Source organism: Haliotis asinina, chromosome 15 (assembly GCF_037392515.1).
Source record: "Haliotis asinina isolate JCU_RB_2024 chromosome 15, JCU_Hal_asi_v2, whole genome shotgun sequence".
Taxonomy (NCBI): domain Eukaryota; kingdom Metazoa; phylum Mollusca; class Gastropoda; order Lepetellida; family Haliotidae; genus Haliotis; species Haliotis asinina.
In genome coordinates, this window is record NC_090294.1 from 7,614,240 (window position 1) to 7,758,418 (window position 144,179).

Sequence of the window (144,179 nt, forward strand, 5' to 3'; positions counted from 1 at the left end):
TACGTACCTTCTCTTTAACATCACTGACTACGAACAAAACTCATGTAGTCCCACTGCAGAAGAGAAAGTTGTAAAAATGTAAGTTCTGTCCACTGGGAAATTAACCAATCTCTTAAGCTGTAGAGTCACCTTTACAGGATTGTAATTAGGCAATTGCAAGTCTCTGCACACGCTGTGTTCACTGTCGGACTATGCTAGTGAATGGAAGGACTTTAATAAGATCCCTTGAAAATCCACAGTGGTAGAGGTGTCTAGAAACAAGTGGAGCGAGACGATCATTGTGGATGCAGTTTGTAAATTGAAGCGACGAAAGCATTTTAGCATTACTGAGGCGGATTGCCTTGTACCAGTGCTCAGAAGAAAGAACGTATGCAGCCTTTCTGACCGAAATTTAATAGCAAAGAAAAACAAGTAGAAATGAACATCTGTTTAATTTCAACAGTGTAAAATTCTACACTGAAAGACACGTGGTTTCATCGTGTGGACGTGAACCAAAACGTGCTCTCGTCAGTGAACATCACGCGTCACCACTCACACATCTGCCAACGTCGAACTGCCATATGTCCATCGACGATGCCGTTTTCTGAAGCGTCGGATGCACTCCGTGGTAGTGTCTAAATGCTCGAACACCATCTTCCATTACTTGCCGAAACATTGAATGTCGGCTAACACGGTGTCCCAGCGCCGTTGCTGCCACGTTCGCAGATGTTGTAAACATTCTCGGGTGTTGTAAGCAGGTGGTCGACAAGCCCATGCCTATCTCCCTAGTCCTTGCACCAGTCTGATGACAGTTGCCCAAGTGCAGCCGAACGTTCTGGTATTGACGGTGCGGTTAGCTCCATGTTAGGCCATTCCGACAGCTCTCTTTCTCGCTTCCGATTTGAATTGAATTTATACCGTCATTATGCACGTGCATTTGAGCTGCATCCAAAAAATTCGTTATAGGTTTTTGGGATTCGTCGTTTCGCCGTTGGCTCCGGGAGTAATGGGTCTGCACATGTGTGACATGGCCCTGTATAGGACTATCCCTTCAGTTTTGTGTTTTTCTTGTGAATTTTAATGTCATATCTTGCGGAGTATAGTTTCTTTTGAACAATAACTTAAATCACCATTACACGTTTATGAATCATCATAGAAAATATGGTCATGAAAAAATGGTCCGCGACAACAGGCTTTATCGCATGACTGCCAAACAACCGTGACAACCTGTATCACAACAAACATCACTGGGGCATCTCCATGCCATGAAAGCCCGGGGCGGTGGAGGCAGTCTCGACACTTACACACTCACTCTCTCTACACGATAACCTGAATCACAACCAAGTTCAACACCCACGCTATCATCATCACTACGACAGCCTCAGTAATGTTTAGCATCAGTATCACCAGTCATTTCAGTCCCACAAAGTACAATCTATCGTGATGATGCTGGGTAGTTCCCAACACGGCATTCATAACGCGATGATCCTTTGTCTATGTATGCATAACCCTAACTGTGTTTTAGCTTTATACTGAGCCGCTTGACTTGGTATGGTTTTTGTTCTATTTTCCTGAGTCGATTTGTTTTTAACGAAATGAACATACAACTTATTTACTTGCTCCAATGATTTCCCACCTGCAATAAAAATCCATCTAGATGTATAATTTATTTGCTGTCTGCCTTTCGCGTGCTGAGTTATTCAGCACTGTTCGTTTCCAAAAATGCATTAACACGACGGGTTCATAAAACGGTGGAAAGTAACCTTGACACATATTTTCAGCTGTCTCTCAGCTTTAGATGTACACATGATCATTGATCACGTGCCACTCGAATCAACGGGAATCACTGCTAATATACACATGCCATCCTACCATAGGATACAGGAGTGCACACGTACATTCTTCACACAATATCTCAAAAGTCAAGGGTCACATGTTCATGTGCTGCAAAGGTCCAAACACACAGCAGTAATAATGACCTGATTGCTTAACATGCACTGTATGGATGCACATTACAGTGCCTGACAATCACCACGTCTAAAGAAACGCCGCTAACCACAGCGAGATCCTGATTCTTGTCACCTTCTGTCAAGCATGGCATTTTCTCAACGTGATTCACTTTAACAATTCCCTGTGCTTTTATAGGACCTGTGTAATGCGCGTGCACAACGTTTTACATGAATGTAATTGTGTTTACGAGAAATGTCAAAGGTTCAGTTTGAAGCATCGACGTTTATAATAGAGGAAGTCTGAGGGACTCGAACTGGGCAAGAATATCAGCCTTTTATCCCTACATCCTCTGTACCGCAGGTTAACAATCTTCAGTAGAAGTTTTGTAAGTTCTAGAACAACAAAGACCAACTGCGTTTTCAAAGACTTTCAGCATCTTACATAACGTTTAATGGATATCAGTTCCACGGTCTCGCCCATTTAGCGAAAACATACCTTGGGCAACTGACGCATGTTGATATTGATGTATTGATGATATGGATTGAAGTGATGTGATGTATCTGTTTGACGTCGCACCCAGCAATATTAAAACTGCTTGGGTGCAGCATGGAAACAATGATGTTATTGATAGAACTTGCCACCATCCATGGCCTCTTCTACGATGACATGGCAGCCGAACAGGGTGGGACTAAACGAATGTAAGCCAAAAGCAGCTTTCACTAGGACGGAAAACCTTTATTGTACATGTACATGCTCCAGACTGCGATTTTAGTGAGTGTCGTTCTTCCTCACAGACAGACACAGCCAGGAATATCTGACTTGTTGCCCGTCGTAGCGTACGGTTCGTTGATCTGATGAAACATAAATCATTTAGTTTCAGTGCAGACAGTAACAGTTGTGAACTCAATGGCCTTGGGACATTACACAAGTTCAAGGTGACGCATCAGTGTTGTTTTTTGCATCCGTCCGTTGCAAATTCCCGTCTGCCCGACGGTCCGGGACTGTCAGTTTTGAAAAGCTGCACGCCCGATGCTCCTGCACGAAACTGACTTTGAGTAGAGGGATTAAAGCCTTGATTTAACCATTTTCTCTCCTCTTATTTACCGTAATATTATTTTTCTTAATCCAGTAAATTCTGGACTGGCAATATTCCATCTCCAAAGTTACAAGACCAGTTGTCTGATTGAAATTTTGGGGAGTTTACAACACTGCATCTGGTCAAAACGGACTCAACGTCACCACCACCAATGTCTGCAGTGGGCCAAACACCACTTTCTCAGAGATTTTACTAGTTGGGTTGAGTACCATACGGGATTCAAACCCACAGATCTAAAGCTAAACTCGACTAAACCAGGTCAAATTGTGAAAGGTTACCCAACGAAGCTTTTTTCAGTACTGGTTAATGCCACATGTGGAAGGGGCGGCTGGGTAACCGATTGGTTAAAGCATTCGCTCGTTACTCCAAACACCCTGGTTCGATTCCTCACCTGGGTATTAGGTGTGAAGTTCATTCCTGGTGTCTCGGGCCGCGATATTGCTGGAATATTGCTAAAAGCGGTATAGAACTGTACTCACTCACTCACATCTAGGAGTAATGCGAGATATAGAAATCAGTGTGGGCTTCCTGGGATAGTCCCGATTATACACTTGCGTGACACGATACTTCAGCAGTAACGTATGGGTCTATTCTGATCTCAGTAGTTCAATATTCAATCTAAATTGTGACATAAAACCAATGGTATTGTCTCCAAAGTGCAGAATATAATTTTCATAAAGTATCAGCCTTTCCGATCAATACTCCACCCAGGTGATTGACAAAATCGGTTTTATAATTATTGCAAATATCCGTAGTACATTTTTAATTGTTCTTCAATTTGCCACACGCAGTCTCGCTGGAACAAACCATAAAGGAAATTGTGTTAGAAAATGGTGAGAATCAATGTTGTCAATTTATGGAGTATGCCAGAAACAGATATGAAATGTCAGTACACAAATCCTGCTTTCGGGGTATCGTATGTGGAATAAAATAATTGATTGAAACCCTTGTAAAGCAGATCAAGCTTTAAATGTCAGGTAAATGAAGCTGAGCACTCAGGCCTCTCCTCCAACATTAACCAGAGTTACCTGACATTTACTAATCCTTTTTGGCATATGAATCCTAATGTCACATGTAACCAGGGGAGGGAACTCGCATTAAAAATTACTGCCTAGAGTAAATGGCCAGAAGTGATTGTTGTGTCATATGTTGGATTGAATTCCGGAAAGCGATAATCTGAAACTGAAAACGTCATCACAGGCATAGCTGGAATAATATTCAAACCCGCTGTAAACCTAACTGACCCACACATTCAGTCAAATTGCTTTTGTTGCGGAGTATTGGAGCAAGGTCTGTGTTTTATTGTTTCTCGCAACGAACTGTAAATAATTCAGTCTGAACTTGGGACACAATCATCAGGTTGGAAAATTGAGATGATCTTATCCTGGGAACCTATCATGCCCTTCTACACACCCGAGCGAGACTAATGCCCTTGGGAAATTGTAATTACCATTCAGAGACGTCGCACATCATGAGATGATTAATGGGATCCGATAGGGGGATTGATGATCAGGTTCATGTACCACACAAACTGAGCATTGCACCGCATCTGTTTTTCCATGCACACGGTAATTATGTGTCCCAGAATGATATTACCCTCTGACTAGTTCAAGGTTTCACAGTCAAATGCTGAGTTTCATTTCTGAATCTGTTCCGGCCCAGTGTTGTTTCACGATCGTCATTGTTTCAGATCTGCGTGTAGTTGCAGATCTACCATTAATTCATGGCGGCCCGGTACATCAAGTAACTTTTACAAATTTTACTTGTTCTCCGTGGTGGACAACAGACATAAAAGCGACAGATTATCTTCTGAAGATTACTTTCTGATACAATTAATTGTATTGCACACGTATACATACACGGTGCTGAATCAGTGATGTATGTGGGGTGATATAGTACTCTATGTTGTCTCAAGACAATTAATATGCCAAACTAATTTTGTATAAAATAGGATATAAATCAGTTCCGTTGATACTTGATGTTCTCAAGAATTTTAGTAAAAATCTAACGAAACTACGCGTTTTTATCAATCGAAAAGCAAGACTCGAAAAGCATCGAAAGCAAACTTTTGACCATCATTTTGTTCCGAATTTTGATTGAAGATCATCTTCTGCAAGAAGCAGTTTCCATTAGGAATGGAATAAATAAGGAATACCTGTAGTGTTCCCCTACATTTTCATCGGATTCCTCTTAGTGTCAACTGTGATCGCATATCTGACAATACACCGCCCCGGTTCTGGCAACCTGCTGTAGTGCCAGGAGTGTGAACATATTGCCTGGCGCGTTAAGAACTCCAAAATACCTCCGATCCACGAACGAGGTTTAAAACAAGGTGACTGAAACAAAACGTGTAAAAACAATACAACAACACGTAACAAATAACATTGTATTGAAGCATGGCGTACATGCATGTATATTGAGAGAGAAGGAGGTAATGATCTTATAGGTCAGAAATATTCCAGTTCAGTTCAACACCGTTGTCCCACAGCTGAAAGAAACCTAAACTTCCAGATATATCTCGCGATATCCAAAGTTAGATATAACCGCAGAAATAATATAAGTAATCGATGTAGCGTCTACAAGAATTCAATTCAGAACGAGGCTCCGACATACCATAACAGAGTGAATTCCTTATTTGTCCACTCATAAAGAGCTTCGACAAACAGAGACCAACTCAACGATCCCCACGGAGAAGCACCTGATATCTAGATGATGTTATCCTTTTCTGACGAGTATGTTAAAACATGGGTTTCATTGCTCGGTGGCATAAAAGGCAGGTAAGACAGGAAATGTAGCTTGTTGTACAGACTTGGTATACAATTCCAACTATATGCAACCGACGAGGGAACCTTATTGGAGACGGTTTCTTCTTCCCGAGGGCTGGAATCTGGACCCGACCGCCATTTTGCAATTCCTCTGTCCTCAAGAGAACCTGGAAAAATTGTAATTTTATCCAGTGAATAACTACGATGTGTACATGTAGATCCAACATAATATTTATATTTGGTAACAGAGAGGGAATTCCGGTTCAATACAGACTGACAGGCAGAGCACCGAACTGACTTGGTAAGACTCTGATATATGCAGGTTGCTGTGCCATATTTATCATGGTGCATTCCGGGACGTAAGAAAACATTTGGTAAAAATGGAAAGAATAAGATGAAAATCATCATCTGCATGAGTTCGTTTATTGCCTACCTTTCACAGTATTGTCAAGAATCACTGCGATCATACCGCCTAGAAACATTGGGGTGCCAAAGATGACTTTTAAAATGGCGTTCCCTTCGGTGTTTCCTGCACATAAAAACACCATGTAGTACAATATAATTTTCATTTATTAATGTCTGCCATTCAGAGACATGAGCACACAACAGGTTGCCAGTTAAAGATACGGGTTTTCTGCTGAAATTTGAAATAAGAAAGACGTGTTGGACTGTTTGACAAAGAGATACGAGATTTTTCTTTTCAAACATCCCCACCCCACTCCACCCCATCAATGCCACCGTTTACTGAGAATGACTTGTATAATATGTGTCATACATTTTACCTGTGTTGATAATGTCAGGATGCAAATTAATCCACTCAGGAAGGAATATGCCAACAAACATCGCCGTTCCCAGAATTGTGAGGTTTCTGGAGGAAGTCAAGTTGACATAACGGAGAGTAGACAGCCCTAAGGAGACCAGCATCCCCAACGTGGGGATAAGGACACCCCCTAAAGCAGGGTTGGGTATGGAAGCCAACCCAGCCCCAAATTTGCCAAGGAATGCAAAGATAAGCAGCAATATTCCTGCGCAGACCATCACGTGCCTGCTGCCTGTCTGAAACAACAAACTAGTTTCTTTAGCAATCACTCAGGTTTCACGTCAGAAAACTGACACAGAAAACTAATTCGGACTTAGTCGTTTTGGTAATTGGGCAAGCAGATGATAGACTTTGATGTAAATATAATCTCTAAGAGCTAAATCGCATATGAGTTTGAAACCAACAGTTTACCAATTTGCTGAAAGACTAAAGTTAGCGTTGTGCTGTACGCGTTTTTTTAGGTGAACAGGCAAATACTTTTGTATTTAGTTGAAAGATGTAAACACCCGAGTTTAAAATACAAAATCACGTAACGGTTTAAAATGACATCGATGTGTTGCAAAGTTTATAATGAGAACATGATGTGTGTCCAGGACGTGGGATCGTGTCAACAGTATCTGCACCCTGGAGAGGCAGTATTTTGTCGTCTTCCAGCATTTCAAGATTTACATAGGTTTCAACATCAAGTAGGTCAATCAGAGACAAGTGATGGGGTGTGCATCATAATGAAGCAAGCGATTCGTTCCCTTCTTCACTTAAACTTAATTGTTGTTGGAGACATTTTGTATGGGACGCAGCTTCCAAAAATGTAATGTTTTGAATTTTTAAATATTGTTTTTCAGAAATCACGTCAACCCAACCCGAACACACATAGTTATACACAATCAAGATCCTAGTGAGGAAAAGTCTGTGTAGCAGCGTGTCGTTGGATATCTGTGACCTGTCTGATATTACCTTGGACACAGAAATGGCAGCAATGTTGCCGCTAAAGGACGTCGTGGCATGGCCGACACCCGTAGCACCAGAGAGAAGGCCACCTAGCCCTTCCATCAAGATCCCTCTGTTTACCGCGTGATTTGGCGGTGTATCCACTTCACATGCCTTCGACGCAGCAAAATAGTCCCCTACAGACTCTACCAACGATGCAAGGAAGGATGCACAAAACCCGATAAACACTGCAACGCTAAACCCCGGCATCCCGAACTGACCTAAAAGAAAATCGAAAATTCCCATTTCATATCTAAATAATCTGAATACTGGTGAGTGAAGCACCCTAGATGAACCAATTTTGAACACAAATGTTCTTCAACATTTTCGTAAGAAATCGGTTAAAAGCAAAGATAATAATACAGCTCTGGTAATATCATGAGTACATGCTTGTTTGACGTCTCATTCAACAGTATTACATTTGTACGACGCAGTCTCCAAACAATCGATCCTGGACCAGACAATACAGTGATTGGCAGAATGATACATGATGACAGAGCACGGCATAGCACATGTAAATGTCACATGTGTACATCAAATGACATATATCTGCACTATTATACCCATAGTTCGCTATTTACCGCAGATGCTATTAATAGGAAGAAAGTGAAATTACTATCTAGTGTATCGAAACATGTATCTTACAGATTTTATCGATGTTAAAAAATTGAATAGTTTCGTGTTCTTAAACCCTCATATCTTTGGAAATGAGTTTCCGTAGAGATTTTATTAACGCATCTTCTGCTTGAAAAATTATTACTTGTTATAAATAACAAGTTTCACAAGTTAGCGTTTTGTATAGAAACAACATAATCAGTCACCCATGTATTTTTGAAAAGAATGGTATCCGTCTGATCCGTTTGATCCTTGACTTATAAAAACGACCAAATGAATGGAATCCATGTTGATTTTTTAAAAATTGCTCATTTTGAAAGACACACACACGCACACGCACACGCGCACGCGCACACACACACACACACACAAAAGGGAAAAACTGTGCTCCACCACTTGGTGCCCGTATGACATGTACATGCAGATATTATTATGCTCAAAGGATAGAGGCCAAGGCTTGAAGGAGGCTCAGCAAAAACAGTTGGATCCAAGAGAGCATACTGAACATTTCAAGGTTACCATGCGATCACGAATTGTAGGGCAGCTAAAACGTCAGAGGAAATTCAGATTTGGCGTACGATCGTGTCCAAATTGCGCAGAGCGATACTCGTGATGTTCATGTAAAAATTTGTGAAAGCTGAAACAATCATGCTCGGAAAAAACAGTAGTCAGTGCCTTGTCCTTTAGACGTTACACAGGCCGTTACCAGAAGTGTCTCTTGCTACACTTTTAATACGGTAACACGTCTTTACGATATCCGAGTGTCTTGTGTAGGAAACGCATACATCTCCCAGGGATATAATCAGTTTCCTCAATATATGTATGTGGCAACATACCTGGGTATGGGAAAATAAACCAGGGAGTTAGATGTATCAGCGACGATTTAGCGTCCGTCCTCGCCATATAGCGAACACTGCCTGGGTCATCGGGAAAGACGTTGGTGACAGTCAAAACAGCGCAAATTATCCACGTCAGTAGGATGCTCAGCAGGATCTGAAGAAAGTCCACAAATATTGGATTCATGGAGACGTGTTTCGTCACATTCAGACATTTTGTGTATTGTCTGCTTCCCTAAGGTAATTACTATTTTGTTTGGCATGCACGGACTTTTTTAAACCTTCACTAACAATGTAAAAAGACTGTTATCCTTTGAATTAAAGATTATAAAAATACTGTCCAACAGCAACCACATTATGTCAAATTTGCAACTCGAAATCGAGAGTATCTGTCATCAGATTTGTCAAATTGACGAGACAGTATCATCGACAATAGATATAGGTGGGTACATTTTAGACATACCGGAAGTAATCCGAAAAGACGAAAACCGCGCTTCTTCCCTTCCTTCGGTGTTTTCCTTTGACAGGAGGGGAGTGGTATTTCCACGTTGTTGAGGAAGAGGGTAAACACGAGTACCATGACAGCAGCTCTGAGAGATAGTGACATAATAACATAGCTGGAAAACACCACAGTTACAAACTCAGAACTGGCTCCTGAAAATTATATAGGAATAACATGAAACTACATATATAGTAAAATGTTCGAAGTAGCATTTGTTGTTATAAGGGTAAGGCCATTTTTCAGGGCATTATCATTTGCAGGGGCACTCGGTCTTTTCAACTGCAGTTAATGAAAGACCTCGGGCTTCTGCAAATGATACTGCCCTGAAAAATAGCGTTACCCTTAAAGTACTCTACGCTGAGAAATATTCCAGAAACTTCATTCTTTAAAGTCAGCATCTAATGATATGGCTATCACTAACATTTTCCAAATTGGAAACATCAGTAATCCAAATGATGTTTGAATCACTTCTCTATTTTGAATCCTAAAGTAATTGTGTTTCTTTTTTTCATGTAAACATATATTTGCTTTTTGCATTTGTGACAGATGCGTTTCTCATAAATTATATGGATTTGTGCTGTTTGTGCCATGGTATGATAAATGAGTGAGTGAGTTTAGTTTTACGCCGCACACAGCAATATTCCATCTATATGGCGGCGGTCTGTAAATAATCGAGTCTGGACCAGACTCCAGTGATCAACAGCATGAGCATCGATCTGCGCACTTGACAACCGATGACATGTGCCTACGATCCCGTTAGTCGCCTCTTCTGACAAGCGTAGTCGCCTTTTATGGCACGTATGGGTTGATGAAGGACTATTCTATCCCGGACCTTCACGGGTCTATGATAAATTTGACAGTTGATGTTATAGATGATGATGTCATAGTGACATTATCCTTTGTTGGGGTATCAGTACTGCTATGCTCCAAATGCTTCATACACAACTAATCGCAATAAGCAGCCGTCTAACAGCAGGTTCTAAACAAAGACAACAGATGTAAAAGAAATGTTTACTGAAAGGCGTATTTTATGGTGGAAATATATTAACTTAAAGATACTTACGAGATTGCAATTTCCCAAGATGGTCTTGAGTATATTATTGGAATTTTATATAAGGAAAGTCCTATCAGTGATATTGTAGGAGCCACGGTCATCGGTCCAATATAACGAAGCATAGCACCGACAAGTCCCGTTGAACCAATCAGTATCTCAACAAGAGAAGCTGCCATTAAACTCCCAGACAACTGCAACCAAGATGAGATTTAGGGAGAACTAGTAAACAAGGGTATCTGGAGCTTCTATTCGTTGATATGTCAAAAGATATCAGGCAAGATCTACATTCAAGTAAATGTTGTCTATCGCTGCAGTGTCCGAGATATGTCTGACATTCTGAAATGACTGGCATTCACATTTTCCTATTTTAGCCATATTATAACCATAAGAGTGAGTGTCATGTTATTCAAGATATAATTCGGTCACGATCAAAGGAATCAAAGGAGATGTTCACAGACATTTGCACTGAACAACACTAATTGATCTCTGTGCCCTGTTCCAAACCCCAATTGTGACAAGATCGGTATTGCTGATTGTGTTAGAAATTACTCCTTTTGTGCTTAAAATGCATAAACTCGTGTTTAAAATAACAGTCAGTGAATTTAGTTTTAGTCCGCTTTTAGCAATATTCCAGCAATAGCACGTGGGGAATCGAACCCGGGTCTTCAGCGTGACGAGCGAACGCCTTAACCACAGAGCTGCCCCACCGCCTAGCATATTAGTTTTCATGAATGTAATATGTTTTATGAAAAATTGACATATACAGTTACCTGATCTCTTTCTTCTTGGGTAGTAAAATCAATGTGACTTCATATTCATGTGCATACTAGAATAAATATAAACGCGAGTTAAATGCTTCTACACAATATATATCAGCGTACAGAATCAATAAAGAAGTTCTTACCATCTGCAACTTCTCCGTTTCAGAGAACACGTGTATTGAGGACGCTTCAGTCATGTTAAAATGTGATATTGTCACATTGTTTTCATTGTAGGTATTGGACACTGAAAGGCAAACAAAATATCACAGACAACGCTTTGTAAAAGATTATATAACCCGATACAAAGAAAGGACTAGCAATAGTATTCCTTATAAATGTAAATATATAACTTATGGGGTCCCCTTAGAGTCCACCTGGTTATTAAAGTAATGTATTTAGACCATTAATTATAAACATGAAATTGCAATAAAACATGACCGGTTAAATGGAAGAAAGATGTCGACTACTATTGCTACAAGGAGAAGAATTCACAGTTTGTGTGCAGTATTCCTTCATATGAGCTTCCTCTAATCAGCGTACATACAAACCTCCCTTAGTCACATGATCACATGACCATTCGACATTGTTCTGCATGGCAAGCAGTGCTGATAGAAACGATGAAGAAGGTCCTTGATAAACCGGAAGTCTGTCCATGAAAGGTAAAATGATTTTTGTTGTTGTGATTATTGTGATTATTATTAGGAAAGTTAACGCGTTGACATTAAATCCGCCAATATTGCATCACTTGCTAAACACACCTGAAACGACTTCATCTTTTAAATTACCATATGGACTTATGCCGCAAATTAATAATAAATACTAATAGTATGCAAATATATAAATGCAACATTTTACAAATGGGAATTAAATATTTCAAATATAAATGTAACAAATCACTAACGATGCTTGCAGATAAGAGACTTACATGATATTTGGTGTTCATATTCGCGTTTCGCGTTTTCGGTTTTGTTTCTTTGACAGAGAATCTGTATATCACTATAGAAGGTAGATTATATCTAACATATTTTGATGTTTTACTTTCAACAAAGACATCCTTTGAGGAAAGAATAAAACCTGTTTCGCTGTTTTGCTTTAGAAACATATCGGTTAACACACAATAAATGCTGTTTTTGTCTGATCAAAGGTAATGGTATTTTACATGAATATTCCACAAACAGAACGTGCAACAATACACATGATGTCTCATGATACCCCATACACTCCCTGTTTCGTGCTAAAAAGGCGAGTCTAACATTAAATGCTACGTTGTTTTGGGCTTTTTGTTTGTTTGTTGTTGTTGTTTTTGAGTGTTTGTTGTTTTTGGGTTTTTTTGTTTTTACTTTCGTACGCAAACATCTCACCTTACTCCCAAAAGCGTCTGTAGGATTGTGCAGATTCCACACATGAACAACGTTGAAGAGAACAGCCTCGTTCTTAAAGGACTATCAGCAGCTGCACACAACACGTCTGCGACGATGAAGCTGGTTGCCAAACACGATGTCAGACTCAACAACACATGCTGGAGACAATATGTAAACACAACTGTTACATATATAGTGCGTAACGAACTTGAGAAGATGAGAACAGTAGGTTAATGAGTCTTGTTAACCGTCGCTGAGAACACTATATCACCGCTTGTCAGCTTGATGCAAGAGGGACTTAATGTGATGCTTGTGTGCTGAGCTAAATTGCTTACTGTAGTGTGACTCTATCCTAGGAAACAAAACATTTGTGAATGACTTAGAACTGACGCTTTTTGTTGTTGAACGCCATACTCAGCAGTCCCAACGTTATGGGGTCTAAATAATCGAGTCCGGACCAGACGATACAGTGATTACTGGAGGAATATCGTATAAGCATCAGTTTACCCCCAGCCTAACCACTCCCTTCACGATATAATAAAGTTCCTGAGGATAAAATCATTTCCCTTGATAGGATACAAAACATATATTTAAAAAAGCTAATGTAAGAAAACTGGAGGTCAAATTCCAGCTGTGTGCGTGGTTACACCATGGTCAGATTTAAACGGACTACTTTTCTGAATGTGATAGTCGAATGCAGATCTGTTACTCAAATATCAATTATCCTTACATCTTATTGTCCGATTGTATAGTATGTTAATATTTATGCAATAAAACAAATCTAGAATAGATAGCATGTATTTAATCTCTTTTTCCTAATCCCATTTAGCATTTAGTACAACTGCACAATAATGGACACAGAATGCTATCTCCATTGCGGCCCCTTTTTAACATACAAAAAGTCCAACATTGGTTTATCATCTTGAGAGATGTGACAGTGTTCTTGTGTCGTGCTGCAAACGTTCCAGACAGGTAACGTCAGTGTGTGTCCACGGTGAGATCGATCAGCCTAGATACTTGTTTGGTGAGCTGAAGAAGAATAGCTCACCCCCAACCTTGGGAGTAACTATGTGATCATTGTTATCAACAAATTCGTTCATAGCTACCAAAATGCTCAACATGAAACGATTCCAGGAGTTCATGAATGCATATGTCATGAACACATTTCAGTTACATGAACTAGCAGTTAATAATCATGTACATTATAGGCATGTTGTCTGGCAGACATCTTAACATCAAGCACAACCATTATCGCTGAACATTATATCGCTGAAGGTAAACGCTGTCATGAATTAAACGAAACGTATGGAAGAGGTTAAGGCGCTATTTCACTCCACACTTCTCCTGTAAAACAATAATTCATTTCTCTCAATAACGCTTACTAGTAGGCCTCAGGGAAGCTACCATATATTTTATTCAAAGAAACATTACGTATTAAGATTGCAATATTGAATTAAAACGTTCGAATGAAAAAGTGCAACGTGCCCTCTATCGGCCGAAAATATTTCAAGCGAATCTCATAGAGTTATGTCCCTTGGAAGGCTCACGACGAATATCGTACCCACAACTTGTGATTGAAACCAACGCAGCAACAAACGACAACACCGCGTATGAGAGTTTGTGTCAATTGTTTACATCCCACAGATGGCAAGTGGTCCCAGTTTGGAGACTGTTCGCCTCGGAGTTTTAGTTATCGATTTCAGGCAAGTCGAAAGGGAGAGTAAGTCTCTTTTATGCATCAATAGTAAGCTAACGTGAGTGCTTATGCCCCAATACCTATACTACCCATCAAAGGTTTAGCTTCACGTAAACCATTCAATATATGTAACGTAAATATATGTGTGTTCACATCGAAGATGAATTACTCCACGAACTGGGGAAAACAACTGCAAACCCTTTGCAGATGGAACCAGAGACCAGGCCCCCCTAAGTAATTGAAGGAATTACAGCAAATTTGAAGGAATTGCATCTCAAATGTAAACAAACGCAGCCCACTCGCGAAACAATTGCAGCGATATCGGTAATTTAGCGGTAATAACAGAAACACATCGGCCCTATCGGAAGCAATGTCGGTAATACTGGAAACACGATCGGCCATCTTCGGAGATTTTTCGGTCGCGAGCGGAAACTCACGCAGCAAAACATGGCGTCGTTGGAAGAAGCACCCGTCTCGGTGAGATTTGTTTTTAGTTCCTACTATTACATTTTCATACTTATCCATCTTTGACCACCCGTGTTGAATGCGTTTAGGTATGAGGTGTTGTCGGGACAATAGCTTATGTTTTTAGGAAAAGATTGTCACTGCAGAAGAGTGTCACAAGTCATACCCCTGGAGATTGTTTACATCTGAACATCGAAGTCGTGCCGATGATTACGAACATCGTGAACGTGCGCCATGAAGAAGTTTAAGAGCCATAATTTTTCTTGCTACGAAGTGCAATTGACAAATTTAAACACATTTTACGAAAAAAATGATGTTATATCTGGCGCACGTTCGTAATCATCGGCACGACTTCGATGTTCAGACGTAAACAAACTACAGGGTCATGACTTGTGACGCTCTCCTAGAGTGACTATCTTTTCCTAAAAACATAAGCTATTGCCCCGACAACACCTCATACCTAAACGCATTCAACACGGGTGGTCAAAGATGGATAAGTATAAAAATGTAATAGTAGAAACTAAAAACAAATCTCACCGAGACGGGTGCTTCTTCCAACGACGCCATGTTTTGCTGCGTGAGTTTCCGCTCGCGACCGAAAAATCTCCGAAGATGGCCGATCGTGTTTCCAGTATTACCGACATTGCTTCCGATAGGGCCGATGTATTTCTGTTATTACCGCTAAATTACCGATATCGCTGCAATTGTTTCGCGAGTGGGCTGCGTTTGTTTACATTTGAGATGCAATTCCTTCAAATTTGCTGTAATTCCTTCAATTACTTAGTGGGGCCTGGAGACTATATAATAGATTAGGATGATGCATGTGAACAGCTGCGTTTTGGTGTAAAGTTTTGTTAAAAATTCGCAAATTTTCATCACTTACTGAACTCAGGACAATAATCTTTTCAACGTTAACAATTAGTTTTACAATACGTTACTTCACATGTAAACAGTATCTTTCAACAGTATTTTGCAAAATCTAGTTTACAGTTGACTCAAAAAGTGGCCACATTTTCACTAGTCTACACACCTAATGGGTAATAAGCTCTCTAAAATTCTGAAGCTACTCATCTAGGGATCCGTAGTCTAAAAACTAGTCATATTGCATCCTCGCAACATCGAAACATCAGTAAAATCGTCAGTGGCAGTATCGAACTCCAGGAAAACAAGCCGGGAAGAGTGGTCTCCCCTTGATAATATAGGCCTCCTCATTTTGAAATGCCTCTTTTTAACATAAATATCTTATCGATATTCGTGCAGTAATCCTCGTGAAGTTCTTTTCAAATCTGCATACAACTTGTACCTAATTAAATTAAGTGCATCTTTTATATACAGGTTACAATGTTGCCGACGACACTATAATTTCGGACTGATTTGAGCACACGTAGTATATATAGTTCATTGCTCTTTTCATCTTGTTAAGTTATTTTTATAGCGACAATCTAGCGGAATAATATCGTTTATACATCGTCTTTTCATTTTTTGTGTTATTTTTCCTTTAGCAAAGGTTTGTATTTACAAATGCAAATTTAGAAATCCCGAACTTACTTTTAGTAGATTTGTAAAGGAAATAAACATTAGGAACAAAATACACAAATGTCAGAGTTCTAAAAGGCTTGGATTTTGAATCATGTACTTTTTGCATCGTCGGAGTAGCAATAAGAAAGACCATAGAATACATGGACTGGATCGGCTAGATATGTGGACTGGTGACGTATATAAATACCGGAAAGAAATCACAAATGAAAATAAGTACAAATACGGCAGAAATAGATGCCAATTAAATATGAATTTCTTTTCGGCCACATGTGTTTCAGATGTGATGAAGGTGAATCTGGATTTTTATCTTACAATGCTCTCTTTGGGATAAAGCCAGCAGATATTTTACGGCAGCCGTTGAGGTCACTTACGAATATTAATGCTAATCAGAAAGGTCAGAGAGGTCATTTTAGGGATACATTCACAATATATAAACACATATGGCGTCACTTCCATCCATCGACGCACGTGTCAGAATTAACGGCCGTGAGTACGGTACTGTCAGTGCTTTGATCCAAGAACATTCATGTGTGGTAATGATTTCGAAGAAAAAACAGGCTTACAAAGATACCAAGAACATTTGCCCGACAGCACAGGGATCCAGGTGCAGAATGTCACGAGAACACTAAAAGGGTATGGCTGTTTTCAGGGCATTATCATATGAAAAAGCCAGAGGTCTTTCATATATTGCCCGACGAGGGGGGGGGAGGCAATTGAAAAGGCCGAGGTTTCTGAAAGTTTCACACGAGATTGGTTTGTTTTTTTCAAACCTAAGCTAAGATATGTTGACAACAATACATGCTTTAACATAAATACCTACATGGAACTAGATCACCCAAGGAAGTCATTTGAGTGATAAGTAGACAATTGTGTCAGTGAGTTTGTAATATGATGTATTACTACACAGATATTTGTGACGTCATAGATATCTGTGCACATTCCTCGATGTTTAGTTACATAACTTGGGGCATCGCATTATTTTAAGATAAGAATGGCATTTTTAATGTTTTATGTATCGATATTACTTAAAATCAATTCCATTTACATATATTATTGATGTTATACATGTTATGGCCAGTTGTCATGAAGTGCTAATTTCCAACGGGTGGAGGTAAAGTCATACCTTATGTTAGTGTTAATCTTCATAACACTGAAAGTCTAGATTTGAAAGATATATCTTTCATAGACTATCCAATAGAGTTTTCAAAACTTCACACATAAATGTAGTGTTTCAACTGTATGCATGCAATGTATAGGTTTCGATAAGTACTAGTAAGTAATTTCGTTAATGATAGTGGCACGCTGCATATCGCAGATTAAGTGTGCGAAAAGAATAGGGACATCCCAGGGAGTGTTAACATTTTGCATAGGGTGTGTTAACGTTATGAGTCTGATCCTGGGATAAATTCACGCATAAAACCCAGCTTTAACTAACGGGCAGTTATGGCTGAGACAAACCTAGAAAATAATCTGGACGAACTTGAAATCTCATCATCTACTTTGCCATTCCGAGCCCCAAGACGAATGTACTACTTCCGAATGAACATATATACAGTTTAGTTGAGGTAAAATACTTGCCTGAAGAGCTGCACTGATGATTAGCGGAACTGGAGGTATTTGTATCAAATTGTATTGAAGTTTCTCGACTTCAGTCCCAGATCGATCGCTTTCCCCATCCTCATTTAATGCTTTGTCTTCGTCGGAGATACCGTCGTTTGAAAACCGGGTAGGATATTCTTCCTGTGTCTCGCGATCTTCAAGAGGTCCCATTCTTACAGCTTACCTTCCTCGGGGGCTAAGAGTGCAGGTTAGTCCTCGTGGTAAGTTTTATCAGTGTTTTGCAGACGTCTCCAGTCTTATCACTACCAGCGTAAGTCAAATATTCGTGTATAAACCACCCGTCGGGCTGTCTGGCACTCTCCGTTATGTATGTCAAATAAACACTATCAAGTCACTATCATATTACCCCAACATGCGTAACAATTAACCACAGTAACAGGAGTCACACAGCCACCTGCCTATGGCCTCCCGTGTCTCACACTGAATGTTGTTACATTCCCATAACCCTCTTAGTGAGTGAGTGGGTTTAGTTTTTCGCCGCACTCAGCAGAATTCAGTCATGTCCGTCTGTGATACAAATATCTATATAGTGAGATTGTTAATGCTCTCCGTTTAACCACATGTCTGTAATATTTGATGGGTTTTCTCACACCATAATCAACAGACTTCGGCAATATTTGTCATTGGTCTTGTTGGAACAAAACGCTGGAGCAGATTATTATTGATTTAGGCGTTAATCATTAAGATCAGTTGTTTCCCAAGCGTATTTTCTGTAATTTGTATTATTATTGATTAACTTATAGTTATTACTGGGTCACAATGTTTAGAATTTTGAGTGATAGTTATTGTGGATCACATTTCGTGTCATCAGTAATAGTGTTTTAGCGGCACGCCTTTAAGGTTGCGCTTTAGAGTTACCTATCCTTTGACTTGCCGATCACGAAGGTTCCATACTTCGCTGGAATGCATAAGAATCAGTGACAATACACAAACGGACTTATACAGGAGTTGTGTCATTATTCGGCCTTTCCAACTTTCAACCTACATTCAGCACCGCTTGCTGCGTAACATTTAGTATACTGTAAACCAGGAAATTATTGCAAGCGATAAATTAATGCGAAAAATGCGATGGTTTTTTTGTGTCGCATTAATAAATCGTCGCATTTATTCAAAGCTGCTTTCTCATGACTGTACATGAAACAGTAACTGTTTCACTGAAAACCAAGACTTTGGTGAATTGATATTATATCTTTGACCCAACACTTTAGATCTGACTCATTTGAATTGTACCGGAAACCTCAGTTCTGAATCGTTGTATCTTGCTCGTTGGTCAATACATTGTATTGAATACTTTAGACTTATCTATGTTATAGTATGCTGGTTCTGAGAGGATTTCCTATACCTTTTGTCACGGCAGGGTATTAACCGTCACAAAATATATTAGTATTGTTTTGATTCGTTAATGATCAAGATCATTTCATCATTTATTTGGTAGTTAATGATCAAGAACAATATATTAGCACTGATTTGGTCGTTAATGATCAAGGTCAATATGTTAGCTTTGTTTGGTCGTTCATGATCGAGATCGATATACTACCGTTCATTTAGTCTTTAATGATCAAGACAGATTTGTTAGCATTGTTGGTCAAGGTCAATATATTAGTATTCATTTGGTCATTAATGATCAAGATCAATATGCCATGCGGCAGTGTTATTTATGTTTCAAGTGTAACAAAATGTTTAGGCAGTGATTGTTATGTATATTTAGAATTGGGGTATATTTTGTCCGAGTTTTGGAGGCTTCCACACTGTTTTAACCCACAGACTATTACTGCATGAATCACTTTGATATACTACCTTTGAATTCTTTCTGCCACCCGATCTTACAGTACCATGGGTCGGTGGTGTAGCCCAGTGGTTAAAGCGTTCGCTCGTCACGCCGAAGACCCGGGTTCCATTCGCGACATGGGTAAAATGTGTGAAGCCCATTCCTGGTGTCCCCGCCGTGATATTGTTGGAATATTGCTTTCAGCGGCGTAAAACCCAACTAACTCACTCACTCACTCACTCACTCACTCTTACACTACCAATGAGATACCGTTGCAGTAGTTAAATGTAGAATACGAATCTTAAACACATCATATTGCAATGCTGTTTGCTGCATCCATACCTGGTTCCTCAGGGATAACTCTTGTTTCCTTATGGGAAGCCACAATTCCTACCTGGAACTTCAAGGATAACTCTTCTTGCCTCATGGGAAGCCACATGTCACAATTCATACCTGACTCTTCACGGATACCTCTTGCTTCCTTACAGGAAGCCACATGTCACAATTCATACCTGGTTCTTCACGGATACCTCTTGCTTCCTTATGGGAAGCCACATGTCACAATTCATACCTGGTTCTTCACGGATACCTCTTCTTGCCTCATGGGAAGCCACATGTCACAATTCATACCTGGTTCCTCACGGATACCTCTTGCTTCCTTATGGGAATCCACATGTCACAATTCATACCTGGTTCTTCACGGATACCTCTTCTTGCGTTATGGGAAGCCACATGTCACAATTCATACCTGGTTCTTCACGGATACCTCTTCTTGCCTCATGGGAAGCCACATGTCACAATTCATACCTGGTTCTCCACGGATACCTCTTGCTTCCTTACAGGAAGCCACATGTCACAATTCATACCTGGTTCTTCACGGATACCTCTCCTTGCGTTATGGGAAGCCACATGTCACAATTCATACCTGGTTCTTCACGGATACCTCTTGCTTCCTTACAGGAAGCCACATTTCACAATTCATACCTGGTTCTTCACGGATACCTCTTGCCTCCTTATGGGAAGCCACATGTCACAATTCATACCTGGTTCTTCACGGATACCTCTTGCTTCCTTACAGGAAGCCACATGTCACAATTCATACCTGGTTCTTCACGGATACCTCTTGCTTCCTTACAGGAAGCCACATTTCACAATTCATACCTGGTTCTTCACGGATACCTCTTGCTTCCTTATGGGAAGCCACATTTCACAATTCATACCTGGTTCTTCACGGATACCTCTTGCCTCCTTATGGGAAGCCACATGTCACAATTCATACAATTTTCACAGCAATGTTACTTTTTCCACTAAAACTGAAGTAGTCTGGATTGGATAATCTTTTTCACTGACGTGTTAAATTTGGAATGCCTAAAAATCGACTTTGCCAACTAATGTAATTCGACAATATTTCCAGTGATCCAGTTAAGCCATTATATTTGTAATTATATTTATTTGCTGCGTTTCGTTATCGGCGGAAGACATCCAGTCAGATGTTAAATTATCTGAAATTCACTATGTCACTTAAAATGAACTAACCTTTAAAATCACAAACAGGTGTCAGATAAGACCATTCGGTGTCATGTCCAGTACAATGAATAAATGTGCAAGTTTGGTTTCCAGTTAGCCTCGGAGTGAGTTAAATATAGGCGTAAAACGATTACCATGAAGGTGAAACCCCCGACAGCGGATACAATGCCAACCCAGAACATAATCGTATCGAATTTAGACTTCGCTATACATATGCTTCCCTGACTATAGCTAGTGGATGTGGTGACCTTGGTCTAACCAGTCTCCCCTGCAAGGGCAGGCGGTTGGGTATAGGTGGGAGTGGGGTGGATGGGTTAGTCCCACCTGTCCGGCTTGCTTGATATGACAACAGATAATCCCTTACGGGGGATTACCGTCTTGTCTTTTATGTACCGACTATAGTATGTATTGGAAAGTCGAATACTGGACAAGGGGAGCAATATAAATTTATATCCTTTTAAGGGTTAAAAGGTTAAGAAGGTAAATTTAACAACATTTGAATACTGCATTTAATTAACAATGCCACATAACTTGACATTCTGACATTCATAACAAAAGTATTTGGACTTTATCTGCGTCATGGTGGACGCGTTCTTACATATTGTTCCATTGTTACATTATTGTGTAACTTCCAATCATATTGTGGCACGTTCAAGTGGATGTGGTTTTGTAAATATGTAAACTAGCGCAAACCTTTCGCCCGTACATTTCGAGTTTCGTTTGTACTTTGAACACAATATGCAATGAATTACATACATCCACGCAGTTTTAATGTATTTACTGTTTTGCAAGAGAGATAAGAGGGTGAGTAAACCCTAGCCTTTACCCAACGTCACGTCCTATGTAAAACTGTAAGCCCTAGAAAGAGATGCATGACAACGTGTCTATCTCATCTGCACGTGGATGTTGAATGTATCCCCAGGTTAACCTGTGTAAATTATCCGATCTGCTGACATTGATTAATTGACATGTGTTGGGCATGGGATCCCAAGAGTGGCATATATTCATGAGTCTGAGAAGTCCTGTTTCGTGACCATACATGAAATGCCTCACCTATTGCAAAATAAGTTAACATATGCACAGAGACGATGTTAGTGTGGCTTTGAGGTGTGACGGCATACGCACCGGAATTCCTGTTTGTAAAGGGTCAACAATTATGATATATTAGGACGTCATTTTACATATAATATTAGAGGACAGTCATTTTGTAAATACGCAAAATGGCTCCGATTCCTCAAATGATAACAATGGGTAAAGATATTTCCGGTTCTGTCGCCCTGTTATTGCTGGACAATTACTAAGGTGGAGTAAACCACCAATCATTCACTAAAATACACACTTAGAATACAATGTGAACGTGGTTTGTCCTTGAATGTCAGCGAATCCACAGGTAAAGATAGACATCAACACGTGCAAGATATACAAAGTATAAAGAAATCCACTTTGTAAGTAGTCATTTACATATGTCATCTTGTGATGACTCTTGTTTTTAAAACAATTCAGATTGCTAATTGACAAAAGTTGAAAAAGGTCACATTATAAAGATCCTTTTTAGTATATCTTTTATAGTTTCCCCTTGCCGGATACTGATAAGTGATGATTACACCTAAAATCTAATTGTAGTGTGTAAAGCACCTTTTACTGTAGTTTACAAGTATGTTTTTTCAGTTTGACTGTAACCTTCCTAAATCTTAGTTTACATCCCTAGGCCTCAGTACAATCAATTATTACTTTTACTTTTCGTAATAGCGTAACGTGTGTTAGGACAGAACAACAGCTATTCTAAATATAGGCAAATTAAATTACATGGTAAACGAGTATTTCAGTTATACGTGTTTGGCTATTTTCTCCATATTTCCTTGATAAATCGAATTGTAAACCAACACATGTTCTTGTACACCTGCAGATCGGTTTCCATTTAAATGACGCGACATTCGTATATTGACCTGTAAGCAAGCATTTTTTAATCACAGGATTTATATAATTTGAGATCAGGGAGATGTCGGTTTAGACCGTTTAGGACATTCAACTGTTGAACGCATGGCTGTTAACTCAACACATCTGAACTGGTATTTATACTGGTATACTGGTATTTATAACACTCATGGATAAAAAGAATAATAATAACTGTCAAGTTCACTCTGTCACAGTCTATCTTCGGTGCATGCAGTAGATTTTATATGTATCTCCTTGACGTAAGATTTCTGTACTTCCCACGGACCTCTTGTTTATCACTTTTTGTCAAACGCTTTACGGTAGTTACCAGTGGTCTTACTAGCATGTTAGATACAACGTTTATAATTGAAGCTCGTTGTTATACATAGTTGATGGCATGGCTTGCAGTCGTAGGTTTAATAATACATTCGCCACATACTTGCTATGTTTTAAAGTGCAAGATTCTACACTTCACACTGTGGCATCTACGGACGGAAAGGGTTGACGTTCGCGTAGCACTGCCAGGTCAGCACGGTATGTGGACTATCAATAGTGCTAAAGAATATAAAGACATATACCACAAGAAAAAACTATCACAAGAAAAAATTTCCAAATGGATATAATTATATCAACTGGCAGTTTTCATTTACTGAACTTCTGAAATCTATCTATTTATGAGCATGTGTTGCCGACTCAGCAACGGCAACTTGGAAGTCGTCGCTTAACGCCAACAAGACGCGGTGACTGAGAGGGTTATACGGCTGGTGATTAGAGGCTGGACTCTGAGGATTGGACTCAACCCAACAAAAGTATTAGAATCCGTACTTAAAGAATTATGATCCCAAATATAGATATGTTACATTTGACCAACTTATAATTAGCATCCTGTAATCATGACTCTCATGTAGATTAACACTACTTAAAGCTTATCATTTCACAGTTGTTGAGAATATTACAACGGCAGTCTACTAGAGGACACCCATGAAGATCATTGTCACAACTGGTCACATGCATGTTGTTCATACGCCGTAGCTAACTGTATGTCATATTCCTGCTTGCTGAACGTCATATGTAGTCTGGGTTGTTGAATGTCACCGTCTATGTTCAAGTGTTGAATGTCATAGTCCGGTTTGTTTAATGTCATAGACCGTCTTGTTGAATGTCATTACCCGACTTGTTTAATGTCATAGACCGTCTTGTTGAATGTCATTGCCCGACTTGTTTAATGTCATAGACCGTCTTGTTGAATGTCATTGCCCGATTTGTTTAATGTCATAGTCCGACTTGAGAATGCCTCTCAAACAGTTCATATTCCGGCTTCCTGACATGATTAGTTCAAGCGAATCAACAAGCCTGGGTCGATGCCTAGTATGTCAGTTACCCCGTAATGACTATATTATCCAGACTCGATTATCTAGAAACATCCTTTATTGTGACGTTAAACAATATACATACAAACAAATTCTGAGCTAATTCACATATGAAATACATGTATGGCATCTTCCGGCCAGACCCCGTCATGCCAGACCATAAAGAGTTAAATTTCTCCCCTACAGAAACCGAAATACAAGCATCCAACAAGATAGCGCTGGGTGTCATCAGCTTACCTAGGCTTTGACCACTTGACCAACTCACTAACGTCACCACCTCCATAAATATTACCGTATATACATTCAACGAAGAGGTCAAGGGCCACCTCAATATTCAATATTTAAGTTGTACATGGATCATAATATTTGTCCATTTCTTTCATTGTATTGTAACAGTAACTTTGGCCATCGTTGTCATATATGTCCAGTACCGAAGAGTATATGATTTAACTGCGCCCATTCTAACTCCTTCCTTCCATGTACAGCAAAGTTGATTTGTCCTCAAGTATGTATTTGTTCTCGACGGCCGTAACCCTGCCATAGGCCTGCCATAACATTTGTTTCCAGTGTCCATTGCGATTATTGTACAATGAGTTTAAGAAACTTCTTGTCCATTGAAGTCTTGGTAGACAAACATGTAGAGATCGAACGAACGAACGACGAACGAACGAACGAACGAACGAACTCATCGATAGTAACAGCTAACTTCGTCTTTTGAGGTTTGAGGTATCAGTGCCTTTATTTAAACCAGGCATACGAGAGATGGTTAACATGTTAACAATATAACCACGTATTGTATCGATGGAGTTGGTTACTGATTTGTCCCTCCGGAGGTAAACACAATTCTGCTCATAGCTCTACACAATAATAAAATACAATGCAGTAGATATTTCATCTTTTCACACAATTCTGCCCAGTTGTTCTTCAGCTACCCATGGCTGTCGTAAGATGAGACGTATGAGTAGAGTTGCTCTATGTTCACCGATAATCCAATGATTAAATGAAGCTTACCTGTACGATGAAGTTTGACAAGGACTCAGTCAATCACACGGAAACATGGATTCAATGAGACTGCAGTAGTCAGTTTTTGTAATTGTTCATAAGTGAAAGACAAAGTATAGGGAGGGACTTAAGTGTTGAGGGACTGATGAGTAGGTAGCTTTGTTAAACCTTTAGATTCACTCCGTCAATGACGCCTGTCTGAATTCATGAACGAAAAAGAAAATTGTGTCAAGAAACTGTTTAACATAGAAACAAATGAATCAAGCCTCACTTATGAAAAGGTACAGCAAAGACGTTAAACTTTTCAATTTTATTGTGATAGGACTTTGCAAATGTCCTATAAGCTGAAATCTGCTCTAAAGAATATGATCCCTGGACACAGCACTCATCCTTGCTACAGAAGTTGCAGCTGCACTTCTGCTGTGTGGCTAAAACTTTGTAACGTCTACTCCTGGCTAGCTATTTTCGAAACGTTCGTAGCCCAACGAACTTCTTAAGCCCATTTTTAACACATTGGCTACGATCAAAGGTAAGAATTCCTAGAGCTGTGAACGTTTTCGGAATAAGGGAAAGGACCTAGAAGCACCACTTCGAATCCTCCCTGAGATGGCGTCTCGTGAACATCTTTTATGTGGTTCAGTGTAAGTCACAACAGGTCTGACTCCTTCCCTCGGAGTGATGACGTCCTGGTAAGATATGCACGAAAAAGAGTCATAACAGAGATCCTATTGTCTGGAGGGTATGTCTATATCTGTATCACTGCACATGCCTGTCTTAGACCGCTGAACATGTTCATTTAATAGAAGTGTGGCTGAAGCACCTGTTTTACCTTATATCATTGGACCTGTCTCAAAGAGGTGCAAGGTTTGTCAACTCTTGAGCTGTCACAAGAGAAAACAGTAAAGTTAACTATCTGGTGATACCTGTCCAAGCAACACCAATCCTGCAGAATATTCCATACTTCTGTATATACTGGAACAGATGGCCCGGATTCAAACATACATTTCAGGAATCTACACATTAATGGATGGGTCCCTGCCTTGACCCCATCAACCAAAACGCAACATGATAAGGCACAATTTGTTGTGTGTACTGCACTGAAAGCTAATTTCTGGTAAAAAACACAAAAGAAAATTAAGTAAGTGTCCAGTAGTTGGATGACGGTGATTCAATCTTCCTTTGACCACAGAGCATGATCCACCCGTTGATATACGATGAGTACTGTGGTCTCATACCCTGTCGCCAAGAGGCCAAGACCACTCTGTCAAGGCCTGGAGAAATTCCCGTCTCTCGGAGAGATCTTCATACAACAGGAAGGCTGTCAGCTTCAGCTGGCTCCTTAGTGGGTGTGGTTCCCCTGTCCCGGTTGATTGGGGGGAGGCAAGCGTACTGGGCCTAGATTTTCGAAGCTCTCTTAGCGCTAATATAGTCGTAAGCTAATGTTAACGTATGGCACTTACGACTATCTTAGCGCTAAGAGAGCTTCGAAAATCTAAGGCCTGGTCTGAAGCAACACAATTACAACAGGTCTTTAAACCATATTGACCAGTGTATTCCTTGACCACACCTTTAACTTTATCACGCTCAGTTTTATTCAGACACTTTACCAAGAGGCATATAAATGGGGAAAATTACAATATTTCTCTACTTCAGGAACATGAAAAGGCATCTACTATTTCTGCTCCTGGATCTGCTTGCCAGGATGCAAAGTGTGACAGCATATTCTTAAGCCTTGATTCAAGCATATCATTTGTTGGCCCTATAGTAAAAATGTTGATAATCAAATTGAACATTCCTCTGCATAACGTTCATTCAGTAATATTTGAAAATACTCTTAAAGCTTTGTCAGCCAAAATGTTATTTTTCCAACAATGTGAAACACTGACAACCAGATGCGGCTGGTTTCACACCAGTTCCAGACTTTATGTTTAAAGCATTACACGAGTCAGATCTTGTCACACTCAACTCTTACATGCTTTCCCCTAAGGGGAGTAGCCATATGAAGTCCCTTTAGAGAGAAAAGGAAAGCTTTAAAACATTTATGTGATCTAATTGCTCTGGCTGGGTCTATCGGCCATCAAACGTTTTCACTGAATAGCAGGATCCTCAGTCTTTTATAATTGCATCAGTTTACATGTAAAGTTCGCGAACTGGTCTGTCAATCACTTTCTGAAAGTGTTTTCACCCACCATGAGTTCACTCTTAGCCTCCTTGTTTGACTTAACAGAGCTTTCAAAATCGCAAATACTATTTTAGAGCCTTGTCTTTTATATTCCCAAAAAGCTTATAATGTAACTGGGCATATGTCATCTCTGCACCCATGTGACCAATGAGTTTGGCAACTAATCCGAGAGACTGAAGATCAAGCTGTCTTGCTTGCGTTTGGTAACTCTACAGTCATTGTTCTAGAGTTTATGGAGAAACCGAGGAACAGTGTTTCTTGAGCAGATACTAATTGACTTTTTTAAATGTGATACTGAAACCCACATTTTCAAAAAATCTTGTAACTCGCACATTTTCACTTGTCTCTGATTGTGAAAGAGTGTGTCACCAATCCAACCATGACAGAATATTCCATCTTCTCTCAAGTGAGACAGCACTGGTTTAAAACTTTTTTGTAAGAATGAGTGAGGCACATGATAAACCATTTGGCAGGCAGGTAAACTGGTACATTACTCCTCGCCAAATAAATCTCAAGCATTTGAAATGTTCAGGTCGTACCTTAACTGGGTAGTAGGCATCGTTAAGATCTATTGACACCATATGGGAGTTTGGCTGAACAGAATCAAGTACTGATCTCAAACTTTCCGGTTTAAAATGTTTATCCTCGACAAATTGATTCAAATTCTTGAAGCTCATAGTAAATCTGCTGTTACCATTCTTTTTCTGCCAAAAAAAACGATAAAACGCTCATTGATTAATTACTTTTATGCGGATTTAAATGGGGATTTGTCAAAAGGTAGTGTTTATGTGTGTACATTTACTAATCTATACTGAATACACTCTGTCGTGTCTGTGTCTATGTAAAAACTACACCCTTCTTTCAAAGGATTAACCGCCAATGCATTGATTGATTGCTCATTATTGGCTAACAAAATAACTTCTTACAAAGAATGACGCACATTATGCAATTAGTTAGGGTGTTAAAAGAAATTACTTGGGACATCTGCAGATGAATTATATATCACTCGTTTTTGTGGATATTGATGGACACATTCCTCGAACAAGGTAATAGCCTGATATTGCTCCTAAAACTTTAATTTGTTTTAATTTTAATATTTGCATTTTGTTTTTATTAAGTTGTCGTAGCTTTCAACAGAATCATTGTTTTCGTCGTGAAGTGTAATGATACAGACGACTATCATATAGGCAAACTATAAAATGTCTAGATATTACATTCCTGTTATACATTCGCAGATCGCAGATCTTTTTAATAAGTTTCAAAATGCATGCAACTATGATTATATAGTAATTAGGATTATGAGACCAAATATAAAGACGTATATTGACATAGTGGTGAGTGAACGTTTACAAATCAAGTAAATTTAGCAAGTGAAGAAATTTATCGTGCAGTATTTTCACTTCGACCCCGACCTCGCTTATGTTATGCTACAGGTTGTGTCATGCAACCTCCTTTTGGTAATGATTCAAATACATATTTAAGTACTAGTAGAAAGTACTTTTGATGTTCTAACTTGAGGAAAACAAACCATAATCTCATTAATTCAAATGGAATTTAGTTCGTGAATTCACGAATTTAAAAAAATGGCAGCGCCCTGTCTGAGGATGAATGCTATTTAAGTTTGTTTTCACCGACTTACAAAGTCCAAATTACTTTCTACTGGTAGTAAAATATGCATTTTATTGATGGACAATATGATTTTGCATGATATTGCTTATTACAATTTCATTCTTGGAAGCAAGGCGCGGGTCGTTATAACATTACTTACGATAACATTGTCACTTCAACCACAACCTCGGTTCCGAGGAAGAAAGCGTTATATTCATGCAAAATCCTTTTGGTCAGCAATGTATAGTAAGCAGTCTTGCTTTTATAAACTCGATGAAACTCGAACTCCATTTTCTATGCTGGAAGCTTTGTAGGAGGCGAACCATCCGATGTACACCACAGGCTTCCACAACGCTCGCTTCGTACACACAAACAACCAATTTCAGCACAAACTACGGGATCCGGTGGAAATCTGTGCACAGTGACACCATCATCCCCAAGGAGCAACTGACGGCAAAACAACAATTCGGCATGTCTTTGGTGACGAGATCCCAACACATTTTCTATACAACTAACTGGAAATTGTTCCTTCTATGACGTCACTGCAGGGCTCTGGCGACAGAGTTACGTAACCTGTCTGTGGTTTCGTTTGCGGGCGAGAGAGAAGCAGACGGCCTTTTAGCATCTTTCAAACGCTTGGTATTAATCAACCACAAGCTTGTTTTTGTTTTGTTTTGTTTTTTTTTTAAAAAAAAAGGTGTTCCGTTTATGACTAACCAGAAGTCTTTCACATGCAGTAGTAAAAAGAGTACCAAAAAATTGAGTTTATTCGTTAGTTAATGTTTGACTTAAGTTTACTCAAGGCAAACGTGACCATAATCGCCAACTTAATCACCAGTTACGTGATTGATTGATAGAATTTAGTACACAATTCGGACGGGTTAGAATATTCTTCAACTACACATGCTTGTCGTAAGAGGCGACTAATGGCTTGCTGATCATATCAACCTATCCCTGTTGAGTTGATTGATGCTCATGCTGCTGATCACTGAATTATCTAGTAAGAGACAGTCACTTGGCAGGAATATAGTTGAGTGCGACGTTAAACAACAAACTAAACAAACACTGAAGCTGTACTAACGCACTGACTTACAAGGATGTATCATAACGGGGCGGATCCCTTCTATGTCATCTGAAAAATGTTTCGACAATTGGAGTCCAAATCTGTGATCCCAGCGAATAGTTAGCAGCTGGTATCTAGATTATGTTCTCTTTTTCTGACGAGTATTTCAAATTATGGTTTTGATTGTTCGGGGGCATAAAAGGCAGGTAAGAGAGGAAATGCAGCTTGTTGAAGAGACTTGGTATGCAATTCCAACCATATGCCACAGACGAGGGAAGCTTATTGGAGACGCCTTCCCCTTCCTGACGGCTCGAATCTGGATCCAATCGCCAATTGATAATTCCTCTGTCTTCAAGCGAACCTGGAATAATCGTAATTTTATTCTTTGAATAATGAGAAGAAAGAGAAGAATTCCAGTTCATTACAGACGATTGGCTGCCGACTTGGACTCTGATATGTACAAGTTGCTCTGACGTGCTTATCATTGTTCTGGACGGGACGTAGAACAAGATTTTGTAAAAATGGAAACTTTGAGTTTGTGCTAAACCCCTGTCGTATACTAGCTGTGAGATAGTGACCTTTCCAAAGTCAATTTAGAGAATGTTCACCAACGATCAGCACCGATACGACACAGACAATGTGATTGAGATTGTAGTCATTCATACGGGTTGCACTTCAGCCTATTTACTTTGAAGACATTGTGTTTTAACAAGTACAATATTCTTCTTGCATGCCTACCTTTCACAGTGTTATCAAGAATCACAGCAATCATACCACCCAGGAACATTGGGGTGCCAAGGATGACTTTCAAAATGGCGTCCCCTTCGGTGTTTCCTGCAAATAGAAATGCTTGCCTTGACAAGACAGAAAGACTCAACAGTTACTGCCAAAGACACATGTGTCGTTTAGACTTAGGGCCATATGTTTTATTTTTCTACAGTCTTTGGGATTTTTTCTTGTTCATCAATCCCTCCCTCTCCTTGGCATCCCAAACATTAATTATCAGACCCCTCGATAACAACTCAATCTATTACTTATATCTGTTAAAACCAGTGCATGTTATATACCTGTGTTGATGAAGTCTGGATGCAAATTAATCCACTCGGGAAGAAATGTACCAACAAACACTGCCGTCCCCAAAATTGTAAGGTTTCTGGAGGAAGTCAAGTTGACATAACGGAGAGTAGACAACCCAAGGGCTACCAGCATCCCCAACGTGGGGATGAGGACACCCCCTAAAGCAGGGTTGGGTATGGAAGCCAATCCAGCTCCAAACTTTCCAAGGAAGGCAAAGATAAGCATCAGTATTCCTGCACAGACCATCACATGCCTGCTCCCTGTCTGCAACAATAAAAACAGGTATCCAATCACTAGTGCATATCTTCATATACTTTGATACACACAGATCTAAACATAGAATAATGATAGTAATAAGATTTGTAATTCCATGCACTTAGTGTCTGCTCATAGTGAAACACAAAATGAAAATACACAGCAGTAGAGATGGTATATTTTCACTGATAATTTGAAGTCTGTAGAACCTTTGGAAGAGATGTGACTTTAGGCAACTTTAAAAGATTTCAGGATTCTGATTTATTTCTGTTCAAGGAAATATCGTTCCACTGATTTGGGACCGTGTAAAGAAATGGTCTCTACCGATATTTTTTGAAGCAGGTCTTACGATCATCGAGTCTTAGGGTCCGAGAGGGTTCATATTTCTCAATCAATTCTGTCCAATAAGCAGGAGCAGATTGACTGACACTCTTGACATGTCAAAACTAAGAATATTGTATTGGACGCGATTTGGACTGGAAGCTAGCGGTGGCAGGTTAGCACGGGTACTGTATGGGCAAATGTCTTTGTTTGGGTCACTATCCATGCTGCAGTGTTGTGGACATGTTGGAGTTTGGCAGCATGTATTGGGTTACATTTCCCAACAAACCTTTCGAATGGTAAAGTCTTGCCAATACAAGGGATCTTGCTAGTATCTGCATCACATCAGGAGAGAAAAGATCTCTTATGGAACCAATATTCTTGAGATGAAACTAGCCAGTGTAACAGAGTTCAGATAGGCATCCATTGACAGACTGTTGTCAAAAACAACACATGTTGACACATTATGAAAATACAATCGCACAGTCTCCTACACCAGAGTTCGTACGCGCCCCCTGTTTCGCTGTTGTTTAGGCTCGGATTGTACCGAGCGCTTCCAGGAATTGATGCTACCAATGCACACTTCTAGTTCAATCATGGATATTGGGGGTAGAAACCATCGAGAACTTGAAAGATATTTGTCCAGATTATAGTGTGAGTAGGGTAGCCCTCACCACAGATCCCAAAGGAACACCATATTGTCAGTTTCAGGATTTGAGTCACCGACACAAACTGGATGGATTCATCAAGAATGGTATCATATAAACCGCATCATCACAGTTCCTGCGGTACCCGTTACCAACAAACCCACCATCCACAGAAATGGATGTATAATTTACGAGAATAAACTTCTGTTCTCTTCTCTTCTCTTCTCTTCTCTTCTTCTACTGCTTCCCTTTCTTCACAACTACAGGAGAGTGTTGAAGGGATCACAAAGGGGTCCATTATGCACGGATGAGTAAAATCCTATAAACCATTCGGAAGGGGTGGACAAGTGAAGTGTTGATCAAGTCTTCTCTAAATAGTTCTGAATCAATTTCTCATATGACCACCGATCGGACAAATATCATCTCATCATGCATAATTGCCGCCCACTGGCACTGGGACCCAGGTTGTCCGCGATCAAGTGTAGTGCGATTAGTGAAGCGCATGAGAGACTACGGGAGATGGCGAGTGCAGCTAGCGTGGAATCATTATCATGTATTGCACCTGCACAAGTCTTCAGCTGCTCTCCTTTCAGAAACCAAATGGTTTTGCTCATTGCTCATGCAGCGTCTACTTCTCGTAAACACGCTCTCTGCGCCTGTCCAACTTATCCCTGTTTGCCAGTATTGTTTCAGTGACAACATCACAAAGACTTCTTAACGCTACCCATTCACATGTTGAACTAGATCATTGCTAGCAAGCACTTAGAGATATCCGTTCACTTCAGACTAACCTGACTTATCCACAATTCTCTATAGATGAGTTTCTTATGTCATTGTCTTAAAATAGCATGGCCATGGCCTTATTGTGACGCTAAAATCACAATCTCCATGAGCCTCATAGCAGATGAGCTTGAAACCTGCAAGCAATAACAATCCCTACCTATTGCAAGTACATTTGCCATTGTGTCATTCACGTTATTTCTGTTGACAGACAAACAGTTGAAGTTGAAGGATCGTGTGTAAAATATCCGAGTTATCGACACAGCCGAAAAAGGGGAAACTAACTAAAGGAGGCATACGAAGTGATCAAGTTTTTGCTTTTAGATATCAGTAAGTTTGAGTCACCAAAGATGGTGTGTTAGTGTATACCATAATAAATCAAGTGATATATTCGCTTCTATAACTTTGTATAAGCCGCATATTTATAACATCCAATTATTTTCAATCAGTAGACGGATGTTAAAACTGGAACATGTTAGTACCTGTAAAGCCCGGTACAAGATATCAAGCCATCAAACTTATGATTATATATAGTATTCCCAGAAAGTTGTTTCGGCAAATATCTGATATATTTATATAAAATGTAGAAGTTTTAACTGAATGAATATTTACTGAGATATGATTTTCAGTTTTCAGTATCTTCTCAGTAATTTGTGAGACTTCCTGCAGTACACGAAGCTGAATGCTCCTACCGATCAAAGTTATTAGGAAATCGTGTGACAGCATATACAGCTAATATTCGAGCACTTGTCTCTTCATATCATCAATATTTCTCAGTCTGTAGCTGGGTCAGACTAAAACCTGAACATATTTGTCCAAAAACACTGTTTTGTGTAGCCCCAAGTGTGTTTTGGGCCGTTATGCAAAATCCAGTTATCTTCACAGTGCTTGGAAGGAGAAGATGTCAACATATTGTTCCTTCGTCAACTTTCCAGTGACAATACACAATGACGTTACTTTATGTATTGATATCTTAACCATCTGCCAAATTTCGGGCTGTTTTAGGCGTTGCTAGATCGTTTTTACGATATCTTCCAAATTTTCACACAGTTCGGAAAAGGGCAGACAGAAGTTCCATTCAAATACATTATTCCAATCGCAAACTTTACATAGTTCATTATCTTTCACCAATGACGAGGGAATTTCGCGCTTTTTCACCCACTTCAGTCTTTGCAATTCTTATCTAAGAGTTCCATCACATACAGGACTTCTCTACAAATCATCTCATTTCCGATATTCTCAGTGCCTTTCAGTTCTCCTCTACTTACAATCTGACAAAATTGCCGGCGATTCGCAGTACTGTACGTCCCTAGACTCCCTGCCCCTGCCTTGTGATCAGTCCTACCTCCTGACTCAGTATTCTTCAATGTTCTGTATACTGTAGACAGAGGAATGTCATGTTCACTAGCTAACTCTTTTGCGCCAGTCACGCACCCTTCAAAATAATCTTGAACCAACTTTCTTTTCTCTTCTCCTGTCAAATCTGCGATATCGACAAAGAAGCCACCTGCTTCACCGGGGAAGAGAACTCCTGATGTCCTAAGCTTCATTCTTAAGCCTAAACGAGTTGTCTCCCATGTTGAGTACATCACTGCGTAATGTAGAATCTATTTCAAAATTCCATAATCAGTATTAGCCAAAACAGGATTTTCTCAAGAGTTTCTGGCAAGGGTGTATATGGTGGTTCTTAATGATCGAAGTCTTAGGGAAACAGCGTCTTTGTGAAGCAACGTTAGACATCTAGGACCAGTCTAATCTTACCTTCGACACAGAAATGGCAGCAATGTTGCTGCTATAGGACGTCGTAGCATGGCCGACCCCCGTGGCTCCAGAGAGTAGGCCACCTAGTCCTTCCATCAAGATTCCTCTGTTTACTGCGTGATTTGGCGGTGTATCCACTTCACATGCCTTTGACGCAGCGAAATAGTCCCCTACAGACTCTACCAACGATGCAAGGAAGGATGCACAAAACCCAATAAAAACAGCGACGTGAAAACCTGGCATTCCGAACTGCCCTGCAATAAAATTGAAACCCATTTCATTTTTTATTAATCTGATTTGAGAAGTTGGGAAGTATCATATACTTGATCCATAACGTTTGTCTGTGTATAATCTGAAATTTCCCTGTCATATGGTATTGGAAAAGGAAATACCCCAAATGATCCAGATTTATTTATTCCAGGAAATATATGTTTGCCAGTCCTCCTGCATATCAGGTCAAATTACTATCTAGTGCTGTTCTATGGAATACTATGTGTATAAATCTTATCGGTGACAAAATGACAGAACGTTAAACAGTTTCGTGTTTTTAAACTTTTATGTCTTTCACACTGAAGGATGGCTTATATTTACGTATCTATTGCTTTCACAATGCGATTCCCGACTTCATGTGTAATATATTGTATAGTGTGTGAGGCCGATTGGGTGAAAGTACGGCTGGTAGCTTCACACTTACACATGTTGATCAAACAAAAATGTTGTTATCATATACAGAATATCTGAGTGGCATATGGAATTGGCCATGTCACACATATGGAAACCGTGGTGGTTCAGCTTTGTGTGCTGGCGACTAGGTGCTGCCTGACTCTGGAGTTTGAGTTCGAATCGCGGATGGGATGCAGCCAAACAAGCGTACTAAAATCTGCACTGAAATCCCAAATATAACATATGTTGTATCTATGAAAACAAAAACACTGAACCATTGTCACAATATGAATTTATCATACCATTTGTTAAAGGAGAACTACACGGTGCTATTTGGCGCACGTTGGAATCGAAAGTGTACACATTATTATGTTCAGCTGGTACATATATACTACCTACAAAAAATAAGGGAACTGATGAAATGGCAGTGAATGTGAAATTGCTCTGTATGTACACTAAATCAAATTTGGGCGTGGAGTTCAACGTTTGGTGTGTCTACCATGCTGCGAAAACATTCACGACACCTTGATTTATTTCCGGATGGTTGCACGTAGTATTGCCCGCCATTCCTACTGAAGAGCTGCACCAAGCTAGGCCAGGTTGACGGGTGCGGGGTCCCTGGCCTACACCCTTCGACGAAAGCGTCCCATAGATGTTCAGTTGGGGAAAGGTTTTGGGACTTAAAGGGCCGGTCCAATGCTTGTATGCCCTCTCGTCGAAGATAAGCTCTTACAATTTGGGCCCGATGTGGTCTGGCATTTTCATCTTGGAATTCAAAATCACGGATCACAGTCACGGATCCATAAACGATGACCAGGTCAGATCGCCTTTCATGTGTAACCCTACCCCACATCATGACACTACCACCCCCATATCGACCATGGTCAATAAATGGTTTCTGCCATCTGTGAATCTGAGGTAAACCTTGACTCATCTGTGAACATGGTGTAACGCCAATGGCGCAAAGTCCGTCCCTGATGCTGCCTAGTCTAGCCCAATGTTTGGCGCCTATGGTGAGCGCTGTAAGGGTAACACACTTGAAAGGCCACCTTGCTTTCAAACAGACTTGACACAGACGATCTTTTACGGTTGAATGTGAAATACCTGGTCCAGTGAGTGTACAGAACTCCCCATTGATGGCAGATGCTGATCTGAACCTATTGCGCAGGGCCATTAATGTATTGATACGATCCTGTCGTGGTGTCGTTGATGTTAGTCTGCCACGCCCATGTCTCATTGGAACCCCACCTGTTTGACGGTACTTGCCCCACAGGCGTGAAATTACACTTTTTGATTTACTCAACGTTCGGGCGACTTGAAACAACGATGGCAACATACCTGGGTATGGGAAAATAAACCAGGGAGTTAGATGTATCAGCGACGATTTAGCGTCCGTCCTCGCCATATAGCGAATACTGCCTGGGTCATCGGGAAAGACATTGGTGACAGTCAAAACAGCGCATATTATCCACGTCAACGCGGTACTTAGTAGGATCTGAAAAAAATCCTCAAAAATCGAATATCTGAGTGTGTCTTTCTTCATAATCCGGCACTTCACGGAATGTTTGGTTCGTTAAGGTTGTTGGACAATCAGAGGTATTTTTTTCCTTCACTGTTAATGTGAAGAATATATCCTTTGAAATAAAATGATATACAGTTACAGCCGAACACCAACAACATTATATAAAATGTGCCACTAGAAAATGATATTAACGATCAAAAGAATCATCAAAGAGGGTCGGCATCATTTGCGACATTAGGGACACGTTGGAGCAATTATTGACATACCGGAAGTAATCCGAAAAGACGAACACCGCGCTTCTTCCCTTGCTTCGGTGTTTTCCTTTGACAGGAGGGGAGTGGTATTTCCACGTTGTTGAGGAACAGAGTAAACACGAGCACCATGATAGCAGCTCTGAGATAAACACGAAGGGTAGCGACATAATATCAAAGCTGGAATACATTTTGTTCCCATATATTACTGACACTCTTCACGAGACATTGTGACGAGAGTGTGTTGATTTCAGATGTCCCGAATCAACTTTCCTGTCATGTCGGGAAATATTCCAGAAACTTCACCCTTTGAAATCAACATCATATTATGTGACTCTAGCTAAACTCTTTAAAATTGGATGCATCCGTAACACACCCCAGGTATGAAACACTTCTTTCTTTTGAATCGTACACTAAGTATGTTTCCCTTTATTTCAGGTGAACAACATAAACTAGTGCTCAAAAAAAAACCGTCCCACCTAAAAATATTACATGAAAATTCAAAAAAGTAAAAATTAAGTCATAAAACCATATTGATCCATCCCACACATGGATAAGCGAATACTTTTTAAACAAAATGTGAAATAAGGGGGCGAACCGCACAAACGCCGCGAGAAGTGAAAAAACGCAATTTCTGATGTGGCACGAAATGCACGTGCATGATGACGGCATAAAACAGTGTGCGGGACACGTTAGCAACGCAGTCGACAGAAAAACAGAAGAACTATGCCACGTTTGAGCCAGATAGAAAGAGAGAGAGCTGTGGGAATGGCGCAAGAGGGAGCCAACAACGTCGTCATTGCAAGAACCTTCGGCTGTTCCCGAAAAACTGTGACGAGACTTATGCAGCGTTTGAGGCAGACAGGCAGTACATCAGACAGGCCTAGGACTGGTCGACCACGTGTCACAACGCCAGCTGAGGAACGCCACATCAGGACAATTCATCTGAGGAATCGTTTTGTGACGGCGACGTCATCGGCAACGACGGCACTAGGACACCGCATCAGTCGACACACAGTGTACCGACGACTAAGGGAACGTGGTATTCGAGCACGTCGCCCCTACCGTGGTGTGCACCGCACTCTTCAACACCGACGTCGTCGACTGAGATGGGCTAGGCGAGTTTTACGATGGCAGATGCGTGTTTGGCAGCGTGTGATGTTCACGGACGAGAGTAGGTTTTCTCTGTATACTAATGACGGCCGGGCTCGTGTTTACAGACGTGTCGGTGAACGTTTAGCACCAAACTGTTTGCAGGAAGCCAGACCGTTTGGAGCCGGTAGTGTGATGGTGTGGGGAGGGATCCGCGGTGATCTCAAAACGCCACTTGTGACGATTCATGGCAACCTGAATGCACGAAGATACAGAGACGAGGTTTTGCGACCAGTTGTGATTCCATTTATCCGGCAACAGTCACGTGGTATTGTCTTCCAGCACGACAACGCAAGACCCCATACAGCAAGACTCACAAACGACTTCCTTCAAAACGCCAACGTCGTTGTGTTGCCATGGCCAGCGATGTCCCCGGACATGAATCCGATCGAGCACCTATGGGACTACCTGGATCGGCATGTCAGAAGACGCCCAGCGCCACCTACCACCGTTCAAGAACTGGAACAATGTCTTGGCGAGGAATGGCAACGTATCACGCCGAACGTCATTCGACGTCTTACGTCATCAATGCTTCGACGTGTTGTGGCCTGCATTGATGCCAATGGTGGTCACACTCGATATTGATTTCCGTTGTTTGATGACTTTTTGCAAGAAATCTCGCCTTGTGAATATGTGCAAAAGTGCAGACTATGACCTCTCGTGTTTTCAAGGTCAATTCAGTGGTACCTGCGACTTTCGATGGCATTAAATTGTGGACATTTGCAGTAGAATTGAATATTCTATTGAAATTGAATAGATGTTTATTTATCTTTGCTTTTATTTTATTTTCCCATTTGGTCAAACCAAGTGGGACGTTTCTTTTGAGCACTAGTTTATTTCCCGTTGCGCGTCCGTTGCTCATGTATAGTGTGTTATCACATGTTTTAATCATGAATATTATGAGAAGTATTCTGTCCATTAACATCCCTTTACTTTATACAACATGAAGTGCGTATCTTGAAGGACAATGAGAAAAGCAATAATCAATTACAGAATGGCAACTGTTCAACTGTTTTCTGCTGAAAATACTTTATGACATATTATTGGACATTATTAGATTAAAAGTACATACGTGGTGGCAATTTCCCATGATGGTCTTGAATATATTATCGGGATTTTATATAAGGATAGTCCGATCAATGATATTGTAGGAGCCACGGTCATCGGTCCAATGTATCGAAGCATAGCACCGACAAGTCCCGTTGACCCAATCAGTATCTCAACAAGAGAAGCTGCCATTAAACTCCCAGACAACTGCAACGACGAAAAGACTTGAGAGAACTAAAACAAATAGTTATCCCGGACATCTAGAAGTTCTTTAATTAGAAAATATGTCGCAAGTATCAAGCAAGCTATATTTTCAGTTCAGTGATGTCTAGCGCTGCCTCGACAATATTTCAGCCATGTTTGGCCCCCATTTTCCCATTTCAGTCGAATCTTACCACAGCCATGAAATATTGGGTCATATTCTTTTTGTCCAGGATTTGCTTCAGACAAGATCAAAGGACATGTTCACATGCATGAGTTTTAAGTAACAATGTTAATCTAAGTGCCTTGTTTCAAACCAAAAATATAATACGATCATTTCTACTATTAAATGAGAATTCACTCAAAAATTTTGTTTCTGATCCGGAAGCAAACTGCATATAAAAGTAAACAGTCTTCGAAATAGCATATACATTTCAAAGTTAAATATGCTTTATGAAAAGTGGCCTTGACCCTTTCCTTTGGGTATCAAAATCTGTGTGACCTCGCAATATGTTTTCAGTTGCATTTTGGCATATATTATTACGTTATAAATTATAGCGTTACATTCTTCAATACAATGACCAAATCACATGTATGAAAATGGGGAAGAGGAAAGAGTATATCAGCGTATCAATTACAATGTTCCTACCATTTGCAACCTCTCCGTTTCAGATAAGACCTGTACTGAAGACACTTCAGTCATGTTAAACTGAGATATTGTCCCATTGTTTTCATTGTAGATGTCGGACTCTGTAATGCAAAAGAAACTATCAATGGCAATGATTCACGTAGTATTAAGATGTACATATTCCAAACCATACGCAAAAAAGGAAACAACTTGTGTCAGAGGTCCTCTCAATGCCCTCCTTATTGATGTGATGGGGATACAAAATAGAAGATGCATAACGAAAACTCTTTAAATGAAAGAGAGGTTTCAAGTATTGCTGCTATGGAGGAGAATCCACAGAGCTTTTGTGCAAATAACCTCCCAATAATTTTCCTCCAAATAACGCCGCCCAATAGCTGGAGTATTGCTGAGGGCGGCGTAAAGCTATACTCACACACTCCTCCAATGAGAATCCTCTCCTCAGCGTACATACAAACCTCCCTTGGTCACATGATCACATGACCAGTCGACAGTGTTCTGAATGGCAAGCAGTGCTGGCAAAAATGATGAAGAAGGTCCTTGAAAAATCGGGAGTCTGTCAAAAAATGATGAAATTAGGATTTAAAATATGATTGTGGGTATTATTAGGAAAAGGAACTAGTTGCTATTTAATGAGTAAATACTGCATCACATGAGCATTCACACTGGCAGTCATAACAGAGCTATAATCCTTTTGCTGCAAATCGTACCGACGAAATGGCAAATATATAATTATACATTCGAAAGCAAGAAATCGTCTTAAGTGGCGTGGAAATCATTCATCCATACTAAGATGTCATTATATTTTCAGAAACGTTGTTTGACAAACGATCATGTAAATGCTGGTGTATTAATGACCATTGCAACCACGGTGCATGTGCAATAAACAAAAAAAACCTAAAGGGTATCACGGAACACAGGGATAGTCTCAATACTTTTAACCTGAAATATTTCTACTGTCATTGACCCTGTTAACTGAAATGACAATTTAACTGGCAGTTGCATGATGTAAACCGTCTTCTTCCCAATATGAAGCTTTGAGCTCGGTCTCAACTTTATCAAGTGCTTTTACCAATATAGTCTAAACAATACCTGACCAGTTTCTTCGCAATGCATAATTTGATTGTTTTACTGCTTCTGCCAACGTCGTATGCCATAAGGACGCAGATAAGTTCTATTGGGTTCAGATCGCGGACTATGGTTTATTATGAGCTGCACATCTCCAGTGACATTTTAAGGAATAGTTTTCTCGTTCCCTTTTATACAGTATACTTTAATACTTTTATACTGCCATTTGGCAATTTGCATTCTGCAAACGCATAAATGCAAAAGCATAAGTGTAAAAGCGTAAATGTAAAAGCCTAAACGCAAAAATGTTTTTCAGATGTCCAATGTAAATATCATATAACTAATAAACATATCTCTCCTCTCCAGACATGAGAAATTCATATTTAGTATATATTTTGCTTGAATATCAGCAAAACCCCATTATTTCCATTTATTTTTCTACTTTTGCATTATTCTTGTTTGGAGAACGTCCAAACTTATCTATTTTAAGGTTTTACTTTTCAACCACCAAGTAAAACCTGCAATAAAGTTTATGTTCTTTGTGACAGACGTGAGGTTTTATAGTGAATAAGTAAGACCTGTTTTGCTTTTGAAATATATCAGTAAAATCACACCTAATTCTCATTTTGACTGATTGAACATCTTACATTATTATTCCATGACACACACAATCCCGCTGTTGCACGTGATACTAAATCCATGCCAGTCCTTAATCTCTCATACTCACGTTCCAGCAAGACTTGATATTCTCGGCCGGGTCAACAAGGCTAGACCATAATTAAAAGCGATTTGCATTTTTGAGTTCCGCATACAAACATCTTACCTTACTCCCAAAAGCGTCTGTAGGATTGTGCAGATTCCACACATGAACAACGTTGAAGAGAACAGCCTCGTTCTTATAGGACTATCAGCAGCTGCACACAACACGTCTGCGACGATGAAGCATGTTGCCAAACACGCTGACAGACTCAACAATACATGCTGGGGAAAACACGTGAACATTACGGTTTTATATCTAGAACGTAAGAACTTGCAAAGAGACAATTTGGAAAATTATAATAATGAGTTAAAGGTAGTCTTAGTTTCATAATGGGGAAGCAGAAAATGACGCAAGTCTTTGATATGGACAAATCTGGTGGAAGTCTTTGAAGGGCATTTAGAAGTGAAATACATAAGAAAGAAGATTTTTATGGACATCAACTTCTTTATATGAGAACACAACGTTTCGGAGTTAATGCTTACATTCTATTTTTGTAATTCATGTATAGGCAATCTACCCGTGTACATCCTTATCAACTTGTGTTTGTACTCCATCAACCCTCATGTAATCATGCTCATCAACCCTCATGTAAATCATGTACTTCATCCTTAATCCCCATCATGTGTTATGTAAACATCATCCAATCATGCGTAATGTATCACCATTGGCTTCCATCCTTATCCCCAATCATGTACATCGTCCTTATCCCCTATCTGTGTTATGTAAACATATCCTATCATCTGTATTGTATTACCATTGGTTTCCATCATTGTTATCATAACTGTCGGCTTCCTATCAGTGCTTGTTTATACTGGCTTCCAGCCTTCGTTAACTCATTCCACTTGTTACTTTGTTATTGTTTTACCTGTACACATAAATATAGCTCTGTACCTCATTCTCTATCACCAGATGAAGGAGTAAGCATTAACTCCGAAACGTTGTGTTCTCATATAAGAAGTTGATATCCATAAGAATCTTCATTCTTAAATCTGGTGGAAGCCTCGAGACCGTTTGGTGTTAACAAATGAAGTAACGTTAACAGTGCGAACATGATTGTAATCCCAGATCAGTTTTCGGACATGTCCAATAGACCCAGCTCTAATGGTGTGAAACATATAATGGCACTGTCATGGGTACAAAGTGTGACGCCCATTCTGGTGTCCCCCGCAGCGATATAGCTGGTATATTGCTAAAAGCGGCTCACCCATTCGCTTCATCTAATTCACCCTGACGGGAGACAGTGTGATTGATTATGATTTTAGCGTATCACTGGCCTCCTCATGTAAATTTTCGGTGTCATTGTATTCTGTACCCCATCATTACCATGTTATTTTAATGGAATCCACTTACCATGTGCTTGGGACCCAATAATATAAACACACTTCTCTTCCTATGTTCTTCTCCCCTTGTTTCTACTGCATAACTGGCATCACCACCTTTTTGGGTATTTTTAACGCATCATTACTATGTTATTTGAGTGCAACACTGGCCTCCTCCTCTTGTTTGGGTTGTATTCCATCAAGTCACTTACTACGTTGTTTTAGCACATTACTAGCCTCGTGTGTATATAGGGGATGTTCATATAATTTTAAATACTGTTAAAATATTTAGGAGATCCCATCGAAGTCAATCAATGTTGATATGATATTACTGAATGTTTTGGGAATGCATCACCATTTGCACTTCCTTGCAACCATAGATATTTGGAATGTAGTCGCTTTTGAAAGATGGTTGGTGCATGGTATGCAATTTGCATGTACACGATTTTCATTTTAAAACAAACGACTACAAACAAACACTAACAAATGTGTGATGCAAGATGAGTGTCAAAATTAATGTTCTCTCGACCTTCTTGAAAAACCGTCAAAATCAAGAAAGGGACCCCATGCACGGGTATGGGGCTACTGCGTTGTGCACGTGCATATCATGCGTTGTGCACGTGCATATCATGCGTTGCGTTTAGGGGTGGTTATGGAGGGAAATGGCGGTGCTTTTATGAGATGTCTGTCCTTGAAACGTTTGTGAACGTTTTCACTTCCTATCCAAATTGAACGTTCATTATCCCCTACTTTTATGGAGGAGTAAATATTATATTTTCAGTATTCATCGTTATTAAACATGCTTTTTTTGTAGCGCCTTTGTCTATGACTCCCTTGATACTGCCTGCTATTCACCTGATGAAGGAGCAAGCATACGCTGCGAAACGTTATGTTATTCACAATGAGGAAGTTGACATCCATAAACCGGACATTCCAGAATAATATCATTTAATTATCGGGTTTAATTATCGGTAGTAATATTTTCGTTTCATAAACTATAGTTAATGTACATATATTACAGATGATTATATTATATAGCAAGGTGACTGTCACGAAGTGCGAACTAACAAACACATGTCGATAACTATATACATTTCTGTAATGTTAATCTCGATAACACTGAATGTCAAGAGTTTGGCAAATAAACATCTGACTTTCAAGTCAGGTTTAGGTGATATGTAATCATGCAACACAAATGAAGGATTTGAAAAGTTTAGGCAAATAGTTTAATGGTTAGTTTAAGTAATTGATTTGGTTAATTAGGGTGTGCAGAAGGTATACGGGGACAGCGGGGTGTAATCCAGTAGTTTTCATCCAAATGAGTGTCAACATCTTGCATAGGATGTGTAAATGTTATGATTCTAAACCTCGGATGAATTTACTCAAGGGTGATCTGATCCCAGGACCTATCAAAGACACAGTTGCAAGTCACGACTCAGGTATGGCGGTGACACACCCGGATTTTATCTGAACAACTTGGATCATAATCCTGTGTTTCACCATTCCGAGTCTAATCGATGATGTACTAACTGTTACTTTTGGACGTGCTCAGAAAGAGTACAGAGGGAATGAATCAACATATATACAGTTTAGCTGACGCAAAATACTTGCCTGAAGTGCTGCACTGATGATAAGCGGAACTGGAGGTTTTTGTATCAAATTGTATTGAAGTTTTTCAACCTCAGTCTCAGATCGATCTCCTTCCCCATCCGCATTTAATGCGTTGTCTTCGTCGGAGATGCCATTGGTCCGGATGGGATCCTCATCCTGTGTCTCACGATCTTCGAAAACCCCCATTCTTCCAGTTTACCTTCGAAGAAACCTAAACCTGTGGTAGTCGTATCACTACTAGACATTTCAGGTACAAAGCACCGTCGAGCTACCTGTCCTTGTTCGTTATGTATATTACATACGCACTGTCACGACATCAGCATGCGTAACAACTGACCAGAGGAACGGGAGACACGCAGCTACCTGCCAATGGCACTCTGTGCTAAACAAGGAAAGTTGCCTTAACCCTCTCAGTGCCCCAGCTGCATATATGCATCCTTACAACGCTACCCCGTCATTGCCCAATGTCATGTGTAGTCCGAAAAGGACTCAGTTCAGATGCGAATTTGGATGTGAAACACATAGGAAAACTTTAATTATCAGAACTGACAAAGTCCACGTGAACATCATGTGACAGTAAGTGATATAACGATTTATGGTAGATTAGTCGTTAACGTTCGCTTTTTTCACCACAGTTCTGGTACGATCGGCCATTTGTGATTCTATGGTTGCTATTTCAACAGGACATTTTTCACCACAACAGTCCACTTCGGTAACATTTGTCACTTGTCCTGCTGAAACAGACAACCTTCAGCGAATTCTGTCTTGATGTCGTGTCGTAGTTAACCGAGCTTATTCTCATTGTACTACCACAAAGCGATCTAAAAGACCTTTTTAAATTATTGAAGCACGTATTTCGAGTAATTCATAAATGAAGTATTGTGTTGTTATTTATAAACTGCTATCTTGTATAGTATGTAAATGCATATACGTTTAGCGCAGCTACAGTTGTTGATGGCTTCTTATGAACAGTGAGATTGAGTTTAGGTCGTCAATGATCAAGGTAAACACATTAGTGTTGTTTTCATCGTTAATGATCAAGAAATACCTGTTAGCATTTCTTTATTCGTTAATGATCAATCAAGACAAACCAAATTAGCATTGTTTTGGTAATTAACGATCAAGGCAAACATGTTACCATTGTTCAGTGGGACAATCAAGGCAAATCTATTAGGACTTAGCTGTTTTGGTCGTTAACGATCAAGGCAAATCTACAAACATTGTTTGGGTCGATAAGGATCAAGGAAAACATGGCAGCATTGTTTCTGTCGTTAGTGATCAAGGTCCACACATTAGTATCGATGGTAATGTTCAAGGCCCACACATTAGTATCGATGGTAATAGTCAAGACCCACACATTAATATCGATGGTAATAGTCAAGACCCACACATTAATATCGATGGTAATAGTCAAGACCCACACATAAATATCGATGGTAATAGTCAAGACCCACACATTAATATCGATGGTAATAGTCAAGACCCACACATTAATATCGATGGTAATAGTCAAGACCCAAACATTAGTATCGATGGTAATGTTCAAGGCCGACACATCAGCATCGATGGTAATGTTCAATGCCCACCTGCACAAAGCGATCGTAGCGCAGAGACTGCATGAGTATATGGCACAATATGGGAGTTACGATCATTGTAGAACTGATAAAGCTTTGTGTACGTTGTACTGCACAAATCTTATGGATAGCAACTTCTTTATTTATTTTTCACAACGTTTGTGTAACTTGGTTCTTACCTTTTGTGAGGTAGTACGATTTTCTCGACCACCTGCTGTCATCACTAGATTTCAAGATGATAATTGTTTAGTCTGTGTCATGCACTGTAGTTGGAATGGGGATATATTTAGACTGTGTTCTAAAGGCTTCTGGTGTGTTTTCACCCACAGATTGCCATACAGACACCTGGATTGTAATACAAGGTGTTGGCGTTACATGACGTTTTATTTTTAGAAAACCTGGAAATATCATCTTGTCAGCTGATGTAACTTTCCTTACACGTTGTGGGGACTATATTTATACTTATTTAACGGTCTCGTTATGCCATTCTGTAGGTGGTTTTGTAAATACGGTGGAGTAGATTAAGCCTTATGTTTGCACATGCCCCAGACATTTCCAAAGTTATCGCCACTTTGAGTACATGCCATGATTTTTACTGTTCTGCAAAAGAGACAAGTGGGCGAATGCATCTAAGCTTTCAGATACTCAACGTCACGTCCATTGTAAAACGCTAAGCCCCTGACAGAGCTTCTTGACCACGTGCCTGTCGCATATGAGATAAGTGGATATATGGATAAGATAGTGAATGTAATCCCAGGTCAACCTGTATCACAATACACCATGGGTCTGACATGACAAGCCCGTCGCGGTTTTCAGACTTATGTACACGCACATGCATGTCAAACCTCTCACTTATCCGATAGCCACCTATAAGATCATTAGTGTCGGAAGTGCAATGAAAGAATGGATAGATTCTAATAGGTCATGATTATTGTTATCAGATCCACTACAGTGGCCGTATAGTATTGATTTCATATCATACTCTTCGGTATGGAAGTGCATTTTATGTCGTACGTCAGAATAATTAATGCACGAAAAGAAATGGTGAATTGGATCTTCGTAAGAGTAGCCACAAGAACCAGACGGATTTGAAGATAAAACTCTTTCATATTTATGTGCGTTTAAATCACTGCAACTGCGAATGGATAATCTGACAGAACCTTGATCCAGAGTTTAAATTAAAGTAGTTTTGATTATTATTGTTTGAAACATGTTTTTCCTTAAAAGTACCCAAAGTAGCCGATTCTTTATGACCAGTAGACAAAGACAATCTCACAGTATCTGGGAGAAATGACTTACCATAAATTGCACTTTTGCTATCGATAGTTTGGAGTTTCAAACGGTCTCGGAAACTGTAGTTTGCAGTGTCAGATACCTTAGGAGGGACGATATTGCTCAAATATTTTGGAGTGAAATTATTAACCTTCTTATAGAAAAGTGTTAGTTTTTGGATGTGTCTACGAGTACATAGTGGTTAGAAATGTGTCTCATCATACTTTTTCTTATGACTCGTACCGTTAACAGCACCGCAAATAGTTCTACGAGTACTTTGGACCTTCGTCATTACAAAGCATATCATTGCTTTTCCCCTCGAGGTGATAAGGCCACGGGAGGAACTTCCATTCAACTCAAAAAGAACATTATTCATAGCCCAGTTTCACTTTATACTAATCTTCAGGCCGTTGCAGTACGACTAACTTTGCACGTTGCGTTTACATTATGCTCTCTCTATATCTCTCCGTCTTTGACGTTTCACAAAACCGATCTCCAAACTCTGTACGACCAACTCCCGAAGCCCTGTATTATAATTGGAGATCTGAATGGACTCAACCCACTCTGGGGAAGTGTAAAGTCTACAAATAATAAAGGTAAATTACTGGAGGACATTTGTTCTGAAAACGATTTATGTATTTAGAATGGTGGTTCCAACACATATTTACACCCTGGTGCAGAAACGTATTCTGCTCTCGACTTGTCACTCACAAATTCAGAACTACTCAATGAATTTTAATGGTCAGTTTACGATGACCTCTGTGGAAATGACCATTTTCCTTCTATACTAAAACCTGTAACTCCATCTGATGTTCCTCCATCATCAAGGCGGAATTGTAAAAAGGGTAACTGGACTTTACATGAAATACTATGTTCTGCAAAACTTTAACCTGGACGTTTTATTGACGTTCCTGATGCTGTTAAATGCTTTTCTGATGAACTGAATTCCATAGCTGTGTATACCATAGTGTATACCAAAGTCCTCTGCAGTTCCACACATAAGAAAACCATGGTTCACTGATGAATGCAAACAAGCTAGGACGGCTAGGAAAAAGGCACAACATTATTTCCGACGCCATCCTCTGGTGCATAATTTAAATAAATTTGGAACTTTAAATGCTAAAGCGCGGCCTACTTTTAAACGAGCAAACGCCAATTCTTGACAAAAATTATGTATCCAAAATAAAGTATGGAACATGGTCCAGAAAATTAAAGGTAAAGGTACTAAATCTAGTGTCCATCATCTTAAACATGGAGATCAATTACTTACAGATAAATCAGATATTGCAAACAAACTGGGTGAAACCCTCGCTAAACACTCATCTTCTTCTAATTATTTACCTAAATTCCAACGACACCAACAACAACAAGAAAAGAAAACTATTAACTTCAGTTCTCATACCGCTCTTGACCAAGTCCACGATACTGCTAGAGGAGCTGATAACATGCATTATCAACTCCCGAAGCACTTACCAGAACCCTGTCTTCAAACTCTGTTGACTAGTTTTGATGATATTTGGACATTGGGTAACTCTCTTCCCTCATGGCGTGACGCTATAGTAGTACCAATATCTAAACCTGGACGTGATCACACGGATCCGTCAAATTATCGACCACCTAGCTGTGTTTGCAAAACCATGGAACGCATGATAAATAGTCGACTTGTTTGGTACCTGGAAACAAATGACCTTATAACAGATATACACTGTGGTTTCCGTAAAAATAGAAGTACTGTCGATCACTCAGTGCGTTTGGAATCATTTGTTACAAACGCACGGATTAAAAAAACATCACGCTGTGTCTATCCTTTTTGATCTCGAAAAAGCATATGACACTACTTGGAAATATGGCATTTTAAGAGATTTACATGACTTCGGCTTGCGAGGTCGTTTGCCTGAATTTATAGCCAACGTTTAAATGACAGACAGTTTCAGGTCCGTGTGGGTTCTACCCTGTCTGATCATTACAATCAGGATCAGGGTGTTCCTCAAGGCAGTATTTTGTCTGTCACTCTTTTTAGCATCAAGATCAACAGTTTATCTAAAGTAAACGATTTAATATATGCATCGTTATTTGTGGATGATTTTAATATTTCTTGTCGTGGAAAAATATGCATACTATTGAAAGGCAACTATAATTGTGTTTAAACAAAATAGATAAATGGTGTCTTGAAAACGGCTTCTAAATAAAAAACTAATTGTATACACTTCTGTCGTAAATACAAACCTCATAACGACCCAGAACTATATCTAAGTGGTACCCCAATCAAAGTGGTCAAGAAGGCCAAGTTCTTGGGACTTTCGATTCACATTTGACCTTTTTGCCTCATGTCAAATCCCTTAAAGCCAAATGCCTGAAGGCACTCGATTTATTAAAGGTTGTTTCTAATTCAAAATGGGGATGGGATCAAACTACCCTTCTTCACTTATATAGATCACTGGTGCGATCTAAACTTGATTACGGCTCCATCGTATATGGTGGAGCTTGTCAAAGCAACCTAAAACTTCTTGATTCTGTGCACCACCAAGGCCTAAGACTTTGTCTTGGTTCTTTTAGAACCTCTCCTATCGACAGTCTTTACGTCGAAGCTGATGAGCCTTCTCTCAACCAACGCCGTATAATACATTACACAATTAGCTTCTAATGAGTCTAATCCTGCATTTAATTGTGTCTTTAATCCTCTTTATGAGGATTTGAATAACAAAAAGTCTTCCCTTGTTCCGCCTCATGTGCTCAGTATTAAGCCATTTCTTACTGCTTCTAGCATTTAGCTGGAAAATATAGCGCCTTTCCGATTTCTTTCTTCTCCTCCTAGGCAGTTGGTTAAGCCCCAAGTGGACCTAACATTAACTACATTTTAAAAATCAGAAACTAATGAATTACAATATAAACAAGAATATAATCAATTAAAACATAAATATAGCAATTATAAATCCTTATTTACAGATGGGTCCAAGGACGGTGGTGCAGTGGCTTGTGCCACTGTCGTTGGATCCATAACAATATCTTCTAGATTACCAGACAACAGTTCTATTTTTACAACTGACGCTAACGCCATGCTAACGGCTCTTAAATATATTGAAAGACACCCTAAATATAAACAGTATATAATCTATTCCGACTCTCTTTCTTGCCTTCAGGCTATCAAAAATATTTCTTGTAAACATCCACTTTTAATTGAAATAATTGAATAGTATAATAACTTGCTACTGGCATATACGACATCGTCTTCTGTTGGTTACCCAACACGTAGGCATTTCCGGTAACGCAATGGCCGATCTTGCTGCTAAGGCAGCACTCAACAAAACTGTGATACCACTTCTCATTCCATACACTGATTATAAAGCTACCATTAGATCTTACATCCGTGATCTGATGCAGAAGAGGTGGGACACTCAATTAGGTATAAAAAAATTATATGAAATAAAACCGTATATTGGTTACACCTACTTGGGCTGTCAGTCCATATCGTACTGGCCATACAAGATATACTCATGCATACCTATTGAAAGGTGAGGATCCTCCGTTTTGTATCCCTTGTGATGAGACAGTCACGGTCAAGCATATCCTGCTTGACTGTGTTGAATTCTCCATCATAAGGGATAAGTATTTTAACGTTAAAACAATTAAGGGAATTTTTAACAGTGCAGTAAGTTCTCATTTAATTATTGGATTTTTAAAAGACATTGATTTCATGACTGAGTTTTGATTATTATGTTCTGTAGATAGTTTGCATTTTAGTTATTGGTAGTTTAGATTAGTAACTTGAATTGTTAGTGGCTGTACCCTCAAAGGGGGTTGAAGTTCCGTAAAATTATTGTCCTCCTGAGAGGGTACGCAAGTCCAAAATCATTCACGGTAAATTTAAACTTTCCACTGTTTTTAGTCGTAGCATATGTGTATTTTTAATTTTTGGCTAGATGTGTCTAAATTTCTAACAGCTGAGGGGATGATGTAAATCCAACTAGAGTCCATGCAGGTAGCAAATGTACTGTAAGTCCCCATGGTCCCTAGTATGGTGATCTACCTTCAGTTGCTGACAATCAATAGCCTGTTTTTATATTGTATTGTCCGAATAGTGATATTAGTTGTCATTCCATATGTGATAATCTAGTTGTTTTACTGCCCTTCGTTGACAGGTTTTCATAGTAGACATATATTTCATTTCAGTATTAAATGTTCTCTTCACGATATGGCTGAGATATTGCCGATGTGACGTTAAATATTTACTCACTCACTTACCCATAACGTCTTAGCTTGTGTATAATACCTTTATGCCGGACCTTGTCAAAAGCCTTACTCACGTCACAAAATACAGCCCTAATTTCCTTACCTCTGCCCACTGCACCCACTATAAAGTCATACAGGTACGTTAATTGATTTACTGTTGGCATGAAACCGGATAGTAAGTTTGTAAGTATTTCATTGTCCCTAAAATGATTAAATACGTGTTTGAAAATGCATCTTTCGAAAACTCCTCTGCACGTTGTCAGTGTTGATTCTGGCAAATTGCTCTACTCGTTCTTTTTTATCTTAGTGGCCACAACATATTTACTTCAGCGTTAACGAGATAGTACTGGCATTGGAAGTGCTGCTATAAAATGATTTCATGTCTACGTGTGTGTTACGTTTTAGTCTAATACGTGTATTTGAAAACATCACCTGGGAGGAAGCTAAAAGAAACCAAATCCATGTTTACAAGTATCATATATGTAAATGAAGTCCACATGTTCTTAGAATGAGTATTGAGGTGTACAAGCATCCTGTCAGCTACCTTAGGTAAATAGTGTTTAGATAGTGTGACGTGTGAAATTTTCAACATTCGCATTTTGTAACACACCGGCCTCTGACAATGGTATTCGGTTTAATGTGTCACTTGACGTGTTGGAGCTGCTTATATCATATTAGACGGTAAGACCTTTCCATATCGCCGTAGTGGTATTGCTTGTGATATTTCGATTTATCTAAATCTATCGCTTGATATTTCTCCTCTATAACCTCGACCATCGTCCATGGAAAACCATGGTTCTTGTTTGGGGAAGTTCTCCTTGGCTTCGAACGACTAAACAGCTCATACGCACCGTAAATATCGGAACAAACTCCAAGTACATACCAGTTCGAAGAATACCATACACGGACACCTGCAATACTGCTGATTCGGAGTCAGATAGACAGATCGTCGTGGCACAGGCAGACGTGTACCACCGACACTGCTTTTAGCAGAGATTGTCGAAAGTGAAATGTGTTTCTATATTTTTCAATTCACAAACATTGTCTCTTGGAGTGCATGTATGCCCACATTGTCTCTTGGAGTTCATGTATGCCCAGTTAGTCCATTCAAAACACATGTGTGTGTGTGTGTGTGTGTGTGTGTGTGTGTGTGTGTGTGTGTGTGTGTGTGTGTGATCGCCATCTCCAGTCGTAACAGTTACCATAACTGTGTCATGTTCATCTGCCACAGTTGATATACTGTGCGTGTAGTATATCTATATGTCTGGACATTGTTGCGTAAGTGCAGATGCCTCGACTCCCCACGGAGTCCATGGTTATATTAGATTCAATGCTGCTTGTCAAATGTTATACTGTAGTTATAAGTGGTCTCACCAGTGTCACTAACAATGTCAGGTATATTTGCTGTCTGAGGGTCTCTGTATTGGCATTGATAGATAGTTGGTTATATGACTTGCAATCTTACGTATGATAATATACTCTTGAGACGTTTTTGTAGGCGAGATTCTACGGACGGAAATTAAGGCAGGGAAGGGGTTTAGGTAACTGTACCGAGACAGCAAAGTACTTGGATTATTCTCAGAGACCCGGAATATATATACTCCTTTTTCTGGTACACCATACTGAATTCATTCCAAATGTTTATTGATAAAAACTGGCAGTTTTCATTAATTGACTTTCTGATCATGAAGTCTACCTATTCATGAGCTTACATTTCGAAATTGTATATAACTCTCATGTAGATAGATTAAAGTGAGTGAGTTTAGTTTTACGCCGCACTCAGCAATATTACAGCTATATGGCGGCGGTCTGTAAATAATCAAGTCTGGACCAGACAATCCAGTGATCAACAACATCAGCATCGATCTGCGCAATTGGGAACCGATGACATGCGTCAACCAAGTCAGCGAGCCTGACCACCCGATCCCGTTAGTCGCCTCTTACGACAAGCTGAGTCGCCTAGATAGATTAAAGCTACTTAAAGCTTATTCTTTCACTATTGTTAAGAATACTGCAATTTTGCCAGGCCAACTGCAGTCCATTAGAAGACACCCATGAAGATACGGGTTATAACGGATCAGACGTTTGCTTGTCACAAGTCGGGCTGTCATAGTCCCGATTGCTGGTTTCATTTATTCAAATTATTTAAATGCGAGGAACGATGCTCATGATGTCAATCACTGATTTGTTCATCCAGACTCGATTATCTAGAAACACCCCTTGTGTACGTGGGATAGTGTGATACTTAAACATGATACATACAAGCAAATGCAGAGCTAATTCACAAAGTCAGTATATATATTGGGAATGATTCGTGTGGTTTGATTCATTCAGATTAATCAAAATGTGTCCATCCATGCTCATAATATCAATCACTAAATTATTCATACAGAAACACCCTTTATGTAGCTGGGGTATTGTGACGTTAAACAAATATCATGTATACATTGGCAAACTAATTCAGAGCTAATTCACTATAGGAATGCATACATTATGAATGCATTTATTGATAGTGCACTTGGATTGAAGATTTGTTTGAAGAAACGGAGGTTTTCACTTACTAAATTGTAAATAATATACTGAATTAAGGTAACACCCATAAAGCTGAGTTAAATTTAATGTTGTTACCTTCTGATATCTTGGAAAATCCTTCTTTCTATAAGCTTTTACTGATAGTACCTCACAGCTTCCATTTACTAAATTTCTGAAATTTAGCAAGTCATAAGCTTACAAATATTTCGGAAGTCTTTATGGCTGTCATTGCAGAGTGTAGATCTATGTTCATGCTCTTGATCACTTCTTCACAAATATTTACCGACCACCGCCATACAGCTGGAATATTGCCGAGTGCGTCGTTATACAACAAATAAACAATCAAACAGACGCAGCACCAGTTTGGACACATTTTGCACCAGTGAGATCTCTATCATTGCTAGCAGAATTGTGTTTGTTTTTAATCACTGTACCCATGGTGAAATCAAACTCATGCAAAGTGGAACAAGTCGTCTGTAGTGACTTATCCAAGAACGTCTAGCCTTGGAATTCTCAGGAAGATGCCTTTGCAGGTTAACATGAACTGTCGGTCCACAAGTAACATTCACCTGGGACCCTGGAAAACGTTTCCAGGTAAAGGAACAAACATTATCGTCTTCATAGACTTTTTCACAGTTTTAACAGTTGCACAGAATAGCTGGAAGAGATTAACACAAGATTCACCCAAACCATTGTAAAGCTGTCAGTGTGCTCAAGGAGTAATTCATGATATGCAGTATAACTGTCTGGGGTAACAGGGACTCCGTGATTTACCGCAGCAGGTCAAGATCTACGGGAACTACGGAGCGAGTGAGAGAGGGAGAGAGAGAGAGAGGGAGGGACAGAAAGAGAGAGGGGTGGGTGGGATCGACGGAGGCAGGCGGGGTTAGAATGTGCGAAAGGGAAGGTGAGTGGGAAAAAAGGAGACACAAAATTTAAGGTATGTAATTGCAACATGCATAAACCTAGACGTAGACGTTTCAAAGGCATCCAAATATGGTATGGACCTATGGCTTACGTGGCACATGTAATATCCACGATAATGCACAAGTATCAGTAACAACATCTTTAAACTGAAATCCGAGTAAGGCTTGTATGCTTAGTAAGTACACACAATGTTTTCGTCATAGTATTAGTTCATCCTGAAATACTGTTACAGTCACAATGATTATTATGGGTTTAATTTGATTCAAAAACAAATTACAATCACAAATATGTAATGAGGTTAAAGAAAGCACTTGGTTCATCATATCAAATTCTGCTCAGCTTTTTATCACCTGCTGTAGCAATATTAAATTTCTAGATGCAACCGGTTGCAGCCATTTATGGATGAAAACTTCTGGTGTGACCCGATTAAGGAGTAGGATCAACTTTGAAGCGTCGTGTTCCTCATAAATCAGAAGCTGATATCCATAAATTCCCCCTTTAGGATTGAACCCGGCCACTACAAATGAACGAACGCCCAGATTAAGGAATTATGGGCTCATAACAAATACCACTTTTAGTCGTATACTCGACACGCCGTTGTAGGTCTCCCAGACCGCTTGTAAGAGCTCAAGAAATGCATTTGACTGGGTTAATTGACTATGTTGATCAGCAGTCATCGTAGCAAGATACCACATCTCACTTAATATCAGTCAGTTGATCGGGTTGTCAGGATCAGACTGCATACCGGCAAGCATATATTTAGGACAAGCAAAATCAAAAAGCCTTAAAAATAACTATAGGTCGAAAACAAAAGCAAATCCACAGAAGTCAGTATGGCATGAGACTCTACATTACACCTGACTCACTTCAACCCAACGAGGCTAAGCGAGACTGAAGGAATCCACACTGTAACATCAAAAATACAATCTTCTGTCGTTGGTTACGAACTACCCGGGCGTTTTCTTGGAAATCATACAACACGCGCAGAGCGGACACCAATATTCAACGTTGTCTTTAATTAGTCAAGTATACCAGTTAAAGGGAGGTAATTCTTCATGCCATCCCATATGAAATAAGGGCAGTGATTGGCTGGAAATTTTGAATGTTCTGACCTTCCATATTTCATTTCTTGCGACTTTAATGGAATTAGGTTTGTAACAAATTACACTGAAAAGTAACATTTTGTCAACTTTACGTAGGCAAGGTTGATCCTCTATTCTGAAAAAGGCAATGGACCAGCGTTGACCATGGATATTGAATCTTTTCATCGGTTACACATTTCTGTTACACATCGTCCGATGAATTCATCCCACAATCCCACTTCTCAAAACATTCAAAGCCATATTGGAAAGGCGTGGTTAATGATCATTATCGCACTATGATGAGGGCAAGAGACACGTGGATCAAGAGTGGGCGTCCACGGGGAATGCACCACGAAGTGTTTCGTCAGTATAAGAGGAACAAGGATGCTTTTAGAACTGCTCTCAAGACGGCGGCCCTGCAGTTAGAGTACAGCAAGCTGGACAAGATTAGCGATGTCGACCAAAAACTTTTCTGGTCCTTGCTGCGGCGAGGTAGCACAAGACATCAAATAACATGTTTAATGTCCAAGGATAAGCATGTTCGTAATCCAAAAAAGATATGCAACGTCCTTGCAGATCACCTTAAAAACGTCTTCATGGACAAGTCAGAACCACATTTCTGTGAAACCTTCAAGCTAAACATTGTAAAAGAAGCTATGCGTCAGAAAATAGAGACAGAAAAGAATCTGTCAGACATTGTTCTCACCACTCAAGAGGAGATAACTCAACTATCCCGATCCCTTAAAAACAACAAGGCTGCTGGAGAAGATGGAATTACTTATAAACACTTAAAGTATGGCGGTAAATACTTATCCAAATGTCTCTCGGTACTTTTTAACCTTATCTTGCAAACGGGCTATATACCGACGGCTTGGAAGAATGGAGTAATAGTACCAATTTACAAAGGAGGAGATAAATCTAGAATGAACCCAGACTCTTATAGGGGTATCACTCTGCTACCAGCGACACTTAAGCTTTTTGAACTCGTCATCTCTAGAAGACTTCCACAAATAACTGAATCAGACAGCTTTCCGTCCAACCAACAGTTTGGATTCCTGACAAGCGAAAGCTGCTGTTCCTTGGAAACCTGTGTAAAGGCAAAACAGACTTCCTCCCCAGGCGTATCTTGTCAACAAGACTGGTTCTGTCTAAGTACAAGTATTCAAAAAATCCTCTTGGCTTTGTCCCGGACATCAAACGGATTGCAGAGAAATACAACCTCGCAAGTTTCCTTAACGCCGTCAGTAGCCATGGAACATTCCCTAATAGACTTACCTGGAAGAGGATTGTAAAAGATGCTATTAAAGGGAGAGAGCTCGACACATGGAAAAAACGAATAGAAACCAACCCAGACCTGAGACACCTCCTACAGATTCTTCCAGTTATCTCCCCCAACAAAGCGTTGGTAACGGCGAAGAGAGTTCCAGGTATGAAGGAAGCTGCAGTCTTTGTGATCCAGATGTGCGCCATGTGGAGGCCAGGAAACCCCCAGGGTGTGTGCAGGCTGTGCAGGAACAGTCACACAGACTTACTGGTACACATTGTGTGCATGTGTCATGAAACAGGAAAACAGAGAGACAGCCTCTGGTGCAACATAGTGGACAGGTGTTCTGTGGAGGTCAGTGCAGCTCTACATCAGAAGCCTGATGTGGAATTAGTATGCTGTTTACTGTCCTGCCATTCTCCTGTGCCAAATCGGGACATTGAAAACACATTCTCTGAAGTAGTAATGAAAGGCTTACACGAGTTTAAAAAAATAACTGTCCTCGAAAAGGAGTATTATAATCACCGCTTTTAAATCTACAAGTTATTAAAATTTCAGATGCCGATATAACGTAAAGCTTTTATAACTTACTTCCCTTGTAACTCTCCTCTGGAGGAATAAAGAATATATATCCACTCAGTGGTTGTTCAACAATAGAAATTATATGTTGATGAGGCTCAGCGCTATCTGTGAGGGCAAATAGAACTTTCTTTTGGTTCATGTCACATGCTACCACTGCCTCCATAAGCAGAACTGCTACCCGCGAAGATTCGCGTTAGAATTGATTTTCACCCGTCATACTTTGTCTCAAGAGGCGACTCACGGGATTGGGTGGTCAGGATCACTGACTTGGTTGAGGCTTGTCATCGTTTCCACATTGCGTAGATCGGTGGTCATACTGTTGATCACTGGATTACCTGGTCAAGATTATATTATTTACAAACCGCCGTCATAAAGCTGGAATATTGCTGAATGCGTCGATAAAAACAAACTAAACAACCAAAAAGACATCGTAAATTATCTGAAGCAGACATAAAATATTCCCAATAACGACGACTCGTACCAATGTGTGAATGTTCCTGGCGTATCCCAATTATTATCGTCAGTCACCTGTAGCCATCACTCTGTCATAACTCCTGGGTGTCATCACAATATCTGTATGTCATCACTGTAATGTGCTGTCATCTCTTGGTGTCTTCGGTATATCTGCATGTCATCACTGTACCTGTGATATATGCTACATTTGGAACTGCACTTTCATAGCGACACCCACACCCTCAGAGTCAGGCACTTAATGGCCAGTACACAGAATGAGACACCTAACCCGTTCAAAAAATGGAAGTCGTACAACTGGTAGTCTACACTACGGACTGTGTATACACCTGTGATAAGTGTTAATTAGCACGGCTCCCACGGCCGAAAGTTTGGTGACACAACGCCATTTAGAAAGTGGTCAAATGTAACTTGTGTTATATTTGGGATTACACTCATAGTAAAGTACAGATTCTACATTGATGACTGTATTTTCTTGAATGTATTCTCATCGGGTTTTAAAGTCATTTTCGAGCGAATATATTGATAAAATGTCAAATGCACGTGTTTGCGACTTCAATAGATCATCCAAACAATTGACTGTGCGCAACAACAATCTGTGGTGTCCCGTAAGCAAGGTTTGCTATACACGAGCTGTCATTGAGGTGCAGAGTACTGCTACAACGACTGGCTGTACTTTACTTGTTTCTTTATTGCAAATAAGAAACGTGGCATTTCACACTCATACATGTGGCCTTCACGCATTTTCTTCAGGAACAAACATTTGATTTATCCGGGAACGTTCTTGAGCCCCAGGTGCAGTGACATTTTATATCAGATTATCGGGGGACACATTGTTAGCCTTTTCCTTGTCGGCCACAGTCGAAATATTAAAGGTATTCATGGCGTTGATCACAGGATTGACTGATTCAGACGCGATCATTTACAGACTGCTGCCATATAGCAGGAATATTGCAACTGCTGTATTGTCTAATGCAGGACAACCGTCGTCCAAATATTTCTAAAATCCCCAAACTATGTAACCTAGCCATTTCAGACTTATTTGTTGTTATTTACTCTGCATTCTTAACTTGTATCAACTGCCACACTGTCTTGTCGGCTACCTTGATCGTCTTTGTCACTTCCATTAATTAGAGTATATGACATTTATGGCCCTTATTGGCCATCCCCCCTTGGCTGTGTCTGCCATCACATCAACTGTAGAAGGAAGTGTTATTGTTTCTCTATCTGTCCATTGTTGAATCTTTGCCTATCCATTGTTGTTAAAACTGTATATATATGTATACTTACACCTATATTGAGCCTGGTATTCCGATTGTCTGTGTTGGACGACAGCGTGCAGGATAATGTCTCTCGTAGGAAACGCCCTACGGTTGAGCTGGAAGTCCGCTCACCTCATTCATGTATACTTGTTTGTCATGTCTTGTGTACGCAACTGAAGACGTTTGAACTCACTATGCCTTCGCCTTCGTCAACATGTTGTTCATCTTAATTATGAGCCAATTCCCCAGATCGACGCACCATACACCAACCATATCAACGCGTGGATACAAAACTGTTAGTTATTTATAAAGAACAGAGAACCAGCATGTATTGGTAAAACCTTTTGGGAAACATTAGTATAGAATACCGGTCATGACTGCCACCTACCTCAAACCCAAATCAGTTCTTCCAAGTCTAAAAACGTGGGATTGTTCCTATATTAACAGACATACCGATTGTTCGTCCTCAACTTTTTAAAGCGGTTGTCATAGACACGGATATCTATTTTAACATGATGATATAATGAAACTAGACCTGGAAAGGCCTTGGAAATATTTTAACTCCGGCTGTTGTGAACTGTGTGTCGAAAAAAGCCGTGCAGTGTGTGAGCGTGTGTGTGCCTCTCTCGCGCGCGCGATCTCTCTCTCTCTCTCTCTCTCTCTCTCTCTCTCTCTCTCTCTCTCTCTCTCTCTCTCTCTCTCTCTCTCTCTCTCTCTCTCTCTCTCTCTCTCTCTCTCTCTCTCTCTCTCTCTCTCCCTCTCTCGCTCTGTACTAACCAGTAGGTATATAATGGCACCAACAAGGGTATCAGGTTTACATATGATTTATTACGTGGCAGCTGGCATTGAATTCAATGTTTCAAACGTGTGATCGAAAATCCAACTGATGAAACATTATTTTCATTACAACTGATATCACAATCGTGTCGTCATTATTTCTAAAGTACATTTTTCCTTTTACGTCAACATATGTGATGTATAACGTGACAGCTGTTATTGAATGTGATCTGAACATTCAAATGATCAAGAATACCAAACTGTTTCATAACATCTGGTAAAACAGCACGTGTCATTATTTCTAAAGTACTCGTTCCCTCTTTTCGCCAACCTGTGTGAACACTGTGAGAGATGGTTGCAGGGGGAATGATCTCGCATATGAGGAACTAGTTGTTAAATGTCTGTACATGTAAGAAGCGGTAGTCATGACAACGTCCTTGCAGAAGAAATCGATGTTACAGTAATACGTCAGGTAACGGTTTGAAAAGTTCATCTGAAACAAAACAGCACAATGATGTTTGGATCGCTTTCAAGATTTGCTTGGTTCTAACAGTCTAAAAACGTGAAGTACATTAATTTACCGCTTGCAATTTCGTTATTGTCAAAGAATTTAATTGGTTCATTTCCTCAAGGCTACACTGACTTGTGAGGCAGCCACCAAACGGAGATCATGACGTTGCTCTTTGATAGTAAGGACACTTACATACAAACCAGATTCTCTTCAAAGGGGAACCGTGAAGGTCCGGGGTAGAACAGGCCTTCAGCAAGCCGTGTTTGTTGTGAGAGGCGACTAATGGGATCGGGTGGTCAGACTCGCTGTCTTGGTTGACACATGTCATCGGTTCCCATTTGCGCAGATGGATGTTCATGCTGTTCATCACTGGATTGTCTGGTCCAGACCCGACTATTTACAGACCGCCACATATAGCTGGAATATTGCTGAGTGCGGCGTAAAACTAAACTTACTCATTCACTCATTTCCATTTGGTTTTCAGAGTTGCTGCCCTTATGAGTTCCAGGATCTGACTGTTATAAAGTATAATGTCATTCTGCTGTCCCAGTAAATTTGATTCAAGTCCCTCGATGACAACAGTTATGTTGTTTGTAGGCTGTTGCGAAATATCAAGACCATGACAACATTTAGCACAGGAAAAGGCCACCATGATCTGCCTAATATTAAACGCACGGTAATTCACTCAGCCATTGATTACGTCAGCTAGGGTATTATATGGTGTATTAATCAGACTTGCACGGAGGATCCGTACATTTTCATAACAACATACATCCGGTGACAATACCAATAACATTTCTGGTGAGTGAGTGAGTGGGTGATTTGAGTTTTACGACGCTTTTAGCAATATTGCTCCAGTGATGTTACATTAGTGATATTACGCCCGCAATCACGGCTCGGGGGGCACCAGAAATGGGCTTCACATTGTGCATATGTGGGGAATCAAACCCGTTTCTTCGGTGTTACGACCGAACACTTAAAATAACCACTAGGCTACCTGACCGCCCACGAATACCGAAAGAACAGCCTCCGGCATAAAGAGGTGTAGCTCATCACAATTCATCCGAAGTCCTGTATCTGTGCCATCTGGCAGCAGACTTCGAGTCTGACCTTGGCCCCTGTCGTAGATGTTATCGTCACAGTGACAGTGCTATGTACACGAGGTGCGGGCACAGAATGGTATTTAACGGAACTTTGAAGTGACAGCCGTTGACGATATATGTATGATTGATATCGCACTCAGACACCGCCGATAGATAGAAATAGACGATAGATAGAAATAGATACGGTGCTGTTTCTATGCATGCTGGTTCCAGTATATATAGTGAAACTGTTTTTTACTCAAAGAATTAGTGTTGTTTAGCGCTGACTGGTTCGTACTAGCGTTCTTTCACGTCAGCACCAGATCAACAGACTTGTAAATTAGTAAACGTTCTTGAACGCTGCTTCAAAAGGTATTTCAGTTGCGCCTGGTCTGCTTGGCGGGGGAGGAAAACCCGAACTAATATACAACTGTTAGACATTTACATCACGGGTAGAATTAGTGTTCAGAAAATAACATGCTTGTCGTACGAAAAGACTAACAGGACTGAGTGGTCAGACTCGCTGTCTTGGTTGACACCCTTCACCGTATCCCTATTTTCTAGGTCGACGCTTACAATGTCCGGTCCAGACTCGGTTATTTGCAAACATTCGCCACATAGTTGGAATAGTGCGTCGTTAAACAACAAACAAAATGAAACTGATTGATTATTCAAACAGTTTGTCTTCAGCCAATGCCTTCACTATTACACCTATATCACGAGGTGTATAAATAGTCGGGCACAGTGTTTATGCACTGGCACAGTTTCCCGCTAGCATCTGCTGTTTACGCTGATGACAACCAGTACTCAGTCAGGTTGGCATTGTGGTTCATTGCCAACAAGTACTACGAACATCGTTTTGTCAGGTAAACTAGCTTATGTGTGACGAGCAATAACACCATGCTCTTATTTGTGTTGGCATGAGTGTCTAAAAGGTTTCCATTCCACAAAACACGCATGCACGCGTGTGTTGGCTGCATGAGAAACGTGTGTGTCTATCGTTTCATATTCACGGTGTATTTTCACATAGGCTGTCTGGTTTCACCAACAAATGATGTAGCAAATTAAACATTATCGAGTTAGTCATCCAAAATTGAATCGGAAAGAAATGGCATTCGCCGATGCTTCCATAATAGGAATGAGGTTAGTTTTGCGCCGTTTAAGCAACATCCCAGCAATATCATTACAGATCACTTTTCAGTTTCCACTCAAGGTCTTTATTTCCACACAAGGTTGCTAAGTTTTGAACATTGTCGCGATTGCGTCCCTTAGATTTATCAGGATCCTAAAGCATAATCGGGGATTCAAATCCCAGATTCTGTTACTGATGTTTCTAGGATTGTAAGCACTATGCATGTGTTCGGGAACAAAGGAGCGCCGTTTCGTGAATGCTGCACTGTTCGATGTGGCCTTTCTAACGACATTTGTCGAGAAGGACAATATAAAAAAAACCCCGGCAAAATCTTCATTGCTTTAAAGATGCTTTTTATTTACATTTATCCTCTTTGACTTCACTCCTACTGCACAATCCGTCAATAAATTAGCTGAATATATTTTACAGTAGACATATACAGTGGTTTAACACAAGGGTGATAAATAACCAATATGCGATACATTTATTTAACTGTCGCGAATTATATACAAATGAAAATGGCATCTGACAAAAGAGCCCTCATAAATTTCCCTGAATGTCCAAAAGGAACCGTAAATACCTGGAACAATACATAACAATAACAAATAAGCGTTGAATACACAACACAAATCTTCAAGCGTGATAAACGCAGTCGATGTGCAAGGTCGATAACTCTTTCAGCTTTCGTTAGCCTCGTTTGGGATTCATGTATGACGTCAGTCATTCACAGAGCCGCTGTTTGCAGGCAGGCCTTGCTGTTGTCTCCAGCACGCCAAGCGATGACGGAACCATCTCTGAAAAAAACAACATAACATCAGCGTTTAGTAGAGGCCGGTAATAGATAATGATAGTAAAATCCTTAACTGTACACATTTCATATATTTACACAGGCAGTGGAGTAGCCTAGTGGTTTAAACGTTCTCATGTCACGCGGGATACCCGGGTTCGATTCCACACAACGATACGTGTGAAGCCCATTTCTGGTGACCCCTGGGATGATATTGCTGGAATACTGATAAATGCTGGTATAAAACTTAACTCACTCACACATAAACTCTAGCGGGGGAACTCTAGTGATTATTTATTTACGTTGCCCATAAACTTATATATTTTCCTATGTGTTATTTTCATGAATACAACTGACGTGTCTGTGCAAGTCACCTGTTGTCATCACTTGTTGGTGCTGATTCATAAAAACATGTTTATCATACAGTCTCAGTCTTGCAGTGGACTTGGGGAGAGAATTTTAATGAACACGAAAAGACGCGTGTCTCTTGTGTGTCAGTTTAAACGCACTCTTGTATATTTTTCATGAATATGTTTTGTTGAGGAGGAACGCTTTTAATGGCTAAACGACTTCTTTATTGGAATAGATGCAACATTTTGGCGTAGATCCCAATATCGTTATCAAGCAGGTGATTGAGATCTACACCGAAACGTCTCATCCGTTGCAATAAAGAAGTTGGTTATACATAAAGCGTGTTTCTCTTCATCATACTAGCGTCTACATGCCACTGCAAAAAGTAAATTAAATGAGTTTTGTTGCTGTATGTTACATATTGACTGCATAGGATACATTAGGTTTATGGCATGGTTTCTACTAGTCAAGGCCCATCCCGATACATGTACATGTATAATGAGATAATAGGTTTGTTAGTGTAAAGTATTTAGAAGTGTAGGTAAATTGCCATCTCCCCAGTACTGCACCTAACCAAGTATTATAGGACAATATATATGTCACATATATCGAAATAACACAACAAAGTGCTGAATGGGCTCATAAATTGTTTAACACATCGCTTAATATATTTGTTACCATTCAAAATCTAATACACGTATTTTTATACCTTAAAATCAAAATACGACGTCTGAGCGACATAGCCCTATCTGAAATCTGAACATAGCATAGTTTAGAACCGGTTTGGTATCATACAATCTGAAATCTGATAGTTCTAAATATAAAAAAACAATCACTTCTACACTGTTGGTTTTGTTTCCGGAGGAAATATGATTTAAAAATAATATTCTCGGATGATTTTGAACATATGATGTTACAGTGCTGTAACGAGACATTCCTGTAGTTGTAACATAAGTTAATGTAGAATACATTACAATACACAGCATATATGTTTACAATATCTGTGAATGAATAAAGTATTGTCTGAGCTAGTCTGTGGTAGATCTAGCCGCTCTGGGCACTTCACATGCAGTCAGTGGAGCTACACGAGATAGTCAAGATGACATGCTGTAGATTATATTCATATGTATATTATCTGGTATCTGTTCCACATCCGTGACTGTAACCGTACATCACTCTGCTTGCAGGGGGGGGGGGGGGGGGGGGGGGTTGGGGGTTGGGTTATCTCACACGTGTCCTATAAATGCATCAAGTATCAATAAACGCGTCATGTACCACCACTGCAATAAAATAGAACGCGGTGTTTAGTATCCTTCCAAATGAACCAAATTCTCGAAAAATATCGCTCACTGCCATGCAGTAATGCAGTATGGATGAAATGCTCTGCAAACGAATGATAAACATCCTTACAAAAATTATTCAATATTTTAAGACTCCATTGTCCGCGCTTCACTTTGATGAATGTCAATCCAAGACTCGCATCGGGTACGTTACAACAGACGGGTATAGCAGATACAGCCTCATCCTGACAAGCGGAAGCTGGGTGGTTCGATTCCCGATCCTTACGCGTGATGACAATGTTGTTACCCAGCCTTGTTACCCTCGGCATTACTGGATAAAACATGGACTGGTCGGCCCGGAGTTTGTACACTCTCTCTGGGGGAAGTATTCCATTTACTGAAACACGGTATCTTGAAGGAAAAGAAATATTAGGTCTAGACTAGAACGGCACGCACGCACGCACGCACGCACGCACGCACGCACGCACGCTCGCACGCACGCACGCACGCACGCTCGCACGCACAGACGCATTAGATAGACTGACGCTCAGTATCTGAATATATATAATTTTGATGGTAACAAATAAACCTATTTAAAAAAAAAAGGAGTCCCGGGGAGATCCCGAACCTGAACTTGCTGAACTGCAGGGAGGGCTAGAAAAGTGGGCTCAGGGACTGTGAGACAGACCAACAGACACACTGTGCCATACAGGGTGTAATCTAACTCTGACACCGGTGTATATTTCTGACCATCAGTTTTGACAAGGCGTGGTTGTGACTCCCGTGTTATAAATGTCATGAGAATCGATCACACCCGACTTTCGTGACCCAAACCATATTCACTAACAATACAAAGACGGTATACAAATATCATCCAAATCAATCGGCTATTGAAAGGGTGATGACGTAACATTTATAGCCCCTCGGTGCGGTGATAAATCACGACAGAGAAATTGACGTGCCACTTTACAATATTTTACGAGCGATTGAAGTCTTAGATTGTACCACCCGTTTATAGACATCAAAATGGACAGCGAAGGTAATATCATAACCCTATATAAATACATTCTATTTGGTGTACGGGCGTGGTTTGCTCGAGGGCGTGGGTACTAGGCGTGAAAGTATGTACGTGTTCTACAAACAGTCGATTGTCATTCAGGGCAAGGCAATATATACTGTATATATATATAAGTTTTCCGAGGTGAATAGGTACGTGAAAATCTGGGTTAGAATTGGTCTTAAGCAAGCCAGCATTGTCGTAACAGGTGACTAAAGGGATCGGGTGGTCAAGCTCGATGGCTTAGTTAACACATGTCACCGAATCCATATTGCGCAGATCAATGCTCATGCTCTTGAACACTGGATTGTATGATCCACACACAGTTTTTAACAGACCACCGCCATATAGCTGGAGTATTACTGATAGTGACATGAAACATGAAACATGAAACCATCTGACCAACCAAAAAGCCAGCTAAATGAACTGCTAAACAAAGCGACACTGAAACTCACATTTTAATAGAATCTGTGAGTGGAAAGTTCTATAAAAGAACAATCGTTCCCATTTGTTACCGGCGAGAGATTCTAGTGATGATGGTACATCAAAATACAACAAAACCAACGGCTCTAATTTTTCAGTCTACACAAGTTGGTTATAATTTAATTTTAAAAACCCTCACATGTGACAACCTCCGATAGCCGTGTATATTTATTGATGGATTAAACCTCAGCGTAAACCCATAAAACGACCTCCAACACAGAACGCCCAGTTTAACCAGCACTTATCCCAAACATTAAACATCGTAGACTTCACGTTTAATTAACGCCTTACAAGGGAGGTAATCAAGCAAGTGATGATTTCTCCGATAGACTGCAATGTACACCTGATTGAAGACTTGACAGGCATGACCCTTGACGATCGAGGTCAGCGTTCACAGGCTGCGATATCAATGGTACCGTTTCGTGAGATGTATATGAAAAGGGTAAAAGGTTAAAACATTTCCGTATGCTTGAGTAAAACACATGCTGTGAAGAATGGCAACGTCATGTTGCGCGCCTAAAGTTAGGAGGCTGGTGGAGTAACCTAGTGGTTGACGTGTTAAGAGAGAGAGAGAGACAGAGACAGAGAGATAGAGAGACAGACAGCTAGAGAGAGAGAGAGAGAGATCTATAATTATTTAAAGTTTTATGTTGTTATTGCCCACACCGTCATGTTTTCACATTAATTAAAGCCTGTTATCCTTAACATATCCCATCTCCACATTTACACATTACATCAATCCACCTCACTCTCCTCCAAATAACCCAACCCAACCATTTACTACTCACCCCTACAACATGCAACACATGAGCTATCGTGGGAAAGATACACATCATTTGAACCCTTAGAAACGCACACCTCATGTTACAGTTGATCTATTTAAAAAGTGTTTTACAACAACATGTATATTCTGGTATGAGTTAAATTGATTTTTTTAAAAGACTCTACCACGAGCGGCCTTGACGATTAAGGCATTCCCTCTCTTGTCATCTGTCTGAAAATTGCTTACCCGGGAAAGCCTCATGAATACAACGTCTCGGTTAAATGGCCATTAAATTGGCGGATAATCATACAATATGGCCTGGTAAAGTCCAAAAGCGACAAACACCAGCAGATGCACAAAACGTATTTGACATCGAGTACGATAAAATTATCGAAACAACCTAAGAGTAGAATTAGCTAGGTACATTTTTCGTCCCTTGCACAGAACTTATAAACTCATGAAAACAAATAAGGGAACACCTGAAAGTACAACTGTTCCGTTATTCTTTTGCAGAATTTCACCCACAGTGCAATAAAAAGCGTGTGAAGAAACCTGGAAAACAATAAAGGCACACTTGAACTTTCAGGTGTTACCTTATTTGTTTCCATGAGTATATTTCGTGTTAGGAATACACTTGTTGAACTGTCACCCTGATCAGATTTGTATATATATCAGCAAATATTTCGGCATGTATTGTGCATGCTCTTTTAGTTGACATAGTAATGCACGAATCTCAATTCGTTAGAGTCTCTTTGCTTGAATAAACAAGAACATTTCTGCAAACACATTCCGCAAAACATGTAATGAAAATGCACATGGCACACCTTCTTGTTTACACAAACAACCATGTGTGGCTTAATCACATCCACTAAGCAAATTAACCTGAACTTCAAGGGTCAGTGCCTGCTGATTCAATGATCAACGGGGTCAGGTGGTCCATGCAGGTGTTAATATGCCGACACATTACACTGTCTTTTTTCATATGCCTTGTCCAGCCTTGACCTATCCATTTAGGCCTTACAGGTAAAGCTATAGGATATTGACCATACCCTTACACCCGAACAGAAGAATACTGACCCGTGGGCAGGCTGATTACTTCATCCTATGTCGTGCTTGGCCACGTGCTAAATGTCACTGTTAAGGACATGTCAGGTGAAATAAACGGCACGGTTTAGCTACTACATTCTTTTCGTCACTTGAATCAGTCTAAATATATAAGAACATGAGTATAACAGTCAGATCTTACTCATCACAACGTATTTGCAAAGGGTTACCGTGGGAATATTTATCGCATATGTACATATTGTATGTCCCCAAGAAACACAGCAAATAGAATTCCTCGCGATCTTACTTCATGACGTGTACATATCGGAAACGAAATAGATACATGTATTCAATGTCCATCCAGCACAGACGTGACCACCACGGCAACTCATGGCTCACACCACATTCACACATACACACACCCCTCTTCTAAACCTGTCACCTACTGTCCAACAAGCATGTCCCTCCTTCACGGTATTTGTGGGACACAGTCCGTATTACAAGGTTGATAGTAGCGATAATAACCCACAGCATCTATGATTGAATAGTATGTACATTGGAAGTCATGAAAGCTCTGTGGGAGACGGTATATGTATATGCTCTGGTCGCCGCAGTGTGAAATAGGCAGAAGATGATGTTGTATTGTGTTGTCTGTGTGGTGGTTGCCGTCACTGACGGTCGTGAATGACTCATGCAGTCACAACTGTATATTGCAATAATAACGTACATCCGTGAATGAAAACGGTTTTGTACAGCTGTAGCATATTATGGGAAATCCATTTCATCGACGGTGATGTAAGTTTATGTCGTGTGTGCGGAAGCAGAACATTGGTCAGTGAGATTCACAGGTGCACTTTATTACAACACAGCATCGATCAGAGAAGCATAACGGTTTCATGCGTTGTGGGTATTGCAAGCTCTTTTATGTTTCTGGGTGTACACAGTATTGGTACTGCATCCGTGACGACTGACCACGTGTGAGGGAGGGAGTGTGATCTATAGCCGTTTTCAGTAATATTCCAGCAATATCACAGCATGGGAGCACCAGAAAGTTTCACACATTCAACACGAGTTTGACTCTGCAGCTGCTATGCCATCAGAAGGATGTCATTGGCATTGTAAACACTACACCATCCCGTGTCAGCCAAGCAGTATCCTGTTACTGACATGGCAATACATGGCTGCCATCCTCATCAGCTACACATTGAATTACAGTTTTACACTCTCACATGTCTACAGGTGTCAAACCTATCTCTATTCCGCTACGGACATGACCACACACTCACATGTCTACAGTTGTCAAACCTATCTCTATTCCGCTTCGGACATGACCACACACTCACATGTCTACAGGTGTCAAACCTATCTCCATTCCGCTACGGACATGACCACACACTCACATGTCTACAGTTGTCAAACCTATCTCTATTCCGCTTCGGACATGACCACACACTCACATGTCTACAGGTGTCAAAACTATCTCTATTCCGCTTCGGACATGACCACACACTCCATGTCTACAGTTTCATATCTTTCTGTAGTACAAATCCATGTAAACTTTGGATAGTAATACAGGGTTACAATACAGATGACATGGTCCGTACTGAATCTCTGTCGCTACGCTATGTTTTGTTTTCATAGGTAACAGATTAATGAAAGATAAAAAGGTATCTAAGTTCAATAAATGTAGAACGTCATACTAGTGCATTTAGATGTTTGTATTGAACTTGAAGATATCTCGGGAGCAGAGAAAGAACTCGTTCTTCGGACTCATTGTTGCTCTGCTCACCTGACACCTTCGAGTTCAATACAAAACATCCAAATTCACAGGTATGACGTTCTGCATATATATTCAGCCACCAGAATCTCCCACACCGTCTGCTATCGTCTGACATGGCATACAGACTGTCACCAAAAGTTACGTGAAGGGCCAACACAAAACCCCGGATGTTATTGAATGACCTGTGCTTGTAGCAATCAATCATACGCATGTTTACACGCCGTGTCCAATGCTTGCAGCAGGTACGTGTTGTGAGTCATAGGCCGGGACATTAGCGTGGGTCACTGAATTTTCCATAGCATCTTCTTGCGGCCCATAAACCTGCTCCGGGTCTTTGTAATCATAGCACATACGCTCCTTATCATTATATTTTCTTACGTGTACGTGAACAGTCTTAAGTTCCTCAGAAAAACCTACAGCATTTTTAATGACGATATATCAGTGTAGCAGTGGCAGTCAAAGAACTACATGCATGTCATACACCTCGGGACCTCTTGCAAAACACATCCGGGAAAGACGATACTGTGGCAGTTGTCATAAAGCAGTAGGTCCTTTCTCCTCTAGTTTGAGTGGATTTGTAACTTCCCGAACTGTTTTCGATGTTTTATATGAAAAACACGAGCATGGGTTTGGCGCCGACAGATAAAGAACAATAACCTGGACGATTCGGGACTGTCGAATCTAGGATTACAAACTTAATTAGCGGACCATGTTATGTTTGAGGGCGAAACCTTGTGTCTGGGACAAGAAATCTCAAATGCTTACATATGTGTCATTGTTGTTTTTAGACATCACATGAAAATATAGTTGTGCCCCATGCGTGACAGAAACGTCCAGATTGAACGCTACAGTATCTATGTCAACGTCGTTATTTTCCACTTGTCTATTTAGAATATTGAATTTCCAACTGGACTATCTAACGTCGACACGACCAATTCGGCAAGAAGAGAAAGTCGATTGAAGAACGTCATAAATCAGCTTATCTTGGTGTTATTGACGTTCGTAACCGGTGGGCGATATTGGTTAACGATCAATCAGCTGTTACCTTCAGTTACCCGATACACTTCCAGAGCTATTAAGCACGCTGCTGGATTCAAGGCCTAGCATCAGGAGACGTCGCTTGCTTGACACAAGGAGCGTTAACCGCCTTGGAAAATAAAGTATATACTGGAAAATTAGATTTAACAAACATTAGGCTGAACAGAGCTGACGAAACATTCTAAAGTAAAGTACAGAACCTATTTATGTTACTTCACCGCCGATTACCCGGTTGTTTTCTATTGAGCAACCATCTACCATGTCTATACCTTATTGTGCTTGGCAGTTGCTTTGAGATAGTTGATTACTTGTTGTGACATGTTGAAATGTGCAGAAAATGTATTTTCAAGTAATGACAATAAACTTTAAAGGGACTATGTAAAGAATTCAAACTGCTAACGCGTGCCGTTTGAGGCTTTCTCAGGCAAAGAACCAAGCTCTGATAAGGCAAATATTTCTAGTATGTCCACTTAACCGCAAAGGGGGAACTTGCGACACATGCCAGGGTAGCTGTAGTATTGTTTTATTGTCAGTAGTATATTACAGACACCACAGTACACCCGCACATGCATATGTAAAAATATAATAGTGAAAAAACACATATGCTCTCATGCATACATAAACACACAAACACGTATATGTGTAAGTGTGGGGACATTCACAAATGCACACACAGAGAGGTGCTTATAGTCACACACATACAAACACTTGCAGTCACACACACAGACACACACACACACACACACACACACACACATTAAACACCATGATATGACATACATATACACACGTACACTGTTTATTTCAAGAACATGCATATCTGCATAAGCACACACATACATTATATACGTACAACACACATGAAAGCATGAATGGTGAATTTGCGTGCATGCAGTCATCAACCAACTGAAATACGCCATAGGGTACGCCCAATGCGAGACCAAAGGTCTTTTACAACAGGCAGTGTTGAGCAGTTCAGCATTTCCAAGAAGTGAGAATGTTACATCTGGGACTAGATCAGTCATTGTATGTATGTGTGACTCACGCTTGTGTCACACTACACAAATGGATCCAATCGATACAAAAGCCTATAGCCAACGTTAAACTCAATTCTCGTTGCCACGCGCACATGTATGTGTAGTTAAAGTAAAGGATAATTTTTCTATGTACTGCTGTTTGATATGCTACAGATTACTCGCCGTTGGTGTTCACGAGTTCCCGACTCTATGGAGTGAAACTGTTTACGTCCCAACATGTTTATATAAGTAACTATTAGTAGTTTGCTTCCCGCTAAACACACAATTGTGTGCCAGCTGGCTTTTCGACTTGTTGCGATATTAACGTATCACCCTACATAGACGTCTGAATGCACACATATAACAACGTGGTTTTCTATGCAACGCTCAATGCGGCTAGTTTGCTGCGCTTGCACTTTTGAATCAAATAGACAAATATAGAGTCAGATTCCTTGTCATCAAACTGGCCAAGCCGAATTCTCTCTTGTATCGAACACAATGTATAATATATATCGAGACAACAGTGTTCGACTGTACTTCTCGGTGAGGTGATACTTATCAGTTTAACAACTACCGATTACTTGTAATACACAGACAAGTTTTCAGTTTAACAAATGACCATTAGCACACGGTGCTAAAAGTCACAGGACATGGGCACCTGACATTTTAACCCTTTTGAAGCAACCTAGTACTGACCCTACACCACACCTGGGCAGTTGGTTAACCCTGTGGATAGCTGCTTCACGTAAGCGTGATGGGAGTATATGGTCGTGGGTTCGAGTCCAAGATCGCCAGGCTATCACACACAGATTTCAAAATGAAGCTGACAATACGCTATACTGAAAAGTGTTCAATGTGTAAGGTCCACTTACTTACTGCGTCACGCAAACTTCAAATTAATTCATCAGTAATAACATTATACCCTTTTGAATAATTGTCTTATTGATGAACTGCCTTCACAATGTGTATTGATATGTTCCCTTCATCTCATTTAGAAGTACAGTCGAATCTGTACATACTGGACAATAGGATTTGTTGTAGAGTTTTTCAGTTGTCAGATTCCAATTGCACCAAAGCGGCGGGGAGACGATCGTTATCTGGCATTCCCTTTAGTCAATGTAATACTTCACACATCGCGTTAAGTACTTCATCCCTCGGCTTAGCATTGCTGGAATGTAATTAGAAATGCCTGAAGGAACGGGAGATCAGCTCTATGAAAACTAATGCATGTACGTATAACCATTGGCGATGCTACAATCAATAAGTTTTAAGTATGTATTCTATTCCAAGATGAGAGAAATATGCCTGTCAGACCTGAAACTGAACAACACGGAATGATCAAGTTGTGACATGTGTTCCCACTGCAACTTGACAGAAATCCTACAACACAATGGGACCGACCACCGGACGACCATAGGAAACCACTGCCGCTTCAAGAATAATCAATATTTTATTCATGTAATCAATTGAATGTATTGTATGCTACATTGGAAGTTTACCGTTATATGACTGAACCAGAGAAGCAGGTGATTGATGTCGGCCGTTAGAGAGTAACACCATGTTTGGTCGCACGTTGTTGTCAAATACTGTTGCTTACAGAGCACAATCTCATTCCTAAGTTCAAAGAAACGCTTCCTATCCCGAGGCTTATCAATCATATAAAGTGGTATCCTTCTGCAAGGTTTATCAGAAACCAGAATGATCTAATGGCGGTCATATTGCTATGCTGTTCCCTTATCGCGATTCAATATTGCCAAACGAGTCTTTCATCCAGAATATTTTAGGATGACGATATATATATACCGTCATGTTTGCTCATTTCTCAAATCAATTAAACCAAGACTGTTTGAAATTAATAATTCATGTTCTAAGACGCTCCCTCTTAATGGGCTGAAAAGCACATCTTCCTACCGTGGAAACGGTCTCTTCTGGCTCTAAACTTGTAGATTGTCGCACCTCATCAGACAGACAAGGAGCGCACAGATCTATAATCGAAACTGAATGCAACTCGGGTGGTGGAATCTCCTTCTGGTCATATTTTCTTCCAAACTAGTCGCGATAATATATTGTAATACACCTCCATTCTATTACATAACATCCCTGGGGCTATTAAACGGCATATCTTAGCTTTGGAAGTGGTGCTACCATTTCCGATGTCATATTCGTGTCATATTCAGAAAGAAACTCTGACCCTGAAGGGGTTCAGGTTATTGATCACAATACACTACATAAACGAAGTAACATATAATTTGCCTCAGCAGGTTTCTAACAAAAAGAAGACATATGGCGAAATATATTTCATTTTATTATCCATATCGTGAAACGTAACCAGTGCCATATACATCATACGTGCACATGTACACATATCATTTATGACAAGCAACCATTGTTGTATTTTGTCGTCTGTGACGTCATAAAACAATGGTACGTGACGTCATTTAACAGGACCATCACACTTGCTTACCGTGTTTTACTGCACAAATGTACATGGATAAAATGGATACTAAAGAAATAATTACACTCGAGCAATTGTGTCATATGACTAGTACGGAAGTTACATTGCTCGGGCAATACAACATTTCACACGAGTTTCGTATACGTCAAATGACCGCATCGTTTACTGTGCTGCACTGTTCTTCCCTCTCCGTGTGTAGCGTGGAAACATCAGCGTACAGCTTATCAGCAAAATTAGCGGAAACATTTTTTGGTAAAACATATTTGCTTGACACTCTCCCTGATGTAGTGATTCTACAACTGAACTTACTTCAAATGCATGTGAGATGCCTCATTTTCGCAAAACAAGCATTACATTTTGAAATACTTTATTTTAAACACATTTTTGATTAATGATTAACATTCCCCACAAGGAATGACACCTGACTACGGACTGGGAATATATCCGCTATGATCATTTGTATCACATCGTGGTTCAGTGGGTTCCTTAAAATGGAAGTCTGCTTCACTTCCGAACGCTGCTCCAAACGTTTGACACATTATTCCATTATTCACATTTGTTTGTAAGTCATAGTAATATTCCAGCATGGAAATAATTCAAAGAAGGCAAGGAACAAACCCGGATCACGTCGCGAATGAACGATACTGCTACACCCTTCCATTTCATTTGAATCTGTCAGACCAAACTACACATACAGTAGGTAAAGAAATATATACAACTCGGAACAACAATCTGAAACCGAAAAGCAGCAAAGAACTTTTGAATAGCTCTTGACTCAACACTTTTTAAGAAGCAGCAGCAACTTGCTAGTAAGAGCATGTGGACATGAAAGAGGCTACCCCTTCCTTCTCCCCCAGTCGGAACCTGACCAAGGCTACCCCTCCCTTATCCCCCAGTGGGAACCTCACCAAGGCTAAATCTCCCTTCTCCCCCACTGGGGAACCTGACCAAGGCTACCCCTTCCTTCTCCCCCACTGGGGAACCTGACCAAGGCTACCCCTTCCTTCTCCTTCAGTGGGAACCTGACCAAGGCTACCCCTCCCTTCTCCCCCACTGGGGAACCTGACCAAGGCTACCCCTTCCTTCTCCCCCACTGGGGAACCTGACCAAGGCTACCCCTTCCTTCTCCCCCACTGGGGAACCTGACCAAGGCTACCCCTTCCTTCTCCCCCACTGGGGAACCTGACCAAGGCTACCCCTTCCTTCTCCCTCAGTGGGAACCTGACCAAGGCTACCCCTTCCTTCTCCTCCAGTGGGAACCTAACCAAGGCTACTCTTCCCTTCTCCCCCAGTGGGAACCTGACCAAGGCTACCCCTTCCTTCTCCCCCACTGGGGAACCTGACCAAAGCTACCCCTCCCTTATCCCCCACTGGGGAACCTGACCAAGGCTACCCCTCCCTTCTCCCCCACTGGGGAACCTGACCAAGGCTACCCCTCCCTTCTCCCCCACTGGGGAACCTGACCAAGGCTACCCCTCAATTCTCCCCCACTGGGGAACCTGACCAAGGCTACCCCTTCCTTCTCCCCCACTGGGGAACCTGACCAAGGCTACCCCTCCCTTATCCCCCACTGGGGAACCTGACCAAGGCTACCCCTCCCTTCTCCCCCACTGGGGAACCTGACCAAGGCTACCCCTCCCTTCTCCCCCACTGGGGAACCTGACCAAGGCTACCCCTCAATTCTCCCCCACTGGGGAACCTGACCAAGGCTACCCCTTCCTTCTCCCCCACTGGGGAACCTGACCAAGGCTACCCCTTCCTTCTCCCCCACTGGGGAACCTGACCAAGGCTACCCCTTCCTTCTCCCCCACTGGGGAACCTGACCAAGGCTACCCCTCCCTTCTCCCCCACTGGGGAACCTGACCAAGGCTACCCCTTCCTTCTCCTTCAGTGGGAACCTGACCAAGGCTACCCCTTCCTTCTCCTTCAGTGGGAACCTGACCAAGGCTACCCCTTCCTTCTCCTTCAGTGGGAACCTGACCAAGGCTACCCCCTTCCTTCTCCTCCAGTGGGAACCTGACCAAGGCTACCCCTTCCTTCTCCTCCAGTGGGAACCTGACCAAGGCTACCCCTCAGTTCTCCTCCAGTGGGAATCTAACCAAGGCTACTCTTCCCTTCTCCTCCAGTGGAAATCTAACCAAGGCTACTCTTCCCTTCCCCTCCAGTGGGAACCTGACCAAGGCTACTCTTCCCTTTCCCTCCAGTGGGAACCTAACAAGGCTACTCTTCCCTTTCCCTCCAGTGGAGAACCTGACCAAGTCTACTCTTAACTTCTCCTGTGATAACCTGACCAAGTCTACTCTTAACTTCTCCTCCACTGGGAACCTGACCAAGGCTACACTTCCCTTCTCCTCCAGTGGGAATCTAACCAAGGCTACTCTTCCCTTCCCCTCCAGTGGGAACCTAACCAAGGCTACTCTTCCCTTCCCCTCCAGTGGGAACCTGACCAAGGCTACTCTTCCCTTCTCCTCCAGTGGGAATCTAACCAAGGCTACCCATACCTTTTCCCCAAGAGGGGAACCTGACCAAGGCTACCCCTCTCTTCCTCTCCAGTGGGAATCTAACCAAGGTTACCCTTCCCTTCTCCCCCAGTGGGGAAACTGACCAAGGCTACCCCTTTCTACTCCCTCGGTGAGGAACCTGACCTAGTCTACTCTTCCCTTCTCCCTCAGTGAGGAACCTGACCAAGGCTACCCTTCCCTTCTCCCTCAGTGAGGAACCTGACCAATGCTATCTCTCCCTTCTCCCCCAGTGGGGAAACTGACCAAAGCTACCCCTTTCTACTCCTTCAGTGAGGAACCTAACCAAGGCTACCCCTTCCTGCCCCAGCGTAAGGCGGTGACACTTCAACTGTATATGTATTTTTGTTGCTTTAACCGCTCTGTTGCTCATTTAGCATGCAATGTTCCCCAGATAATGTGCCTTCCACGTGGTATCGTTAGTCGAGGGTGACTACTAGCTCAATACAGTACTACTGTCAGGTTCATGATCACACGGATCTCTCTGTGTCGCTTGGCTGAAGAAGGCATAGATTGGAAGCATTCTGCTTTCCTTGCAGTAACTAGACCAGATAAGGATATGTTAGTTGAGCTTTGGCTCGTGTACTGTTACGACATGCGCGGAACAAAATAAGGAGTATCAGATGTAGGCATACGTTTTTTGCGACATTGTATAAAACATTGCTTTGTGTTTGTTTTCACTTTTATACATTCTAAAGGAGGGTCTTAGCATGCAATAAAGGTTACAAATTGAACTTAAAGACGTTATTTCCTCGAAATACAGCTGCAATAAATCAATATTAAACTGTATATTTCATTCTAATCTGAAAATGTGTGTGGGAAGACTGGAGTTTCGCACAGATTCGTGAATAAATCATTCACTTGACGCTGAAAATACTCAAGAAAAATATCAGCTATCTCCATTTTTAGCCAATCTCGTTATATACCGTGGTTCGGCACTTTCATCACAAAGAACATCTACAGGTAAATAATAAAGTGTGACTTTTTAAAGAACATTGCTTCCTTCAATGATTAATTATTTCATAAATAGACACGGGGGACAAGAGCGTATGTTACAGAATGACATTGTGGCTTTCATTATGTATTAGCGACGAGTCACTTTCCTTAGTGAAGGTGTCGGTGAAACTCGTTGCGGCTGTACGTACATCCTATTGATAAAACGTGGTATGCATCTTTCTTTTCAGTATGTCTTACCTGTAAGTGTACGGCAGCTACAGTGCTTCTCTCTCAGTATCACGATATATTATATCCACGTTCTTACATGAAGAATCACTCTTCAGCGTAAACTTTTAGTTTCAAAACATGTAGAAGCAGTTACTTGACTAAAGTATTTGATTTTTTAAAATAACATCTCGTAACCTTCAGAAAAAAACTGTCCTAGTTCTTTTGTGTTGCCGAGATGATTATACAGGTTGTACAAGTAAAGTGTAACATTAATCGAATATTTCTATTTTACTTTCATATTTTGAAGACACTGGGACACTGGGATGACCATTGTGTTGGTGTAAGTCAACGTATGATGCTGAGCGTCATTGTGGAAACATCTAAAAACACGTGGATTTCATCTGTGGCGGCAAGGGAAAGAGATTGAGAAAGGAAGTGGGGGAGGGGAAGGGGGAAGAGGGGGCAGTCATAGAGAAGGAGGGGGCAGCTTTTCTTTGAGACCGGTGTTGTTGTCATCTATTTGCCTGTCAATCAAGCACGGGTTTGATGGCCCAAGGCACGAATCCTTACAGGTCGTAGCGATAACCTGATCATACCTAGATTCTGCCTGGCTGCTTAATAATATGTCTGCTTAAAAACAACATCACGCCTCTATGTTTATTGTAATCCGTAAAGCCAGTTACCGCCCCCGTTCTGCAAAGCGAGCTTATCACCTGCCTGTCAGACTTTAGTAGTGTACTAGGGGGACGGGACAGTCGTTCTGGGAAGGACGGTTTGTGGCTCTGGTCTGGTACACCCATTAAGCCGGTATTACAGAACATGCCTCATTATGCTACACCACACCTCACTGCTATTCTCATCTGCCTAATCCCAGTGTGTGCATATCGTTTGAAGTCAGCGTCCCCTATCGTAACTCTTGGCATGCTTTGATACACAGACCATAACGTTATACTATCATGCACGATACCGCCGCTCTGACGAAGATCATCACTAGTACTGTACCTAAGGTGATGCTGGTAATGTACGTTACTCGCTAACTCAAAAGTCTGGATGTCGGTTCAATTACTGACATCCTCGCGTGATTTTTAAAATGCTTATTCTTCAGCACACAGACATTAATAAGCGAATTCAATGCATTAAATGTATTTGCACCATCAAGGTTTATCAGAGTGCTAAATAATTTTGATTGTATACACGTGGAAGACGGGGGACATAATCGCCAAGCCATGGCCATCACCCTGCCGCCATGTTGGGATCTTGGTGACAATGAATGAATCAATCAATCAATGAATGAATGAATGTCTAATGTCTAAGGTACATAACGTTAGGCAGTGGGGCAGATGGGTATGGTTGGGTCATACAAACATTAGAGATGATTCTAAAGGTTGTTCAGAATTATGCACTTAATTCTTTATGTAATGGACAATACTATCCAGCTTGTCACTATAAGAGTCATTATCAAATTTCGTGCATATTGCATGTAGGTAAAAGTAAATATAAGATAAATATGCACGAATTTTTAGGCTGAGTCATACACAAGACAACAGCCTGTAAATAATGAAACGTTGGCTTGTCAAAGTGATGGAACGAATGAGAACCGATCATCGCCATCGGGACACGGCACTCTACATGGAAATCTGCGAGTTCCGTGCTGGGATTCGAACCAAGGACTGTCTGGATCCGAATTCAGAGAGATATGAGATGACTCTATCATTTGTGGGATGACTCCACGCCCCACTACATCAGGTTCTTACAACAAGCATCTGCTACAGAGACACATGTACGTTGGGTTGAATTATTTCAGATGAAACGCTTTTGCGCCAAGATTCCATGAATATTTTTGGACAAAGGCAGTAGCTTCATAAACCGAGCCTGCGGTGACCTTCTATTCCGTTTTTCGCATACGCATGATAATCATACAATACATATTCGACCTAAGTTCCTTATTCTGGTGAGCGTGTCGTGAAATTGTAGTCCTCCCCACAGACAGAATTAACCCGGAACTCTGCGTGAGACGCGGTGTGGTCTCCATTCCACTGTTGTTGTTGCCAGTCTGCTGATTAAATTATCTGAACGTTGAAACACCGTGGCCTTTTAATGTAGGTGGTTGAACATATCATACAACAGCAGCATCGATATCGTGAAGTTCTTTTTATTAAACGTTCACCACATAACTTTGTCCTTAAACGGTTTTAATAAGGCATACACTATCAGAGAATGCAAATGATAACATCTAAATGTACACTGGTCTCGTTTCGCATCTGAATGCAAAGCCTTCGATTTTCATCATGTGTAAATTGTCAGAAACTTCTATTGCTTTCTGTGATAGTGCTTGAACAAAGGTAAACCATGTCAATTCACTCACTCGACGACCATGGTTTAGCTAATCGACGAACAAAAAGAATGGAATAAAGAACACGGGTGTAATTTTCTGCTCAAACGACTCTACTACTCCAACTGTCTTGACTCCAATTGTAGACGACTTTCCCAAGGGTTTCCAACATACTAAAATTACGTTTATTCAATTCCGCCAACACATTGTATCAGTTTCAAATAACGTTTTATATCTACGTAGTAATTAACAAGGCCTCTGGTGCGTGAAATCCCCGATGTTTTATTGACAAATGAGTGACAGCTACATACACGAGACTTCCGCGTACGTTGTTGACAACACCGGCCACTGACTTGAGCCTGTGCCAGCCTTCAGTATCACGTAAGAGAAGCATGACCGTGGGAAGTGACGCAAAGTGACAATGGTGCCCGTAATTAGTGCAACTGACATCAAGTGAAATCTACCACGTGGTTGCAATTCCCCTGGGACTGTGCGAGACTGCTGCACCACAAATGTCAACATCAATTTGTTTCATTTAACACAATATATACAACATGTGACTACTCGGAAAGGGAATACGTACACCACCCAATATCAGCCACATGTATATCGTCACACGTCAGATCTGTGACGACAAGTCGGCTTTGACTGAAGGGTTGCGAACAATATTTCATTCATGATTTAAATCGAGGCTATTTTAGGTTATTTTATACTTGTTGAATATTTATGCCCATATAATACGTAACCAGGAAATGATTCTCCGACTGACACGTGTAGTTTTACATTTTCAACTATGTGCGCATGTTTTGTCATGTTCCATTCTAACACGTACAGGTCCTTTTCAACACCCGTCAGTCAGTGCTCTCAATCTGTTGATCTTTACTATAAGTCGAGGCTAGTTTAGGTTATTATATTATTGCTGAATATTTATATACCTGCATAATACATAACCTACCGACACGTGCAGTGTCGCATGTTCACCCATTGTGACATGTTTTGTGTTCTTCCATAACAACAGGACACGTAGAGGGTCCCTTTCTACCCCCTTCATTCAGTATTCTCTGTACATAAATCTTAACTTTCACACATACTCTTAAAGAAATGACATTGCTTTCCTATTTGCGGACACGCCTCCATTCCCTCTGCTGATTGTGAATCCCTGCTTATTCTCGACACGTTTTGTCAACACTTGACTGACCTCCCTCGTCTCGTGCTAGGGCTGTATACACATATATCTACCTGTGTCCATTCGGGGGCTAAATGTCCTTGGACACATGTGTGTCAGCTGGATTCAGGGGATTCACTAGCAGACATGCCTGTTAAGGCGTACCAATTAAAGAGGAATCTCTTCATGTACTTAGTCGTATTGGGATATCTCGTTTGTTGATGGGCAAGGAATGTCAACGTGTCAGTACTTTCCCTGTTGAACAAATATTGACCATAACTGCGTTTTATGCGTCAATGGGGTCATATGGCTCATAGTGACATAGAAATATACATAATGAATATATGCCAACCTGTTTTGTCACCTTACAATAAATGTGTACGGAGCTAGCATGCATCCGTGTCTGACCCCATTTCGAAAGGATTTCACCTCTGTACCTACTGTAGTATTATCATAAGCTAATATTATGCTGAACAACAGCCGTGATGTTATACTCAACAAACGCAGCCCGCGTTATGATAAAGTAGAGGCAATATTAAGATCACCCCGATATACATGACAATACATTGCGTTACGTTGGTTTGATATTAAAAGACACACTATTATGTGGCAGTGTGATATGTATGGCATGTACAACGTAGCAACTGTGTGGTATTTATCACATATATTATTCACCCATAGTGTGATATTTTTTCATATATACCATTCAGACATACGACACATATCCATCCATAGTATTATGATCCTCACATTTACCACACAGACAAACGTCCCATATTATTCAGACTTAGTGTGATATTCCCAATACACATAATTCAGGGACACGTGATACGCAATAGAACATTGCGATAACATTATAAAAAAATACCACATAAACTATGAAACAAATAAAAAATAAAACATTCGTCGGCTATTTTTTTCTTGTCGCGCCAGTAACCCACATACCTGCTGGCCGGTTAAGTGACTGCGTCACTGAGTGGGTAACAGATGAAAGAAACGTGCTTTGATTCTGGTAAGGTGGGTCAGTTGGATGAGATTGTACACAGGGATATCAAAGGAGAGTTGATACTAGGATGATTAGATGAATGGCCTACTTTCGCAATGAGTAAGATATTTTCAAGACAGCAGGATCATTGTTCTCTGTGAAAACCTCCCTGTAATTACTGCACGAACTATGTGACGCTGAGATAACATACCTAGGGGTCGTACACAGCAGGTACCTAAATGTATCCTTTGAGCAATGTTCACTTTTGAAATAGATTCAGGTACACCATGTCTGATGTAAATATTACAGTCTGAATTAGACAGACCAGAGAGTGAAATATGAGCGTCGACCCATTCCATCAGGCCACGGTGACCCGCCTCAAACCCTGACATCCTTAATTGTGCCCGATGAAGAATCTAGTCAGCGTGATGTCAAATTAGCTGAATTCTTCGCTAATTGTTCACAAATACCATCTAATCACTCTGGCCATAATGGCATGCATAAGTGAGTGAGTTAATATTCAACGTCACATCGGCAATATTGCAGCCATGTCGTGACGAGAACGATTAATTATAAAGAAAACATATGAATTAATGGCACACTGTAATAGCCTGTCAACGAAGGACAGTAAATATAACTAGAATGTCACAGAAAATAATGTAAAACTAGTAATTGACCTAAAACAGTTTATCTATAGAGGCCAATACAATATAAAAATGGACTATAGATTGCTAACAACTGAAGGTAGATCACCATAATAAGGACGGCATACATAAGTAATATCACAGGTTATAGGTGAGGAGTTTTGGGTGGTTACATATATCTATTTATCACAGAGACCACAGATTTGAGAAGCTGGCATTCATTATAACCTCAACCAACAACTTAGATGCCATCGTAATGACTGAATTGTGTATTACGCTGCTGTCAGCTGTGCTAAAGTGTTATCATGATTGGAGAATGGACCATTGGGACCATTATGGAACCGAACCCGACTCTTTACCGGGGCGATCGAATGTACCGTCCACTATACTACATGATAATCGAAACACATACCATCAGTAAGACACCACTTCACTAACACTTCCTTATTCCACAGACCTGTTAACCTGAACGATCTTCCAGAACCATTCAGGTTAATATGAAATTCAGTGTATGGTCACACTCAGATCAGTGATGAATCAATACCTAAATTCCCAGTGAAATCGTTGTGATTACAATTTTTTGTATTCAAAAGGATTGACTCTATAAGCTAACTATACACCACCAGCACAAGATCAACATCATATCTTTGAAATGAAAATACTACTTAGAACACAGTTGTAATGATATGTCGTCTATGACACCGACATTACTTTATTAGGCGATAAGGTACACTTTGTCGCGAATTATTATAGGTTAGATATTATAGGTTATATATAGATGCAACTCAGTAACGCTTTTCATTTTCAGCAACTGCTGTGATCTAAACTTGCCAACGTTAGCTGTTACATATATATCCACAGTTCTGTACTGGATGCATGTATTTGTTATATCAACACGATAACCCCATAATCCCAACGTACCAATTCACCTCTAGTGTGACTATGAACAGATTGTCAAGCCCTGGTTTATTTGAACACTTGATACCTATACACAATTGAGCCGATGACCTCCGTTACATTTGTCCATGTATTCATCTCACAGCAGCACTGCATTAAGACAGCTGGGCACATGTCACTGTTGACAGCAATAGACACCGAGCGCAGTGATATACAGCATACACGTTACAACCGCCGTGCTCGTGGTGTATCAACCCAGCCCTAATGAGTCACTTGTTTCGCTGTGTTTACCGACTAATACAGGTGCCTATAGTTCAAGGCCTTACTGTGACAAGGCGATTAAGCAGGGGTGGAAAGAAGACATTTCACTGTAATGTGTCAATGCATCGTGACTGCATTCGTAACAACTGAATGGTCAGTGAGCTTAGAAGCTTCGTGTTCTTTTACCTATTGAGGTTATCGTCATTGTCATCTGATTTCTTTTTTTTTATTTGTGGATAAACATACACCCCGTAAAATATTTTACACAGTGACCTTAATTCAGAAGTTTCAACGCAAGGTACATGTTAGGCTTCGTATCCTGACTCTCTATTACGTCATATCACAAGCCCATGAACTTAGTAACCTACTACATAACATATAGCATCATGCATGCAAACGCAGTGGAAGCAGTATTGTGATATATATAGATGTCAGTGATACAAGGTATATCTTAATGGCAGATTATCGCTAGCACGTGAAGCATCAGGTGTATTAATATGGCTGTTTCAGTTAATTCGTTCCATGCATCAATTTCGACTATTTGACCAATTACTGAAAACAGTGTACTCCCATTAATCTGTACTCCGTGATATCTGAATCTCTCTCCGGCAGTGGATAACGTTTACACGTGTATACTAACAATCAGAAAATAGGACAACTGTCTGATTGCAGGCCGATATAAATGAATATGAAATTACTTAAGTTTGTAGGAAATACGATGAGAGTCATTTGAAGAAGTCATATTGTATACTAATTACAATCTAATAAGGAATCTTCTGGCTCCGTTACACAGGTTGTCCAGTTTGTATGCTGTTTCGAGCCGTGGAAATATTTCGGTACCAATATTTCAGCTATATGATGGTGGCCTTTTGAATGAGAGAGCCCAAGATAGGCAATTCACTGATAAACATCGAGTGGTCTCGATAAATGGGGTACGGCACCTGAATCTTCATGACAGTGAGCGTGACCACCCGATCTCGTCGGTCGCCAATTACAAGCTCTGGTTGTTCAAGGCCAGTTGTAATCCGGGTGTTCCCGCGGATGGTGGGGGAGGGGAGTGGGGGAGGGGAGGGGTATGGAACTAACATCATCCATTGCACGATAGGCCTGTATGCAACATGTGTTGTACGCAACTGCTATACCAGACTGAGTCAATTTCTGGTGCCAAGCAGACATATGAAACAAGCTGGTATAGTTGTAGCGTATGGATAACAGTTGCTGATTTCAGTAATGGGACACGATGCTGATATCCCGCCTGGAGAGTGTTCCGCAACAACGTCACGTTACGCTCATTAAGGCATTTGACGGTGATTGCCATTTAACGTAAGTGGTCGAGAAATTGCGTAATCATTGACCATATTGTACACTTACTATGCCAAATGTTCCTTCATATGTAGCTATTTGATTGTGTGACATAAAATGACATTCATCCGTGTGCCAGTAGCATGAAATGTGTTCCACCGTACCATATCCACATGAGATGTTCTTAATTAGTTTTACGCCAGCGATGTCGCGGCGGGGGATACTAGAAATAGGCTTCACACGTTGTACCCTAGACTAGCGCCTAGTCTCTGAATTAGTCTGTCATACAGACTCTGATGGAAACATATCTAAGAGGCCCACGCAAGTCTAGAAAACGTGGCAAGTCTAGATTTCCACAGCTTTGAAAAGGAGCCCAAAGGAGACCAGAGATTCAGAACCTGAACGTTAGGAAATCTAGACTTGTTTCATTTAGGGCTTTAGCATTACACAGCAGGAATGTGGTTCTGGTACTGTGTGATAATGGTTATAACCGTGTGGGGAATCGAATCCGGGTCTTCGGCGTGACGACCGAATGTACGTCTTGACCGCTAGGCTACACCACCGCCCTTTTATATTCCAGATGAAAATAAGTAATACTATTTAAATGGGCTTGAAAATAAATTTTAAAACACAGCACAACCCTAAGCATTTACATGTACCTTAACGATTCTTTTGTACCTCTAGAAGTATACCATCGGGATGATTATTACACTGGTCTAGATTTTATAACTATAATATATATACCATTTATATGCTCATGGATGTAAACAGGTGAAAAAACCTAAGCATATATTGATTTACCAAGATTTGGGTTGCCGGGCAACCGTATTATCGCCCGATCTCGCTTGTTTCTCATATTTACCCCCTCGTAACCTGATAACATATCCTTCAAAAGCTTTCGATTTCACGTAGTTCCAGGTTTGATTTTTAGATTACAAGAAATCTGTCAGGGTTTTTAAAGTGGTTACTTGTCCACCGATCTCATTTCCAAATAAGCGGTGAATGTTTGACAACAGCATCAGTTGTAAGCCTGGCGGTGGCTTTGATCACCTGTCATTTATATGTAACCCTGTAGATTTCAATCAATCATCTGTCACTTGTGTAAACATGGCGACAACATGCATGGACAACAATGTTATGTATGGAGGGAACTCGAACGAATAAATAATGCATACAACTGCAGGCAGTATTCATAGAATAGGTCTGTGCAGGCCCGTTACCGAAAGATATTGGTGACACGTGTTGAAGTGCTTTAACCAACTATTCTTCAAGCGCCGCGTAACAATTCAGTTTTACACACAAACGTACAGCGGGTTCGAGAGCTGACTTGTTGCATACTATAAGTGGGGCACTTTGACACGGTAGATATCAGTCATAAATAGCGTGGGGCTAACGCCGTTGCGATCAATAGTTATCGTTTAATATATTTTGCTCTTCCATGCTTACTCGTCATGTTTAATGTCCCATAACTGATTTGAAACGAGATTGAAGATTTTGTATATGTCTGTATATCTGTGAGGGTTTAGTCTTTGAGGGTCGTACTTGACTAGGTGATCTATGCAATGTGTTCACGTAGACCGAATGCAAATCTAACATTATTATCATAATTCCTCTTATTATAGTCCGTATATATTCCTATTATACAATTTATTATTATAATTATCAACAAAATTACAAAAGACCTCCCGCTATCATCATCATCATCATCATCACCATCATCATCACCATCATCATCATGCTTACCTTGACTTCTTCTTCGTCTAATCCCACTTCAGCCGCGATTAACGTCACATCCAAGTCAGAGGGATTCCTGTTCTGGCGGAAATTTGCCTCCAGTTTTTTATGTTGTTCACTTCCTATCTTCGGCAGCAGGTGTGACGGAGAGAGGTGGGCTTGTATTCCGGCCATGTCGCTGTACATCACGTTAGTGGTCATCACAACTGGACAATCACTGACAACGCTGGACGCCGTCCCCTTCCGTCGGCACTGACAACACGCCGAGGAAATGACCAAATCAGCTGGTCGTGGAAACGACACAGAGCGAATTGCGTTAACCGTTGCAGCAAGCAAGCTAGGTGTATTCAATAGCAATGAGACTCGGTATAGTGGAGTAAAGCCACGAGTGCTGTCAGTCGTTAGTCCCTAGCTTCGCTCTCTCACACACACTCTCTGCCGGCTCTTTTCTTGTCTACCTCGCCACTGTGGTGATTGTATATATAAATAAGCCCGACCAGTCACTCAGCCAGTCGCTCGTGATACGATAACGTAAAGACCCTATATCGCAAACGTTGTCAAAGGCTCTCTGTCAGCGCGGAAACTGTGTCGGACTCGCTATTAGACCTTGTGACGTCCTTTGTTGATATCAGGAGCGTCGCCGAATCTTCTGGGCAATAAATATTGATTAGATATTGATTCAAGTTAGACCCAATCGACGCGCCCTGCGCTGCAACACGTGACTATTATCGATTGAATATACGTCATGTGGGATATAAATAGTACCAAAGCTATTGTGTGCAGAATGCTGATAATATCAGTAACGTTAATGCACGTGGCTTGACTTTTAAATCTGGTGAAAAAATGGGAAGCAAATTGAGACAAAAGGAAGTGTCACACAATATTTTGAGTAAAATACTATTTAGCTTACTTCCCTGGCGTCCAATCAAACATATCCACTTAATTGTCACTTACGTTAATGAGAACACTGCTTAACGCAGCATCTGCCATTTTGCAGCTATTCGTAGCAATGCACCACGTCTATCAGGACAAAACGTTGTATTGTATTGTATTGTATTGTATTGTATTGTATTGTATTGTATTGGGTCATATAACAACTGTAGTGATGAATGCACTATGGGTATCATGCTGATTGTGCGGATGAATTCTCATAGTGCTTGACAGAAGCAGGTGGCCGGCGTTAATTGTATTGTGTGTAATTCTATTGTGATAATGCCTGTGTACAGACGCGTGCGGATAAATCAGGGGTAGATATAGATGTGTGGTACGGGGATTCATCTTGATCCAGCGCGGCATTCCTTCCAGCCTTGATTCTAGTCCGTGGCTATACTGTTCGCTCAACTATGTATATTCATATACACACCTGCCTCCGTTTCGTATACAATTATTTAGGAACGCTTTACAAATCTGCATTGAACTTGTTCTCACGTTGATTGGTTTGCTGTTAAACGCCGACTCAGCAATAGACCAGCTTTATGGAGGTCATCCGTAAATCAGACAATCCAGTGATCAATATCATGAGCACGTAATGAGGTACGATGACGTGTCAACCAAATCAGCGAGCCTGACCACCAGATCCCGTTAGTCTTACGTTGGTAACTACCCACGATATTACTCTAACCTGCAGAAAGTGTTAGGTTTCTCCACATAGTCGCATTATTGGATCACATGATATGCCAAGCAGGAGAGGAAGCTGCTCGAAGGTTGATAAAATAACTACACCTGCAGAACATGTTACACCTGCAAAACGTGGCACACCTGCAGAACGTGTCATTAGATAATCTATTTCAGATCCTAGTATTTCAATGTGCCAGAACCTTAAGACAGGAAGCCTGAAGTTTTATCAATAATGTTTTAACTTTACCTTCTTGTATAAACCTGGGTCAAACTGTATATATACTACCTCAAGCTCACAATTGTACAAGGAATCTGAGTTGTTACACATATAAATGCATTCACACACACACAGAGACACACACACACACACACACACACACACACACACACACACACACATTCATGCATAAGGAAGAAGAAGTGAGGTTGCTGGTGGGTACGATGTGTGTCACCCACATTTCTCACTTTTATCAAAGAAAGGGACGTAAAACCACACGCACACGCACAAAAGATTCTGATTTGGGTTGACCTGGTTGACCTTATTCGGCCGGAGTTTCCTGGTGCGTCTATGCTGGCTGGATTAGCTGGCAATAAACGGTTGACAGTCAATTCGCTGGGAAAAGACAACTGGCCGCATTTTAGGAAAATACCCTCAAAGACGGTTGACATCAAATGGATAAAATTGGGCTCGGAGGAGTCAACATAAATGAACTGAAACAAAAAAGGGACTATTTAATAAACGATTATCTCAGAAATAATTACACTGTTATTCAAGACCGTCTTAAATACTGAAAAAACAGAGATATTAAGCTTGTCCCTTAATAGGAACAGATGATCCTGAAACTCTTTATTAGCTTGTAGATAAACTGTAGAATTTTCACTGTTGTGTGTAGTTCAAGGCAACAAACTGTGCTAAACGCTAGTATGTTGTATAACAGAACTAATGCGTATATTTAACTGTCCCCTGTTATCTATTTTGGAGATTTGGGGTAGCCTAGTGGTTAAAGCATTCACACCGAATAAACGGGTCTGATTCGATTCCTTACATAGATACATTGTGTATTTCAACACACACACACACACACACACACACACACACACACACACACACACACACACACACACCAAACACACACATTCTCACTCACTCACTCACTCACTCACTCATACTCATACTCATGCTCATACACACTCACGCGCACTCACACTCACATTCACTCACACGCACTCACACGCACTCACACGCACACGCACTAACACGCACTCACACTCACACTCACTCACACGCACTCACACGCACTCACGCGCACTCACGAGCACTCACACTCACACTCACACGCACTCACACTCACTCACACGCACTCACACTCTCACTCACGCTCACACTCACACTCACTCTCACTCACACTCACACTCACACTCACACTCACACTCACACTCACACTCACTCAGTCACTCTCGCACTCACACTCACACATTGCTGGAGTATTGCCAAAAGCGGCGTAAAACGTACTTTACCTACCTCTTGTCGCTTTTACTGACAAATGACACACAGTCAGGTTACGCTGTCGCTTGTTAAATGACCATTTTTCCAATACGTGAACACAAACTGTCATAATTTACAGTGTCTAACACCTTTTTTATTACCTCCAAGCAGTTCAGCCTTGGTATCTGTAATAATCTCCACAACATTATAATGTTCGTGTTTATAACAGCCTGCGTGTCGTGTGTGTAATCAGCTCTTACTGTTGTTATATAAGGCGATATTAACCTTTGATCTTCAGGCACAGGCGATAAGAGAAAGGCTCTAAATCCGGTGATTAGAGCATTAGGTAGGGGATAAGTTGCGCTCTTACACTTCCTTATGGGTCAAAGGTCACGTTCATGAAATCAGAGGATAATGATTTAGACAAACTGTTAGAAGACACGGTTGACCGTAGTGTCAGTATAAATATAAGGTTTTAAAATTTGAGTGGCCTCAGTTAAACGTCGCGATTATATTGCAGTTTATTCTGCCCCTGTGATGCGTTAGGTTTCCACTAGCAAATTATGCTGTTGATCACGGAAATATTTTCAGACCGCCACCACATAGCTGTACTGTTGCTGTTTCATGCGGCGTAAAACTCACTCACCACCTCACATTATTTTCCCTTCAACAAAGACCCTTTCTGAAACACTAAAGTTCTATATGTAACAAATCTACATGTATGTTTCTTCAGGCTCAGGGCTAAACCCCCTTCTCACAGGGGCGCCTTTTCAATGTCAAAGTAATGGTATTTACCAATCAAATTCAGCATTAAGCAGAATATCAGAATACCGGCAGTCACGTTCGAAAGTTGCCATGCGATCACGGACTAAATGAGTTGTTGTGTGTGCAGGTGCACGTGCTCGTACTGGTCAGTTGTTGGCTCCATGTTGACCTATTGGTCAGCAGAACAGTCCGTACAGATAGCCCGGTATTCCGCAGCTACTCAATATTTTACGAGTTTTGATCTCGCATGTGGACATTTATATTTCATTATCAGCTCCATGAGGGGTATGCTATCAGTACAATGTACCAAGAGGCTGGGAAAGAAAAGGAATATATAATAATATAGAAGGTTCAACTGTACACTTCAGAAAGCCAACTGATGTTCTCTAAATATTAAATTAACAATATAGTCACTGTATACACAATACATTGACAAATTCATTATATAAGACCTGTGAAGATCCGTGGTTAAATAGGTCTTCAGCAACCCATGCTTGCCATAAAAGGCGATTGTGCTTGTCGTGAGAGGCGACTAACGGAATCAGGTGGTCGGGTGACTTGGCTTACACATGTCATCGGCTCCCAAATGCGTTGACCGATGCTACTGCTGTCCATCCCTGCTACTCTAACTCGATTATTTACAGACCGCCGCAGGAATATTGCTGGGTTTGCGTAAATCTAAACTCACTCACTCTCTCACACATTACATAAATCATTAGTCACGGTATGGATGAAGGCTTACAATCTTAGTGCGTGAGTGAGTATAGTTTTACGTCTCTTTTCGCAATGTTCCAGAAATATTACGGCGGGGGACACCAGAAATGGCTCTCACACATCTTAAAATCCGAACTCATTCACTCACTTACTCATAATACTCATCAACACTTTTAGCATAATTTAATGTAACCATTCTTCGACTACTGTTTTGATTAAAGCGTAGAGGCAAATAAATAATCTGTTCTTACATTGTTACATTACATTATGTTACATTACACTGTTTTCATTATCGCCCGCAACGCGTCCGTCCATACGTCCGTGTACAGTCGTCTTTTCCGGACGAGAACTTTTCGCTATTTCTTCACCACACATGGCACATAGATGGATCTGGTGGTGTACTGGTTGGTGCCTTTTGGTTGTTTTGGATTTCTGAAATAAAATATGTTTTGAGGGAGTGTCCATGGCAAAAGTTTCGGCACTGGCTGAATTTGGTGGGTGTGCTCGTTTCCAGGGCAGAACTTCAAAACCAGTCACTATTTCTTCACCAAACTTGGCACATTGATAGATCTTGTGATCTGGTGTACTGGTGTCTTTTGGTACTTTTAGAATTTTGAATGAAGTCCGACTTTGACTGAATTTGGTGGGTGTGTTTTTTCGGAGTAGAACCTTAAAACTGTTCACTAATTTGGCACATACGAGATACGGTCTGGTGATGCACTGGTGCCTTTTCTTAGTTTTGGAAGCTTGAATACAATATATTTCTACGTTTCCATGGCAAGAATTGTGACTTTGACTGACTTTGATGGTACTGTTCTTTTCCGGAGCAGAACTTAAAAGCGTTCACTATTTCTTCACCAAAGTTGGTGCAGAGATAGGTCTCGTTGTGTGGTGGTACCGGCTGGTACTTTTGGATTTCCGAAAAAAATGTTTATTGTGCTTTCATTCCAACAAGTCTGGCTACAAATGAATTTGGTGGTAGTGCTCCTTTGTGGAGCAGAAGTTAAAAGCCTTTCTGTGCGTCCCTTGAACTTTGCACATCCAAACATTCGACATCACCATAATTGTAGACATATTCATGAAGAGTATTTTGCCATTGCGCGGGATATTCATTACGTTGTCTTCTTGTTTCTATTTGATGATTAGTAAATTATAAGTAATCAAGAGTAAAATAAATAATAAAGAGTAAACATTACTGTGAGAAATATGTGTGTCAATGTGTCGGACTACAGTAAATGTTTCTGTGAGAGGTTTATATGTCAATATACACAACAGTAAACGTTACTGTGAGAAATATGTGTGTCAATGTGTCGGACTACAGTAAATGTTTCTGTGAGAGGTTTATATGTCAATATACACAACAGTAAACGTTACTGTGAGAAATATGTGTGTCAATGTGTCGGACTACAGTAAATGTTTCTGTGAGAGGTTTATATGTCAATATACACAACAGTAAACGTTACTGTGAGAAATATGTGTGTCAATGTGTCGGACTACAGTAAATGTTTCTGTGAGAGGTTTATATGTCAATATACACAACAGTAAACGTTACTGTGAGAAATATGTGTGTCAATGTGTCGGACTACAGTAAATGTTTCTGTGAGAGGTTTATATGTCAATATACACAACAGTAAACGTTACTGTGAGAGGTTTATGTGTCAATGCGTCAGAGTACCGTAAACGTTACTGTGAGAGGGTTATGTGTCAATGCGTTACTCTGAGAGGTTTATGTGTCAATGTGTTACTGTGAGAGGGTTATGTGTCAATGTGTTACTGTGAGAGGGATATGTGTCAATGTGTTACTGTGAGAGGTTTATGTGTCAATGTGTTACTGTGAGAGGTTTGTGTGTCAATGTGTTACTGTGAGAGGGTTATGTGTCAATGCGTTACTGTGAGAGGTTTGTGTGTCAATGTGTTACTGTGAGAGGGTTATGTGTCAATGCGTTACTGTGAGAGGTTTATGTGTCAATGTGTTACTGTGAGAGGTTTATGTGTCAATTTTTCGGACTATATGACAGATGTTTGGTCATTCAAGCGCCTGAAACACAATGGACACTTAAGTGGCGTGTGTCCGAAATCTCATGACTACAAAATCAGATAAACCAAGCAATCGCTTAATAATGACTGTGTAAATACAACGGCTCGTGAACCTTTGAAATGAGACTAGCACTGCTGCAGAGATGCGCGACCACACTGACGGATTTAACCCACAGTACTTGTTAGACGTGAGCCCAGTTCAGTCGGATGTCAGCTACCGAGATTCCAAAAGATTTAACATGCTTTGTGTGAGGACATGGTGTCGTGGCGAGCACAGGTGTTTGCGATGAATGGCGTTCATTTTGGAAACAAAGGGCTCTTCCGGTAATTCACACAGTAACAGATGGTTCCCCGGGTTTGTCCGGGACTAAAATTGTCGTTTTCACTTTCTGCCTGATTTAGTCGATACGAAACATATTGTCCTGTACCCACTGTACACAAACCTGAACGGAATTATACATGCTAGTGGACGAGTAAGGTTTTATTGTTACAGGATGCGAATGTGAAACACACTGACCAGTATTGTTTCCTACTTGCTTGAAAACACTGCGTCAGACGTGGGACGGTGGGGGTAGCCTAGTGGTTAAAGAGTTTGCTTATCACGTCAAAGATCCGGGTTCGTTACACACTTACAATGTGTGAAGACCATTTCGGGTGTGCCCCAACCTCACCCCCATCCCCTAATCCTCATTTGATATTGCTGAAGAGGCGTAACATCTCATTCACTAACTCAGCGTGTCAGTTGAATTCAATATGTTACGACTCCACGAGCATACCATTCACGTAGAAGGGACTAATTAATCTTATGCTGTGCGCATTGATGGAAGAGCTCAATGACAGACAGTTAGCCAGTTTGTGTTTTCATGAGGTTTCTTTCATAACTAAATACATGTACACAATAAACGTCATTACTTTATTTTACGTGGTGATACATAAACCGAAATTTCCAGTGACAAGCAACAAGGTGAAATATAGAATAACCGATATTATATATGTTGTGAAACTTTAGTGGAGAATATCATTCATGAGACAGACCTATGTGTAAAAACCGTCATAGAGGGTTATGTTCGGAATGCCATGATATTCACACAGTAGGGCTGTCATATGGAGAATTGTATTTTAGCTGCATAATTACATTTACAGGGTAGGCTGTTACGAACTTCTATACGACATTCATTGAACATCTTGAATGAAAATTTAATGAAGTGATTCTTGACCCTTTCTTGAAATGAGGAACAGAGCGTGTCCAGTATTAAACGTACTTCCTCGTTAGAGCCATGTTACTGGTGGTAAGAAGACATCTATGGACACTATCTTACATCCATTGCTCCATTGCTGACCCTTTTCTTTTGGCTACATGTCTCAAGGCATTGTACAAATACAACATTTACAGTTGTAACCCCGTCAGTACGTAAATTCCTTCTTATGGGTTTTTACACTTGGGGTCGCATGTAACTGAGGGACACGTAAATGGCTTTACTCTTTGTACTCATGTGGGGAATCAAACCTATGTCTACGGCGTTACTGGCGAACGTTTTAACCACTAGGCTACCTCACCGCCTGTATAAAGAGATATACTGAATCGATTATTATTCTGCTATTCGGGGAACCAATTCGGGGTATGGTCTGTCCGGGTTATAAGGCTTTTAATGGGCTGTTTAGGAAAATGACATTTCATTTGAAATTCGTCACATTGTCTGACTGTGTATCAGGATACTGCAAACGTACAAATTTCTTGGAACTAACAGTTTAGACTACATTGCATCTTATGAAATGGTACAATTTCTTTGACAATTTCATTCCCTGATTGAAAAATACGTCAACAATAAAGTCAATCCAATGCGGATGTTTAACTTTCCTCAACATTTTTTTCCTTCAACGCTGTTTGATTCTCTAGCGATGTCATTGATGTTTCCGGGCAAACACTGTACGTTACTTGAAAACAGGATATGTATTATTCCTACTTTCATAATTGCTTTGCTACTGTTTTGTGCGCGTTACGTTACAGACTTATGAGGAAACTTTAGAGTGTATTGAACACACGTTTTACGACAAATCGGCATTTCATATTGAATTTGCCCTATGTAATTTGTCTCCACTAAGAACCTAGACAGGGGATAGTGGGCTACTGGACTACGGTGGCACAATTCTCTGAATTGTATGACATGGGAACGCCAGAAACCTTGGTTCGAATCTCGATTCATCCTATAATGTTTCTAGGCTTCTCATAAGCCTAAATCATGGCTTCCTTCAAAGGCAGAGCCTTCTCTCTATCCGCGTGAAGTGACACTCCGTGCCATACAGTGTGGATTGCTTGTTTCACGGCGTCATCGCGATCATATGTTGGGGCGGTCAGTTTGCAATAAAATGATTAAAATATATAAATCTACATTTGTTCACATCTCCATCAGAGTTGGAACACAAACATTTGTAGCTCTGTTTCATTCTCTTTATTTTACCGTTGTGTGTGTGTGGGGGGGGGGGGGGGGGGTGCTATGGGAATCTGAAAGAACAGAACATCTGTGGTACAAAATCTAATCTATTGTGCTGTCATTGGTATTCAGGACGTACGAAATATGTGCAAGGATAATCATTTGTGTGGCAAATTTGCGGATTAACATTCCAGAACAGAATGTACTAGAAGCAGTGGCAGCAAAGACAAGCAACGGAGAACATAACAACAGATTCCATCAGATGTTACTGTCACAAAATTAGACACCTTGGCCATTAAGAAGTTATCTTATTTTCAATATATGATAGGGTATGAATGAGTAAAATGTAAGAAATGTTGAGTAATGATGACACTACGCTAAGGGTTCTTGTGAATGTTCACTGGCCCTCATCCTACAGCCTTCATCCCTACACTGACACAGAAAGGAAGCAATTGAATAGGCAGTAGGTACGTTCTGGGTTGGAGTCGGCGGGAATAAAAAGGGTTGGGTTTTTTTTTTCATTATCCAGTCGCAGCCAATTTAAAATCGATCGGGCGATGAGAAACACATAAATAGCAAATGTTGCCCAAATTGGAATACTTGTCAGAGCCACACTGAAGCGAGCTCACTCGCTATAGCAATTTCAAGAAAAAGTCTTCAACAGGATTTTAACCATCTAGATCGGGCCAGTGACATTGAATGATCTGAATGAACTGCTTTTGACTTGTTTGGTTTTGCCTGATTGCCAGTTGTCGAATCCTCACATCTTAGTACTCGGCGGTGGGATAGTCTAGTGGTTAAAGCGTTCGCTCGTCAAGCCGAAGACCCAGGTACGAACCCTGCATAGGTACAATTAACATTTTTTGCGTTGATATATTTTGTCTACATTGGTTGAACGGCTTCACTTGTCGTCGAAGGCCGAAGGAGAGCAAGCGACATCAGTATGGTCCGTTGATGTATAAATACAGATTATCATACACTTCACTGTAGTGACATATCAATATTAATATGCAAAACTAAATAATACAAATTATTACTCGCCCGTTGAAGATACTGCAGTGTAATATTTTCACTTCAATATTACACTAGTGTAATACCGCTTGACGTATGACGTCAAAATGGTTCAAAGTTGTGACGTCACAATGCTAATGTTGATGTCGCTATTTTACTAGACCTTGCTTGACTTGAAAGCTGAGTGTCCCTACACTATAGGCGATTTCGCCGCAGTTTCTGTCAATTTATGTTGGCGAGTAATAAACAGAATACTAAACTCGCTTCCCTGAAATACCATTTTCATTAAACTCGTTAAAGATTTAGTATCAAACTCGCTTTCGCTCGTTTGATACCAAATCATTAACTCTTTTGATAAAAATGGTATTACACGTAGGGTCGTTTAGTATCCTCTATTACGAAAATGTCTTGCCTTGTGACACGCATGTTTGTGACAGTGGTAAATCCATCTCAGTGTGAAAATTGAATTAACAATTAAACAAGATATCCAAGATCTGCAACACGTTACACATCCCTAGTCCAGTGCTCGGGTAAATCAGTGGCCTTTGAGACGGTGGTTGTGCGCCTCATGTTTGAGCAGTAGGGGAAAAAGTGGAACATATTTCAATAAGACGAAAACAACCATTGATTCAGCTATCTCTTCTATACGCATATATGCATTGCATATATATACATTTTGTATTGTTCTTGTCTCACACAGTTTCGTAAGTTTTGGTTCATCAACTATGAAAAGATGATGAACGTGCCATGTGGTTTGTTCGACGGGTTGGTGCAAGTGAAACATAATGTCTATGCAATGTTAATGTCGACTACATCTGTCCTCTAGGAACTCAACAGTTGCGTCCCTTGAACTCTGCATCACCTCGAGTATGCCAAGCTAACATGGTGTGTGTGACCGCAACGTTTTAGGTTCAGTGGGGACGTAGAAGGGACTAATTAATCTTATGATGTGTGCATTGATGGAAGAGCTCAATGGCAGACAGTTAGCCAGTTTGTGTTTTTCATAAGGTTTCTTTCATAACTAAATACACAATAAACGACATTGCTTTATTTTTACGTGGTGACACATAAACCGAAATTTCCAGTGACAAGCAACAAGGTGAAATATAGAATAACCGATATCATATATGTTGTGAAACTTTAGTGGAGAATATCATTCATGAGACAGACCTATGTGTAAAAACCGTCATAGAGGGTTATGTTCGGAATGCCATGATATTCACACAGTAGGGCTAGCTGTCATATGGAGAATTGTATTTTAGCTGTATATTTACATTTACAGGGTAGGCTGTTACGAACTTCTATACGACATTCATTGAACATCTTGAATGAAAATTTAATGAAGTGATTCTTGACCCTATCTTAAAATGAGGAACAGTGAGTGTCCAGTATTAAACGTACTTCCTCGTTAGAGCCATGTTAGTGGTGATAAGAAGACATCTGTGGACACTATCTTACATCCATTGCTCCATTGCTGACCCTTTTCCTTTGGCTACATGTCTCAAGGCATTGTACAAATACAACATTTACAGTTGTAACCCCGTCAGTACGTAAATTCCTTCTTACGGGTTTTTACACTTGGGGTCGCATGTAACTGAGGGACACGTAAATGGCTTTACTCTTTGTACCCATGTGGGGAATCAAACCTATGTCTACGGCGTTACTGGCGAACGTTTTAACCACGAGGCTACATCTCCGCCTGTATAAAGAGATATACTGAATCGATTATTATTCTGCTATTCGGGGAACCAATTCGGGGTATGGTCTGTCCGGGTTATAAGGCTTTTAATGGGCTGTTTAAGAAAATGACATTTCATTTGAAATTTGTCACATTGTCTGACTGTGTATCAGGATACTGCAAACGTACAAATTTCTTGGAACTAACAGTTTAGACTACATTGCATCTTATGAAATGGTACAATTTCTTTGACAATTTCATTCCCTGATTGAAAAATACGTCAACAATAAAGTCAATCCAATGGGGATGTTTAACTTTCCTCAACATTTCTTCCTTCAACGCTGTTTGATTCTCTAGCGATATCATTGATGTTTCCGGGCAAACACTGTACGTTACTTGAAAACAGGATATGTATTATTCCTACTTTCATAATTGCTTTGCTACTGTTTTGTGCGCGTTACGTTACAGACTTATGAGGAAACTTTAGAGTGTATTGAACACACGTTTTACGACAAATCGACATTTCATATTGAATTTGCCCTATGTAATTTGTCTCCACTAAGAACCTAGACAGGGGATAGTGGGCTACTGGACTACGGTGTCACAATTCTCTGAATTGTATGACATGGGAACGCCAGAAACCTTGGTTCGAATCTCGATTCATCCTATAATGTTTCTAGGCTTCTCATTACCCTAAATCATGGCTTCCTTCAAAGGCAGAGCCTTCTGTCCATCCGCGTGAAGTGACACTCCGTGCCATACAGTGTGGATTGCTTGTTTCACGGCGTCATCGAGATCATATGTTGGGGCGGTCAGTTTGCAATAAAATGATTAAAATATATAAATCTACATTTGTTCACATCTCCATCAGAGTTGGAACACAAACATTTGTAGCTCTGTTTCATTCTCTTTATTTTACCGTTGGGGGGGGGGGCTATGGGAATCTGAAAGAACAGAACATCTGTGGTACAAAATCTAATCTATTGTGCTGTCATTGGTATTCAGGACGTACGAAATATGTGCAAGGATAATCATTTGTGTGGCAAATTTGCGGATTAACATTCCAGAACAGAATGTACTAGAAGCAGTGGCAGCAAAGACAAGCAACGGCGAACATAACAACAGATTCCATCAGATGTTACTGTCACAAAATTAGACGCCTTGGCCATTAAGAAGTTATCTTATTTTCAATATATGATAGGGCATGAATGAGTAAAATGTAAGAAATGTTGAGTAATGATGACACTACGCTAAGGGTTCTTGTGAATGTTCACTGGTCCTCATCCTACAGCCTTCATCCCTACACTGACACAGAAAGGAAGCAATTGAATAGGCAGTAGGTACGTTCTGGGTTGGAGTCGGCGGGAATAAAAAGGGTTGGGGTTTTTTTCATTATCCAGTCGCAGCCAATTTAAAATCGATCGGGCGATGAGAAACACATAAATAGCAAATGTTGCCCAAATTGGAATACTTGTCAGAGCCACACTGAAGCGAGCTCACTCGCTATAGCAATTTCAAGAAAAAGTCTTCAACAGGATTTTAACCATCTAGATCGGGCCAGTGACACTGAATGATCTGAATGAACTGCTTTTGACTTGTTTGGTTTTGCCTGATTGCCAGTTGTCGAATCCTCACATCTTAGTACTCGGCGGTGGGATAGTCTAGTGGTTAAAGCGTTCGCTCGTCAAGCCGAAGACCCAGATACGAACCCTGCATAGGTACAATATGTGAATCCCGTTTGTGATGCCCTGCCCTGCCCTGACGTTGCTGGAATGGTGCTGAAAACGGCGTAGTTCCACACTCACTTACTCTATACTTTGCACACATTGCATGTGTTTCTCACGTGACATTTTTGACGAGCTTGTGTGTCCATATCCACTGATTTCATAGAAAGAAACCATTACTGAGATAATATTCCAAAACGTAAATTAACATTTTTTGCGTTGATATATTTTGTCTACATTGGGTGAACGGCTTCACTTGTCGTCGAAGGCCGATGGTTAGCAAAGGAACATCAGTACGGTCCGTTGATGTATAAATACAGATTATCATACACTTCACTGTCACTGTTGTAGTGACATATCAATATTAATATGCAAAACTAAATAATACAAATACGAAAATGTCTTGCCTTGTGACACACAAGTTTGTGACAGTGGTAAATCCATCTCAGTGTGAAAATTGAATTAACAATTAAACAAGATATCCAAGATCTACAACACGTTACACATCCCTAGTCCAGTGGTCAGGTAAATCAGTTACCTTTGAGACGGTGGTTGTGCGCCTCATGTTTGAGTAGTAGGGGAAAAATGGGAACATATTTCCATAAGACGAAAACAACCATTGATTCAGCTATCTCTTCTATACGTATATATGCATTGCATATATATATATATTGTATTGTTCTTATCGCGCACAGTTTCGTAAGTTTTGGTTCATCAACTATGAAAAGATGATGAACGTGCCATGTGGTTCGTTCGTCGGGTTGGTGCAAGTGAAACATAATGTCGACGCTGTTAAGGATGTCGACTACATCTGTCCTCTAGGAACTCAAGAGTTGCGTCCCTTGAACTCTGCATCACCTCGAGCATGCCAAGCGTAACATGGTGTGTGAGACCACAACGTTTTAGGTTCAGTGGTGAACTTTGGAAGTTCAGTGAATTACTTTGGGACCAGTAAACAAGTACATTTTTTAAAAAAAGACTAAATAGGGTCCATAACAGTAGTGTAAATGTTCCCTGTTGTTATGGTGCAATATATACAGGTATAAATGAAAGGGTGGTGAACACTAATCTACTTCACTGAAAATACATTAAAGGAAGTGTAGTTGGCAGTTACCTTAACAAATTGCTATTTCTGCCATGTAGTTTGTACCTTTAGTCTCCGAGTACAGATATGATACGTTAGTTTCTTTTGGCATGACTTCATGATGGAGGACAGAACATAAATATTTACTTCAATTTTATAGTGAAATTTCCACTGCGTTATAATCAACATGTTGATATGGGTACGTTCGAATCATTGTGCAACCTGTTTTGTGAAAAGCGCACAGTTGTCATGGTAAACTTCTTTGGCTGCTACTTAGAACTCGAAGTCGTTGCGATGAACAAGGAGGACAGCACTGTGATGTACTCTATGGTGTACATTTTCATCACCTGCTTACTGGCGGTATAAGCATCAACACCAGCGCGTCATGTACATTTTAATATAGAAGTACCTCTTTTGTTTAAACTTAATGAAATTCTGTGAAAACGAAAACAAGATCATTACGTACATCAAACGTATATAGAATTTGCTCAAATACAGCTTATATGATGTTGCTTTTTTAGCTTTTGTTTGAAATGTACATAATATGTGCCAAACGGAAACGATGCACTTCACAACTGAATTGAACTGTAAGCAGATTGTTTGAATTTTACCTAACTTTCCATTAAACAGCTTGAATAACATGTAATTAACCTGTTCAGTTCGCTATCTATGTAGATATGCCCTAGTTGGTCGTTTTCGTACACACGCATTAAGCACGGCTACTGGTCTCTGTGAGAGGTTTTCAGAACACCACGCGGTGATAAAAATAAAACATACAACTTTATGGATGACAGCTTCCTGTGGATTACACAGAGTGATGTTTCCATGCACATACTTACACCACTATCACGCTAAAGGTTCCTGTTATTTTACGAGCGCATCGTCAACAAATATTTGCGGCAGGCTATTTGCGCACCTGTTTAACCAGACTATTCCTCACAGCGGTAACTGTATAAACGATACTTCCGTTTCCAGCATCTACGTGGCAGGTGCGCAGCGCAGACTCAACCTCATTCAACTTCCGTTACAAGTGGCAAGATGGCGTGGACATCGTATGTTCTGGTTTCTCTTGCAACTTTTTCAGTTGTTTCTGGCTTATATTTTCATATTGGCGAAACAGAAAAGAAATGTTTCATAGAAGAAATTCCCGATGAAACAATGGTTGTGGGTAAGTTAGTAAAAGTTGGAAGGTTTTGAATTTGTATATTTGCAGAAGTCGCTGGCTGTGACAGGAAGTCATTTTCATAGTGCAGACACGTTACTAGGCAAAGGTACACGTAGCATTAAACAGCAGCCGTGCAGATGACATATTGCATCAACCATCATTGTTTTTATTTAAGAATATTGTTTAATTTCATATTAGGGTGATGTTAACTTTTGGAAAACGGTATCGCTAACAGCACAGATTGTAGCGTGATCATTGATTTGAGCCAACAACATGCTTGTCGATGAATAGCATGTTTCTGTAATAGATTCGGAAACCACGAGTGTTTTGTATGGATTTGGTTTTAAATTCAGACTGAGTCTTGTTGATTGATAATGAATGAAAACAGTCGCAGTCTAACCTGCTTCAAACCTTCATCTCAACGCTCCCAGATGATTTGATAATATTGCAGTTGTAATGTTATTCGTATTGCCCACAGTTAACCGTAATATAGTCTAAGGTTTCATTTAACTAAGTCCATGTATAGAAAGCATGCATAATTCAGCTTTTGGCCTCTTGACAGCGATAGCCAAACACAGAAATTGGCTGTGGTAGTGAGTAGCATATTGTTTTCAGTGAGCGCATGACTGACATGCTGTTTGTGAATTCTCTTCTTGTGAGGATGTCTAATATGAAACAGTTCAGTACCGAAGGCCAGGAAAAAATCTTTGTTTGGCCTTAAGAACAAAACTGTGTTGCCAATAACAGGGAATTAACAATTTTGTATGGTTAACTATATGCATACATTTGTAGCATAAGTTTAAGGAACTTGCATTAAATATTTTGTCATGGAAATGTTGAAAATTAGCCCTTGAACTGCAACATCTAGGTGTTTTACATTCTTGCGGTATTCTTGTATGTAATTATGCTCAGATTAGATCATGTGGGTGGTTATGAGTTGACAGAATGATATAATTTATGAACATATTAACCTTTTGTAGAAATAACCATCATGGTAATGATATATTCACACCTATAGGTACTTTCCAGGTGTGGAAATTGTGTATACCTAACATTGCCAATTGATTTTTCAGGAAGATACAAAGTTGAAATCTTTGATAGAAATGTAAATGACTATGTCCCGACTGTCTACGGCCTAGGGATGCATGTAGAAATTAGGGACCCTGAAGATAAAGTTGTCCTGTCAAGGGTAAGATGTATTGCCAGTGTTTTCCATTTTGCATCATAATGTGTCTCCTACATGGAAGAGTTTGCATGGATGGACTAGCTAGCCGTGCTCACTCCTTGATGTGCAGTGCATGTTATGATGTGTTGTGTGTCATGTTAATTCAAAGGAGAGACAACCTTACAGGCAGTAGTATGTTGTTGAGATTTAATCCAACTTTTGGCTTTGTTAGTTCCAGATTTATGAATTGGTGTTCACATTGAAACAAATTAATTGTCAACATTACTTCAAAAATATTAACCTGTCCACAATGCCAACATACTACTCAGTGTAGATTGCTCCTCCTTTGTGTCTGTGTGTAGCCTTGTGTGTGTTATGATTGTAATCCCTCTGTTTGCAGGCAAATACAAAGTTCAGGCTTTTGACCACAATGTAAAAGATTACTTGCCGGTAGCGCCAGGTATTGGTATGCTAGTGGAGGTCAAGGACCCGGAGGGCAAAATAGTTCTCTCCAGGGTGAGTCAGTCCCCAGTCCTACATGGTCCTAGGTGTCTTTCTTTTTCATGGTCCTAGAAACATTAGGCTAAGCTACAGCACAGGCAAAGGCTTTGGGATTCCTTTCCTTTTTTTGCTAGAAAATCATATATAGATGGGTTAATTATGACAACTTCCATTTACAGTAGGAATATTCACAGTCTGTAACATTGTGTATTTGTAAAAGAGTGAAGCACAAAGTGATACTTGTTTTCAAGGACTATGAGCTTGATGAGGTTGTCAAGGGGAGTGATTATGTTTTGAGACAGACATGAATGAAAATTAATTGTTAATATGTTTTAGTATTTACACATATATATATATATTTACTTCTGCAGAATAAAATGATTTGGTTTCACATATCATGCCCCAAATCCAAATTCACTCCAGTGATAATGGTAATACAAACATTAATCTTATGACACTCGTTTTGTTTAGTAGCTCGTGTATCCAAATAGAAAATAGGGAGTCTATGACAATGTTGGTCATTTTTTCTGATATACCCGTTTTGATGTTCATCTTATCTTCAGAGACAGTTAAATGTTTTTATCTGTTGTCATGGTTGTATGATCATGATCATAGAAATGTTGAAACCTTTGCCTGTTGATGCAGCAGCTGTGACCTGTCCGTTCTTGCTGGATCTCTATGCCTTTACTGTAGATAGTTGATGTTGTGGCTGCATGGTTAGCCTTCTCAGTCTCATGCCGGGAAATGTACAAGAGCTCACCACATCTAACACTGCTTGTCATTAAGACAATAGTAGCTAGCTGTCAAGAGGACAGTAGTACCGGTAGCTTGCTGTCATTAACAGAATTGGGCTGCTGGCTTCTCAGCATCAGAAGTAGTCAAACATCTGCTGATGTGAACATTGTAGTTTGTAACAGATGAATGTGTCAAATTCTGAACATTTCCAAGGTAACCAAAGTTATGGAGTTTTGTAAAATGCTTAACGTACCAGGGCAGAAGAAAATGGTGTTTGTGAGGGTACTTGTGTTTCTTGTAACCAAGGCAACGGATTCTTTCTTTCATTTGCAGTGTGATATTTGTTAAATATTTTACTCGCTGTCTTGCATTAATGAGAGATTTATGATTAAAGTGGTGTTTAAGTTACATCCTACTGTGACATGTTTTACTTTACAGAACCTTTATTTGCACCCTTTATTTGCTTCCTACCCAGACATTTTATTTAATCTTGAATTTTTGACAGGGAATCGTTACATTTTTTTGTTGCAAACCTGATATTTTTTTTTTATTTGCAGTTTGTTTTTACTTGCTTGCATTTCCCCTTTTCAAACACTGACAGTTTTACCTGTGTGGTTATCACTCCCCTCACCTTTGTATGGTTACCTGAAACACAAGTTCTGACAATGATTGAGGAACAGGGATAGATTTATCATCCGCACTTTCCACATAATTAGGAACAGCTTTAGAAATGTACTGGTACAAACAAGATTACAAGTGAAGAAACTAGACTTGAAAGCATTATTACACACTTGTTGATGCATCTCCTAATGTTAAACATTCCCTCATTGGAATCAATGATATTCTGAATAAGGCTTCTTTAGTAATAATTTGTGACTTGTTTTTTAAGGCTTTTGTCAAGACCAATGCAGATAAAGAAAGACTTTGATCATTTGTTTTGCATTTCATGCATAGAACACAATCTAAAAGACCTCTAAAATAAATTCTTCCAGAATACTTCAACTTAGCTTGAAATCATTGATAACTCTGTGGCTCCAGTTAGACAGGGAGTCAGACAATCTCAACAGGTCCAGGTGATAGAGATCCAGACAGAGAACAGACTGTCCATCTTCCCTTGTCCTGACAGCTGCCCCACCAGTACCTAAGAATAGTTGCCCTTACCTCTTAGATGGGATGTTACTCGCAGTATGTTTGACAGTTTTCAGTTTGGTCCTTGCTCTCCTTACTGACTCCTATTATGACAGCCTTTTAGCATGTTAGTGAGTTGTGCATGTTGAGTACTGGACAATTTATCTGTCTTTTCCTGATGATTTAGCTGTGGTTTGACATTGGTGTCTGAACAACATCTCTTGCTTACTTTGAAACTTTATTTTGTAGATATATTTATCTTTGTTTTTGCGAACACACCACAAATGTACGATTTAGATGATAATGTACAGCTGGTGTGGATCATTACTCATGTCGTCCATGAAGTGTCAGTCACTTTTGTGGTTTAGATAGTGATTGTTTTCATGCTTCATCTTTCTCTTTAACTAACACCAGTTTTCCATTTCTCTTCTCTCCCAGTGAACCGTGTCAATATTTCACTGATGCTTTCTTAAAACAACTTTTTTTGCTTTTAAGACCAAAAAGACCTGATTATTATGAGGTCTGTTTCATGACATATTTCTGTGCTTATAGGTTTAAGGGTGGAACATTCCCTTATTAATGTGTATATACTCATGTAGTAAAATGTAGGGAGGGATATTCGGTGATGGGTTCATTTTAAGTTTAAGATATGTGTAAAAGTAGGTGTTAATACTGGTATTTGTAATGAGATATTGTTACTTGATTATGGTCAGTTGAATGAAAACTACACTTTTCATATTTGTTTTTGTTTGCTTACTGGGGATTTTAATACTATTTTGTTTTTGTTAAAATGAGGCGTTGTTATCTATAATGATATCTTCATTTGTGTAGATAATTGGTTCTTATGTTTCATCACCTGGTGCAATTGATTTTTCCATCTGCTCTATCTCAATGATCAATATCCACAAAGCATTTTGAAAAGCACTTTGGCTGTACATGTATTGAATGTATTTTTTTAAAACAAAAAGCAGATTGAATTAACTTCTGACTGTTTTAAATATATGTTCATTAAGTGTTTAGACTACATGATCACTTGAACAAATAGTTGTAGCTTTCATGTCATTTCATGGTCAGGCTTATGGAGTAGATTTTTGTGTCTTTTTCTGAAAAAATATGATTGATTTTAGAGCACAGTTTGTAATTTAATATTCTCATTGGCAGTGTCATTTGGTTTGGTCTTCTCATCATGATTATGAAACAATGTGTTTTACTACTTTTAGACTAGCCTATAGGACGTTACGAAACATGATCACTTGTCTTAAAAATGTTACATTGTCTTGCTTGAACAAGACCATGTATTCTTGATGGTTACATTTTCTCTCAGTTTTACGCAGTAATAGTTTGTAGCAAGACTGAAGCGTTGAGAACAGGTTTAGGATTACACCTTTCTAATGCTACTGAACAATGACTACAACCAAGCCCCCACATCTTCTTGTCCTTTTTTGTGATTTTTTTAAAATTTCCACTTTAGCAGTACTAATAGTATTTGCTTGTGACTTGATACTGTTGTCATTGGGGACAAGTGGTTTTCCAAAAGCTATTTTTCTCTATTCCTAGGGATTACTGCAGTTGTATATTAATCTAGGCATGCTCAAAGTACTAGACGAAGAGGGAAGAATTTGTCGTGTTTTTTTTTTCGTGTACTGACATAATGAACATGCCTTACTAGCTGTCAAGTGTTTTGGTACATGCTACCTTGATGGTGCTGCAGCTGTTTCGCTAGAGTCTCCCACTGGATTATCACCGTCTTACAGACTACCCAGGTTCATGCATTTATCAACGTGAAAATCTGGGGTAGAACCGGTCATCAGTATAGGTCTTGCCACAATAGACTATTATGCTTGTCGACTAACAGGATTGGATTGTCAGGCTCACTGACTTGGTTGAAACGTCATAGGTTCCCAGTTGCACAGATTGACCGCTGCCATATATTTGGATTATTGCAGAGTGTGGCATAAAACTAAACTCACTCAATCATGCATGTCTTTTGCATATACTTTTTATCTCCTGTAATTGGGGGGAGGGGGGAATATAGTCGACACCTCGTCTGTCCGTCCGCCTGTAATCTTTCTGTTTCCGGAGCATAAGTCAAAATTCGTTCAATATTTTTAGACCAAACTTGATAGATATAGTAATCTCAGCCTATGGTTGTGCCTTTTGCTATTTACAGATTTTTGGCATTTATTTTTTTTGTGTGTTTCCATGGAACATTTTGGTGTTAGTCTTTTGGTGGGATGGGCTTCGTTTCCGGATCAGAACTCAAAATCCGTTCAATATTTTTCTGTAAAACTTGGTAGATATATCAGTCAGAAGCTGAAGTGGTGCCTTTTGGTATTTACAGTTTTTTGTGATTTATTATTTTCTCGATTTCCATGGAAACATTTCAGACTTAGTCTTAAGCTGGAGGGATGAGCTTTGTCTCCAGAGCAGAACTAAAAAAAACATTCAATATGTTTCTGCAAAACTTGTTAAATATATCAATCGGTACCTAAAGTAGTGCCTTTTGCTATTCCAGGTTTTAGTGATTTATTATTTTCTCAGTATCCATGGAAACGTTTTTGACTTAGTCTCAGGGAGGTGTGTTTCGTTTCTGGAGCAGAACTCAAAAACTTCTAAATATCTGTTGGTAAAACTTGGTAGATATGTGTTGCAGACCCCAAAGTGGTGCCTTTTGCTATGTACAGGTTTTTGTGATTTCTTATTGTCTTGGTTTCCATGGAAACATTTTGGACTTAGTCTCAAATTGGAGGGATGGACTTCGTTCAACTCAAAAAACATTTCATATCTTTCAACAGATCTTGGCAGATATATGAGACAGATCTTGAAATTGTGACTTTGCTGACTACAGATATATGGCATTTATGATTTTCATGAATTCCATAGGAACAATTCAAACTTAGTCTAAAAAACCAATGAGTAAGTGTGAGATGATTTGTCTTTTCAAACATGTCAGGGCCGGGGGAATATGTCATCTTCTGGTGACTCTTGTTTATAGCTTTGACTTATAAAGGTCTGGGCAAATATTTATACAAAGGATATCCATCTATCAATCAAGAACATTTTTGTTGCATTCTTTTCAATTTTGGGGCCTCCTTCTTTGTCTGATTGTGAAATTTTATTTATTTTTAGAATTACCAAGATAACCGGAATGCAATATTTGGAAAACCTGTAGTCAAAATATTTTCAACTTTAAAGCACAACTTAATTTGTCTTAGCAAGAGCTGCAGTGCAAAGTTTGGTTGTGATTTTCTAATTTTTGACTAGCATCAGTTATCATATTTTCAACTAATAAAACCAAGTGAAGATTTATTCCACCAGTAACCTCAGAACATTTGAATGGCTTGTATTGAAATCTTGGGATCACCCTCCATAGCTGTAGGAGACATGCAGTGCCAAGTTACGTTTTAGTGTTAAATTTATTGAGAATTATATACTATATCTCTTGAACCCTAAGTTCACATCAGTTTCACATCAAATATAGTTAAGTCAGAAGTTGGCAATAATTTTGTGGATTGTGTTCAGATTTTGTTCATAGGAAAGGTGCAAAAATAATCGGTGTAAATTGTTCTTCACATGTAGTTCTGAGTGATGGTCTGGTGTATTAGTGAGCTTACATTGTTTTGCTTGTTCGTATTTATGTTCCTGTTTTTCACCTGTTTATTTTCTGAGCATAGTAAGATTTTGTTTAAATTAAATTGAATTGTTTCCTCACCTTGGCAAAGGGTTCACATGAGCTTATTATATACTCACATGCATAGGAAACGCAAGTTTTTGTATCCAAATACGAAATGAACAGAGACCTAAATGGATATGGGTTTTTGGCATGTAGTGAAGTCTGATGGTGTTATCAATGATTTTTGTTGTGTTTTGGAAGGCCAGTGCGAAAACACATTAATAGAAAGAATCATTAAAAGACATTATACCAATGAACATATGGGTATCGTGCACACACTTCTCGTGAAATCCAACTTGCGCTAACTGTCACCATCATTAGTGGGTATAACACTGCACAAACATTAGGTCTATCACTCCTTGTTCAACAGTGCCAGGCTTAGCTCAGATTGAAAGAAACCAGGATATCGGATGTTCAGAAGCTGGAATGCCTGCCCAAAATGGTGCCCTTCATTTTGACGTAAACATAACCACAATTTACTGTCTCTAACATCGATACAATGTTACAAAGACCACAGATTACCTTCATCGTCCAAGGGTCACAACCCCTCAGCAAGATCGGCATACTACCCATCAACACTGTTCTTGTATTACCTTTCAAAAACTTGATGTCATCATTCTTGGTAGTCACTGAAATGTCTTCACCCATTTTTATTGCCTATCTGGATTCTGACTCTGTTTGCATTTCTTGTCTTCAGTATTGAAAATTACAAACATATCTGCGTTACAATTGACTTGCATTACGTTAGCGTGTGAGTATATTTGTGTTGTGGCTCTAGTCTTAAAGATATTACAGTGTTGTATGTTTTGGTGATTGCATGTCTCAGTTTGTGGCAGCATGGTTATTGCTGAAAATATCAATGACTGTAAAAGGTTGAAGTCTGGTTGAAATTTGATTTTGTGTTGTCTTGTATGGTGTTGCACAAAACATGCATAGCTGAAAAATGGCAGAACTTGAAGAAACAAACATCATGATATTTGAAATTTGAGTAATTGTTTGCAGTCATAAACCATTGATTCAGTATGCGCCAGTGCAGGTTTGCTTGGCAGTGTAATGAGGCAAGAGAGTTATCCCCCGATAACTCTCGGGTGGTGGAGTCCTGGTTGCGCAAACGAGCACATGTTCTGCTTGAGTTGGAATTAAATCATAACGAAGAGCTCTTACGTGTCCTATTGATTCCCAAGTGGTACAGTATCCCTTTACCTAAACTGGCGATGTGTATCAATAAGTCTATATATCTACATACCTATTATTTCAGACATATGCAGCTGAGGGTCGGTTTACCTTCACCTCCCACTCAGCTGGGGAGCACGTGGTTTGTCTTCACTCCAACTCTACAGCCTGGTTCTCTGCTGGACAACTGGTGAGTCCCCCGTCATCTCAAATAACATAGCATCATTTCACCATTCATATTTCATCCAGTGTACATTGTGTGGGCAGAATACATCCCTGGTGTCTTCAGATTGTCCAGTTAGCCAGCCAATTAGGATCATGTCATGTGACCTCCATGGCATCCTGTCTGGACAGGGAGAGTCACTGGTTTGACGGACCAAGTCTCAATTATTTAATGGCTGTGATCTATAGTAATGTGATTCGAATGTCACTGACGGTACATTAACACAACAGCCTTGGCAAGGTCTGTCCAGGGTGACACTAACAAACCTGCTGGTCTTGAAATGCGAATATCATGCATAATATGAAAGACGCTGAACATTGTGCTGAATTTAGTCAGCTTACACTACAGTACCACAGTATTTTTTGCTGTGATGCCTCTCAAAGAAGAAATGCCGTAGTAGATCAAATAGGTATAGATCAAAGGAATGAGAAATGATGTAATTTGTTCATAACAAAAGAGATCATTGAAAGATTGTACACTACAGTTATTTGCCAATTTGATTAACATGATGAGAGAGGACGATGCATGATTTATAGCATGTGTCATATGAAAAGAGTTGTTGTTTTAGCTAATGTCCTTTGTCCTGTTGGGACTTTTATCTCCATCCCTGCTAGGTAACATATGTGTATGCTGCTAATGTTAGATTTGCCCTGTGATTTGTGTTTTTGTCTGCAGAGAGTGCACCTTGATGTGCAAGTTGGAGAACATGCAGTTGATTACCAGCAGATCCAGGCCAAGGACAAACTAAGTGAGCTTCAGCTGAGGGTGAGGCAGTTGCTGGACCAGGTGGAGCAGATCACCAAGGAGCAGAACTACCAGAGGGTGAGTAGCAGACCCTCTACCATGGGGAGGCTGGGCATAGGTGGATTTGGCAGTGGGGAGGATGGTCTAGCAAGGGTGACTAGGGTGGGCGGGTTGGGTAATGTGACTGAGATACATTGGGATAGGGAAAGCAGGGAAACTGACAATGTTAGATGATTTCAGAGTACATGGCTTGGCTTGGTGTTGTTGGGTAACAGTGTTGGGCAAGTGTTGCCTGTGTGGCTGGGTACATTTGAAATGCTTGTTGCAGGGTGGTTGTGTTAGTGAGTGAGCAAGTTAGCTTTTGTATTCCACTTTTAGTAATATTCTAGCAGTATGATGGACGATGGGCTTCACACAATGTACAATGTTGGGAATCGAACCTGCTGTGTTAGACAAGCTAAGTTTGTATTGTTTGGTACTTCAGGTGTGGCTTGTTGTCTAAGGTGACCTTTGCCCAGAGGAAGCAGGGAAGGTGGCCTAGTAAGAGTGGCTAGCATGTAGACATGGTGTGCTAGAGTACTTAGGGGTGGCTGGAGTTAGTTGGGAGTGGGGTCAGGGTAAGCAAGAGGGCCGTGTTTGAACTGGTGCAGTAGGTTACTTCAGAATGGTTTAGGGTAGCAGGGATGGCAGGCTTGTAGTATGACTGCAGTAGGTTTAAGCAGCAGTGGTGCCTTAAGCAATATCTTTTGCAAAATTACATATGTATCTATTAGATATAATTTGTAGTAACATACAAACAATTATCTTTCTGTACAGTTTTCACCGTTCTTGTTTGTCATGGATTATCTTCAGATATCCCTTTTTGTCATGGATTATCTTGTAAGTCTGTTTGGCCACATGTGAATCATTTATCAGTGGCATTGTATGGCTGTGTTTCAGTACCGAGAGGAGCGGTTCCGGTCCACCAGCGAGAGCACCAACCAGCGAGTACTGTGGTGGTCCATTGCTCAAACACTCATCCTCCTTGTAACAGGGTTCTGGCAAATGAGACATCTAAAGAGTTTCTTTGAGGCTAAGAAATTAGTTTAATTAATACCCTCAACATGGGCACAGTTTGTGAAATCACACAATTAAAACCCTAAGAAAAGACCTAAGAATAATGCTTTGCAGTGAAATCGAACTTCAGGAATTAATTGAAAGAAAGTATATTTTTCGTGATGTTGAAAGAACTCTGACTGAAGGAGGTGTGTTGTAAGAGTTACTTCCCTTAGCCCATTTCCTGGTTGTCTAGTTTTGAAAATTTTCCATTTTCTAACAGTAATGATCATCATGGTTACATCATTCCATTCTCATGATAAGTACTATTTCTACTGACTGTGTCCATAATAACTGCCTTAAAATCATGGAAACGTGTTGTGTGACTGGCTGGTTGAAAGATCATCTGGAGCAATTGGTGAATGCATGGGGATGAATGTCGTCTTCAAGATTTGAGAATATATGCACGTTTTATTTAAATATAATGTACAGTACCTTCAGGTATTTTATTTGGATTATTTTCCTGCTAATCCATTGAGTGTTGACATGTTTCGTACTGTTCGTGCTATCTTGCTTGGTGAATATATACAGCTGTGGGTAGTAGATACTGAATCTGACTGTATATAGGTTGGTTGATGGAATGTTAGTGGTTTGGTTTAGGAAAGTCGTCATTGTAATCTGTCACTCAAAAGCTGTAAACTTTATATAGATGATATCATTGTAAACTATCTCAGTCTTGTAATTTTGTTGAAAATAAACTTATAGTTCCTTTTTTTTATCATGTGAATTTTACAATTTGTGTTGGCTTATTTATTTGTTTATTTATCTAATTTTTTTTGTTAGTTTTTCAGTAGCACAGTCTTCCATCTTGATGTTTTGAGACAATTGAGGCATACATAAATTACTTGAAATTGATCCAAAATTCCTGAGTATTTAGGTTATAAAAGTAATAAGCTATTTTCTCCCTTTTAATAGATCTGAAAGGAAAATTGATCATGTATGGTGTGAAATTTTGATAACCCTAGTCACTGATTGAATGACATCTGAAAGACTTGCTGAATTAATAATTATAATATTCAGAATTTACTGCTAAAATATCTGAGAAATTGATGTGCTTTTCACTGGCTGAATTCTTTATTAACAATTTGTGTGATATGCTAAACTTTGAGATACAACAGGACAGCATGAAGCTTTAGTGTTATGTATTGTTCTGATGGTAGGTCAGTGATGTAATTATTTCGGTAGCTATAATAAATATGTTTTATGAAAAATGCTGTGTTTATTCTTGTATTTTACCATTCATATACATGTTGATTGAGAAACAACAATAACATTGAAGGGAAAAAAACTATGGATTGTTATGTAAATTGTGCGTTATATGTGAATAGCTTTACCTTTTGATCAGCATGGTTTATATGATAAACACTTGCGTCTCACCAAAACTTCCCATAAACCTGACAAACTGTCAGGGGTGGATACAGCTTCTTGAGATGGTGGGTTGCACAGATCATTTCCACTAAATTTCAGAGGTCATTTTAAGAAAATCAGCACATATGATTGGGGCATCTATCTAAAGGCCGTAATGGTGTGCAAAGTAGTACTTTCTAAACACTTCCACTCACATTGTTTTGTCAGCTGTGTGCATTTCTGAGGTGTTTCATGATGACTGAAATGTGTTGGGGTTTTAACAGAGGTTAAATTCAACAAGTGGCATAGTTTTGTTTGTTTTTGCATATATCCCAGCAATATGGCAGCTCTCTGTAAAATAATCGAATCTGGACCAGACAATCTAGTGTTCAACAACATGAGCATCAATCTATGCAATTGTGATGAGATAAGTGCCATTCAGGTCAGCGAGCCTTACCATCCGATTCCATAAGCATGGGTTGCTGTAGAATTCTAACCTGGTTCTTCACTGGTGTTCTAGTCTTGAAATTTGCTGATTGAGAAATGCTAAGATTGTGTTTCATTGTGAAATGGGTTCCAGAACGAGGCTCAGATGACTCTGAACGTTCCATATACTTGTTAAGGTTTCATTGTTGCGGAAATGAAAAGCACTGAAAAACTATTACTTACAATTCAAGATATGATGCTTTCATTCCAATATTCAATCAAATATGTTTACATATCTTTGATGCTGCTGTGTCATGCACGCCCAAAGGTGTGGGTCTGTTGCTGGATTGTCTAGACCACTGCCACACCGCAGTCATGCAGAGAAATAGACAATATTCTTTCCTTACAATAATACGCACCCGCTTTATTCATTGTGGGAGACAAGGCCCATATTTTGTCCGTCTTGATACATTGCCGGTATGACATTAAATATTAGCTCATTTTCAGGCTTAGCTGGGGGTGGGTGGGGGGAGGCTTCCAAGGTCAAGGGAGGCAACTGACGGAAATCCGTCTTTATTCCAGCTGGACGTTTATAGTCAGTTATCTCCCTTAGCCCAGAATCTCATGCAGGTGCGCGGCAATGGACGATGCATATTCCAATGTTTACATGCCATGTCTCCACTAAATTATTGCAATAAGAAGTATAATGAATACTATATGATATTTCGTTCAAACGCCCCCGTGTACGCTGCCCATGTAGTGCACGACTACGTGACGTTGCTAGTACCTTCAGCTTCCGAGATGTGTTCCAGACCATCGGATCAGTTAATAACAAATTTATTGTTTCCATATGGCCTTCTCCATAAGCCTGTAAGAGATATATGATCGAAACGTTCATCAACCCTATACACGGGCTCGTGTACATAAGTGGTAAGCATTTTTAAGGCTTTCCCCAGATGAACCTGTAACACTGGTTTCTGAAATGCTGTTCTCACCAGCGTTAAATCTCACCCACTCAATATTGCCTGTCAGAGTTATGTTTCTGCGTTGACACCTTGCTTTGTGTTCTCAGGAACGGAACATCGCAAACACGCATGCGCGTACACAGTCGTCTGTGGGGCGGTGGGGTAACTTATAGTTACTGGGTTCGCTCGTCACACCGAACACCTGGCCTGGTTCGATATCCCACATGGGTACAAAGTGTGAAGCCAATTAAGGTGCCCCCCACCGTGATATTGATGGAATACTGCTAAAAGCGGCGTAAAACAATACTCTATCACTCGTCTTTTAACTGTTCACTGTAAGATACACAAACTTCTCCCACTCATCATACAACATGAAAAAATATGATAATAAATGACATGTTATTTTCTGTTGTTATTTTTGTTATTTTCTGTTGACTGAGTTATTTCAGGTAAATAAAAGAACAAAAAGTAACTTTTTTTCCGAGAGTTATCAGATTTGACATAGCTTTGCCGTGCCATTTGTGGCACCATCTTATTCAAACCTGATTTATAAAAAGTGTTATTCCTAAAAATACTTTCACTTCGATTTCATTGTGGAATATGTAACTTATTGTCTCAACGAGTTAACATTACACATATGTTAGCTTTCATCCCTGAAAGGTACAAGAAACATATTAATAAACGACTTAACAGTTATACTGACAATTAATATGAAAAAAACAATTAACCGACTTCTATCTCAAGTTCAGCAGTGCACGGGCAAGATATGTTCAGATACGTATGTGCCAAAGTCGTATGTAAGTTTGAATACAAATACGACGAGTTTGTTTTGGTAACTAAGCCAAATTATTTTACATGGGAAAAAATACCAGTTGTGTCTTGATGTCAATAGAGAACTCGTGGTGACAGAATAACAAGGTCTCGTCTGAACTTGACATAGTCCAACTATCTCAGTGTTATTTATTTAAAAGGGTATGGGGGAAACTTCACACAAGTTAAACAGGCATTTAGTAACGAGGAATATCAGATTGCTGTTCAAAGGACAATGAGTGAGTGAGGGTATGAGCTTGAGTTAAAGCTTGTTTTTGCTGTATAGCATACATGGTTCAAGCCTAAGATCAATACGGCCACGTGCACGATTCTGACAAAGAAAGATCGTTGTAGGGCGATCCTTTGGTTCAAAACCCACGATCAGCAAATCCTGTCACGCCTAAGGGGCATAAGAAGTTAGACGTAGGGATGTATTGGTAAAACTCCAAACAACCAAATAGGACAGACAAAGCATTGACCCTGTGCACAGAGGTGTTTATTAAATAAATAGGACACAAAAAACATTCCACATCGGGTTAACTCATGCAAAGAAGACACCGTCCATGTCTTATGGTGTAGATTCACAGTAGATCGGGTCCGCATCCTCGCTCTACCGTGAAGTTGAAGCCTGTTGCACACAACGGGTGCAAGAGGCTTCATATCATTTTATAGTGAGATACAACGACAGGTCCGACTTGTAACAAAAATTATACACATTTTAACAGCATATATATGACCTGGGTTTGATTCAAAGAAATCCTGATGCCCAACCCCATCATGAAATGTTCACACAGACTTGACGAGATGAAAGAGTTCGACCAAGGGAGACCCTAGGTAGACTGTGGGTTCTACAGAGAGAAAGAGACAGACAGAGAGACCTGGGCAGTTTATACTAGAAGTTCCCGGGCCAACAGATGAAGAGGACAGAGTTTGACAAACCGACCACAGTCGCGTGGTCCATCCCCAGGATACATAGTGGGGATGGACCAAAGGGGTAGTCGACCATCAGACCCGGTCCCCGTAGCGTGTTTCTGAAGGCTTGCGTTAGCGCACCAAATTGGGCAGGTGGTCTGCGCCTGGGTGCTGCCGTGGTTGTAGCTGAAGTTACTTTGAGCGCTCCTATCCGGAGTCCGGGAGTCGTGGTGGTAGTTGAACCCTGCCGCCATTGGCTTATTAACATCCAATCAGAAAATGGAATGCTGTACACTCTTTGGCCCGAGAGCTTCCGGTGAAAGGTTTCAGAATCTAATATTATCTACACGCATCCCCTCTTTGCCTAAGACCCCGGGATCATTTATGGCTTTCGCGTCGATGGATTAGTGTGGTTCGTGCCCCTGGGGCAGTACTATCACAGAGAGGGTCCCCGGGGGCTATGGGGAGGGTCAGAGGCTAAGAAGTGTGGGTTGATGTGAGACTTGATGCTCATCTAGACTAGGCTGCTGCCATTTCCTCCTCGTCTTGTTTACCCTTGATTTTAGATACAAATTCATTGTAGTCGAACAAGCCTTTCTCAATGGGGGATTCCTTCCATGTCTGCTTGATCTGAACAGGACGAATGAATACCAGTGAATACTACGTAAATGGTGACATGGTGTATATTACTTTTATGTAACCAAAATCCACTTGAGGTCGCAGAAACAAAATTGAGGTAATTCATACAACATGTGTTTGTAAAGCTAAGCCACGTTGATCCCAAAGAAGGAAAACGTCATTTTTAGATATCCTATAAGGAACTGTTACACAAAAGATCGTATTAGCTTATTCACTTCTTAAATATGATTTCTAGTTACGTGAGGTAGATGCATGTTGTCTTCTACTCACCTCATCTGCGGTAAAGTTATCACCCATATTTTGTAATAAATCCTTGACGCTGAAAATATAACAAAAACGTTTTAAATTTGAAAGTATACTATTAGATGCTTACAGGTAAGATTTTATGGTAACTAGAAAAGTATTTTTCTTATCTGAATAAACAGTGCCTTTTAGAAAGTGGTCAACTATAGTATGTTTCATTTGGGATTATTTTTCGAATAAAAGTACAAAGTCTAATTCGTTTTGAGCCCAATACGGGATTCTAACCAGCGCTCTCCGAGTGAAGCAAATATGAAGTCAGTGATCTTAACCAAAGCAGCCACCACAGTTTCTTTTTGTTCTAGTTATAACAGAAAATGTCATTGTAAGTTGTTAACCAAACATACTGTTTGTGGCATATGTCGGAAGCAGTTTCTGAAGGTACTCACTATTCTTCTGGAAGTTTTCCCTTGCCAGCATCATCGAACATGGCGAATGCATTCCTGATGGTATCCTCGGGGTCTGTGCCTGGCGACAGAATAAGGTTACATATATGAAGCGTTGTGACAAACACCATTTGTATATGGTGCATAGCCATGACAACAGTTTCCCTGCAAACCAATGTTTTCTCACTGGTTATGTGTCATAACATAAAGGCATTACTCCCTGTGTCCGGCTGTTTCACACTACCAATGTAATATCATCATATACAAGCTTCGCTTGCTTGTTACCATGGAAACAATCACTGTCGATGAAGATTTGTCTTTGGTTTCTGCTACAAACCAATGATGTTTTGCGAAGTAATGCATCGTTCTTAAGTCGCCATGATACAGTTTCCATATATTATATTTTTATGATGAAATTTTGTAGTCGAACTAATTCCCACGAGTTCCTCTTTGTTGTTTTCACTTACCACTCAACTTTTCACCGAACAAGTTTAGGAACATAGTGAAGTTAAGTGGTCCTGGTGCCTCGGCCAACATTTCCTTGAGTTCTGCATCTGGGGGTATTCTTCCTGAAACACCATCAGTGCAATGGTCAGTTGTCGGAGTCATTTTAAACAACCTTCAAATGTCCTATAATAAGAGTAGTCCATAGAAATACAACTAGTCCTCTTTTGTTTTTTGTTATATTACTTGACCGCATCATTTTCATAGTACTTATTATTAACCTCTTTATTTTTTCATTGATAGTGCTTAATGTACATGAACGATATTACCTTATCAATGATGCATGATTCAATACTTACCAAAGTTTCCGTACATGTCCTTAAGATCTTCAATATCGATTACACCATCTCTGTTTTGGTCGATCATTGTGAAAGCCTAAAGATCAGTAAGTACTGTTAACAAACATAGGTCCTCGAATAGCCACTCAAACACCCGGAAGTGAATGAACACATATTATACAGAAACACGATAAGACATTGTCCCAAAAAAATCATCACTTTCATCTTTAAAAAAATCATCTAACAACTTTGAATTAATTATCTTATTGCTCTATTTCAAATTTTATTAAAAGAGATGTATGTAGTTCAACGGCATTCTTATTATTGTTAGGTTATACATTTGTTTAGATATATGGGTGGATAACGTCATATTATTGAAAGAGGTGCTTAATTTGTTAGTTGTAGAAAGATCATAAGTCATCCATGATGATTGGTCAGAGTAAGTTGAAAGAGGAATCGTATTGGTTGATGGCGGTGCACGCTGGAATTTCACCCACTGGTGGGAAAAGTCAGTCAATAAGGGAGATAACTCGGGTAATCTTGGCAGGCATAAGAAAGTTTGAAGGTTGACGTGCGATAGGTTAAACATGGTCATCTTTGTAGTTCAAATGAGTCTTTTAGCATGCTTTCGGTTCAGGGGGGATTGTGTTTTATTTTTGAACACCTGTGAGTATTGTTTGTGCGTGGATAGATACTTGAAGCTCAGGGAACAACGATTTCGTGGAAGTTGCAACAGCTATATGTTTTCGTAACCCATCGATAGGTGGCAAGCACGATTTTCGTGCAGTCTTATTCTCCAATGGAACTTTCACTTGTACATGCTTAAATATATCATTTAACTCATACTGCATTGCCCAAATCATATACTGAAGGTAGCAGCTGTTTTAACATATTTTTCCCTTTGTATCCATGCATTTCATCCGGTTAAGAGAGATTGTTAGTCATAAGAACGTAACGAGAGGACATTGCGGTTAATTTTGTTATGGTTGTATAGTCATGCGCCATAATTCTTCATGTCACCGGATATGACGTCATGTGATACGTCTCGTTTTCTGATTGGTCACCTCTTTGAACTCCTGAACCTGACTCTGACGAAACATCGCAAAAACGTTGGATGTTGCACGCTGAGCGCGCTTGGGTTCATCCTTTTTACTTTTAATTGCCTGAAATACAAGAAAATGTCACGTCATCAGTTTATGTGTTCCTTTAAGCACAGGTTTGACAAGACGACCCTACCTCTTTCATTTCTTGCATAGTTTTCTTAGACATTTTTGCAAAGACGTTTGAGGCCTGCCTCTCCCCGCGGCCTTTCTTCGCTGCCTGTGAAACGAATAAAAAGTGGAACACCATTAACAACGACAGAAAAGTCTCTTTTATTTGAAAATGCCACTTACTTTAAGACATGTTGGTTTCAATTACACTCCATTAAGGTTCACTGCGAAAAATATATCAAAACAAGTTTACCATTTATCTGCAGTACTAAAGATGCACATGTCACGTACTTTCGTTGTATATCAAATACAAACATGAAAAATATAGAAATTTGTACAAAATCAAACAAACTATTCACAAACAAGATTGCATTCTTTTCTTTTGAGAACATTAAGTGATATCCAATAACTTTTATCACAACATATTCTATCCATTGAAAAATGCTGTTACCTACTTCGTTTCAGATATGTTTCAGTGGCATTTTCAAACCCCTGACAAGAAGAGACAGGACCACTGGTTTCGTACGCCAGATTATCCGAGCTTGCCGTGGCCACGTTGTTTAGCTGACACGCGATATTGAAAAGAAACTGTACGGTCGAAATAACTTTGTATGAATTTTACAACTGCAGGAACACCGTTACGATGCCATCTTAACAACTGCACTGAGAACCAGATCCATTGTATCGCCTCGTTATAACAATTACCCCAATAAGATCATCAGTCTTAAGGACACTAGCTCATATAGTTTGTAAAGGGTACTGCATAGTGTTCTATGTAAATTATCGCAAAGCATCGTCACTACTGTATTTAGTGTCGCATGTAAGAATGCCACATGGCGTTCCGTATATTCTAAATCACCTCTATGATAGATAGCGAGTAAATGAGTTTAGTTTTACTAAGCAAATGTCCAGGCGGCGGGTACACCAGAAACTGGCTTCAGACACTGAAATCATGTGGGGAAATAATCTCTTAAACAAAATGACTAACCCACCACCCCTCTAAGACACACAGCAAAACCATTTGATTAACTTTATTAAAATGTATCGTTGCACCATAAAATGAATCTGATTTTCAATACGGCTTCTCGACGCGAGATGGCAATTTATTTGGCAAAGCCTGTTTTCTGGCGTACGAAACAAGCTACGTGTACATCACCGGTGGGCAAACTCGTCAACATTCACACGAGCACTCTGCTACGGTGCCACTACCCTCGACGACCAACCTAGACAGGGCACTACAAAAACCTTAAAAGCTGCAACAAAAGCAAATTTAATAAACAGCCAAGATTAAATCTACAAACAATATCAATAGCACCACAGTGATGTCTAGAGACTACCAAAAACAACACACCGCTAATTCAATGTCTTCTTTACAAAACATGTGCGGCTATGATTCATAGTGCCTCATTCGTGAACTAACAGCCATTATATGCTTTTTAAAATAATAATCGTTTATTTACTTTTTAAAATAATAATCGTTATTTACGTTATTAAAGATGTTCTCTCCCAAACCACATCTGATCTTAAAAATGTGTTTTCCATTGCGAAATGTTACATATCATATACATATTGTTACCATAGATACTGGTACCCAGACACAGGCACCAGTCAAAATATCGTTCAGAATTCGGCACTATTACCTAATATCAAATTTACACAAACCAGACCCAGAGCAAATCTAATTAGAATCAAATAGAATCAAAAAAAAAAAAGGAGTAAGGAAAAAATGAAGATCATAAGATAGAGAAGAAAAGACAATGGACTGTTTGCTCTGGACCAGATATCACTCCACCAATGCACATGTTGCTGTCACACAAGTATATGCACCTATTTTTTTCATATTGACACACAAACCAAACTCTCAATATGATCACGATATATAAACAGTTAAAATTGAAAATTGCTTAGAAAATAACAAGAAAAATATTATATTTACAGAACATTGAAGTGTATTCACACTTTGATATGCGTGGAATAAAAAAGTAAGTCAGAGGCTACATAAATTATATATATTGTAACATTAGTATCATCTTATAAACTCATTTTATTAAATGGCTTTAACGAGACAGGTTATGGAATAAATCCATAAAAATTGATAGCGTTTGTAAATACAAAAGTCAACGTTTGATGAAGTTGTTCATATATTTTTCTAATAAAAGCAGACTTTATTTCTCATCTATCAGTTGTCACAATACTTCAACCACGGCAAACGGTAGCTTCTATGACATGACTTCTCTACATTACTGAAGGTAACTTTCATAGTACACGATGTCGATACAGAAGTACCTGCAACTCCCTCCGCCGTAGCGAAAGTAGTTCCAGGTGTCACGCATGCGCAGAACGTTACAATCTTACTTACCTCCTCTGCCATTTTGGTTCTGAAATAAACAAGAAATAAACGTTATTCGTGTATTTTCAAAACGAAATTATAGAAGCATGGTGCAATATACATGAATTAGGCACATATACTTGATTATTGTGTAACTATTAGATTCTTAAATACCCCTTTTTTCCTAAAATTATATACATAAATTCCTACTTTTTACATCAGATATAAAGCTTTCAGAGATAGCTTGATGTTTTATACGACTATGAACCACACTTCGAAACATCAGCACATTTTTTCCTCCGCCTACATACATAACTGTCGGCAGTAAGCGATAAGCTTGGTAATTCTGGCAATGAGCCAAGTCGCCTGTACCGGCGGTACCATCTGAGTCTTCGATCAAAGGAACATTCCTTGTACGTTGCCATAGTAACGAAGAGAGCACACGGGGGATTCTTCCAAAAGAACTCATATATCTGTCCGACCTATACTCATCCTTCTGTGCATGCTGTTTCACTTAGGCTCTTAAAACAGAGGAAATCTTTTTTGTTGTTCGTTATAATAATATAATCTGTGAATGTCTACTACATTCGTGAACACGGTAGAATGTAAACAGCTGGAAAGATTTTTAAATGATCAAAGAAGTAAGAAATGTTTATCTTTTGAAGTTTACTCTTCTGGGAAAGGTACCGTTACTCCAGTATACATTGCCTGTTTCTTCGGGCTAATTTTCAAATGCATCTTTGAAAAAAAAACTTTACCCTCGTCACCACAATCTTGCTCAAGTGTCCAGTTGCCTTCAACCATTTTATTACATGTACTTCCGTTGTCAAACTACTGTGTTGGAACGTACCTCCTTCATATCTGTGATGTACCTAGCTATTTTGTATTCACTGTGAATGTGTTTTGTAATTTCTTGTATACTGCAAGTGTTTCTCAAAGAAACGTCGCGCTATATATGTTAGTCTCTGAATCCGAACTTGCATATGATGATTCTGGGTACAGATATAGTCAGCGTTTCAGTGTCCATTCCAAACGTTTACAAGGTTAAAAGGTCCTCAAAGGTCGAAAACCTTTGGGTAGTACACTGAAAGAAATGTAACTTACTACGAGAAATTAATCTGTTTCCGTAGTGTCTGTATGCTTAGATTAAACTTAGTATGTAGCATTATTTTCATCATACTTTACCAGACACGCGTACATATATATTTCAGTTCGTCAGCATGTTTGGTATAAATGCAATATATGGCATCTGTTGTCAATATAGTCAAGCATATAAGTCAAATATAAAACATGAAAGGTTTAATGACAGATTTACTACATCTGGCTGCCCCTACCCTAGACCTTGTGCCCTTCCCAACTCTGATCCACTTCCCCTCACCGTACAAAATTCAGCCAACGTACTTTGAATCCCCGACCTCTACAAATACAGAGAGTACTTCCAAGAAAACGTCTAAAATTGGCACGGGGAAATCTAATACCCCCTACTCCATCTTACCGGTGCACGCGCCTACACCACACAAGCTCGGCTTCAGCGGAACAGATAACAGAACATCCAGTGAGGCCTATTTAGGGTTGTTTCAGTGAACGTAGGTTATAGACGTGTCAGTGTGTCTTACACCCGATATCATGAATAACGTCCACACGCTTTGAAGTATAAACGGTTAAAATATTGTGGTTAATCGTAGTTTCTTAGATAGGTCTGTTTTTACAAATCCTTATGAGGGCCCCGGATGATTCTGAAGATGATAGTAGGCCTATGCTCTTCACATCTTGTAACCTTCGCTACCATGCGAATGGAGCATCTGGATTGAATAGCAACACAAGCACTGCCTCAGAACATTGCTCTCTCTCTAGATGGACATGGAATTTTTTCCAGGTACCGATAAAGAGATTATGGACTTTGCACCTTCTGTATTTGAACCACCCTCTACCATCCACCCCACACCCTTTTTTGACAAACTGAAATTTGAATTGGGCTATGACATGTCATGTGACCTTGAAACATTTATCTGAGTTAACATTGACTTTATCTGTATATTGTTGAAGAGTCATCAGCTAAAAAATGACAACAAAAGAAATTGACAGCTGAAATCGACAAGGCTTGTTCTTTTCGCGGTTGAACAGCACGATGATGTTGGAACAGGGGAAGTGACTGGTATTTCACTTCAGCCTCTCTGAGTAGTAGCAATGACGCCAATACCAACATATGTCGTATTTTTTAGCAGGCAACAAACTGCTGAGTAATCACCGTTTCAAAATAGACAAACAGAATACACTATCATTACAAACAAAAAGTTATTTGGGCCATGGATATCAAAGAGAAATCCTTCCAGACGTTTCAAGGTCTAAGTGTCTATTTCACCGTATGCCTTGTCAGTCAAGACAAAGGCTACATCGACGTGAAATTGACAAGATAGTAAAAGAGCACGTGAGAGGCATAATTTACGATGGTACTGTTCTGTTAGTGTTACCGTGTTAATTAACACCACCTGGCTAAGTAGAGAAAGTCATAACACAATCACTGCGTTCCAAGATACCCGATGACAGGCGCGAAACTACTGGGGTATAACGCTGGTATGGTGTAGATGTAGATTGTCGGAACAATTACCCTACGTCAGACATAATGAAAGGGTAATTCAACATCTCGCAGCAGTGGATCATCTGATCTATAGAAATACATGTTAATAATACTAAAGATATTTTAAACGTATTTTTAAATAAAATGTACAGTTTTAGGTATATTCTCATGAATGATAAAATGAACCTGAAAACATAAATAATTTTAGATGTTCTTACCTTTAATTTGGTTCCGAAGACTGGTCTAAGATCTAAATACCGGTAGCGGACACTCGACTGGGCTGAGCACAGGGCGCTACGAAAGTGATTTCACCACACTCCGTTATTATGCATACCTCAAGCCGATGACGTCACGGCCTCGATTCTCCATATTGGGAAGGCTGCCCTTTAGCCAGGCAGGGTGAGGCTCGCTTGAGAGGGGGGCGAGGCAAGAAAGGCACTACCAATCGAAAAGTCGTGAAAAATCTCCCATTACATTCACTTAACGCGTCGCGAAACTATTTAAGCCACGGTTGTATGAATGTTGCCAAATGTTAAGTCATAATCTCTTTAAGTTTAGCCTGTGACCGGAATAGCCAATTCTTCCACTGGAAATAACAATGATGCGATCAATTGAAGATTTAACACGGGTTAGTGTATTTCTACTTTTTATGCGCAATTTATATATATTTTAATTGATATTTATTTTAAATTTATATAATTTTTATTAAGTGTAATGCAGTACGAATCGGTACATCATTTACCATGCCTCCTGATTGCTTTTCCACATCCTCTGTTGGAACGTAACGAGATTTTTATAAGTGTTTCTCAGGATGTGTATTTTTATATCAACTAGACGCATACAAACTAAGTACACTTAGTCTGATAGTTATTGCAGGCGTCTGTTGAACTGAGATGATATAACGCCTGTTCCAGCATTCCCAGAGTCAACGCTTCAGGTGTAGATTACCTGGCGTGCTGCCACCTGCCTGCCACCTTGGTATCGCAGTTGTAACAAGGACCTGCCGGTATTGTCCATCATTACTTAACTGATTACTTATTTTGACATTTGTACGTATGTGGGGCATGGGTGTTTGACGCAGCAGAGACTTATGGCATCACAGTCTGTTACTTTACCGTTACTTTACGACATACAACGTCCCTGAACATCTGTCTCTCCTCAGCAAAACATCTGTATATTAATTACGTATTCAGGAAATACAATACGTGTCTGTTGTAGTGCATCATTTTCCTTCCGTATGCCTGTAACGCCTAATGTCAGTGAAAGACGTTGTGAAAGTTTGATGTTGTGACGTTATGACGTTGTGACATTATGACGTACGGTTCACGTTTTCATCGCTCATTTTGACATGGTACATATGCATATTTTCAATACACATTATTTAACTACACTACAGGAAAACATGTCTGTCCCTGATAATTCTGATTGTTCCACGATGCAGTCGCTAACGTGATATTGATCAACCATAGCTTAAATTTGTGTGCCATGTATACATTACATGCTCGTGTGAGAAGAAAGCATTATATGCTATACAGAGTTGTGTGCATTCTCTTCCCACAGAGGTTGCTTGTCATATCTTCCTACGAACCTCTGTTCTAATACGGCCATATTTCGCGGTTCTCATAAAATCCCGTAGCGGCAAAAAATAGCAGCAGATTTATCTCCCTTTTTTCTGTCCAATCAGAACACGTATTACATCGATCTTGACAAATGCAAGCAATGTGGAGAAACAAATACGACATGATTGAGTTCTGTCTAGAAGAAACATTTGAGTATCGTGCTCGGGAAGAGGTTCTAGTGTTCACGATGCATCCGGAAATTACCGAGATCTTGCGAACGATCACTTTTGAAACAAGGTCGCCGATTGCACAACTAAATCTGATTACCTCCAATCACGAGTCTTGAACACTCGCACCACGAAAGGGTCGTATTAGAACAGAGGAAGATATGACAAGTAACCTCTGTGGGAAGAGAATGAGGTGTGTGTAGATTTAAACACCCTTTGAAATATGACATTAGTTTGTGCGACTGTAATGCATCGCAATAACGCCATTTATAATGTTTCGCTCTCCAGAATTAACAGCCACGTACTAACATAAAGTAAATATGTTTCCAGAAGCTCTGTCTTCAAGTCAGTTGTAACCACATCAGTCAGCTAAACTACTGCCCGACGTCTCCAGAACAGCTAATAGCTATACATAGGACTCTAGGTGAAGTTGCACTGAAAGGCAGATATCAGACCTGTATTTATTAACTTTGGTTTATCATGCATCCATTACGTATTTCACAAGTCGTTAATTATATTAGCAGAACATTATTTTCATACATGTTTTCAAAGTTCGGTATTCTGAGGGGCCGTTGGGTAGCCACGTATTTACCCCTTTGCCCGTCACTCGAAGATCTGAGTTCGATTCCCACATGTGTATACTGTGTGAAGCTCATTTCTGGTTTTCCCCGATGTGATATTGCTGGAATATTGCTAAAAAGTGCGTAAAACCAAACTCACTCACTCTGTGTTCTGAATCTAGTTTACCATATATCTGTGGTTGTTTTTTTAAAAGTTTCTATTTTGGAGACACATAAACAAACAGTTGCTTTCACAATACCGAAGTCATGAATCATAAATTTACCTTTACTTTGCTAAGTTCAGAATCTTCCTTTTTTAACCACCATTTCCTACACTGGATCAGTACCAAACATAGTTGACAAACATCCAGATTGCTGCCTCCCTTACTAGGGGCCAAGTCCCAGTGCAATAACATTAATTGAAGTTCAAAACCACCACACGCGTTTAGCGCCTCCCCGTACACACAAAGTTAAACTGCATAGACGAAGTCTCATTATGTTTCTTGCAGACGTGCAACAGCAACAACTGCGATGCCATAGTCTACATACTTCCCCCTGCTGCAAGCTAGGTACTTTATGTTGTGTTTTGTAAAAGCACAGCTATTCTCGATGAGTGAAGGGTTCCTGTCTCAGATATGTCTGCTTCAACCTACAAACATACCTGCTTGCTACTGGTTGTGTTGATTCTTGAGATGACAGTTGCATGCACTAGAACTTTGTGCACACAATAGTATAAGGCAATTCAGGTTGTGGCTCTGCGTAATCTAGCTTTCCTACGATGTTTGAGTAAATAATTGAGGTTTTTAGAAATTGTTTTCCTAGTACTTTAACCAAGATTCAACAGTGTTAAGGTGTAAAGTGGAATTCACCATTCTTTATCCTATCTCATGTTTTATCATGCCTGTATCAAGAGCTTTGTTTTACGTACATTTCAGCATGGCATACGAGGGAGGGTAAGGTTATTGTGGTCTACGGTTTTACTGCACGGTTTGGCGTTCCAATTGTTTTGACGTGAAAATTAATGCCATTTTGATTTTAAAATGCATGGTCTTTCTTACATTGTGCATGACTAAGGAACCGTTCATTCTTTCTTATAACATTCATACGGTTGTCATAAAAGATGCCCAATTTCACGATATAATATACATTTCTGTCTGGAGTGCATTTAATATTTGAACAACAAACGGTGTTAACGACGATAACTATATAGTTTTGCAGAACTGCAAAAGCTTACATTCTTCACCTACTTTTAAAAAATCTGACTTATTTAACATGTTCCCGTGTGAGGTTGCTACCATCTATCAGTGTGTTGTAGTTTCCTGTTCCACATTCAAAACGAAATCGTAAATTATAACTAATAATAATCCAATAAAACCGCGCAAACTGATAATCATGAGCATGAATTTTTCATAACCGTACTAATATATTAAAATTAACGTAAATGTCCATCACGTCCACCAAAACACCAAGATGGCGGAACAACTTCCTCCATTAAAACGTCACTTCCCAAACATCAAAACGAGGCTAGTCTTATATAGATTATGGGTTAGTCATGGCGTGCGCAGTGTTGCTTGCATCGCTGATATTTAGCACCGAAGCGCCTGGCATAGCCAAATACAGTCAAGACAGGGACGGCGAGGGAAGATCCCCTGCCTGTTAATAATATCCCCCTGCCCGCTCCGTGTAACGCTAAACTTTGCAGATGTGCCGATCGAGCGCTGCTCTCTTCCATTCATCTAAGGCGATACTATGCGCAGCTGTCTGAGATAAGGGGTTATATAATGATCTAGTTGAAGCAACCACTGGATGCGGAGGAAAAGTCAAGTTACAAGTCTCAACATTTTTTGCTATGATCTGGTTCTACATTAGATAAAGCTGGAATTTGAAATGCTGTGAAAGTGTTTGTAAGTGGTATGACGATAACAGGTTACCTGCGAGAGAAGCACATTATATTCTAACAAGTTTTGAAGAGGCTGTTTGTTACTGAGAGCATGCGCTCCCATACACACATATAATACCCCGTTGTATCGCCGCCATGCAACATACAATTTGGACCGTATATAGCACTACGACTTGACATAGATCCACTGCTAGAAGACATACAAATAATAGGGTTCAATGCCTTGTCTACTTGCTTCAACCATATATGGCATCATGCCGTAAATCCCTGAAAGGACACCAAGAAAATATATGTCAGAGACATATTGCTTTTCTAAAGTAAGTTAACAGCTTCCATTAATATAGCACATATATTGTGAATAAAACGTGGTAGGTCTGTATTTTGTATGAAAGAGGTTCTAGTTTCAAATGAAATCGGCAGCATCATTTAAACATCCGCAAGAAATCTCTGCTAAAAGCTGATTGAATAATTCCGGTATTTATATATTGAGCATGTTTGCCTGTATGTTAATGTCACAGTCACGTCACTGAATGATAAAACGAGTATCTATATCTTAACCCGGCGTCTGTTTGGCATCTATCCATGTGTTAACGGCATTTGGACGAGATTGTAAAACTGTCGTTTAATTTTACACTATCAAGGATTTGCTTTGCCTTCACAGTTAAAAATACAAACTTTGTATGTTACTGTATACAAGTATTTGTTTACTTCAGCAATATATAGATACAGAAAAATAACTTCATTTCAGTGAAGACCATTGCAAACCAAAGCCCCTATCTGTTTATCATATATAAGTCATTTAAAATCTGCCAGGTTTATTGCCTCGATCACCACTCACTTCCTCGTTTCCCCGAGCCACAGGTACTGGGCAACCAGACCATCTGATAATGGGCTGGTCAGTTCAGCGGTCACTAGGGTTACCCTTCATCATCTGGAGGTCATTATCCACATCGTGTATGGGCATCACCAGCAGCTGTCTGTTGCCCCGCAACAGGGAAATGTATGTTCTTATGTCCAGCATCAACAAACAAAGAAAGTTTATTTTACATACATGTGAGGGTTTTACAAAAGCTCCTACACAGTTGCATTTCTAGATTCGTGTTCCATTTAGTAGAATCCCCTTCAGTTGCATTTTGAAATATGTATGGAGTATTGGTCATTTAAGAAGATCAAGTTAAGTACTCAAACTCAGACTCGTTCATTCAGTATTGCAGGCCATGTGACCTAGGGTACAACTACACCAGAACATATTATTTTGCCACATGGATTTGATCTTATCACATTTGGCATTACAACCAGAATTGAATGTTGAATGCTCTTTCAATAAACGTGCAATGTATAACATAGATACTTTATAATATTCTTCCGACCCAAATCTCAGAAATCGCCAGATTAAATTGAATATGTTTTTAACAATGCCAGTATATACCATTTTTCACTCCGAAAGTGTGAACAAGGATTGTATTTGGTGACTGAATCAAAAGTATCTTTTAAAAATCCCCCATTTTCAACATTAGAGATATGGTTTATAGTGATATAGTTTAAACCAGTCAACTGAACACCGACGAAGACATTGAAATGAAATTAAAGCTTGTCGTCCATTGAGGTGTGAAATGTGAAGATCTTCACCCATATAATCAAGGTGGCTGTGATAGTCACTGTGTTTTACAACTTGTCTTGAGAATAATGTCTGATAGACGTTAGTCTCAATTAACTGACATCTTTGCATCACGAGTGATCGTACTACAATCCGTAAACACATAAGGGTTTTGTTGTTTGGCTGCAATGAGAAACAAACAAGCTTGTAGGCGCTGCGCCAACACGTCTCTCTCTTTCACGTGAAGACACAGGCATGAGACGAATGTTTACAGGGTTGGACGAAAGAACGCGTGGTTGAAGAACCAATTATCTATTCTCATTATCGGATACTTCTAACCAAAGCGCTGCTGTCGAGGGTTGTCTGACTCCCAAAGCATAAACATGACCCGTGGTGCTGCACATACGTGTAATCAAAGTAGGAACAAACTTCAAGCCGCTCTCAGGATTACAATAATATGAAGTGTTTAGTAATGTTATTTCTGTTAAGTGTTACCACTTCAGTCTGAAAGTTTTATATAGGATGATTTAGTGCATGTTTGCTAATGTGAATAAGATTAGAATAAAACAAATAGAATATGAAATTTCGGCGGATGTACAAAAGAAGACGAACATTCTCAGCCCACCCAAACACATTTACTGATTTTAGTACGACTATGTATTGCCTCAGTATAAGCTTGTCCCACAATCATTGAACCACGTACATTATTCATCCTTCCTCAAGGATTCGACAATGCAAAAGCGTTAAAGTAAGCAAGACTAGGTCTGGTTTTCACCAGGTTAAAGATCTCCCTGCTATACCGGCGCTTCTCTTCAATATCATGCATGTAAGCGGAACCAGCTGTTTTTCATGAAAACTACATACATTATGAAACTGTTCGTCAGCTCAGTATACATCTGCATGGTCTGTGTTGACATCGGGCAAAACATGTATTGAAGTTACGTCATAATGAAGAATGAGAAAAATTCCACCTGTCATTCAGCTTGTTCTCTATTCGCCTACATTCATAAAACAAGACTTCATGGTCTGTTGACCTCAGATTACGCAATGATAAACGACCGTCATCTCTATGACCTAAACCATGAGACTAAACCGTCATTCGTTTGATCCACCCTGCACTACTTAATAACGGGTAATGTTAATATTAATGTCACAGCGTCGCACACTACACTGTTTCATTTCAGTTTAAAATACTAGTCTAGCGCTTAGTCTCTGATTATACATAATGTTGATAGAAACAAATGATTCCTTTTAAACAGAAAAGGGCCCAGTGAAAGTGGGGATTCAGTTCCTTGGGAAATCTAGACTTGCTGCTTTAGAAATCTAGCAAGGAAATTTCAGAAAGGACTGGGCAGACGGGATATTTACTGTTCAGAGACTGTGAGGCAATTGAGACACCAGCACCAGAGAATAACCGATCTGGATTATCTGGATCCTACCGGGAGTAAAAAGTGCGGGGAAGTCAGGAGAAAGGAAAAAAACTAGCAATGACATCCTGTGTTTGAGAAAATTGTAAGAAAGTCCTGTAACAGTTACTCCACCAGCCACACACTCAATTTGCATAAAAAGTAAATCTGAGTTTGTCGACTAACACACGCTCCTCACATATGACGGTGGTCTGTAAATAGTATTGACTAAAGAATCCAGATAGAATGGATTGTACATGATCTAACTCGCAGTCACAGGGTCTGGATCCCAGGGATCTATAATGATCCTATCCTTTTAAAAGGCACGTCCTACTACAGATAGGCGGACAGTACACCACTAGGAGCAATTTATGGGGATTTTTTTTAAAAAGACATTTCCATTTAAACCATTAATTAGTCATGTTCAAGTCTAGGACATTCTATGCATTGTTACTCTTATCGTGGGGTCTACTCTTATACTGAGCACGATTCATGGTTCATAAAAATGACACCGGTCCCCCTCCCTCACCTTCCCCACCGGTGCTTAAACTCTAATGATATACATTTGTATCATTCGCCTGAGTCGGCCCAAATCACAGAGCACCCACCAACTACAGCTATGTTTTTGTAGTCATATACTGTTTTCATAACACCAAATGGGAAGTCGGACGTTTTCCATAATACTAAACATCGTTAACGCTACACGATATGTCTGCATCACCTGCGATAAACCAAATCTCTCAATCCTGTTCTCAAACTACACTCTCGAACCTTGCAGACTGTGTAATTACAAAGACACCCACGGGGTACAACTTGTTGAAACCATCCACTAAGCTGATCCACTAAACGTTTAAAAATTCAAGGTCACTTCTATGTCGCGGTCAAGGTCACCTTTATCTTCAAGTCATTACAGGGTGTTTTCACTTTCGCTTATCAGAATTTATACACATATTAATGAACTACCTAAACGCCCGATAATAAGGGTAATGTTTTCGAATATATTTACATTTAATATTAACATAAGAAATGCAGTTTACGTATAAAAGTAGATATTATGCCTGCTTTGCAGACATTAGGCAGATACGCCATGTGTTTACCAAGCGTATAAACAACCAGAATGGCGGTTGTATGATATATCATTTCCTCCGATCAGTTTACTCATTGCTGTATGATTTCATCAGTACAGCAACCACAAGTCATTGCGTTCTTTAAGTGCTTCTTATAAACTGCTCTCCCAAGATGATTCGTTTTCACAAAACTGTTCTACAACCACAAGCATATTAAACCATGAAGCGTTAAAACCGTGTATCTTCATAGCATACGGATACCTATTTACAGAGTTGATTCTCAAGGTTGCAATTTAGGCATTCACAAGATCACTAATGCACTTAACATCGGTAAGAATATTAACCTTTCGTGGCAAAAGAAAGGTTAAGATATCGTTACCTATCAGTCTTAACTTTGCACAGACGTAACTTAATTACAGCGTCTATACCCTATTCGAGTGTCGGCGCACTGGAAGCATAGACTTGCTCCAAAGCTGTACCAGACCAATGTAATTCTAACCTTTAAAGGGACAACTATAAGGACTCCAGTCTGTTCTTTACTTTTTTAGTTAGAAATTATGAATGAAACTATTAATTATTACCTTACAGATCTGAGCAAGTCTAGCACGAGATCAACTGGATTCATTGCAGCAGTGCGCACGAACTCGCGTCAGGCAATATGGACACACACCGTATGTCCGTGTTATCTATGTTATTGGACAGTGTCCGGCACGTCCAGTGTTATGAATAATGTCCGTCTGGGGTACCAACATTTGGTCGGCTTAATTACCTTGACATATATTCTGTATATTTCAAAGACTAAGTGTCAGCATAGACTGATACACGTATAGGTCAATGGTGTATGTGAGATCAACTACTTGGAGAATACATCAATACATGGTAGAGTCAAGAGCTCCAACATCTATATTTCGGTCGTATCGTAAAGAAAGTAAACACCACATCAAGACAACCGAAAATGTCTGCTCTGCTCTCCTCTGCTCTCCTCTGCTCTGGGTTAAAAACCCTCCTTGGTCCAGATGTGCCTGTAAAAACATCTGCAATAGATAAAGAGAGTTAATGTCTTCATAATGAATATATAGTGCAATCTCATGGCAAAGCATTGGTCGAGATTGCTGACTTGTCATTTCACTGACATGTTGTTTCTGTGCAGTATAAGATAATTTTGTGTAAATAGATTAAGTGGCAGTTTCTTATTACAGGTTAATATGATAAAAAACAGTTCTGAACTGCATGTGATCTTTCGTGATTAGATTGACATAATCTACCGAAAATACATGTTTTCGAAAACAGATTCATTGTGTTAGGGATTCGTCCTGAGCCTTGCAGAACAAAGTTGCACGAAACCGTCGTACGTCTAATACACAAAGTCAGACATATATCATTTCAGAAATGTATCGCTTCCGGTTTCTTTGAGAAGCATTTAGGTTTTGGAACAGGAAGCACCCTGTAGCACTGGTAACAATGTATAGATAAACCACTTCTTTATTGCAATGAAAGCAATATGTCGGTGTAGCTTCGATCACCGTTTTGGAGGAACAGTAATAACGGTGTTGAAACCTACACCGAAACGTCGCTCTCACTGTAATACAGAAGCTGTTTATCTATATACAGTCCGTTTGGGTAGTATAATAGTATATGGTCTCAGGTTCAAATGAGAACAATGACTTTGACTAAGTAACTCAAATAGGGGTACGTGCACAAAACATAAATAAGACACGGGGTCCTGAAACCTCCTACCCAACAAGATCTGAAATCTGACGTTCGATCACTGAAATAGTTGTTCAAGAAACTAACAAGTAACTTTGTTCTATTTTCGCTCTTCACACAGAGGGGTACCAAACGGCTGGTGGAACATCGTCCGGCATGCACTTCAGGGGCACTTCAGCACAGCGGCCTATTAGTCAGGAATCAGAAAGCGCTGTTCCACCAGTCGTTTGTGGCCCCTTGGTGTAACTAGCGGAAATAGAAAATGTTCCACGATACAACTTTATCTGTGACTGAAAATGTAGCCGGCGTTTAACTGAGGTCAGTTTGTATTTTAGGCCGTTAAATGATATCTAAGTGGTTCATAAGGAACTGATTCTGAACTCTACAATCCAGTTAATGATGTCATGAACAAACTACCGCCGGGATATGAAGACATATAGCGTGCAGGGTCATTCAGTGTAGACTCTTGATCAACAATGACCTACAACACTATTGTTGTTAGTGGCAACGCCCATTGGTCAACAATTACCACGATGCATTAGTTAAAGGTACAGAGAGCTATTGTGTTCCTGTTACACCTTCGTTCCTTCATTCCCATATGTGGTAATGGTAACATACACCTTGATACCACGAATAGAAACCATTTCACTGACAACTGAAGGAAACATACGTCTGTAGTGTTCAGACTCAATTAACCCATCTCTGCTAACAACAGGCTAGTGTCTACATTATCAGTATCGCTGACAAGCTCATTTATCTTGTGATCAGTACAGCTGAAAACAGGCAGTGGTACATGCTACGCACACACTCACGCACACAAACAGACATGAAAAGGACACACACACACACACACAAACACACACACACACAAACACACACACAATAGGTTGTTGAAAATAAAATAAGGAAAACGTTCTTCAAATAACCGTTCATCGCCAAAGGTGTGATCTTCCAAAATACGTTCTTGGCTGAGTACCATCTATTATAAAATGCTTTCAGCTTCATCCAATACATTGTTATTTTAACGGGATGTGCCTCCTCATAATCTTCAACTGCATCAGTGTGTTATCCTTTCCCTCCAAAAGGTAATATTTTCTTTTTCTCTTCTTTCCGCAGACTTAGCGTCTCCCAAATAACTTCATCTTTTCACAAGCGCACATCCTTTCTCGAGAACGATCCGTTCGGCTTAAACTGAAGAAGCTGAAAGCAAGGGGTCCTTGCTCTCTATCAGGTTATCTTTTCATAGAAATAGTTTTATAAGACTATCATTCTTCGATTTCCTGGAATACATTTACAAGTTATATTTGGGATTCACATCATAGTACAAGTCAAATATAGGGAACGCATGAAAGAAAGGTCTTCTCGCTGATGCGCAACTCTTCATCCAGATGTGTTATATAAAACATTTTGAAAGCCTTAATGAGGCCTGGAATACAATGAGTGACTTTAGTTTTATGCCACACTCAGCAATATTCCAGCTGTATGGTCTGTAAGAAATCGAGTCTTCACCAGACAATCCAGTGATCACCAGCATGAGTATCGATCTGCGCAATGGGGAACCAGTGACATGTCGCAACCAAGGCCAGCGAGTATTTTGACCAGTAGACTATCGAATAGTCTGTTATACAGAACCTGAAGCAAATATATCCAAGAAAGCGCGAGCAAGTCTAGAAAATGTGGCAAGTCTAGATTTTCACAGATTCTGAAAATGAAGAAAGGAAGCAGGGCTGCTTTACATTAATTTTGTTTTGTTTACTGCTTACCTTGTTTCTGTCAAATATGTACATTTCGGAGACTAGTTGTTAGTCTAGCTACCGCTCTTCCTTTTCTTGTCTCTGGGAACATTTTCCCTTACTATGAACGGTTTAAATGGACAGGTCTAAATATCTACTAATTATCGATGAGGTAGTTCAGCGTTTAAGCCTATTTACACTATTTGAGTTTAAGCCATAGTTAAACTATATGTGTATATGAGTTTAAGCCATAGTTAAACTACATGAGTTTAAGTCATAGTTAATCTATTTGAGTTGAGGTCATAATTAAACGATTTGATTTGATTTTTACAATATTGTCCTCAACATACGCAGATACTATGTACTATCTGTGATCATCGGGTTTAGCAAATTCTCAAGGAACGGACTTCTCCCAGATCTGAACCTAATTTTGTTAGATTGCTCACTTGTGTTTTTCTTTTTTCTTTTTTTTTGAATCGGCATGATAATAAATACACTTATTTCCACTTTTGTGAGTATAAAGAAATTCATGTCTTCAAGATACTGTGAGTTGTGGTTGACTCTTGAGAGAAGGACGTGGGATCAGCTATTTGTACATATTCGGAAGGAACTGTCCTGTCGGTAATAAAAGAAGAATATATGGACATATATCAGGTTTCCAAGCAAATGAGAGTACAGATGAGAGCATGTTTGGGGCACATTTCCTTTCCAAGCGTATTTACCTTACACGTGGACTCATTTGCTGTGTCTCGTGCAGAGTTCTTTGATGTCCCATCTTGTAATAATGTTTTCATATAATGGTTATGTTATTTCAGGCCTTGTTATTGGGAACAACTGACACTGTCTGAGTGTGGCAGCTACACTTTGGATTATAGCTGGCTGGGACAGAATGCATTTATTCCAATAATGTTTCTTGTTTATCGGTTTGTGCAGTCTACTAATGACACCACCGCGCACTGAATCAGCCCCATGTAAAAGACATTCATCTTATTCACCTGCACCGTTTTACGTTTGGTCAATAACCTCTGAGATTTTAAGATATACTACCGACAAGAAATAAGGGAACCAATGAAATAATAGCGAATTTGAAACTGCTTTAAATATCCACTAAATCAATTTTAGGCGTCAAGTTCAATATCTGGTGTGTCCACCATGTTGGGTAACACATTCACGGCACCTTGATGGCATGCTGTTAATCAATTTCCGGATGGTTGCCCGTGGTATTGCCCGCCATTCCTCTTGGAGAGCTGCACCAAACTGGGCCAGGTTGGCGGGTCCTGGGTCCCTGGCGTACACCCTTCGACCAAGAACGTCCCAGAGATGTTCGATTGGGGACAGGTCTGGGGACTTAGAGGGCCAGTCCAATGTCTGGATACCTTCTTGTCGGAGATAAGCGGAGCCACAACAGGACGCAATATTTGGTCAACGTATCGCTTACCAGTCATGGCTCCGTTAATGATGACCAAATCTGATCGTCTGTCATGTGTAATCCCACACCAAACCATGACACTACCACCTCCATGTCGATCATGGTCAAGAATTGCTGCTCTGACATGTCGCTCCCCGCTCCGACGCCAACAACGTTTTCTGCCATCTGTGAATCGTAGGCAAAACCTTGACTCATCAGAGAACATGGTGTAACGACAGTGGCGCATAGCCCGTCCCTGATGCTGCCTAGCCCATGCCAATCTTTGGCGCTTATGGTGAGCTGAAAGGGTGACACCCTTAAAAGGCCGTCTTGCTTTCAGACGAGCTTGATAGAGTCGGTTTTTAACGGTTGAGGTTGAAATGCGTCTTCCAGTGAGTGTGCGGAATTCTCTATTGATGGCAGGGGCCGATTTAAACCTATCGCGTAGAGCAATTAACGTAATGAGACGATCCTGTCGTGGTGTCGCTGATTTTGGTCACCCACGCCCAGGTCTCGTTGCAACCCCACCCGTTTGACGGTACTTATCCCACAGGCGTGAAATTACACTTTTTGATTTACCCATCTGTCGGGCAACTTCACATAATGATGTCCCCCCCCCATCTATCATCCCCACAATTCTCCTTTTTGTTGCTTCACCGAGATAATGCCTCGGAGGCATTTCTGTCAGTAAGTGTCAATCTCTATTGCATTAGTGATTGCGACTTCTCCAGTACATTTACAGGAGTTAACTTCTGTATGCACGTGTAGCACGTGCTGGGCATGCATTATGCGAAATTCCATTGTCATTGGATGTTGCGTTTGGGAGATACGCCACGATAACGGAACCTGTCACAGTCAAAGTCATCTACATTCAATTTCTTGGTTCCCTTATTTTCTGTCGGTAGTATAGCAGGAGGATGTTCACTCAAGTTGGGCCATATTGTAAATGATACTGGGATATTAAGTTGGGCCTTGTTGTAAAACCTGAAATCACTGCACCTCCACGATAGTACCGAACAGACAATTCATGGATTTATGTTGATCTATGATATTGGGAATTTATGTTGGGTCATGGTGCAAAACATGAAATTACTGCACTTTCATGATAATACCGAAAACACAGTGCATGGTTTTACATGGATCTATGTCACTGGGATTGGATGACATACTCCAACGTTAGTCGCCCGTTACAAGCATCTGGTCTCACTTCCATGGAATCAGAGACCATATCATATGGTCTCTGATGGAAGTGAAGCTGTATGTTTTAGATACCCTCATCTTGTGATCAGTTACATTACCACGCGCTAGTTTAGTCAAATGCTTCTGTCACCTATTCAGGTATGTGGTGTAAGCCTGGAGTAATTATGTCCGGATGTAAATACGAGCAAAAGAAACTGGAATATATTTCAAGTACCCATCTGTTTCAGGTTTTACCCAGCTTGTATTTCAAACCATCGTTTATTCTTAGCATCACTGTTGGTATCAGCGAGTGTCTAAAGGATGTGGAAAAAGTATTGCTTGTTGCCTTGGTGATACACAAATAAAACAGGCGCCGTCACGATGCGTTCAAGAATCGGTAACCTGTCGCCCAGACCCTAGTCTGTCTCACAGTGCCTGAATCATATCCTCCCCGCAATGCTAAAGCCCTCACTGAAGCAAGTCTAGATTTCCTCAGGTTCTGAATCTGATATCATTGGGACTCCTTTTCAAATTAAATAGAACTCTTTGTCACTTTCACAGTGATAAAGTCAAGACTAATCTACTATTCTACACAACAGAAGTGATGTAGATGCCAATTCATTTCTAGATTGGCAAGGCGTGAAATTAAGAACTGTTCTGTCTCACGTTGAATTATAAAAGTTGTTCGCAGATATATATTCGTAAACCAGGTATCACTATTTCTGGGTCTATAAATCAAATGAATCATCATCAAGTAGTGCTTAGAGCACCGTCTGCAGTATCAGGTTACCAGATCACCGAGTTCATGGCAATCACGAGTGCTGTGTGCAGCGTGGTAACCCGGGGGATGCACGCGCAGATTGGTGCATGTGTGTTCTGGTGTCAGCAGGTCCAGGTTACACTGTAATAAACCAGGTTTGTTGACCACGTGAGTCAGATTAACAGCACTCCAGTATTTTAGTTATCACGGTATGTCACCTTAATGCGGAAAACATGCGAGATGGTCGACACTTGGACGAGATGAACAGGTGTGGCGCTTGCGCAGCAAGGATTATAAACAGAGTGACGCTTGGTTTCGAAACCACGACAATTCCGCGAATTCTGGCGGAACGAAGGGATGTAACTCTGCATGGGTGCCTTGAGTTAATACGTGTTTAATACGTATCTATCACTGTATATATATAATAATATAATAATATATTAAACACGTATCTCTCTCTCTCTTTCTCTCTCTCTGTGTGTGTGTGTGTGTGTTGTGTTATGTTTTTGTTTGTTCTGTAGTCATGTTTTGCGTTTTACAATTATTTTGATTAGACATGCAAAAATATGCTTTTGTGTTCCAAGGTGTTACAGCTGCATCCAGCTCTTCTCGTCGGCAGCCATAAGCCGGAAGCCGGAAACCAGAAGTCGGAAGCCGGAAGTGTTTGCTCCTTAAACCTGAGCCCCGGATTACATTCCACTAAAAACCCCAACCAATGATATCCCGGTATCGTCCACACTGATACTGAGCTGGTATATTTATGAAAGCGGCGCAAAGTCATATTCATTGTCAACTTCATGATCATACTTGTTGAAGGTTTATTGTAAGAGGGAACTTTATTATACTAATCTCCAGTGTGAAGATTTCACAATAGTTGGATTTGTAGTTCATTTGGAAGTAGAAG

At 40.1% G+C, this 144,179-nt stretch overlaps 5 protein-coding genes across 7 annotated transcripts; 1 reads left to right on the forward strand and 4 right to left on the reverse strand.

Moving 5' to 3' along the window:
* Positions 1–5,397: 5,397 nt before the first annotated feature.
* Positions 5,398–18,255, reverse strand: LOC137265687 (solute carrier family 23 member 2-like). The gene is made up of 11 exons (XM_067801118.1): positions 18,005–18,255; positions 12,727–12,884; positions 11,914–12,011; positions 11,509–11,609; positions 10,614–10,795; positions 9,512–9,638; positions 9,049–9,205; positions 7,565–7,818; positions 6,573–6,846; positions 6,224–6,319; positions 5,398–5,957 (listed from the first exon to the last, which is right to left on the reverse strand). Exons 1-11 carry the CDS (start codon positions 18,194–18,196, stop codon positions 5,731–5,733), a joined length of 1,866 nt encoding a protein of 621 aa, XP_067657219.1. The 5' UTR covers positions 18,197–18,255; the 3' UTR covers positions 5,398–5,730.
* Positions 18,256–30,635: 12,380 nt separating this feature from the next.
* LOC137265689 (solute carrier family 23 member 2-like) lies at positions 30,636–45,768 on the reverse strand. Its single transcript, XM_067801119.1, has 11 exons — positions 45,583–45,768; positions 42,716–42,873; positions 41,283–41,380; positions 40,828–40,928; positions 40,003–40,184; positions 37,794–37,920; positions 37,344–37,500; positions 35,343–35,596; positions 31,569–31,842; positions 31,240–31,335; positions 30,636–30,862 (listed from the first exon to the last, which is right to left on the reverse strand). Exons 1-11 carry the CDS (start codon positions 45,766–45,768, stop codon positions 30,636–30,638), a joined length of 1,860 nt encoding a protein of 619 aa, XP_067657220.1.
* An 18,848-nt stretch (positions 45,769–64,616) lies between these two features.
* LOC137265399 (homeodomain-only protein-like) lies at positions 64,617–89,734 on the reverse strand. Its single transcript, XM_067800799.1, has 2 exons — positions 89,347–89,734; positions 64,617–65,074 (listed from the first exon to the last, which is right to left on the reverse strand). The coding sequence occupies exons 1-2, from the start codon at positions 89,536–89,538 to the stop codon at positions 64,997–64,999; spliced, it is 270 nt and encodes an 89-aa protein (XP_067656900.1). The 5' UTR covers positions 89,539–89,734; the 3' UTR covers positions 64,617–64,996.
* Positions 89,735–104,873: 15,139 nt separating this feature from the next.
* LOC137265762 (transmembrane emp24 domain-containing protein eca-like) lies at positions 104,874–116,698 on the forward strand. Of its 2 annotated transcripts, none has more exons than XM_067801211.1 (5): positions 104,874–105,053; positions 106,616–106,731; positions 113,511–113,615; positions 114,324–114,470; positions 115,332–116,698. In XM_067801211.1, exons 1-5 carry the CDS (start codon positions 104,924–104,926, stop codon positions 115,479–115,481), a joined length of 648 nt encoding a protein of 215 aa, XP_067657312.1. In that variant the 5' UTR covers positions 104,874–104,923; the 3' UTR covers positions 115,482–116,698. The 2 variants fall into 2 exon arrangements, with proteins under 2 accessions (XP_067657312.1, XP_067657311.1); XM_067801210.1 differs by lacking the exon at positions 106,616–106,731 and adding an exon at positions 106,124–106,239 and having other exon boundaries at positions 104,890–105,053.
* A 2,811-nt stretch (positions 116,699–119,509) lies between these two features.
* LOC137265763 (myosin regulatory light chain A, smooth adductor muscle-like) lies at positions 119,510–128,668 on the reverse strand. Of its 2 annotated transcripts, none has more exons than XM_067801212.1 (8): positions 128,391–128,668; positions 125,625–125,643; positions 123,119–123,217; positions 122,076–122,151; positions 121,740–121,841; positions 121,276–121,354; positions 120,857–120,905; positions 119,510–120,577 (listed from the first exon to the last, which is right to left on the reverse strand). In XM_067801212.1, the coding sequence occupies exons 2-8, from the start codon at positions 125,634–125,636 to the stop codon at positions 120,467–120,469; spliced, it is 528 nt and encodes a 175-aa protein (XP_067657313.1). In that variant the 5' UTR covers positions 125,637–125,643; positions 128,391–128,668; the 3' UTR covers positions 119,510–120,466. The 2 variants fall into 2 exon arrangements, with proteins under 2 accessions (XP_067657313.1, XP_067657314.1); XM_067801213.1 differs by lacking the exon at positions 123,119–123,217 and adding an exon at positions 123,291–123,374 and having other exon boundaries at positions 128,391–128,535.
* Positions 128,669–144,179: the final 15,511 nt, after the last annotated feature.

Excerpts from the sequence above, each read along its gene's own strand:
- LOC137265689 (XM_067801119.1), bottom strand. The coding sequence starts at position 45,768 with ATGGGGGTTTTCGAAGATCGTGAGACACAGGATGAGGATCCCATCCGG. Across the intron at positions 41,381-42,715 it reads CAGACGCTTTTGGGAGTAAG|ACTCCCGATTTTTCAAGGAC; the intron begins GTAAGATGTTTG and ends ATTTTTTGACAG. Across the intron at positions 37,501-37,793 it reads GTCTTTTCGGATTACTTCCG|ATCCTACTAAGTACCGCGTT; the intron begins GTATGTCAATAA and ends GATTTTTTTCAG.
- LOC137265687 (XM_067801118.1), bottom strand. The coding sequence starts at position 18,196 with ATGGGACCTCTTGAAGATCGCGAGACACAGGAAGAATATCCTACCCGG. Across the intron at positions 12,012-12,726 it reads CAGACGCTTTTGGGAGTAAG|ACTTCCGGTTTATCAAGGAC; the intron begins GTGAGATGTTTG and ends TTTCATGGACAG. Across the intron at positions 9,206-9,511 it reads GTCTTTTCGGATTACTTCCG|ATCCTGCTGAGCATCCTACT; the intron begins GTATGTCTAAAA and ends GACTTTCTTCAG.
- LOC137265399 (XM_067800799.1), bottom strand. The coding sequence starts at position 89,538 with ATGACCACTAACGTGATGTACAGCGACATGGCCGGAATACAAGCCCAC. Across the intron at positions 65,075-89,346 it reads TAGACGAAGAAGAAGTCAAG|AGATGGTTCCGTCATCGCTT; the intron begins GTAAGCATGATG and ends TGTTTTTTTCAG.
- LOC137265763 (XM_067801212.1), bottom strand. Across the intron at positions 122,152-123,118 it reads AGGTTCAGGAGTTCAAAGAG|GCTTTCACAATGATCGACCA; the intron begins GTGACCAATCAG and ends ACTGATCTTTAG. Across the intron at positions 120,906-121,275 it reads GGAAAACTTCCAGAAGAATA|CGTCAAGGATTTATTACAAA; the intron begins GTGAGTACCTTC and ends TTATATTTTCAG.
- LOC137265762 (XM_067801211.1), top strand. The coding sequence starts at position 104,924 with ATGGCGTGGACATCGTATGTTCTGGTTTCTCTTGCAACTTTTTCAGTT. Across the intron at positions 105,054-106,615 it reads CGATGAAACAATGGTTGTGG|GCAAATACAAAGTTCAGGCT; the intron begins GTAAGTTAGTAA and ends CTCTGTTTGCAG. Across the intron at positions 106,732-113,510 it reads GCAAAATAGTTCTCTCCAGG|ACATATGCAGCTGAGGGTCG; the intron begins GTGAGTCAGTCC and ends CTATTATTTCAG.